The 144179-nt window shown below is 39.2% G+C and overlaps 1 protein-coding gene across 3 annotated transcripts; it reads right to left on the bottom strand.

The window, feature by feature from the left end:
- Positions 1 to 2557: 2557 nt before the first annotated feature.
- Positions 2558 to 109626, bottom strand: FUT9 (fucosyltransferase 9). 3 transcript variants are annotated; one of them, XM_074581098.1, is made up of 3 exons: positions 109448 to 109626; positions 27346 to 27495; positions 2558 to 5220 (listed from the first exon to the last, which is right to left on the bottom strand). In XM_074581098.1, exons 2-3 carry the CDS (start codon positions 27386 to 27388, stop codon positions 4133 to 4135), a joined length of 1131 nt encoding a protein of 376 aa, XP_074437199.1. In that variant the 5' UTR covers positions 27389 to 27495; positions 109448 to 109626; the 3' UTR covers positions 2558 to 4132. The 3 variants fall into 3 exon arrangements, with proteins under 3 accessions (XP_074437199.1, XP_074437197.1, XP_074437198.1); XM_074581096.1 differs by lacking the exon at positions 109448 to 109626 and adding an exon at positions 108174 to 108337; XM_074581097.1 differs by lacking the exons at positions 27346 to 27495; positions 109448 to 109626 and adding an exon at positions 108174 to 108337.
- Between the last annotated feature and the right edge of the window lie 34553 nt (positions 109627 to 144179).

A 144179-nucleotide genomic window follows, 5' to 3' on the forward strand; every position in this document is an offset into this window, starting at 1 on the left:
GAAAGCAAGAATAAGGATTCTTGAATTCAGATAAGAACTATGACTAGCTTACTAACAGACTTCACTCTTCCCCATGAATGTTATATTTTAGCTAATAGAAGAGCTAATACAAGGCCAACAGGAGTCCCATGCTTGAATAATCTGCAACAGTTATTGGTTATTTAACTGAAGCTTGCTTGATTAGAGATGTGAGAAAATTACGTGGTGTTTGGTTTTTTCTTTTAATGCCCAATTTGAGAAACAGTAAGTAGCTGTTTACTGTGCTCAGTAGTGCCAATTTCCCATATCTAGCTCAGCCTGCATGTCCCCACATTCATGGTCTCTCAGTCCAACTTCCATTTTACTTGATCTGTTTCTTAAAAGAAAAATATGTTGCTGGCTGTGTCTCGCAAATTCTGTGGGCCTCGCTCCGGCTGCTTGTTCATTGTGAGTACAGCCTTCTTGGGTGGTAAGAGGTATTCAAAGAAACTGGCAACCGGGATTCGCTAAGGGATGGAGATCTCATACTGAGCAAGACCTGCTGTGGTCACCGAGTGTCTGTGAAATGAAAAGAAAGCTCTGCTTTAGAAGGATCTGCTGCCAGTTGCGTCTGATGTGTGTTCACATTCACTGGGGTAGCAATCCACCTGCAGCCAGTATTTTATCTGTTTTGGGTCTTATTTTCCACCCAGAGAAAGGCAGTAATGTTGACAGCTTGGTGCATGACGGAGAGCCTAAAAGCATCCAAAAGAAGCCATTGTGAAAGAAAGAATAATGATTACTCACTGTCTTCAGTGACTGCCAAGTTAACTTGTGACAAGTGCATATGCAAGATTATTGTGGGCTGGCAAATAAAATAAACTGAATGCCTGAAATAAAACTGTTGAGAAAATAGTAAGAATTGGTGTGATTTCTCATCTTTCGTTTCTCTTTTCTTGTACAACTATCTTCTTTCGCCGGTGGTACCAAGGCTTAAATAATACAGTCTTCTCTGTTTTAACTAATTCCATGTCATTTGCCCTTCCATAATTAATTGGTTTTGCCCGTTCTCCTCCACAGCGATTTACTATTTGAGTCTATTTATGCTAGCTGTTCATGTAGGGTAGCCCACTGAAGGAGCACAGCCATCACAATGCTTAATGTTATATATAGACTGGGATCAATCTTCCGTGAGTCAGGTGTGTCGGTCTAGGTAGAGTGCCTTTACGCATGCATGGAGTCCAGATGTTTTACATCCATTGCTTTGCATCATTTACCACCTAGGCTGGACATGCCTGAAGATGCTTCATCTTCTGTCAGCAAAGCTCTTTATGGCCAGAACTGCTTAAGGCTCGATACCTGTAAATCACCTTAAAATCTTCATAAAATGGCTGGCTCACTTATGTTCCAGCCCACACACTTCAAGAATTTCAGTGAGGCATTAGGGTCATGTCTCTTGTTTAGGATTTTGTCATGATTTTTGGTCATTTCCATCTGCATTAGATTTGTCTACTGTTTTATTAATCTTTAACACAATTTTAGCAATTCATCCTGAATGCAAAGTATACAAGCCTTTTATGAAGAGAATAACTCTCTTTCCAGTTCCTGCAAAAGACTTTCAAATCACTTAAAATTCAGCACAAGATTAGCCATGCTGACTGTATCCAGTACTCACAGAGGTAATGCCATTACTTACAGGCTTAAAATTTAGTTTATATTTAAAAACTTTCCTGTATATACACTGATTGAGAATTATAGTAACAAGTCTTATTATTGTGCTTACTTGTTATTAACATAAGAAGTTATCGTCTGAATCTTGATGCCAAGAAACCAGTCTGATTTGACATAAGGCCTTGTAACACACAGCACAACTCCCACTATTGAAATGAGGAATGAAATAAGGGACTGTGCACGTTTACCAATAGGTGAATGTACTTCCACTGAGATCAATGTAAAGAACTTCCAAATTCCAGCATCAAGGGCATCAGATTATCCAGCCGAAGCAGTGGCATATTCAGTGACTGAGAATTTCATAGCCTCCTGAAAACAAAAAGTACGATGTCCTATAGGACAGACTGTAGGCAGTAGCCACTTGCCTTCAAAATGATAGAAATACTACTCACATTACATCCATGTCAGGACTTTGTTTTTATAAGACTGTGTTTCTTTATATTGCATTAATTTGCAAAGTAAGCTCATCTTGTTTCGTTCTGGAATGCTGGTGAGGTTAGGAGGTTCACAGTATATTGCCAACTAGTTTTTAAGGACAGCAATAAATAGTATAAATAAATATCTGATCAGAAAACAGCTTTTGAAGCCTATAACCTTTCCTTGGAGTTTCCTGTTCTAGAAATGTAACTACAATAGTCTTACAACCTTCTGTGTTTCTATTCCAGCCTGGGGTAAAAAAAGGTATCTGACAAATGACCTTATCTTTTGTTAAATGTTTATCATTGCTTATCCCTTATTCTCTTATTTCAGCAACGTTGTTGTCTGCAAGTTTAATCTTAAGTACTTGATCAACTACTTTCCTTGATCAAGGTCTTACACATCACATAAGCTGAAGTTTTTCCAGTTAAACTTTTTTTTTTTTCGTAGAAGGTGTGATTTGTAACTTTTTGACCTGAAAAACCAAGCTGATTGGCTTTCACTTGATACCAAAAGATATCCATACATTTATGTCATTAAACCAACCTTGTACGTATGAATATATAGGGCAATCAGATATTTAAGACAGCTGAAAGAAAAAAGTAATAAAATCAAATGACGTGTTAAAAGCAGACATTTTAAACAATCATGACAATCATCCCCATTTTTGTATTTGCTATCAGAGCAAATTTAATACTTAGGAACCTATGTATATATTTAAAGTTTGATAGCAACTGCTGCTCTTAAGAGTGCAAGAGTGCATTCGTTTATATCTTTCACATAAAATATTTTCAAAAAACAAAACTCATTAGCTTAATAACTTGAATGGTTGAATATGCCAGCCTGATAACTTATTTACTGAATTTCAGCATATTTCTTTCAGAAAATAAAGTTTGGTCATTTTGTTCCACATTTGTAAGCCACAACAAATTTTCCAGATACAATTACAGTTCAACAGATCTTTACAGAATTGAGGACAAAGTCACAACTATTCAAGAAATTATAGGAGAGAAATAGCTAAATTTTCTCAACAAGCTATTTATAAAAATCCATTATACCAGCTGATTTCAGTGCAGGAGGCTGATGTAATCAAATGCCTGTGTTAAAAATCTGTTTATCTCTGTATCAGTATAACACCACTTACAACCCTGGTTCCTGTAAACAATACTTGAGACACAATGAGACTTAAGGACATGCTACATTTAAATACACTAAAAAATTGGATGAATCTGGGCTTTGGTCACTAAGGTTGTTCATCTTTTCTACATCTGACTTCTTCATTCTTCTAAGGGTAAGAAAAGATATAATGCTAAAGTAATTTAATAGACTTATTGGTTAAGAAACATCTTATTTTTAGAAACAAAGACTGTCTACAATTGTAATACCTTTTAAAAACTGTATTTCTAGGTTCATCACCCTTCAAAAGGGATGCAATTGATCACACTGGAATAATGGTAGGTATTGAACTTTACTGTGTTCTTAAAATGTAAGATGAACCATAAAAAAATTTACTGTCTTTTAAATATTACACACATTTCAGACTGGAACAGCAAATTATGTTCTTAAAATTCTCTCTGGCATTTAAAACTTGTGTCCTGCTTTTCCAAAGAGGTTAAACAGTAAATGTAATGTTAGAAATAAAGAAAAAAGAAGTGTTAAAAATGACTACTTTAAATGTACAACGGGGACATATTTCACAGAAAATGTGGAAAACCTTGTTTAAAAATTATAGTAAACAATCAAATATTTTTCAATGCACATAATTAGTATGTGCATTGTAATTTAAAACTGAGTATTGATTACTGCTGATGATGATCCTTTAAATCTTTTACAAAATATAAATAGGATAGCCAAAAGAGGACAGCTGATAAACCATGACATAAGGTTCTCTTTTCCTTCTGTTTTTTTTTTTTTTTTTCTCTTTTTCTTCTTTTTTTTTTTCCTCTTTTCCTTTCCTCTCCACTTGGACCAAAGTTTCTTCTGGCTTCTTCAAAAAAGTGCACACGCACACGCACACACACACAAATTAATTCCAGAACCATGTTTCTAAATTTCCAATGGACTTGTATTCCTGGTGTCTTTTCACATGATCACAAGCAAGACATGCGTGTGATTCCCAGAACCTAGGAAGATGCACTGAGAAATCCTTCTTCCAGTTGAAATAACTAAGGTACATCTTGTTGTTTTTGTCAAGCATCAGAAGATATTCTGCCAGCTCTCTTGGGGAGAGAAAATCTTCCACGTGTATGAAAGAGTCTGCTGGAATGTAATTCTCATAGTTTTCTCTGGAAGGGCCCAGTACAACTGGTACTGATCCGGCCAGAAGAGCATTGTAAAGTTTCTCAGTAATGTAATCTTTGTGGATTGAATTTTCAAAGGAAAGGTAGAATTTGCAGGTGGAGATAGTTGGAATCAAGTTCTTATCATTGACGTAGTCTCCAAAGGCTTGTCCATAGGTATGGATTTCAATGTATTTGCTAAGCTCATTGTAATACTTGACTCGAGCGTGCTCAGGGTTCCAATTACTTACAACCCAACAGACCAAGTTTTCCTTACTTGGCACTTCAAATGTAAAGGAACTTGTACCGACCATCATGAAGCCATAAGGCACCTGAATATCTGAATCACGCCGATAAGTCAGGGTCAGGTTAAAGAGGTGTTCAATGCCACTCTTTTGTGGAGTATGAGTTGGAGACTCCAAGTTCATCCAAATCCATTTCTGGAATGGTGGCCTGGCTTGCTGAGGTAAATTAGTCAGATCCCAGCTAATGTCCCTGTGATGAATGAGAACAGCATGGGACCTGTTATATAGTGAGCGGTCAATAGTCAGATGGCACCCATGGATATTGAACATTGTTTGGCAGGATGTTAGATCGAATGTCTGACCAAATGGCCAAACCCAGATCAAAACAGTAGTCTCGTTAAGATTATCCGTTTTGGAAGAAAAGAAGCTCTTCATTTTCAAAACTGAGCTGGCTGATTCTATAGGACCAGAGATCCAGCTATTTGTTGGTTTGATATAAATTAGTATAAATGCCATGAAACAACCAAGGACAATGAAGATAATAAAAAATGGCCGGAAAATTCCTTTAGATGTCGATGTCATAATTTGTTCTGAGAAAAAAAAGAGAGGAAGAGAAAGAGAGAAAATAACATCAGGTATTAAATTACAGATATGTGTCCTGTTAAAGCAAGCAGACATCAGACAACAAAATGGGTAGAACTTCAATATCACTGAGCTGCAACCTGAGAAATTTCCTTTGAGTGGAGAGGGCATGGGTTCTTGCATGCTATTTATGACAAAGTATTGGATAATGCTGTTCTTCTCTTCACAATAACAACTAATTAACATAAATTAAATGAAGGATCTTAATGCATCTCATACTTGATATAAATCAGTATATATGTTGAAAAGTCCTTTTGCCTAGATCCTACGCCTAGAGTTTAAGACACCCAAAACAGATAAAATTACTCTTTGATTCTGTCCTTTTGTCTGTGTAAAGGAAAACATGCTGCAGATTCGGTCCATTCATATCTGAGTGTATATATATGTGTGGAGGTTATAGGATTAAAGGAATGAAAAAGGAAGGTACTGGAACTTTTAATTCTGTAATCAGTAAGATTGTTATAAAACTAGTTCATGCCTGATGGCTATGTGGGGATGAACATTCATGCCTTCTCCAGAGGACTTCTAAAATACCTAGGGAAGGAAAGCAGCAATAGAGGTTCTCAGCTCCTCCATATAGAGCCTCATGTAGTTACTACATAAAGAAAAATGAGTAAAAAGATGTCCTTAAATGATTGATTATGTTTTTATGCCACAGCCCTGTGTTAAAAATTAGGAAAAGTACAGATATGCTGCATCTTAAAAGAGAAGGCTCCGGGGAGGCCTTATTGCAGCCTTTCAGTACCTAAAGAGGGCTTAAGAAAGATGAGGACAAACTTTTTAGCAGGGCCTGTTGTGATAGGATAAGGGGTAATGGCTTTACATTAAAACACATTAGACTTAGACTGGATAGAAGGAAGATATTTTTTGTGCTGAGGAGGGTGGTGAAACACTGGAACAGGCTGCCCAGAGGGGTGGTAGATGCCCCATCCCTGGAAACATTCAAGGTCAGGTTCGACGGGGCTCTGAGCAACCTGATCTAGTTGAAGATGTCCCTGCTTACTTCAGGGGCGTTGGACCAGATGACCTTTAAATGTCCCTTCCAACCCGAAGGACTGGAATCAATTCTATGATTCTATGATCTTTGTGAGGTACCATTTTTTCCATGGGGAAAAAGGGGTGAGGAGTTCCTATAGTCTCCTTTGTCCTCTTTCTGGTTGTTTCTTCCTGACAGAAGTGATGATTCTCTTTCCAGAAGTTCTCTTCCATGTGATTCTTGTGAAACCTAGCAAAGTTAGGGATTACTTATTGCTAACATTTGCTCCTGAAAGTAGCCCTGAAACTCAGAGGTGTTCTAAAAATAAAAAGTTAACCACGTAAAGAGCAGTATGACATACAAGGAAAAAGGAGTGGAAGTTAGTTACCAAAAAGAATTTTCTGAATGTGCTGGCCTGCTCTGGAAGGGTAATTCTGCTGTGCATTTCAATGACTATAAAATTTGTCTGTCTTTCTTCTTCTGCATATTTTTCAATTATTTGAGGGTTTGTTATGTTTGCTAGCCATCTTCACAAATTTTTCTAAAAAAATCCCACCCCTAAATACATACATAAAATATATAACATATATAAATATATCAAAAAATAAATTCATAGAAAGCAGAAAGGGAATTTCAAGCCTTTTAAGCCAATTTCTTAGCTCATCTCCTCTAACCTGTGAAATAAGTAGTTAAATTCAGAATGAAGACATGGTAGAATGTGATTCAGAGGTCCATTAATGCAACATAACTTTGCTGCTTTGTGAGTGTAAAAGCTAACGTGTGAGTGTAACACTACAGTTACAACAAAAATGTTTTCACGTTCATTGTTGAGGAAAGGAAAAACGAGGGAATGTCATGCTTAGCTTTACTCTAATATCGTATCTCGAGGAAAAAGGAATTTGTCTCAATGTCTCTCTTGTTTTGGGAAGGTAGATGGTCTTAATTCTGGTTTTAGTTATTGTGGTGGGTTAACCATGGTTGGTTATCAGACGTCCACCCAGCCACTCTCTCAGTCCCCCTCCTCAGCAAACCGGGGGAGAAAAAAGGATACAAATCTCATGGGTTGAGGAAAGGACAGGGAGATCACTCACCAATTACTGTCACGGGCACAGACTCACCTTGGCAAAAATGAATGTAATTTATTGCCAATTAAAACCAATTTGGATAGCGAGAAACAAAGACAAAAGTTAAATTAATACCTTCCCCCAGCCAACTTCTTCCCAGGTTTAACTCTCTCCTTCATTCCTGACTCCTCTACCTCTTCCCTGCCCCCGAACAGCACAGAGGGATGGGGAATGGGGGTTTGCTGTCAGTCCACAATGGTTCCTCTTGGCTGCTCCTTCCTCCTCACACTTTTCCCCTGCTCCAACATGAGTCCTTCCCATGGGATGCAGCCCCTTCAGCAAAAAAACCCTCTGCTCCTGCATGGGCTGTCCATGGGGTGCAGTTCCTTCAGGGCATTTTCCCCTGCTCTGCTGTGGGGTCGCCCCCAGGCTGCAGTGTGGATATCTGCTCCACCACGGTCCTCAGTGAGCTGCAGGGGAATCTCTGCTCCAGTACCTGGACCACCCCCTCCTTCTCTGACCTCGGTGCTTACAGGGTTGTTTTTCACATTTTTATTCCTGTGTTTGTCACTGCCTGTCCCTTTCTTAAATGCGCTTTCCCTGAGGCGCCGCCATCTTTGCTGTGGGCCTCAGCCCTGCCCTGGGGTGGGGTCCATTGGCACGGGCTGGAACCGGCTGTGTCCGGCCCGGGGCAGCCCCGGCCTCTCCTCACAGAGGCCGCCCCTGCAGACCCCCTGCTGCCAGTGCCTGAGCACGGACACACAATACAGTTGTATAAAATATAGTGGTATGTTGAGTCCGACTCTTTTGTCTCGGCCCCTTTCTTTTGGACGCAGTTTAGCAGGTCCTCTCTGCTTTTAGCAAGTGATCCTGGAGGGCGTTAAGGGGAGGAACTGTTGTGTCCATGGCTTTTCCACTTACCCTGATCAGTTTAAATTCCTCTGAAAGAAATCTGTGGTTTTACAGCAGCAACATCACACTGGGCTTTTTCAGCCTATGTTGATTTTTACCGGAAATATGTCTAGAGGGGAGTTGATGACCCATGAGAGCAGACGGCTGCTTCCCTGCCTTACCACAGTGAAAGTCAGAACGGGGTCTCCGAGGAAGAAGGGATTTAGGTTGAGCAGCTCTAGGAGATGAAGCTCAAGGGAAAAAACAAGAGGCTGAGCCGATCTTCGTGTAACTCTGTTCTTCGTTTCTGTGTTATTGAAACCAACAGGCAGAGTAGGTATAACTTTTCGCTGAACAGATAACACAAGCTGAGTTTGAACAATAGGTTGGGAAAGGTGTCTGTTCACAGAGACTGTTAATTTTCTAGGGATTGAAATGGATGAGAAATCAGAAAAGGACCTTAACATTGTGCCTTGTAACTTAGTTGCCCTCCAGTTAAAAGCCCTTTGACACAAGCCTCTCTGATATGAATTATTTTTACACTAAGCTATTCTGCCAACTAATAAAAAATGCTGCATCATCACATGGCAATTCTTGCTACATAGGAAATGACCAGATATTATGTATTCTGTTCTCTGCTTGAAATTCTAGTGTGTCCACGGTGTTGTATTTGTGTAGGAAGCTTTTGAATAGTAATGCCAATGTGAGAATAAACACTTGCTGTTTCTGCTACCCAGAATAACAGTATTAGCATCTCACAACACTAAACAGATGAGTTTAGCTATTTTATCCCTTCCAGATCTGTTTCCTTACATTGGTTTCCTGCCCTGTGAGCTCATGTGCCCCCTTCTGCTCCAGGATCATGGATCTTAGGTTTTGCCTTTCACCAAAACGCTAACCTACAGCCAGGATAGTCCTTTTTAGTTTTTCATCCTGAGGATTCAGAGAACTAACTGTTTATTACACAGACTCGTACATCCACTAGGATACTTCACTTTGAACCTGTTACTAATGGGATGTTGGAAAATGTTTGTAAAAGAAACGCCCATTAAAACCTGGAATGAGAGGCTTGCAAGGAGGCAGAAGACCTGAGCAGACTTCTAAAAATACCACTTACATATACCCCAAGGAGCTGGACAGGATTTTGCCACGGAATCCTATCTTTCTATTCCCTTTTGTGGTAATCCAGTAGTAACTATTAAGATATGCGCTGGGAACAGCAGTAATTTTTCAGGATGAAGTGCTAACCTCAGAAGCAATAACTTCTGTGCTCCATAAAGCAGATTGAAGAACCTATGGACCAGACCAGCAGATTCTGCCTTTGTGGCTTTTGGGACTGAGTTCTGTACACGGTCAGGCAGCAGCACAGTGAAGGAGTGTGGTAAGCACTTCTTGACAAATACTATTTTCTTAAGAAGCAGCTTGTATTTTTTTGTTTGTGCACTAGAATTAATGGATTTTTCTTTTTCACAATATTCTCCGAAGTGTGGAATATTTTTCATATTTATCTATTTCCTTCTTCCCTTCTGTGCCCGAGATGAGATAACCATCAATCTTCTGCTGTGATTCTTACTGTAAAGGTGATGCTAAGGAGACATTTGTTACAAGACATCCAGCCAAGTAACCTTAGCTCACCCTTCCTCTTTCATGGTTTTCCTTCCACCACAGAAGCACAAATTTCCTTTTCGCAGATCCCCTCCCCCATCAATCTCTGGCATGCCAGACTCTGAAAAGAAAACTTAGTCAAAGAAATGTGTTTACTGAGACTTTTGCCAACTGGAAGAATTTGGTACTTTTGATAGTTTTGTTATAAAGTACATTTCAGAGTGTTGTGGTATAGCAAGTATTTTCTGGGTGCTTTTTTTCCAAGTTGCAAGTATAGTATTTCATCAATACAAGACCATTTTTCTCAGTACAAAACTTAGCAAGGCTCCTTTTTAAGTGCAAAACTTGGCATTCCATCCGTAAGCCGCTCCATTTAGTAGCAGCACAAACAGGGAGACAGGGTACCGGCAATGTTAACCCCAAGTACACCAGGCAAGGCTTGCAAAAATATATCTATTTTGTCATGTTCACTAGGAAATAAAATGGAATTTTATGGTAACTGTTTTATCATGACTTCATTACAACAATGACTTCTCAATCATTCCAATCATTTTCTGGTTATGCAACACTGCAGGAGGGAGAAAATGTAACCTTTTTGGTCATTAATCCAATGCCCATTTCGCTGGTATATCTTTACACCAGTTTCTCTGGTATGCTCTCAAGGTTTTGTCAGTACCTCAAAATATATCACTCTTTCCAGAGGTATAACTTTCATTCTCCTAGTCTAGTACTGAGATTTTCCAAAAGAAAAGGACAGTATTTTAAAATTAAGCTGAAGCAAAGATTTTTGAAGTCATGGACACTGAATAATCAATAAAAAAATCACTTGTTACTTTTCTCATCTTAAAATTCGTAAGTGTTCAGGGCTAACTCGTCTTCATCATCACTCGGTCTCAGGATAACTCAAGAAGGAATACTTAACAACATCAAGATAGTCTCTGAGGATCACTCCTGGGGTCAAACTGGGCATTTCTGGCACAGAAGACTGATTAAGATTGAGAAGCACAAGGACACTGAGGAAAGCAGAGGTATAAGTGGTAGTAGGCCCATTTAGAAGCAGACAGCTTGCTAGGTAGATACTCTATTAAAACTATTTATATATTTATATATTAAGACTATTAAAAGGACGGTCAAATGCGGTAGGAACTGATAGGAATCACAAGCAAACAACTGTTATTGTTAGAAAAAAGGCTCATTTGAAATTGCTCTCTCTGTCCTCTGGCATGTTTCACAAGCCTCGGTCATGGCATATCTGCATTTGTGATAAGAGCTGTGTTTTCTTAGACCACGCTTCCAATTAGCTGAAACTTTTTCACCTGCAGTATTAAAAGAAAACCTATTGCCTCAGGATAGCCTGAGTGTGACTTCTTATCTCCAAGTCACTGCTGTGTGGACGTACCCCAGACTGCTTTTGCTTTAGCGTTCTGAGACTGAAAAATGCCGCTTTTTATTGGAATTAACTTTCACCGCTCCCAGTTATGCCTCCTCTGTTGCAACTGGAATGGAGGATTTTTTCCCCCCACTATCCAAACACGGGCTTGCTTCCACGCCTTTCCATGCCTGTCCCACAGATTTCTGAAAGCAGCCTAGTATGAAAAGGCTCAACAGAACTGCATACAGTTAAAGGCTGAAAGCTGAATTAGCTGCTAATCTCAGACTGCATATTTTTATTCCAGTGTTTGCAACGTTCTTTTTCTTCCCCTCTCCACCTCCTTTGTTTTCGGGTTATTTGTTCAGTTCCTCAGATTCCAGTTTTGTGTATTTGCACTTTTGAGAACAGTATAGAATCATTTTATTCAACAGTGGCAATTTTTATTTTGAACAGTTTTAGAAAAATGATCTAAGAGCACCCTCAGGACAGGTAGCCATTAAGATAGATTGCTTAGGGATGGTGCTGAACCTATTGCTGGAGACTGTTAAGAACAGGTTAGACAAGCACCGCTAAGCAAGGAGAGATCAGATTCTGCCCCTGGGTCCTGGGGCTGGGCTAAATGACCTCACTTGATTCCTTCCAGCCTGGTGCTCAGTGATAATATTAAACACAGATTCTTGTAAAATGCACCTAATAAAAACACAAGCTGACAGTCTAAAACTGCAAAGAATTGCTGAATAAATGAATAAAACAATCCCCCATCTTGAAAGTTGTCTTGCAAACTATGAAACAGCCATACTGTACGCAGTGAAAAGGTGAAGCAAACTGAAAAATTGCACGTACAACCAAGAAGTCCCTATTTTCAAAGGCAAAACATAAAGCTTCCTGTCAATTGCTAGCTGGGGTACTGCTGCTTTTTTGAGAATCTCTGAATCTTGTCCCCTCAGGCCTTGCTGAGGAAAACCCTATTCTCGGCTCCCTTCTCTCAATTGCTGTGCAACACACAGCGTGCTGCTATGGCTCAGCAGCCCCCAGCCTTCCCCTGATTGTCATCTATCCTCTCCTTCTCCCCAAGGCAGTCACACACTGTCACTCTCCAGCTGCTTAGGCAACAGCTCAGTGGTTCCTTTCTGCGATCCAACTGTACAGAAAAAGGCATTAGCCAGGGACACAGAGTCTCTCAGAATAACAGAGAGAAATGGCTACAGCACTGCTGTTCATACTGCAGTGACCCTACCTCCACCCACACTGACACAGATAAAAAAAAAAAAAAAGAGAATCCTATCAGCAAGGAACTTTTCCAGACAATCTGGCATTACTGTCAGGACACCCCACTTCACACTGCAGCTGTGTTGCATTCTGATTATGAGCTTTTAGGTTTGTCTCAAAGGGAACATGAGTACTCTCCATTCCCTCCCTGGCACAGCTGGAAAATACATGCATGCAACGCTATCAGAAACCTCAGCAGCATTGCCAGCCTTGGTAACATGCAGAGGTGGGACCTTTTTTACCTTAACTTCCACGTTGGCTTGTCCACATCACAGCTAGTTTATGACTGATAGCGTTCTGTGAAAGGGGTTGTGGCTTTCCATGCTGTGCTAGCTACAGAAAAGGGAGCTCTTCACCACTGTGGCTTAGTAGCAAACTGTATCTGCCTTGCCAGGAAAGTGCTTTTTATCTTCCTGAAGATAAAGCTCATCCTAGCTATGAAGCACAAGCCAGTCCACACTTCTTTCAAAAAGCTCTGAAAAGGCTCTGCACGAAATGAAGCTGATCAAAGAAAAGTCGCTCCAGAAGCAAGTGGTCTCTTTCACCCTTCTTTCCATGTGGTTTGGGGACAGCAAACTGCTGTTCTCTCTGATTCTGCCAGAACTGCAGAAAGAGCTCTTCAGTAGCTTTGTGGCTGGCTTGTAAAACTGCAGCTGACCAGCTGAAATATGAATAACGTACCTGCACAAGCTATGTATTTGTAATGGCCACCAGCCCACCAGAAAGCCCTAGTAAACTCACCGTAGCTGTGAAAATGGTGTGGGCTAAGCCAAACAGAGATGGACCATGAAGTGGTAGGAGAAGAATTATAGGCTTTGCTATGCATGTGTGCTAAACTCCATATCCCAGAACCACAGTTGCTTCTGGCTGACTCCCTAGTATATAGTTCCCTAGTACAATGTAAAAATACCTCCCCATGCAAGGCAGCCAAATCAGAAACAGGAAAGAGCAGAGGATGCCTGCTTATAATACTGAACTTTTACTGTAGGGGACATTAATTCCGTGGCAAAGCAAGACTTTTGGAGCTCTAAGCACCAGCTGTTTGTGTAGATATGATTAGAGGTTGTGTGCAGTAGTTACATTGCTGAATCTTGCTGCATAGGCAAGCTCAAAAATTTTAATTGGGACTGAATGTTGCTCTTTTTGCAGATACAACTGCATAGATCTGGAGGATTCTGCCAGCGGCAGCATAACTCCTGAGACAGCTCTGTAGCCTAGAAAGAAAGCCTGAGAGGCCTCTAAAAAATACCATAAAATCCTCATAATCTGATCTCTACTTAACATTTCACTTCTCTGCCTGCCTAGCACCTTTTCTTTAAGAAACTCATTATACCTCTGGGTTTGGGATCTGTACTGATGTAACTGTGGGTTTTTTTAGGATGCAGGTCAATGTTCTTGCTTTAATTTGCAAAGTCTTAAGTGCTATGGATACTAGCTACCAGAGAGACAGCAACTACCCTAGAGAGAAAAGCAAGGAACTGAAGTGCAATACGCTCTGTGGCTGAAAGGGAGAATGGTATTTATCAGTACAGTCAAAAGGAAACTGGAGAAGAGGGGTGATGGTTTATAGGGCTATTTTTTGGAAATATGTCCATATTCTTTGCAAATAAGACTTTTCTTTTTTTTTTTTTTCCCCTCACAGGGTGGAAGGATGGATGTTTGTTTTAGAAATCCAGCCAACTGAATTGTATTTCTTGACTATTCTGAACAAAGAAGTAACTAAGTGTTGGTCAACAGGACTCATGATGGCCAAGAGTCCTTATCCAGGTTCTGTTAGTTGTTGTCTAAATGACTTGAGCACAGCTGCTCACTACTCTAGCTTTCATAAAAGAGCACCAGTGACTCAAAGCTTCAGGTTAGAGTCTGTGTATAGAGACTACAAATCCTTCATATCATGAAGTACTGAGTGCCAAAAATGGTGGTTGCTTATCTTCCCACCTGGGAAAAGTGCAATTCAAGTAAGTGATATAATGTAGAGCACTTGTGGGTGTAAGGACATGAGCACTAAATTAATGGACAATTGGCAAAATGGAAGAAAAACACAAATAATTTTCCCATTGTGCACCAACCGCTATGTTTTCACAGACTCACAGAATGGCAGGGGTTGGAAGGGACCTATGGAGATCATCTAGTCCAGCCCCCTGCCAGAGCAGGGTCACCTAGAGCAGGTTGCACAGGAACGTGTCCAGGCGGGTTTTGAATGTCTCCAGAGATGGAGACTCCACCACCTCTCTGGGCAGCCTGTTCCAGTGCTCTGCCACCCTCAAAGTAAAGAAGCTCCTTCTCATGTTTAGGTGGAACTTCCTATGCTCAAGTTTGTGCCCAAGGGTGACTTGTGTTTCAAGGTGACTTGTGTTGGTAGTCCTAAACATTTTAAAGAAAGAGGTTGGTAGGTATAAAGTACAAGGTGATTATAAGACAAGACTCTTAAATTAAGTACTTTGTCCTGCTGGAGCAAACAAATTAGTAAGTCACTATAAAGATTAGCCAAGTTCGGACACTGAAAACAAGAACAGAAGACTTTTAAGAGTCCAGCCCAGGTGGGTTCTTACTCATGCACAGGAAGAAAGAGCAAAATCCATACTAAGTAAATCCATACTACAAAGACAGAAACAAAAACTTAATCCCCCAAACCTAAAACATTCAATAGCAAGAATGAGAGCATATTTTAAACAGAAGTTTAGATAGTATATATATAACAATCCCTAAACCTCTCAAACTGCACAATTCCTCTGAGAAAATAAACTCTCCGTTGAGAGAAACCAGTGGTTAATTTCTTTGAGTGTCTCTTTGTGTACATAACAAAAGGAAGAGCAGAGAGCTTTAACTACTAGTATAACAAGTTGAGAAATACAAAGCTTAACAAAAAGTCACTGAAAAGACATTTTCTGTAGAAAAGAAAAAAAATTAAATCCTTCAGTCAAGAAATAGCGAATACATAAGAGGAATGGGATGAAGGAAAAATAGTCTGAAAAAAATCCTCCAGTAGTTACAAACACCTACATGTTCTAAGATGATGTTTTCTTGTTACTACTTACTGTCTGGGTTAACATATGCACCGATACCTCTGAGAGCAACTCTCAAGGTTAGAGTACAGGAATGAAGAATATTCACAGATGCTGTTGACTGTACACTGTACAAGGCAGATCACTAGTTACTGCAGAGATCTTCATTTGAAAAGACTGATGTTATTTGCTATTCCTTAGCTTATTGTCTTCCTTTTATGCTTGTTAAGAGAAGTTAAATATTTGCAGCGTAAGTTAAAGCAGTTAATTCTGATGTTCAGTTACTGGATTTTACTGTCATACATTATTCTACTCTTATTAGAGCAGAAATTCCATAACGAATTAATAAAATTTTTACTACTACAGTAACAATTTAATGTAAAATTATTTACGATATCTTGGAAATACAGTTATCCAAGCAGTCTTTTTCCCATCTTAACGTTTGCGGCCCATAGTCTTTCTCTGGTACAACCCTACTGTACATATTAAAACGAGGTATTTAAACAGGAGAAAGGAGTTTTCATTTTTTCCTACTAAATAAGAAGACTTTATATAGCCATCTTACTCAGAAAGTAACTTTCTAAAGAAAGTCATCAGAAATAGCTAGGAGGAAATACAAAGAAAAAGAGAGAGAGCAAGGGAAATAAATTGGAAAAGGGTAAAAAAGGAAGCTGGATATGAGGTCAGCAGCACTCTATTTAATTCTATATTCCTCTGCTTTAAGGACATTGCTGTAAAGAAAAATGATGGCAGGCAGTTGCCTTCGCTGCAGTCTGGGAATCCTTGCAGTTAACACAGCTTAATAAATGTGGGTAGGACTAATTTGATGGTGAGAGAGACCTGAGCCCCTGGTTGATTAGGCTACCCCAAATCCTGAGGTGCCCCCAAACCAGAAACAGGCACTTCTAGTAGAGATCAAGGGAAATGCTGGTTTCTGGCTCCGAAACTGACAACCCTGAAAAACCTCTGTTCATTTGTCTCTTAACGCTGGTCATGCATAAGCTCTCCCTGTCCCTCTGCCTTTCAGGCTCCTGTGCACTTAGCAGCCTGGTGCCAGCTCATCCCCAGAAGGGGCTCATTCTTCACAGGGAAGGGCCACTCAAAATCGATAAACTAGCTGTTCCCCCAGCTCTCAGCCCTGAGGATGCAGATGTGCTTACAAGAGCAGACTCCATCTTAAATGCAGTGGTAGCAGCTGCTTTTCGTTTATCTGATTTTAAAGAAACAGGCATAGGATGATGTCCCTTTATGAAGCAATTGAAGCTATGGCCTATTAGATATGAATCCTACTTCAGCCTGAAGTGATTCAGACCTAGATATTTCCCTTTCCTTAAAGATGTCCTAGCTCTTAGGTGACAATGGCTGTCGATTTTAAAACATGTGAAGAGCTTTAGGACTAGAGGCGAAGAATCCTTTCCTCCTTATTGGTGCCTTAGCTGCTAATCGAGACACTACCATTTTCCCTTGACCTCTTTCTGTCTCTTGCCTATTGACTCCCTTATGATTTATGCCCAGGGGCACATCTGCAGCACTAGAAGGTGGAATCAGCTTCCTTCCCTGTGCAGTTTACAACCTTGTAAAGGGAAGGTGGCAGAGGTGGTTTGAATCTGCTTTGTAGGAAAGATCACAAACCCCAATCTGTATTCTGAGTGAATCCTCCTCTGGCTGTGTTTCAAAAGGTATAATTCCCTGATTCTTCATAAAAGAAAAGGGCCAGCTCCCTGATCTCAAGGGACGATTCCCAGCACTGAATCCAGAGAATGACCCACTCCTTCAGAGCACTGGATGTACCTTGGTGAGGGATGGAGGAAGACACATTCCCGTTCTTATCTGGGCAGCCTCTTCCACTGCTTGTGCTGTGTCCCCCCACCCTTAGGTGCCTAACTAATTTCCCGTGTTAGGTAGGTGGTCTAGGCTCCCTAACGAGGCTTTTGGGCTAACAGCCAGCCTTGCTAATGCTCGATGCACAAGCTGGTTTCTGAGTGCAGCCTTTGGTCTGCATGAGCGCATGCAGTCAGATGTCACACAAAAACAAAGGGGAAAATACTACAAAGTTTCCCTCCCTGCCAAATTAAATGGGATTTCTGCCAGGATATATGTATCATAAGTTGTCATAAAGGGGGCAAAATCAAAAGCAATAATAATAAAGTTAGGAAATCTTGATCTTACTGACCAGTATCTTGGTTTGATGAAGGACAGCACAGTTTTGCCAGGGCAATTAGACCCTACTGGTGCCTGCCAAGCATCATATATGGGGCAGAGAACAACGTGGTAGGAGGACTTCCCGGCTGTTCTACCAGCTTAACTTGAGTTTAGTTGTGTTGAATTTAAATTGTGTTAATTTAAGTGTTAATCACTTTCCATCTCATTTTCAACACCTATAGCATGAGACTAATGACATTTTCCCTCCTTTAATAAAATGCTCTAAAATCTACAAATTAAAAGTACAATACAAGCAAAATAAAATGCTGCTTTAGTAATAACAATAATTCCACTCCTGAAATGCCTTCCCTTAAAGAATCTTTTGGACTTTTACAAGCATTAATTAAGTTTTTATCACAGCACAGCCAGAAAATTATTACTGAAACTGCTTTATGGGGAGTAAAGAAGGGGTGGAAATGAAGTCCAAGAATGATAAAGTGATTCCTACAATATCATAAAGATTTTAACAGATATTTGACAATGGTGACTTCAATTTACATCAAAACAGTTGAGTCTGTGGGATAGAATATTTTCTTTCAAACAAATGTCACCAGAAACTAGTCATATGTTTATTCAGATCAGATATCTCTGCCATGTATCTTTGTTTCAAATTTCTGAAAACACATCCTAATCTTCTTGATTGTAGTAAGTTAGTAACGGGAAACAGAAGATTTAATCAGATTTAAGTCAATGACCCCTTGATCTGTACAATAAGAAAAACCACAACCCTTTTTCAGAACTATAGTCGAAACTGTCAGCAAAGCTGGATTTGCTGAAAGACAAGAAATAGCAGAGATGAAATCTTGCTCACAGAAACACTGGAAAACCTTCTATTAATTTCAGTATGGTTAGGGTTTTGTTCTTTCAGTTGATTGCAGCAAGATGTAAGGAGTGAGAAAAAGACCTCAAAAGCTATTCCTCTGTGATTAAAGTTAACGTAGAAATGAAAAACCTAAGGCAACTCAGGAGACAGCAAGACAGATGTAAGTCAGAGCTCAGGGAATCTAAACACTGGAACAAGTTACAAATAATAAACACTCTCCCACATACACACGTATACACTGACACACGATATCTGTAACCTTAGGAAAGATTTAATCACCTATTGCAAGTGTGTCTCAGTTTTCATACCTGCAACATTTTATAAATATAAATATATACTTACATATATATATGCACACACACACATATATTAATACACACCATTTATGTGGTATTTGTAACACACTTAGTTTCTTAGATTCCCTGAAATGTGTCTTATCAGGTCTGCTTTATATTTCTTTGTTTCCATACCCTTACATACAGTTATATGTATGTAAGTTTATACACAAGCACACATATGCTTACGGATATATAGGAAACTGCTGCCCAGCCTGCTGGATGTGGGCAGAGGCAGTGCTCCTAATAAGATGTGCCACCGCTTCGCAATGTGACAGCCAGCAGGTGCAGAAGGCAATGGAGCGACTACTGCTGCCATACTGGCAAACAGGAGGGAGAGAAACAGAGCACGGAATTCACTGAGGCACCGAACCGGCGAGGGGTGGATGGGAAGAGAAGGCGGAAAGTGGAGATGGGGATTATTATTATATGAGAAAAAAAAATATCTTTTTCTTTCTTATATACCTTAACCCTTTTATGAGAGAGGACATGAAAGAAAGCATTGCTCTCAAACAGTTCCTTCAGCAAGAAGCACAGCAGCAAGGCTGAATCCTACAATTCTGAAGATTATTTACAGCATGAGATGCATGAGACCTCTGTATACATATCTGGAGATGGGAAATCTGCCTTTAGACTTTTGGAAAAACTCTGGCAAGGAAGAGAAGGCAGTCGCTCACACTAGGATGCTGGTGAAATATGTCATGAGGGAATGGTGTGGATTTACTCAAGAATCTTTCCAAATAAGCAAGCAAGCATGTTTGTTGACATAGCTGATATGAATAGAAAGCTTTAAAGATAAAGGATTCTTAAAATCCAATTTAGTTTTCATTCGTATTCTGTCCCTTTTTCCCATTTTCAGTGTCAGCAATCATTATCAGCTTCATTTTTATTACCAGTCAGTTTCTTTCAAGTTTTCTGTGCTTTTAGGTTTTGAGTCATGAATATGACAAATATGATAATTGTTTTCAACCAGCTATTTCTAGTGGATTAATTTTAACTGCCAATACAAAGGTCTAAGATTTATGTGTCTGTTTAAAAAAAAAACAAACAACAAAACATCTAAGAACATTTTAGAATAAACTTTCAAAGGTTCTTTCCACATATCTTCTGTTTATTTTTGAGTTATTCTGTTCAGGTTCCTATGTCATGCCCGACACCTCAGCATCTGTTTTTGTTATTTATTGTTCTGAAATTATGCTCTGCAATGCCAAAAGGGAAGATTAAAATGTAAGTAGACTATGTGGGAATTTATTCTATTTGAAGTATTCTGCACTCATAAGGTGGTTGTTTTGCTCTGTTCTCCATGAGAGAATGAGAGGAGGATGACCGGAGTGCACACATCCAATTTGCTTCCTTAACACTGCTGAGACTAGCTGGGGAAGTGTATCTTCAGCAGAACTCAGCTTCTGTGTAGGACCAGTCTCTTACTGACCTGCTGCTATTGCGGGACCTTCAGCAATAGAGAGGGTTTCTTTCACAGAGCTTTATTCGCCCCACAGACTGATTTGCCACTAGAGAAAATTTGGCCAAGTCAGAACAAGGCAGGCATTGCATGAGTATGTATGAAAAGGGAGAATTTTGTAACTCAGTCTTTGGTGTTCATTATGGGATAATCAGCAGGTGGCAGCTAATGTGTGTTTAGATAAATACACCGTATGTAATATACATATTAACTGAATTTATTTTGCTTCCTTTAAACAACTAGAACAAAAAAAAATCTTGTTTCAAACTGTTAGAAGCTAGAAATATTCGTCAGAAATCAAAGGTTGAAAACCTAGCCATGAGTCATTTCTACCTTATGTCAATCTGTTCAAGCATGTATTTGAAGTGAATTCATGATTTTATTTCTTGGATGGTGAAGGAGTGGCACAGAAAAGATGCCGTTACTGGTGGCAGCTGGCAGCAAAGAGGGAAACATACATAGCATGTTATAAAGTGGATGTCCCTTTATAAAGCCCAAGAACCATTTCAGGCTGCTGTAGGAGCTCTGTCTGTTTTGGAAGCCTTGCTGCTGAATGCAGGTAGGGTTCACACTGCAGGGCCCCAGGGTGGTCCAGCCCTCACCTTGGTTTGGAGCTGAATATCCTCATGAAGCTCTGGAGCAGTTTTGAAACAAAGCCTCTGACTACTTCTTGGAAAGGCAAATGGTTTGCGCACACCTAAATCTCTTTAAGAACTGGACCAACGGACAGTGAAGGGAAGCAGTACGGGAATCCGTTTCAGAATTGCAATATGGGTCCAAAGCAGATCACTAATGCAGACAACGACCACGGCAACAAAGTCGTAAGAATAATTAATCTTGCTTGATGCTTTTTTTTTTTTCACTCTCAACAGCAAAATATGCCAAGACCTGGTATATTCGCCAAAGGAACAGAAATAACCTGACATAGTAGTCGTGTGCCTAATGGTATATTAGCATAGTTACTGTATCTGTGAGTTATTTCTGTGCTTGGTTGTAGTTCCTAGTGAGCTCCCAATGACACCTTTTATTAGCAATTGATACAACAGATGAGGAGAAAGACTGTTTAAAAGGTGTCCTTTTAAAAATTGGGTTACTTTTGGTTTTCAGAGGTGTAACTACATGCAGAATACTTTTTCTAGATTCCAAATAATGTAATATTAACTGGAAAATACAGTTTTTCAGGTACTCATGAAATATTCAGAAAATGCCTTACAGTTTAAAGGAAAGTCTTCCTGCTTTAAGCTGTTTGTTTGAATGCCAAGCAAGCATTTATTCAATGTCCGTGGTGTAGGCATTTAAAGAGAAATTAAAAGATTACTTAACAGAACTTGTGTGTGATTGACAGATATTGGAATTTGACTGCACTTCTGTGTTATTTAAGATGATAACAAATGAAATGTTTGCATCCGGAAAAGCTGATTTTGGATGGATGACCTTTACTTGCTGATGAAAGTAAAATGAAATAAATTACATTTCAGCCTCTCTGAAGCTGGCGTATAATGCTGAACTGAACTGTAAGTATTTCACTAGGAGACTTCTAATAGGTTCTCAAAGATCTTTGCTTTTTTTTTTTTTCTAAATAGAGAATAAAATATGATAATCTCCCAGGAGACTTCTGGAAAGATACTTAAAATTGTCATTTTGTGCAAGGAAGCAAGACAGAGTTTTGCAGAGCTGATGTATTGATGGTATGATTGCTCTACCTAGATTTATTTTTCCACTGGGATTTTACATCACTGTTTTATTTAACTGCCACATATAAGGGAAATTACATAAAAGGGATAGTGTTCAGGCAAATGTGGCACAGCATTTAGGTTTGGAATACCTTGATTTACAAAACCTAAGAACAATAGAAATGTTTTCATTGCTATGATTGTTTGAAATGCACAGGAAAGATTTTTTGTTTCTTTTAAAAATTCCTGCAGTTTATAAACCGTTGTTCGCTGCTAGTGGAGGACAAACTCTGGTTTGGACAGTAACTATAAATTATGGTGGAAATGTCTTTATTATTTTCATTGGACAAGGTGAATTAAGTGCCCTTTGTTTCCTATTCTCTCTCAATACATTGGTTCTCAAATTATTTTGGATTCTTATGCATTGGGCATAAAACTAAATTTTGATCCATGAAAGTTCAAGGAGACTTGATCGCAAAATGTTTAATGTATATATGTATATTTTTGTCCATTATCAGGTTGTCAAAACAAGAACTTAAATCTTGAGAATGTCCGGTTCGTTAACTTTTTCTCAGGGATATTTTTTTGTCAGATTTTGAACAAATTTTCAGGGAAGCCCATAGTGGCTTTAATACCAGTGGACCTCATTAGGGAGGGAATGGTTTGAAAGATTTCAATTTTGCCTTGATAAAAATGAGAACATTTTCAACATCACACAAATTTGCAGAGGACAAGAAATCATTCCAGCTATCAATTTATGATAACCTTAATGGCTGGAAGATTTCTCCTCCTCTGCCAAGCCTGGAGGACATACATGCTGTCACATGCTGTGAGGATGGGATATGACAACAGCATCACATCTTTCTCCTGAGCTGTACAACTGGATTACCTTTTAAAGGAAAGCAAGGGTGGAAGAAATACATCTCACCTTGATACAGACAGAGTGATTTTCAGTAGGAGACAATCCAGCAACTGTTGCTCTAGTAGCAAGCTCTCAGAGGAGCACCATGCTTCCCAGTTGCCCCTAAACTTTTAGGAAAGGGTACCTCGAAGATCTGTCTCAAAGGGCTTGCACCTGTAACGTGCACATGTACAATGCTGCTGTGATACCTTATGAGAAGTTCAGTCTCCTCACTCGTCCTATACTAGTCACCTCTACTCACAGCATGACCATGGTGAAAGCTTCATGATTCCTACTGAGAACAGCCTCAACCCACTCTTCTAACTGCTTCTCTCTTTTTTTCCCCCCTTCTACTGTTCCTTTTTCTTCAACCTCTGACCCTGTTCCCATGTTTACTTTGTTGCTTTTTAGGGCAATGTCACACCCCTTCCATTTCTCAGAATTAACGACAATTAGGGAAATATGGCAGCTGCAGCAACATCCTAACAGCTTATAGAACTAACCAAATAATACTGCCACTGTCACTTTTCCTGTCCTTCTTTTTTCATTTAGAGGAAGCAGAGCATTCCTCTGCTCTTTTCTATGCATTTGCCTATTTTAAGGCAAATCAACAGAACTTTGAGTGTTCTTGATAGGGCCCAGCATGTTAATCCAACAACAGTTATTACATAAATGGAAACAGCTGGAATAAAGGTCCATAAGAAGATTGGGAGGAAAGCAACTGGAAGCGGTGCATTTTTTTTTTTTTCTGGCACTCTACCTCTCTGAGAGAGGGGAAAGATTGTCAGTGCTCAGACAACTAATGCTAGATAAGGAACTGGAAGCCTTAGGACTTCAAGTGTGTTCAGGAAAGGCAGGACCTCCAGACTTGCCAGAGTAGAGGTTGCAGAATAGAGGCAGTTTCTTGATAGTGTTATTTGTCTGTTGAAGACATTTTATTCTATATACATGTCCTACTGTGTTATTTCAAATCTGTTTGGACTTGAAGAACCATGGCTTTACTGTGTTATTTGCTATGCAGAATTAATTTCTAAGCCTACAAGTGTGTACTTGACTAAGGGTGCTACAGTTACCTTCATGGAGGCATGGTACAGCATGTATTACGCATCTCTGACATTTCCTGAAGACTTCTTTCTTAATCTTACATGCATTTCATACCAGCCTCACTCTGCTCATTATTCATTACTGGAGTTATTCTTTGTTCCCCAGCAGCAGACACTCCGAATTAAAAATGTCTGCAGGATCCAGATCACTGATGCCTTCAGGTGAAACCTTCGTCCTATTAATGAGCATGAATTAAAATCCCATGAATTTGGTTATAACACTGGTGTTTTGCATATGTTTTCTGGACCTGTGATTGCAGGCTTCATGTAGATTACTGGGTAAATACCTCGTTTAGATTAGAGGCATTATGTTCTTCCAGCTGTGTTCAGCTTTCTGCTTCTAACCCGTGTTCCCTTCCTGCCCTGCTTCTCAGGTCTTCTGGAAGACCTTCTGGATGCAGGTGACAGTGCTGCCACCAAATGATGCTGCTCTGAACCACCAAGTCACTTTTCCCCATGTTCCTCAGCATCCCTGTTCCAGAGCCCTGCTCTGGCCCGACATCCAGCTGACATGGGTCCTTCTCTGATGTTTAGTGGGACTCCACGCTGGCCCTCACTTTTAATATATTATTACTTTACCAATTGGGAATCACTGTTCTTGAAGTTTCCCTAATGGTTGGCCACAGTATAAATATGACCGCTAAGCTATCAAGACATCTATACTCCAAGCCAGTCAGGCTATAATGCCATAAAAAGCAGCATAATAAACAAAGCCACAGAAGGATATAGAGAATAACTGATACTAAACTGAATACAGCACACTAAAGTAATTCCTACTGTAGCTGTTGAAGAGAAAAATCACTTAGATAAAGCAAAGCAAGGCAGGCTTGGTAAATAAATGATACAGTGAAGGCAATGCTTAGCCCTCTGTCTTTTGACTTTAACGGAAAAGCCTCCTAAGCAGAATAATTCCAAATGGAGGGCTGAGGAGGGGGTAACAGAAGGACTTTCTTCTAAGGGCAAAAGGATACTGGCACATATCCCACAACTGTGGGTTTTCCTGGTCCTCAGTCATCAGCACTTTGCCTTTTGCTTTGCAGCTTTGAAAGCTGTTATTACTCCCTGAATAATAAGTCCCATTTTCTCTGTAATAACGGTGGCAGATGTTTGCTACTGTGCATCATAAGTCTGAAGGTATATTTCCATTGTAAATACAAAGTATGAAACCCAGTATTTGAATGTCATTCCCACAGCTCGACTAACACTCTGTCACTGTCATTTTAGCATCCTAATTACATCAACATTGTCCTTTGTGACTCACACTGCAGATTTCCAATCAAAATGTCTCTGATGAGGGAAGTAGCATTATGGCAATCAAGCAGCAGAACAACATCTCTAAATAATCCTAGCTTGTTCAACATGCCAACTGCACTGTAGAACATAGATCTGAGCAGTTAAACGTGGCAGGGAAGTACACAACGCTGTGAACTGCTCTGGCTAAGATAGCCATTGAGGAGCAATTAAGTATGAGAATTGCCAGACTTCAGTGCACCTCACCCCTGGAATCGCGTAACAGTAACAATGAAAAGAAACAGCAAAACAGTGTAATTTAGGCCTGTTAGTATCTTCCCTGTATGCTTGCGTACGTGCATATGAATTCACACACACAAAAATCCCCACACCATAGACTTATTGGAAATGTTTTCACCGGTTGTTTTTTATTCGATTGCGTGGTAAGCCTAAACCCAGGAAGCCTTAGGTTCCTGCATACCACAGCACAGTGATTGCACAGAGCTTCTATTTTCCCAAGGAAATACATTTCTAGGAGTCACAGTGTAGAGCAAAGCTTGAAAAAGTAACTCTGTGTATTCCAAAAAATAAGATGAAAAAAACACAGCACTCATTACAAGAAACCTTATTACGGGGAGTTTCACTCTTTGGTACTTCCAATACAGTTTACAGAACTCACTTCTTGTTCTCTCGAGGCAGAGGACTTTTAATGCAGAAGGTTTGAAATAGTCTCAAAGAAATGTTCTTTTTTTTAACCTTTTTTTTTTTCTTTTGATGCTACACAGATCCAAACCATGACTGCAGACTACTTTGTGTTTGGAGCAAAATTATGCTGAATACACTTGGCTGCAATGCTTCATTAGGAACTGATTTACTGGTTTAGCATTTGAGGCCCAGAGTAGAAAAATGTTTGGGTGATATTCTCTTTATTTTGGAACTCATCAGAGATGTGAAATGGATATGGTCTGAACTGCTCTAGCTCTATTACTATCACAGGATGACTGCTATAATTTAGAGAAATTTGCCATTGATTAGATGCTCCTGTGCTGTTTTACTGCATGCTAGGGCTATGCTAGATAGCTGTGAAGTATTTTCTGCACAGTTTTGAGGGTTTTTTTGTTTTTCTCCTAAAATGATCCCATCCTCTGTTGAGTACTCCAGGACTAGGACACTGGTAAAACAAAGGCTCCTGCTTAGGCTTGTCTCTTCCCTCAGAATGGTATACAGGGTTGCCATTTGGTAAAGAAAACAACACCTGTGGTTTCCCAGCAACTCTAAAATCGCTGCCCCCCCCGATAAAACATGAAGAAAGATGAATAACAGATTTATTTTGTGGTAGTGCAAAAAACCACGGAACTTCTATTCTGCTGGGGAAAGATATGCTGAAATGAAAAAAACACTTTTGCAGAGCTACTTATGCTATAAACAGTGAAAAGTGTCTCTTTTCTTATTTTGTTCAAAAATTAAGCCAGGATGCTTGCAGAACTCTCAGATAGGGGATGTGCTTTCAGGCAAGAACCTCATCCATCAGAACTGTCTGTTCAGAACAGGACGCTGATCTGCAGCAAGTCTTCCCAAATGCACATGTACTCCCCATTCACATTCTAGTGTCTTCCGCAGGTTTTCCTCTGATTCTCAATCTTAATACTTAATCAAGGTATCATTATTTAACATTGCTCCCAAAGGGCTGTGGACTGTTACAGCATAGGTTTGGAAATGCCGGTGTCTCTAAGGCATAGTTAGACAGAGCTGTTGCCTGTAAACAAGCATCTTTTTCAGAATAACTGTGGAAAGCATAATGACTAGGCTGGTATTAAATTTTGCTATGAATGAAAGATTTATCTTATATAAATAAAACCTCTCTCCAGACCAACAGGGAGAGGTTTATCTCAGTGTAAACTCATCTACACATTTAAAATACCATTTAATCTCTTTACATAAACAAGCACACTTTAGACTACCATGAAAGAGAAGCTATGATGGTAGTTTTGACGGGGATTGGAAATGAGAGCAACATTTGAGGAGGATACTCAAGAGTTTCGGTGTGATGACATTGTACCTGGTTTGCCTGAGGGATGGGACAGGTGACGGTGACACTGGCAAGTCAGATCTTATGCCTGATTTAGTTTACTCAACCATAAAATGGAGTTAAAGAGACTCACCTTCTTTGTACAGTATTCTGAAAGTACGTACAGAAATTATCATGTAACTAAGACCGGTTCCCTTGTACTGACTGAATCCTCTGTTAAGTGAGTAATTAGGATCTGTGACGGCTTTGGGCTTGCAAGTCAGCACAGATGAGATCCAGCAGACTGGAAAAATAAAAAGTGAAATGTGATCTATCAGATTACTTCCTACTACCAGTGTCATGTCAAGTGCACAAAGTTGGTTGTACTGATTGCAGAAGAAACTCTGATTTGCACTGCTGGTAGGTCCATATCATCAGGATATAGCCTTGGCATGTTTGCCCTCCAAATCAGCCCAAAGTAAGCCATTTTAGTTCAGATATCATGTGAGCACAAGCTGTAATCTATCTGAGCTAATGTACGCAGCTTTTCAGCATGACTTCGGAAGGGCTGGCTGCACTGATACTCTCAAAACACAGCTCAGAGCAGAGCTGGTTCAGTTCTTGAGACTGACCAGAGCAGTTGCACAGCATAGATCTTACCCAGCATAGACATTGTGGCAGTTCTTACGAACTGTAGTTCCTTAGCACTTCTATTAACTTGTGCGAAAGGACAATGAGGTCAGAACTTTGCTCTGACCCACAGAAAGCACATACGGGTAATAATAATACATTGCACTTGTGTGCAAAGGCTTTGCCATCTGAAAGATTGCCATGCACTTTTTTTGATGGACAGCAAGCTATTTAGTAAAAACCAACCTCTATTCTGGTATGACTTGAATAGCTGGAAGAAGCAGTTCTTAGTCTCTAGATGATATAAAGAAGAGATGGATGGAATTGATGGACACAGAGGAAGAGCAGGGTAGGTAAATACACTCCAAGCTGATACGCAGTACAGCTATTATTTTTACATTTCCTCTCCTTTTGTATATCATATGTTTAGAGACTTTGTGAAAAGACAATCAATATGCTATAAAAAAAGCAAATGTTAACTAAAGATATATTCATCACAGGAAAATGACCCAATCTTTCATTCCATTTTCTGAAATAGAGGAGTAGGTAGTATCAGCAGTCTCTGTTCATCTGTTCATTACTTTCAGAGATGTTTCAAGTGCTTTTTAGCTGGCATGGATCTAAAAAAAAGTAACAACAACAAAAAAAAGACGACTGTGACAGTTATGCATAAATAAAAAAAATATGTATTTATGGAGCTCTGTCTCATGTTAACTCCTTACTGCATGTTACTGTTGTATTATGCCATTGTGGAAAGTTGGTATTAAGACACAATAACAAAGAAATATTTTTGGAAAGGATTATAAAGTTTCTGCTTGTGATGGACTCTACTATCCCCCAGGGAAAATTTACCCTTCCTTCCTTCCTTAGTTCTCTTCTCTCAGATACTTCCCCAGATCTTGGTTTCCAATTCAGAGCTATTTTTTATGACACACGAATTACAGCTGTGATCACAGGTAATGCCTTTTTCTGTATAGTAACTTTGAAATTGTCCTTTGTAAATCTGTAAGAATTGTAGGCTCTTTGTAGACTCATTGTTTTATAAACAGTCATAATAACAATAAGGATGAACAAAGCCCCTTATTTCTATTTTCTTCCAGAATCCCTCCTATGTCGGAGCTAAAAACCAGAAGACCTAAGAAAAAAAATGATGTTGTGACAACCAGGAGATTAAATACTGGGGGTCAGCAAGTGTTTCCATTCTTCTCTGCAGAGACTTACACATAAAATTAGCTTTTTAAAGCTTCTTATATAGTATTTTATAAAGGTGTTTTGCATAGTATTTTGTAACAGTTTTACACAGAGTATAAGTAAATCACCGAATTTTAGACTAGAAATTAAAAAAAGGTAATTAATTTTCATGGAAATCCTCAGAAAAAAATTGTTAACTCTTACAATTTGTGTCTCATAATGATGGCCACATTGAAATTCCTCATTTAGTACATCCAAATGGTTTTGAAAACAGGTATAATTTAAGCTATAGCTATATATCTTAGCTTTCTCATAGAATTCTTCCTTGAAAAATGGAATGACTGAATTTAGCTTGCAGAATATGTTGAACAATTCTGTAGAGTCCCAAGTTAAAAAAGTGAACTCAGTGAAATGCATTAGGCTCCTATTTGCAGAAGTGCTAAGGGCACACTTTTCAAAAGCACCTATCTTCTGTATGCTTTAGAAGTCCATCACCATTCTCAAAACTAACCTAGGCATTTTAATTTGGACTTCGATGTCCTAAAAGTTTGATGTCTGTTCTAAGCTGGTTGTGTAATCTACTTCTCATATTAAAGGACAGAGATAGACATCCCAGTAAATAATTCCACTCATCGTAAGATAAATGTCTGGGAGGAAGAGTAGATGCTTATTTCTTATTTCCCCTTGGGACGTAGAGTCATTAATCCTCTTTTAGAGTCAAGTGGATAAAGCAAGGTCAGTCCTTTCTGGAATGGCAGGTGGGGGATGTAAGGAGCAGCTGCCTGTAACACTGTTCTGGAAAATAGGAGAATCAAATCCAAATCCCTTCTGTGTTTGATCTGGTTTTCTATCTTCTAGGAAAGAGGCCTAACAACTAAGCTGTAAGGAGGCATTCAGAAATGAAGGTCTTTGTGCATCCCAGGGTGAAATTTAAATACTTGACTACTGTAGCAGAATGTGAACCTGAACAAAGCACTGTGGTTGTGGAGACAACCGTCCTCCGTCTGTGATGCATCCTAGAATATTGCAGCTTCACATGAGAGCATACAGAAGGTGTAAATCCCTGCTTCAAAACTTCAAACAAAATACGTTTTAACCACACCTTGTGACATCGTCCGTGAGTACTTTCACCTTTCCCTCTCTCCATGCTGACTCATGAAGTTCAGGCATGCTCCAAAAACAGTGATGGGGTCCGACTAGCTAGGTAGCACAGGGAAAACACATTTTGATGTGAGGATCCTAGCAGGGTAATGAGATACCCCGGGGCTTTGGACAGTTCAGTCATGGTAGAAAGCTGCGTGGTTTCCTCAGAACTCAGGAGATCGTGGACTTTTGTGCTGAAGATTTCACTGACAAAAACTTGGATGCAGAAGTCTCCAGACATGTGAAGCCTACCTGGCAGATGAGAGGATGTAGTGCCTCACAGGGGCCTAAATGTTTGTATTTATGAACATGAAGTAGATGCCCAAGTTCCTGTGTTGTTTTGGTTTTAAAATCACTCATTTTCAATGACACTTTACTTCTTCCAGCTCTATATGACAAATTTCTGGAAATGCCTATAGGTCAAATGTTTTCCTTTTATGTCAGAGCCCAAAAATTGTGCTAACATGCCAGGGGAATTTTTTAAAGTTTCTGGGCATTGTTCAGTGATTAACGTTCATCCCTTCAAATTATCCCCTCCCTACACCTTGAACTTGCTTTTGAAAATGAGATTTTACAAATTGTTGTATAAGGTGCTTTTAAAAACTACCCTCCCATTTCTCTAGAAAAAAACTAGTTTTTGTTCGTTCAAACAGTGCCTTAATTTTCATAACAACAGGTTTGCTTCAAATGTCATGGAGAAGAAATAATGAAGAAGGAGAATAGAAACGCTAGTCGTTTAGGGCTTTGCTATGTTTGAAAACGGAATCCAATTAAACCCCCATATTTTCTAATCTTTGTCTGAATAAAGTTGCTGTGGGTGTTATTGGCTGTTTATACCATGAAAACATGGAGAAACAGCATGATTATTTTCAGATTTGTGTTTAGATTTTCTGCCATCATAATTGCATGAGAAAACCGCTTGAATGCATTCAATATTAAAATCAGAAAATAGTTTTTAAAGGAGAGAAGGTAATTCACTTCTTAATGATGCTTCTAATTTAAACTGCATGAGATGTATCATGAATGAGAGAGATGTTGCAGAAAAAGACTGTTCTGTGCCTAAAGAACCAAACTGGAAATCAGCAGAGTTTGATATCATTTTCACATCCTCAGCAGACTTACTGTGTGACCTTAACCAAAGTATTTAATTATTCTGCTCCGCAGTTTATCTGTAAAATGGAAATAATGACAGTCAACTTGCTGAGAGGTTTTGGGGATTAATTATTTAATATTTATATCTTCAGATAGAATACAGATAGTGTTGCAGAGTATGATGAATGATTAACATTATTTTGCTATTACCAAGCTCTGAGATTATAGCCTGGCTATTTTATTGTATGAAAATCTTCACTTTTTGTAGTCCTGCATCCGACAACCACCCTGCCTGAAATGTATTGAGCAACAAATGTAAAGTCCTTTTTTTGGCTCTTACATCTAATTAATGCCCAAATTACTCTCAGAAGTGGCAGAGAACAATAATGTGCAAGTGCACCTCTGTTGCTTGCACCTGCCAGTTCCACAGAAGGATGAGTAAAGGGTACTTTCCAGATGATGCATATTTATGACAATCTAATGGTTTTAAAAAAACCACCACACCAACACAGAGCACATTGCCTGCAGCCTTAGCATGCAGGTCCTGGAGATTGAAAAAAAATAAAATACTTTCTGCTTGTGGTCAGAGCTGGAGAGTATGCTCATGGGCAACAGACAAGATTTTTTTTCAAGGTGATGGGCTCCTGAAGCACAGATCTGGCCCGCACAGCTGCTGAATCTGGCTACCTCAGAGACCATATGAAACAAACCTCTCAAGAAGTAATTAAAAGAAAAAGGTTGCATATATGCCCCAGAGGTGTGCCAAATACACTCTAATTGATGCTGATGAATTGATTGGAGAAATTACAGAGTAATATTCATGATGTACAAGTACTGCCATTTTGAATCAACAAGGAATTACCAACAAACGTCTTTAAAAGTTTCCCATGTAGTTCTATTCAATATACAGAGGTAAATTGCCTTTTTAATTCAAACACTTTCTTGCTGTTCCTGCTCTTACTGCCTGAACTTCATGAGTTATTACTTTGATTTGGGGTGTACTGACAAAGGTCTTCAACTTCTTTAAATGTCTGAGGCAGCTGAGCAAGTTGAACTTCCCACCTGATTTATTTGTCCACACAAACTAGAAGAAGGTGGCATGCATCCTTTCTGGTATTGAAAGGAATGAGGCGTTGAGTAGGTGATCGCTATCCCTGTGACCGTATCCTGAGGTGAGTCCTGCATACCAACGTCTGCTCCTGACCACAGGCAGGGCACACAGCGGAGCCCGAGATGGCTCACAGCTCAGCTGTGGTTTCTCCCTACATATGTGCAAGGAAAAGAGATTTTAACTGTAGAGCTGAGGCACGGTTTGAAGAACAAAGAGCTCACACAAATATTTTGGAGAAAAAAAAGGGAGAGTGAAACTCCATTCTTTCCTAGCAAGGCACCCAAGAGATTTAGAATTGACAAGAGAGAAATGCAATCATTTTATCTGTGCTATTCTTATATCTGAGGATGATGCCACTGAAAGGGGAGTATAACAACCTCACAGCTTAATAGGAAATTTTTACAAATGCATTTGATTCATGTCTTTGTGAACAATGAGGTCCCCTGTGAAAGGAAAATTAATTGCCTGAGCCTTGGGAGACCATCCGCTGTGGCTTTTAACCCAGGGGTAATAGTCATGACTTAGCCTATGATCTTCCAATGACGCTAAAAGCAAAGATTACACTATGTGAAAGAAGCAGTCTGTAAGGGTTCCTGAAGCTTGAATAAACTGTCTAAATGACTTTTCTTATTTCCTCACTTTCTGTGAACTCTGTTTCTGAGTGTGGCAGTATAAACACACATAATTTTAAATACTCTAACCTATGCACATGACTTACAGGAAAGATCTTCCACCTGTAGCTTGAATCTCTCCCCATGGGTTATGTATCTGTATCAGCTCAGGAGTTGGAAAGTTTGTTTCTGAGTAGCCCTAGATCCTGCCTTGCTGTAAATAAGCACTGTTACCCCGACCTGCCTGGGGAAGTTTGTGTTTCTTGGTCTTGATGAGCAAATAGAAGTCCTGCTAGTTCTACAACATGAAAAAGAGTAAAAGCAGGAGTAGCTCTGAAGCAGCTCAGTTCTCGTATGACTGCTACTCAGGGACAGAATCATACATTAGGCAGCCAGAAAAATTAACACAAAATTTCACTACTTTTTCCTCACATAGAACAGAAATAAATGTTTTGAGGGCAGCTAAACCCCCTACAGAGCCTTATTCCAACTCATAACAGAAAGAAAAGCCTGATCTGCCAATCCAAAATAAAAGTAACCCCTCCTCTGAACAATTATCTTAAATGACAGAACCAAATTTTCTGATCACGCTCTAGGTCCCAATCAATCACCTTACAAAATCTTACTATAACCTGACAGCATATATGAAAGGCAGAGAAATCTGAGGATCAAAAACTCTTAGGTAAATCTTCCTGCTCTTTACTTCTGGAGAACAAGCTCCTAGATGTGATGATCCCCAATGTGAATAAGTCATCCCAGGGCTAAGGTCTTTTTGTCCAGTAAAGAGAAAAAGGAATCCACGTGTTCATGCAGAAAAGCCTAATATAATTATAAAAAGCATTTCCTTTAGCAGGGAGAAAAATCTAATGCTATCACACAAAATATGTAACAAAAAATAAAACCAGTGGATTAGGACATTTTCCTATCTATGTTTAATTTGTGCTCTGTGGAATTTGCATAGATGTGTTGTCATGAGCAGTAAAATGGGATGCAATGACATCAGAAATGTTCTATGCCTCGTCTGCACACTTATGTTGGACTGTATAATTTGAACTGGTATAAACAGGGCGCAGGGCAGTCTATATACACCCCTTGTCTCTTCATGTCTTCTCTACCTTCCTTCACAATAAGGATCTTAAGGACAGCATCACTAGCTAAGACATTGCAGACTACGAGGAGTTCTTTATTGGTCAACTGCCAACACCAAGCCAGGATCTAAATTCCATCATGCAAATAGGCTACTGCTAACATGAAATGAAAAAAAAAACAAACACCAACCAAACAAAGCAACCAACCCAGGAAATATAATCTGCCCACAATAAGCATAGATTTAAACATAGTTTATAAAAGTGTTGTGGCAAATAAAATATCGAAATACAATAGTGAAGAAAGTAGTGAACAAAGATTACTGTTTACTTATTTGGTTAAAGTGAAAATTTAATCTTTGTCATTTAAAGTGGTATTAGTAACATGCAAAACTATAAATAACTTATACAGTGATGAAGAAAAATAATGTATTTTAGGGATAGAATCATAATCTCTTCTATCAAGCTCAAAGAGAACTAAACATTTGTCAATATGAACATTCTTATATTCACAAAAAATGATACAGGGAGGAAAAAAGTAGAGTTTCATATTATTGAATGACAGCTACGGACATCACAGCCACTGGCCATGACAATTGAGAATGACATATCTGAACCACATAATAAATAAAATCCGAAAGTGTTGGGTAATCTAAGAATGCAAAGAAAAAACCCCCCACTATTTCTGACTTACAGGTCAAAAAATTGAGAATGCCCTTAGGAGGACAAGATGCAGATACTTCAGACCAATATGATTATATTTTTAACACATGTCAATTATATTTACAGCCCTGAATACACATTTGCAATCTATCAGATTAATCTCACTAAGTAAGTGTCAGATGTGATTTGAAGCAACAGAAGGAAGCAATGCAATTAGAATACCAAAAAGGCACAACATGTTTAGCCCTTTTTTTCCATGCTGTTCTATCCAACTTGCCCATGTGTTTGTCACACCTCTCTGGTCTGAACTCCAGGAAAAACAACCAAATATGCAAAACATGAGGTGTCTTATTTTGTAGACTTACAGACTTTTTTTCCCCTCTTTCCCAGCTAGTTTGAACCCATTAAATATTTCAGATGTGGTTTAGGTCTTTTCAAACTTAAACAGAAGTTTCCTTTTTTTTTTGGTAAAGTTACAAATGTGAAAAAAAGTTGATTTTTATATGCTTCATACTCACTAAAATATTTCTTTTAGTTCACTGTCATCGATTATCTCTGTAAATGCCTCAGCGTTGCTCTTGATTAGCCTCTGTTTTTCTCTGGATTATGCCACGTTCTCCTCCAGCAGTGAGGCCAAAGCCTTTTGAATATTCCCAGCTTGCGGCTGTGCAGGGCAAGGATTTCCACTGAGTGTTGTAACTTGCGTTAAAACTCTGTTTGCTCTGCTAAGGATACAGCTCGGCCTGTGCCAAATACACAGCAGGCTTTGGCGCACAGCTCCGACAGATAACGATGATGCTGCACACCCTTACCTTCAATCAATTGAATAACTCCTGGGTTAGAACATTGATTAGATATGTACTTATAAGGCCAAAATTGTACTGCAGGAAAACACACTAACTTAAATTGTAATTAACGGCTACTACTTGCTACAGTGAGATTTCCCAGTGAGGGGCTCTCCTGGATACCCTGAGCAGTTTCTTACAGAAAATATTGAAAATAGCAGAACAAAACCTCTCAACTCTCTACACTTACCGATGGCATTTTTTTCCACTCCCTCTCCTCCAACAGACTTTTCTCTCGGTGTCTCTGTTTACCACCTCAGGGAAATGAAAAGTGAGTGCGTGTGTTTGTTCTCTTTTGCTCCATCTCATATCGCATTAGCTCTCAGTCACCCACATTCTCATGAGCTCTCAGTCTGATCTCGTCTAGGACTCGTACTCATTAACTCAGCTGAAACAACAGTTTACAAAGACATCACTAGTATAATGTATGTAGTACAGAGCCAAGGTCAGGGTTGCTTAACATACTCATTTGTTCAGGTGTTTTTGCCTTTCTTCCTGCAAGCGTGAGCTTGGGGACTGGGTTAGCAAGCTCGATGCGCTCAGAGATCATAAATGGAATAATTAAAGGTAAGTTTCTTCAACTGCAACTGCAAGACTGGCTTTTCAGACTGGGCTTTTAAGATTTTTTTGTTGTTGTTTTTTTTTTTTGTTCTTGTTGGTTTGAATACTTAATTTTTTTGTTTGTTTGAAAATGCTAGCTAATATGTATAGGAAAGCCATAATCACAGAATCACAGAATCACAGAATCTTAGTGGTTGGAAGGGACCTCTGAGATCATCGAGTCCAACCACAAAAAAAAAAAAAAAAAAAAAAAAAGACAAAAAAACCACACACCAACACCCACCTACTAAACTCCACACCCACAACCCCACACACAGCACCCCACCACAAACAATAATCTTGGGCACTAGAGCATTCCCTGAAGAGCCATGTCTACACGTTTCTTAAATACCTCCAGGGATGGTGACTCCACCACCTCCCTGGGCAGGCTGTTCCGGTGCCTGACCACTCTTTCAGTAAAGTAATTCTTCCTAATATCTAATCTAAATCTCCCCTGCCGCAGCTTCATACCGTTTCCTCTGGTCCTGTCGTTATTCCCTTGGGAGAAGAGGCCAACCCCTGCCTCTCTACAGTTTCCTTTCAGGTAGTTGTAGAGGGCAATGAGGTCTCCCCTCAGCCTCCTCTTCTCCAAACTAAACATGCCCAGCTCCCTCAGCCTCTCCTCATAGGACTTGTTCTCCAGACCCCTCACCAGCTTGGTGGCTCTCCTCTGGACACGCTCCAGCACTTCAATGTCTTTCCTGTAGTGAGGGGCCCAAAACTGAACACAGTACTCGAGGTGAGGCCTCACCAGTGCCAAGTACAGAGGCACGATGACTTCCCTACTCCTGCTGGCCACGCTATTCCTGATACAAGCCAGGATGCCATTGGCCCTCTTGGCCACCTGGACACACTGCTGGCTCATGTTAAGCCGGCTGTCCACCAGCACCCCCAGGTCCTTTTCTGCTGGGCAGCTTTCCAGCCACTCTTCCCCAAAATGTTAGAGGGCATTACATTATCTGAGAAATACTGAAATACATGTAAAACGTGGCTGTACTATAAAGCATATGTGGAAAAAAGTAAGGTTAAGACTGCAAATGGAAGCTGTCATTTCCTGATGGCTCCAATCTATGCTGTTATATATCACCAGAAAAATTGTTACTTTTTTTTTTTCCCCTAATACCACACAGAGAAGATTTAGATCATCTGGAAATCTGAAATACTTTTCCGTATACAATATATTTTATTATGAATGCCATTAGTTCAGTGGAATTTATCTCACACTTTTCTGTTAAGAGTGATGTCTGGCTTATATAATAGATAACTGACCGAGCCTACTCCACAACTGAGTTGATTTGGGTCATGAGGGTGCCTTGAAATTCTTTAATATTTTGCAAAAACCACGTGAGTACAGAACCCTCTCCTCTATAAAGGTGTACGGTTTTGGCTGGCTGGTATGCTACTTAGTTATAGTTTCTAAAATAGTATAGAAATAACATATCCTTTGTCAGGTTCCTGGAGGAACCCATCAGAACAGAAATTTGTATTTACACTATGAATATTCACATGCAGGTGGAAAATTTGCCACAAGGAGTATATTACCTGAGCCGAGATACAATAAATGACTGCAGCAAAAGATAAGAAGAAAGACAAAGGCAGCAGAAGTAATATCATGCATTTAAGTATGCATGTCAAGATTGCTTTAGAAAGCTTAAAATACACCTATATCAGCCATCCTGTTTCCTGGTGCATTCATATCAGAGTACTCTTTTTTTTTTTTTAATCTTTATTTAAAAAAAAAAATTATTTCCAAACAGTGTGTCCTTAGATGTTAATGGGAAAATTAACTTTAGGAATATATTGTAGCATTAAGGGGCTACCTAGGAGGAGCTTGAAAGATGTTTGCTACCATAGCAGCAAAGTGAATAAAGATGGACAGGTCCCAAGGTGATGTGCAATGACAGAAACACACAGGCTGACTCTGATGTGGGAGGAAACAGGGCAAGAAGGTAGAGCTTCAGAGCAGAGGCAAGCCTGCCATAATAACTGCCATGACTGTTTAGGCAGCTGTGTTTTATAGGAGCAGTAGAGTGCAGTGAGGAGGCTGGTTAAAACCCCAAGAGAACAGATGAGGGCTTTAGCAGCAATAGCAGCAAAACACATGTAAACTCCTTTGGAGGAACAAGTGGCCGTAGATGGCCTTGTCATGGCAACAAAGGCAATGCTAAAAGGAGGAACTGAAAATTTTCTCTGGCACTGTTTTTTATACCATTTGGATTGTCCAAACATTCTGCAAGTACTGCCTTATGGCAATCCAGTCTAATGCTGAGAAGGGATGGGCCATCTGGGTAAGAGAAACATAGAGCATGTCTATGCCCCCACACTAAGTCAGTGTTCTCACTACTGCTCCTTGGTTTATTCCTTTTCTTTCCAGTGTACTTTCCAATTGTTCTATTTAGCAAATATTTACCAGCACGGTCTTAAGTCTCTCCAGGATCATTTCTGTTTGCTAGGTGCTTGCTGAATTCCCCAAATGATCCAAATTCTTTAAATCTAATTGCATTATTTATTAGCTTAGTGCTTTTTGAGTAGACGACTAACTTTGCACATAGCTTCTGAGGTGTTAGAACTTGTGAGGATACTGTCTCGGCTGCCACGAGGGCTGGCATCCTCTTCCCTTTTGCAGCGTGGCCTCCACAATGAAGGTTCTCTCACCTTGACCCTTTTAATGAAGGGGCTTTCTCTACAGGATGTGTCCTCTCTGAGCACAGGTGAGGAGGGAGCTTTATAAAATGCATTTATACTCAACAAGTAGAAGTGAAAAGGCACATAATGCCAATCCCAGGGATGCTGCTTGTATGAATTATGTCTCAATAATTGCATTGCTCTTGAGTTAAATCATTTCCTTACCCATTTTTCTATCAGTTTTCTCCATCAAACCACAGGTACATTATCTAAATGCAAAATAGCCCTAAAATTACCCTAGCATACTACAATCCTTTCCCAAACTGAAAGTTTCCATCCGAGATTACATTTCACAAATCAGCTTTGCATCCTGCAACAGCCCCGTTCTCTTCACTTTAAACATTAATCTCTGAGGTGAAATCATCTTAAACACTTTTTGAAATAAATCCTGCACAGGAGTTAAGTGTAATTTCTTCTGCTCTGACTTTGCACATAGCTTCTGAGGTGTTTTTTCTGCTCTGAACTCATATAAATCTTCTATGCATTTCTGCAGGCAGCAGAGTGGCCACTTTTTTCCAGCTTTTCTCAGCAGAATTATGTTTTTTCTTTCTGCAGTAGGTTGATTATAATCCAACTCTCATGCAATTTTTGTGATTATTTTTTCTAGCGAAAGGGAAAACTGGAGAATGGGAGAATACAGTGCTCAGTGTCACTTGTCTTAAGAACTAGAAAAGGGTTCAGGCAACTAGAGTTTAATGATGCAATACCTAAAACTTACAAACTCAGAGCCAAGTATAATGTTTGCACTGGAAAGTGCACTGTGCTACTGAGAAACGGAGCACCTGGAGTGGCATTCACAATATCAAGTCAGGTGTCCACGTTCCCTTGAATGAATGGGACATCTGGAAGCCTACAGCAGGGATTTGCACCTGTCAGCAGGTGAAACACTTTGATGCTCAAGTCCTGAGGAGCGTGAATCCACAACTCCATTTCTGTTACAAGTAGGCATCATAAGGTGGTAGGTAGTCATGTCTCTTAAACTAGAATATAGACCCTGAATCCCAGCTCCTGAACTTGTCTGACAAATTGGGTGTTGACTGATCTTCGCTTCCTATGATGGGAAGGGCAAGTGACTGTTCAAGTACAACACTCAATTGCAGTGTGTAGTCTCAGTAGAGTGTCCAAACCAACAAGCAGTAAGTCATTGTGGAAAGATGTTGGTGAGATAAATTTTCTTTTGTTCCCCACTGCAGCTTGTCAGACAACAATGTGAAAACATGGAGTCAGTTCAAGACCAAAGCCTGAAAGTCTTGTATCTTGTGTGTCTTGGGAGCACAGAGCTTTGTTTACAACATTCACCTGAGAAAGAGTGTGCTGGAGGTCTCCTGACAATGTGCTTAATTGTAGTTACTCGGGAAATACAGTGTTTGACCTGGAGATAACTGAAAGGATAAGTAAATTCTCCTTGTGTTGAGGAGGCGTAAAGCCAGCATAGTTATGTTGCCTTAAAACATTAACCTTCAAAACAGGAGAAATCTTCTGCAAAGCTTGGATACTACCTTGAGTTTAGACTTAGAAATGGTTTTTTTTCCCATTTGAACCTTCTGTGTGTTCACACTTAAACTCAGCAGAACTATTAATGAACTTAGCACTGAGTGCATGCAAAGTATTTGGATGGCCACGAACACAAAGTCAGATAAATGGTGATGTCTAGGTGCTGAGCAATGGAGAGGGGATTTTCAGTAACACCTATCCAGATAGTATAGACTTTTCTCCCTTACATTCTAACTCATATATACAGCTGGCATGGCTACTTTGGCTCCAAAAGACAAGGTTCCTAGCTTCTTCTGGTCTGCTGGGAAAGCCCTTCTCGTCAGGAAAGATTTTTGCAAGTCTTCTATCCCTTTTTAAACTTTCTCCAGCATCATCCAAGAAAACATATTTGGTTTTGATTTTGACACTATGTTAATCCTCTTGATGGGAAGCAGGCTACCCGATACTTTCTAGAATGTGACTAGTCTCTTGAGACCTGAAAGCCCTCTTACAATAAAGTGCTGGTTGTTGATCATTTCTTTGTTGGGTCACATAGGCACAAAAGTACCAATGAGCATCTCTGTAAATTCCAGCAAGGTTCTAAACATCACTGAAAAAATGATCAAGACTTACAAATGTTCTATTACAAAAAGTTACACTACACTACATAATTGTCTTTATTAAAAACTAAAATGCTTCACAACTGCCTGATACTTTATCTCCTTTAGCTGCCTATAAGTTCAACCGGCATGTAATACAATTTACGGCTAAAGTGAATGTCTAGTCTTTTTATAAAACAAATCTGCTGCTTCAACCTCAGGTAGTTTCTGCACCCTTAAGCTGATTGACAGCCAATCCACATTGTTCATCAGAAAAGCTGAGAGCCATTTCCACCACAAGTTGTTCTCTGTTACTTTTGAAAGATCAAATAACTTCCTTTACCTTTCTATCTGAAATGGCATTCACCATATCTAAGATTTTTTTTTTTTTTGGTATTTGTTATCCACTGGTGATCTTAATTTGACTCTTTTTTTGGTCAGTGTTCTGCTTCTTTTGCATTGTCCCAATTTATTCTGATCCTGCTGTTGTGGCTTTTTCCCTAGAACTCATCTTTTTTGCTATTTCTCTTAGTCTGTAGTATATTTTTTCTTATGCTCTTTCATATGCTTTTATTTAACTAATTACGATACAAATCTGCTCAGCTCACAAAAAAGCCACTTTAACAATACTTTCTTAATTGACTTACTTCAAGACACAAAATAGATTTTAATATAGTTTGCAATATAAGCCAAAAATTTTGTATGAAATTAATAACTGGAATCACTCTGTTTCTCTACAGTTGAAAATGCTGTAAAGACGTTAGTATTCCTTAATGTACTAAGTTTCTAAATGAACTATAACAATCAATTACATTATTGTATGTTGGTAATTCTACTGAACTGTTACTCACATGTAGAGTTAAGGACACGCAAAAGCGTTTCACAGGAATAATTTTAATACAATAATCATCTTTGTATAGATATTTAGATAATATTGTTCTGGAACAGTTTGCATTCAGCTTCCAGAGTTTTGGTTAGTAAAAGGCAAAACTAAGACCCATGCACATCTTTCTTCACCCCTGCATATGCGTACTAAAATTTTTGGCACCTCCATCTAAATAAAGTGAACATCAGCTTAGGTAGCTCTAACATGGACATTCTAATTGCAGCTTGACTATATAATATATTAAAAACATGATATGAACCTTCTGAAAGTTCTGCTTGAATGAAGAATTCATGATCAATTCCCAAATCACGACCCAGTGTATACTTGTATCCTGTGTGCTTTGAAGACGCGGCAGCTATGTGTAGGTAAATATGATAGATAGCAGAACAGGCTTAATAAAAATCAACAACAGATTTGTTTGAATAAGGATTGCATGATCAGGTTATTTACTAGCAGGCTGGCAGCTATCCAAGGCTACAGGACCTTAGAGGAAAAGAATACTCTACGCAAACAGCGAAGACAGGGTGAGATTTATGGAAAATATTATTTTAGAATTTGAGAACTGTTGTCTCGGGGATATATAGCAACGTTATATTTCTGCTATATTTCTGCAGTGCTGCACGCTACAAGCCTGACCTGTGTTGGCCCAAGAATTTTCATCTGTATGTATTAGGGCAAACTATGTACCTCACAGCTATTCCCTGCTCACTGTTTCCTGTTACTATTCCTTAAAACAGGGACATGTGACACACATAAGTTGGCAGTATTAGAACTAGCACAAGGTAAGTGACTTTTTGCTGCATTTCTCTCTCATCCATGAAAGAAGATTAAATGATGTAGCATAGATTTTATATGCAGAAGGCATTTCTTGCAGGGAATTATAAAATGCTTATATCCACTTGTACGAAACTTTTCTGTGAAGTGAAATGCTCCTAACGTTGCAAATGGGAAGTTCCAACCAGCTCATGTTTTCCCTTTTGTTAGTGTGTCCTTCACATAGAAGTGATTTATGCCGCCAAAAGAATGGTACAGCTAGTGCAGTCTTTAACACTTATCCAAACAAAATAGTTGCACTTAACATTTAAGTTAAAAAAAAAATATTGTTTTGAAAAATTGTCAATTTGGTTTTAAAATTACAAAATAAAAAAAAGACACCAGCTAAAAGAACTAATAGTAAAGACCTCTATGATTCAGCTTTGCAATTCCACTTGTAAGCAGCAGTTTTCTGTATCTGTCGACTCTTTCAGAGAGGGGATGCTTAGTTTTAAACAAAAGAATTAAATAAATTTTTAAAAGTCCTGTTAGTTTATAGATCATATCTTGATAGATTTAAACTCACCAGTATTGACAATACACTACCAAGCTGCAAATTAATAATCTAAAGTGTCCAGTGGTTGCATGAAATGCCGGTTTGCACCTCTTTGTAGTCATACCACTCAAGTCTCATTATCTTCATAAGCCAAGATTATGATTTTACACTTCTGCTAGAAATTAAGAAAAAGTTAAAAACCAAAACAAATCCCCAAATCTAATTTCACTAGCAGTGGTGTGTATTTTCCTACAGGCTTGAGTGAGAAAATCATTTGGCTTGGCTACTAAACCCTTCCATCTGCTACCTTTAAGCTACTGAGAACTGATCAGATGTAAGCAGGAAACTACAGAGACTAAGCATGGTCACAATCAACGCTGTGACAACCTTTGTCTTATTTTCGCCAAAGTAAAAAAGACTCCTTTTCTTGAAAGCAGACCTGTTCATTTTTTGCAATGACCCAAAGCCCGCAGGAATAAATGGTTTGCCTGACTTAAATTAGCTTTGCATGAGTTAGTTTTCCTGAATTTCTCTGGACCTTTCAGCGGTGCCCAGCAACAGGACAAGGGGCAACGGGCACAAACTGCAACACGGGAAATTCCATCTCAACATGAGGAAAAACTTCTTTCCTTTGAGGGTGGCAGAGCACTGGAACAGGCTGCCCAGAGAGGCGGTGAAGACCTCTGGAGACATTCAAAACCCACCTGGATGCGTTCCTGTGCAACCTGCTCTGGGTGACCCTGTTCTGGCAGAGGGGGTTGGACTAGATGATCTCCAGAGGTCCCTTCCAACCCTACCATTCTGTGATTCTGTGGATGAGAATTAATGGTTGAAAAAAATCAAAAGCCTTGTTGTGGTGAACAATTCTTGTGTGGAAATACATCATGAACGGTGATGGTCTCTTAAATACCATATTCCTTTTTTTCCCTTCAAACTTGGCCTTTTTTAATCTTTAACAAATAAATAACGAGCTGAGAAGAACTTGGAGTTCAGATTAACATGTGATTTCCATTCCTTTCTCTACAAAATGTTGAACAGTGACACTGTGGCCTTTCATGTGAAGTTTTGATTATAGGCACATTTCGGCTACAGTATTAGAAAAGTGTATGCACCTGCTTGCCATTTTGCATTGCAAAGAGCCTCATTGATTTTAGTGAGTTAGGCTAAGCCTCTGAGCATGCCTTTGCAAGATCAAAGCTTAGCTGCTTCAATTTTCAAACAATAATGAGATGCCGAGGTCAAACTTCTCTTCTGTTTCAACAATCTGTTTCTGTAGTTGTTTTTGTTAAGTATTCTGTTCTTTGTCCTACCTCGCATAATTAAAGTTGTAGTTCAAACTCGCACTTATTTAGTGATTTATTGAAATAAAACTGAAGCTAGCTATGCTGGGTAACTGGTTTTGACAGAAAAACACAAAATGACAAAAGCAGGTTGAAATTTTTGCAGGCAAAATAAACCCAAACCAACGGGTCAGGTAGCAATACAGAAAGCTTGCGACTTTTTTAAAGACATGCACGTAAGAAATCTTAGAATGAAATTGGAAAGACAGAAACAAAATTGTTTTCCCCCAGATTAAGTGCCTATGAATTGCACAATGCAAAGATTGCCCAGCTATTTCAACTTAGAGCATAACATAGCTATATTTCAAAGCCTGAAATAGCTCCATAACTGGACGTAAAATAGTGCACAGTAAAAAAGTTTCCTCATTTCCCTCTAACAGAGTCTGAAAGTGCAGGCGGCCCAATGAGATTTATGTGCTTTATATTTTAAATCACTTACAGGAACATTACCACATGACTATGTCACCTCAGAAGATTTTTCTTCCTTTCATTTAGACCTACTCTGTGCACTCGTACTGTACTGGTTAACTTGGTGGAAAAGTCAAAAGTTTTTAAAACTGACTTCCTGATTTGGGAGCTTTGTTTCATAGGTACAAGGGAGGGTAGTCAGACTTTATGTCAGGCAGTCATGAATCAATTTGACCAGGGCTGTCTACGGTGGAGGTTAAACTGCTAATTAGTTACAGATAGAGGTGAGCTTTATTGGCTGGCATAGCAGCTAATAGTTTAAAAATGTCCAAGAAATCTCTAGTTTACAAATGGCTGTAATAATCCAAGGTGGATTAATCTTGTCTCTTTTTTATTCTGATCAGCCTTCAACTTGATTATTAGCTTGGATAATATTATGCACAAGAGAGAGAGTCTTTGTCCTCTTGGTCCTGGTGTCAGGGCAGAGAGTGGCTTGTAGCATCTCTCAGAAAAAACTATAGGGAAAGTCCTTTTCAGTCTGCACAGGTCTAGCATGTCACGTTCTCAGTTTAACTAGGTTCAGAGAGGTGAGTAGCTAGGCTATTGAGCATGTATGAACTGAAGCATCTAACAGAGAAAAATCCAGTTCAAATGATCAAAATTTCACAAAGTGGCAAGGAACTGAAACAAGAATCTTTTACCTGAATATATCAAGTGTTAGCTCTGCCTATCATAAATAACATGGCTGTGAGAGTTTGGAAGCTGACTTTTAGGCCACTGCTTCACCTCTTTATTTGTGCCTTGAGAAGACATTGTCAAAAATCCTGGGTGGTGGCACTGATTGCTTTTGATTTATCCAAGATTTCTTCTAGAGTAAGTCAGCTACATACTTGGGATTCTTTCTCAGATCCTCCCTCCTGTCTCCTGGGTTTGGTGATCTGTGGACTCTTCCAGATGGTGAATAATCTTCATAAGGTAAGACAATAAATCATAATCAGAGAAAAATACTACAGTCTGAGGCTGAATGGGAGCAGTGCAGTTTTCTGTGTCTAATGATCTTCCAGCTATGCTCCATATACCAGAAATACCTGATCATCCACAATACACTTATTCTACTGTTGCCATGTATGGCATGCCATCTTCCTAGCACTGAAATTAGCAGCACTTGTTTTTCCAGCTGCTGTACTGACTAGCAATTAAATACAACTAAAGACAATTACTTACTTTATAATTTGTCTAACTGGGCTGTCTTATCAGTTGTTTCAAACTGTGCATGATAATCTTTATTATCAAATGCAATATGGAGGAAGATCTGTGGTGGTGCAGAAGAATTTAGTTGTGCAACTACTATTGACATCAATAGAAGTCACACAACTTGATCCTTTTAAAGCTTGCTGGAATTTCAGTGCTTAAATATTCTAAAAATTTTTTAGGAAAACAGGATACTTGTAATCAACTTCCATATTTATCAGTATTTAGACACTTTGATGCCACCCCTAAGTATTCTCCCACTTCACCTCTGTCATCTGAAAATCAATTTCTTTTGTATCAGTTTTGTAGTATTGGCCAAAAATTCTTTAGTTTTCTTTCAGGATAACAGTGCCTTTTGAATAACTGATCCTTTATTTTCCTCATTCACTGAGAACTTTCCAATTTTTGTGCTGAGTGAGTCAGAGGTCCTGACTCTGATCAGAGTATGTGATCATGTAATTAAAGATTTAATACGCACATTCACACAAGGGTAGACTGAAGACTGACAAACATCCTTGATTCTGGCATTTTCTAGCTCACAGTTTTTTGGCTTTCCAGCCTGAGTAACATTCTTCAATGTATTTTTTGTGGGTGAAGAACTGATTTATGTGAGTGAACATTTGTCAGAAGTGTGATTCAAATAAAGAAAGAATTGTCTGAACTAAATTCAAGTGTTTCACAACTTCCCAAAGAAAGTGATTTAATTGTGCATCACGTAGACTAAGAAACTTTTTCTGCTTTGCTCTCAAATGCATTGACTTGACATCATCCTGTTGCTTTATATCTTTTTGTGCCTCTGAGGCAACTCCTCTGCTCTTCATCATAGCATGTAATTATTTATGTTCCTCCCAGGTATGCTTATCTATGGCTATCTATAGAGTCAGCTTGCACGGTAATGAAGTGACTTGATTGAATTTCCAAGTTAGTTGACAGTAGATCAGTATTTGGACTTCTGTAGTTTAAAGACAGGGCAATAGCAACTTTGGAGGGACTCTTATATGCTGTTACTCAGCTGTGCTCGTTTTTGGTAGATGAGAGCCTGTTTGCTGCAATTGGCTGCATTTTGAAGTAAAAAATATAATCCTAAAATATCTATGGAAGGTAGGTCACAAGAATCATATAATCTCCCATTTCTTTTTCAGTTCCACTGTTGGATCTATCCTGCCGTGAGGGAACTGAGGTCTTTTCTGATAAGGAGCCCTTGTTCAGTTCTCATCACTCATCCCTGCAGCTTGATGGATATTAACTGAACATGAGTTCATTAGCTGTGAATGTACACCTACGGGATGGGATTTTTTGACTGCTACCATTCTGAAATTATGTTTCAGTCTGCAATTGTCTTATTAAAATTAAGTAGGAAAATAAAAGCACACAGGCAATTGCACACATAAACCCAAGCTACTGGGTCATAAAAAGATGACATATTTACCATCATTTTAACACAGCATGAAACAAGCAGCAAATACTAGTCTCAGTGAACAAAGATCCATCCTTTTCTTAGCATCTGGACCTGTAGATTTCTCAAGCAACAATGGCATAATAAAGACAAAGGTGCCTGCCATCTGTTCTGTTTTATGAACATTATTTGTTGCCCTTGTAATCCTGGAAACTTTCCAGCAAATGCTCCAGCAAATTTGAGCACAGGAATAATCAGGTATGAGGCATATGACCATTATTGTGCCTGATGGGCTATAAAACATGAAGCCCCAAGGAAACACAAAAGAGAAGACAAAAATAGAGCACCAAGCAGGAGAAAACAAATGTTAATAGAGATGAAGGATATTTGACATTTTTTTCCATTTTCCCTGAAAATTAATAATTCAATGCTTAGAAAAAGGCAATGTTAAGGTTGTGATTTCAAACACTTAAAAGCTAGAAAGTATGCTGTTGGTGAACTCCTGATCACCAAGAGTTCCCTGGTGGCTTTGGGAGAAACTGCACTGCCTGAGAGGAGCTCAGGTGACTGTGAGGTCTGGAGCTTGTGAGAAAAATGACAAGGTACTGACATCATGTGTAAAAAGGATGACAGCAAACAGCTCTAAAAAAGGAGATGGAGTGAATAAATGGATGACACTTTAAACTAGGAAGACACTATTGTAAAATCAGTAGGTTTGGAAGAAGAATTAGAATTTGGATGAACGTTTCTATCTCATTTTGTGAGACACTGAACAAATTTTAGCTTTACTGTATTCACTTGAGTGTCTGAGGTTGTCCAGTCCTCACTATGAACTAATAAGGTGCTCTTACTGTCATCTGTTAAAATACGCAGCAGGAGCATTTCAGACTTTCCAATAAAATGCCTTCTAGAAATAAAAAAAAAAAAAAGAGAACCATGTACAAGAGATTTAGAAAGCCATTGTTCTAGCCAGTAGATTCAGATTAAGAGGAATGGTGAATGAATTTTGAATGAAATAGAGAGCTAGCTGTTCTGATTTCTATTCATGGCTTCGACACGTGCTTCCTATTTGATCATGTAGAAGACTTATACAATCCTGGATAGTCTGCCAGAAGCTGAACATCTAAAGATGACAGACTCCCTTGGAATCTTTTTCATTTGGCCTTTTTGTTTGTTTGCTTGTTTGTTTTTTTAGTTTGATTTCCTCGAAATTTTAATTGGAACTCTATGAAAAGACAAGATAGAAATTTGACAATTCCAGCCACTCCTCAAAACCTCAATGGAAAAAGGGTCTCAGGATTCTTTTTCACTTTGTTTGAGTTTTGTGAGCTGGCATTACATGTTTGGTTAGTGGTTCTAGAATCTGAAATAGAGTTAATGCAAGATCCTGGTTAGAATGGTCATGCAAACTCAACGCTGCTGTCTCAGTTCTCCATCAGTATAGCTGTGCTTACTCTTGAAGCATTTTCCTGAATTGCTATTAACATGTTTAACTGGCCAAAAAAACAAATAAAGTGTTTATTTTGAAAAGAAAAGAAAAGAAAAGAAAAAGGCTGGGTCCATGGTGAAGACAATATAAGCTGCCAGAAATTTTCATTGTTACAGAGAACTAAGAAAATATGCTCCAGCTCAGGATTTCTTTAGATGTTTTTGTTTTTGTAGTTAAAGCTTTTTTTCATGTTAAGATATTAATAAATAAACTCAAATAAAATATCACATAACAAAGGGCTGCATTTGAAGATGCATCGTAAGAAAGAAGAAAAAAGAGACAATACCTCTCTGTACCACCCAGGGGAGGACACAGTCCCGGACACGAAGACTTCAGAGGATATTGATGAAAACAGAGTGAGACCATGAAATGGAAGCAAAGCGATAGAGTCCAGGAGGAACTGATTTATGGGAAAGATCAAAAAGGTAAACCAAATCTATAGCTAAGCAGTGACTAATGATAAAAGAGCAATAGAAGTTGGCATGCTTTATAGCCATGCAGGGAAATGTTGCTGGAATAACATGGGGGTTTTGGGGAATGGTAGCCCTGTGAACTCATTCCAGGATGAGCTGGTAGAAGAGCTCAGTAGGCTGACTAATGTTAGAAAAACAGTGGGAAAAAAAAAGGTAGTTATTGGATACAGATGACAGAGACAACGTGACTAGATTTTTAATTTCAAGTTTGGTAGCATATTAATGTTAAACTGGAGTTGGGAGAAAGAATTGGTGGTGCTGGCTGTTATAGTGACTGGCCATAGCCTACATCATTTTCCTTTTTTCGGTGATCACCTCTGTCACGCTGGGCAAGGAAAACATAAGGGTCATCTATACCTGTGATGCTAAGTTGCTTGTGAGGCAGGAAAGCTACAGAACTTCCATTCAGCCTAAATTCAGTGCATGGGTCTGTGGAAAGAAATGAACCTTGATCACTGTAAGTAGTATCTGACCCTCTGAATTCATCTGCTGTAATCGGCCATTGTATGAGGACAGATAAATGACCTCTCACTCTAGTGACCACAGACGCACTGCCATCCACTTGGAAAAAAGCCTTTTGTTGACCCGAAAGGAAATACTGAAGGGCTTTTCTGGTGTGTGAGTTGATGGTGTGTGGTCTCGATACCAGCCTCCAAAAGAGCACTCCTGAGTTTATCATATGAATTCCAGAGTTTGGCAGGTTCACTTGGAGGGGAAAAAAGCCAGGAGGAAGGTGTTCACTTTTTTCTCTTTTGGATGAGATGAAATTCCATGGATACTCTGGTGAGGGGAAAAATAGAGCACGTATATGAATGGACCTGCCTGCCAATGACAAGCCTGGCTCTAGGATTTCTGGCACTGGCAAACAAATTAGTGGGATTTAGCATATCAGGAAAGAGAAATAAAGTGTAATCTGAAGATTCAAACAAACTCAATACTAATTTCAGCAAAGATTGTTCAGATCCTATGTTCTTCTGAAGCAGCCCTATTCAGAAGCAAAGTAAGCCCCAAAGTTGTAATAAATCAGCAGTGAAGGTCATGTGAGGGCACCAAAAATGGCCCTTACAATAAAAATTGATGGTAGTGTGGACTAAGAATAGCTTAGCTTTCATGAGCTCTCTGGTTCTGACTGTTAGGTTGCCTCATGAATGACCATTACCCACCTGTACCAGTTACACCAGCTATGAGGCTGCTGCACCTCACACACAACACAGCTCCTTTTCTAGGAGTCTCTTGTGCCTGTAAAGCCATAAAACCATATTTGTGCCCCAGACCAATAACCTAAATAAAGTTCTTTCAGTGCTGAACATTTTCACATTTAGCACACAGAATCTGTATGAGCTGGGTGTCAGAAAAGCCAGACACTTGACCAAATTTCATGTGAGAAGATCCACTCTGTCATCTCTTCAACTGGAAAAACTTTCAAAGACTTCTGTATTTAGATGACTGAGGTGTTTCTTGGTGAGGGGTGTTTTGGTAAGATTTTTTTTTGCCTTGGGGAACAAGTAAATGCGTACTAATGGGCAGGGCTGCAATTCAGAGGGACCTAAAGAGGCTGGAGGAATGGGCCAGCAGGAAGGTTTTGAAATTCAAAACCAAATGCCAAATGCCTGGGAAGAAGACAGCTTTCAATGATATAGGCTGGGGACTGTCTGGTCGGGGAACAGTTCTGCTGAAAAGGACCTGGGGATCTTGGCAGACAGCAAGCTGAACGTGAGCCATCAGTGTGCCCTGGCAGGAAAGAAGGCTAGCGGCATCTGGGGCTGCACTGTAGAATAGCCAGTAGATCAAGGGAAGCAATTATCCCCCACTATTCAGCTCTCAGATGACACCTAGATTCTGTGGCTCAGTTTTGGCTGATAAACTGGAGTTCAGTGAAGGACCACCAAGATCCTCACGGGGCTGGAGCACTTGCCCTGTGAGGAGAAGCTGAGAGACTGGTGCTTTCTGAGCCTGGAGAAGAGGTGGCTTTGGGAGCACTTAGCAGCCCCCCAGACCTATGAGGAGGTCGTTGAGAAGACTAAGCCATGATCCTCTCTAGTGGTACATGGTGAGAGAACAAGAGACAGTGGGCAGAAACTGAAAAGAGAGGTTCAAACTAGATATAAAGAGAAACTTTTTCATTCTGAAGACAGCTAAGCAATGGAGCAGGCCACTCAGAGATGTTGTGCAGTCTCTGTCCTTGGAGGTTTTCAAGACCCAACTGGACACAACCCTGAGGAACCTGGCCTGACCTCACATCCGAGAATGTTTTTAGCAGGAGATTGGACTACTAATGTCATGAGGTCCATTCCTACCTGAATTACCCTAGGGTTCGTACTTAATAAATATCGAGGAAGTATATGAAGTGCAGGAAGTATTAGATGAGAATATTTATGGTAAACCCACAAAATAGTCTGTAGGCTGAGTCCTGTAGTCTTCATTCAGGTGAAGTTGCCATTTCAGTTGGGTCATCTTGCATGTTCTAGACAATTGGAATCTACTGAAGGATTTAAATGGGTACTACATTGAACTGAAATCAGAGAGGAGTGTATCTAAGGATTTTACTAGAGCACTAGATTTAATACCCAAATCTGCTGAAATGTATCACAGACTTCTTAAATAATTTCAGCAGGACTCCAGTTCCACCTTCCGCTCACACTTACACTGACTTAAGTGCTTGCTTTTCCACATTTTTGCATATGCAAAGAGGATTATGTTCACTGATATCCCATAACAGTAGCAACTAAATATATAATCATTCAGTGTGCAATCAAGGGAAAAGGAACTGCACATGGAATTGATATTACTTTTTTTCTGGTTTACCTGTATGATTTATAAAATCTCTAAAAAACAAACAAACAAAGTCTTAGCAGAAAGACAGAAAAAAAGTGTACTTTTTAATGGATTGCACCCCAGAACAAGACTCATCCCATTAATTCTATGTATTATTTAATCAAGCAACACAGAACTCTTGTTATGCTACCAAGCCATTTTAAAAAGCAAGTTAATCATGCTCAAGTGACTGACAATACAGCAGCGCTTTCCCCAGGCTTCATTTTGAAGCTAATTTATTTAATCCAACAAGCAGAGCAATGCAGCAGGCAAGGTAGTGTTTTCTACTTTAAGTAAAGATGTGGAGGGGAAAAAGCGTCCATACTTCAGAAACTATAAAATTTAACTTTTTTGCTTGATTTGCCATCCACAAAATTATTTTAAAGAGGAGGACATCAATTTTATCCTGTAATTACCTTTGTCAAGGTTACCAATTTTATACCTGGGCTTAGCCAACGAGAAGCTGATGATTTATTTTGCTGGTTATCTTCTCCGCTGACAAAGATATTGTATTTGAAATGAAAGGCACTCACGGTACACCTGGAAAATCTACATTTAAAATCTCTACACACTGTCTATATTAACATACAGTCTTGTTATAACAAAGATACAATAAAAGCAAATTTGTTATGAATTGGATTAACTTGTTGTTAGAGTAGACGCAGATTTTCATTTATGTTTGTTGTGCTGGGTTAAGAATCTCTGTACAAATAATAAATATGGTTTAGAATTATCTTTTTGTGTATTCACTTTCCTTTTACCTTCTGAACGCTTCCTTTGTTATGTGCGTGTCCTAGTTTCAGCTGGGATAGAGCAAATTTTCTTCTTAGTAGCTGTTGTGCTTTGGTTTTAGTATGAGAATAATGTTGACAACACATATTGTTTTGGTTGTTGCTAAGTAATGTTTATATTAAGTCAAGGACTTTTTCAGCTTCCCATAGAAGCTGAGAGGGAGCATAGTTCCATACCACAGACATCAGGCTCAGTGTGCAAATGGGGGCTGGCTGGGGGGCAGGAATCCACGCTCACTGCTCGGGATGGGCTGAGCAATCGATCATCGGGTGGTGAGGACAATTGTATTGCATCACTTAATTTTGTATATTCTTTTACCATTTTTATTATTATTCTCTTCCATTACTGCTCTATTAAACTGTCTTTATCTCAACCCAAGAGGGTTTTTTTTCCTCCTTTTTCTCCCTCTTCTCCCTGCTCTTCTGGGCAGTGAGGGGAGCAAGTGAGTGGCAAGTTCCTAACTGTGGCTGGGGTTAAACCACAGCAGTGTGTTTTCTCTCTTCCTCCTTTTACTTTCTGGACGTTATCCCAAATTATCTTTATATTAGAACTGCATATTTCTTTTCTAGTTATCCTCTAACTCCCTCCTTCCTTTCCCATTTTGGTACAGACTCATCTCCTTTTTATTCTGAACGATGACTTCACATTTCTTACTGTTAGGCGTGGATGTCATGGGATCTGTAATATCTCATAAGAGATAATAGCATGGAGCAGGAGAAGCATGCAACATAATGAAAAGAGGAATGGAAAAAAATTCTATATGGGAGGGTGGCTGAGCTGAGAAGAGAACATGCCGGCAGTCCTCACTGTCCCTTAGGAATGAGGAGTCTAAGACTGAGAGATGGCACAACTGTGAGCGGCTGTTGCGATGGCCTTGTTCAAGAGAAAGAGGAGGAAGGCAATGCCATATTATAACAAAAAAGTTACATATACATATATATATATGTGCACCATCATTGCTATTAGATTTCCTTTCTTTGTGTTTCTCATTTTAGAGCTAGAAAATCTCTAATATTTCCTTTCTGTATATTTTGATATCAGAATTGATCTCTTTTTAAAGACTGTGTTTTGGTTATCAACTGCATGCTTTCACCACAGGCTGCATAATTAAGAAACTATTGTGACTATCCTAAAATAATGAGTAACGTGCAAATTAAATTGTCTGTGGAAGATGTTAAAAATTTATAATTATAGAATTCATCCCCTTGGAATATGAAAACATAAAAGTACTTATACGTCATAAACAAGTTATTACAGAATTACTGCATGCTTTCTGATTAAAATACTGAAATAAACCAAGTTAGAGGAAAACAGGTTGTACTGGTCACCATGTGTGATTTCTGTCTCAAACTGATGGTTTTTATTATATTAACCTGCTGTGATTTTAAAACATAGAGTGCTGTCTTCCAAGTTTGATATTAAGGCACAAAGATCTGGATCCTTATTTTTGCTAGTTTAACAGAACAGGTGGTCATGCCCTACTGCCACGGGTATAACACTAACCCCTAGGTCTAGGTATTAGCCAGAATTTGGGATCATGCTTCAACAAAATTAAAATAAGGTGGCAAGCACACAAGAAATACTGCCCTTTACAGGTGCACTATGTACTGAAATTTCACAATAGGAATGAAATTTGGTTTTAAAAATGAATGAAATGAGTGGGTGTGGGATAACATACCATGAACAGAAAGCTTTTTAAGCATGAAATGCTCAGAATAATGAGGAAGTTACAGCTCAGAATGGAGAAACACAACATAACTCCACAGAGACGTTTGCAAACAACTGCCCTGCTCACTAGACCTTAATCAAATATGCTGTTCGGCTCTTGTTTTTATGATCCCATCTTTTTTCATTCATTAATATTCTATGAACATCTTTATAGAGGAGGAAGATGAGACATCACTGTGTACCATCGTACACAAATTATCCCAGACTCTCAACAGCTTCTTTGCTTTTGGTGCTTGTGCACAGGGTTTTGATATTCTGCCAAGAGCTGCTGCTTATATGGGAGTCCAAAATACCTCAGTTTCCCTTTCTTTCCATGCGTTTCTTCCCTCACAGTTACTAGGGATAACACAGACTTTTGACAATGCAAGGGAGGAAGAGACAGGTCCTGTCCTGTTGACTAACAGATTCTGCAAAAAACATCCCATTGGCAGTCCACGCTAATGAAAAGCCGGCAAAGAGAAAGAGACGACACGTTTGTTGTGTGACTCAACACACACTTTACTAAAAGGAAAATTACCTCTTAAAATTGTATTCCTGACACATTTTGGAGTATGTGTAGGCACAGGCATTTTAATTAGGATTTTGTGATCCCAAAAGGGAAAGACCTCCATGAGATGAAGTAGTGCTTCAAAAGCACTTTCACGTTTTGAATCGGGGTCTTGGAGTTAGGTGGTAACATTCTCACCATGTTCTCTGAAGTGCCATGATAGGTGTCTGCCATTTCCCAGATAAAATGCTATTATATCTCCAACCCTGCACAGATGATCTTGTAATTATGTCATTTATTTTTCTTAGTTCCTTTTTTTTTCTTCCCCAATTTTTAGCCTAGTGCTACATTTCTGAATGTCATAAATCTAAATACATTTTATACTGAACCACATTTTTTACAATTTATATGGATCTTGCTTTTAGGTGATTTTCCCTTTGTTTTAATGCATGTGTTTTAGTAATTTTCACTATGTACCTTTATTACACCATTAGCAGAAAATGTTTCTCTTTTGCAGGTAAGTCCCTATCTGACCTGTAATCTATTCATATACTATTTCATAACTCTTTTTTTGTGTAGCTCAAAGCCCGAGTATAATGGTTTTGTGATTCTTTGCCGTCTGTTCTCTAGACTGAAAACAGTAGACACTACTTTTTCCAAGTACTGAATATGTCTTCAAAATATTGTTAAACTATTTAATTAATAGAAAATATTGAAAAATATATACTTAGTACCATATTTATATCTAGAGGAACACAAACATAGGGAAAAATGCACTTTTTCATCTTTGGAAGTTGACATATGTTTGTGCTTCCAATTGCAAAAAACTAATTAATATTGTAATTTAATGATGTTCAATAACGATCAAATATCTGTGCTGAAATGCAAGAATCCTTAGCCAAAGAATATACGCCAAATTATTCTCCTGTAACACAATACATATGAGAATAAGGAATGAAGGCAGAAGGACAGAACAATAGAAGTAGAGGAGTTCCCTTCGTACCAGGATCAGACCCTTATCACAAGTTGGCTAATGTTTGGCAGGATCCATCCAAGTCAGGATTATTTATTGTGCTATCTAGATAAAAGTATAAAATATATTTAAGTAGATAACAACTGATGAGATTCTTGTGGGCATCACAGAAGATCAGGCTATTCAGAAGGGATTTAAAGGAAAGTGTAGAAGATCTGTAGCTATTTCTAGGACGATGTATAGGCAGAACATAGAGGAGGGAAAAGGGCACGGGAGAAACAAGAACAAGAGGTTAGTTGAGGTTGAGATACCCACGTTGAAGAAGTTGAGGTACCTGAGAGCATGCAGACAGAATTGCCACTACATTCTGCACCTGAAGGACTGGCTTCTGCCAGTGAAATGGAGGGAGTGTACACGTATGTATAACCCTAATGGCAGTGAAAAAGAGCACAAAACTTGGGAATGGCAAAGAGAAATTAGAACAGAAGGAATAACAATAAATAGAGACAGTGGCAAATTTTTAACCTGTACGAACTAAAACAGAAACAGAAATAAACGGTGCAAAGACACAACATGATTACATTTTCAGGTTTTGGGAAGAAAGTTCTACCAAGGAAAATAGCTCCTGGGAAAGATACAGTTGCAATTTATTTCTAAACGCATTGCTCTCTGTATTTAAAGTGTGCTGTCATATAGATACTGTGTCAGAGGTCCATATGGTCACCTGGAGCTGTGATTCACTTACAGACTGATGATTGAGGTTTTTCACAGAATTGGTTTACTAGGCACAGAATAAGATCCAGTCCTTCAAGAACATGTACATGTGACTGCCTATAGGGCAGAGGAAATAGTGCCTGAGATACTGTTTGATTTGAGCAATGTAATTCAAATGCAAAACATTATGAGAACACACAACACTTGTAATGAGATAATTCTGGCATGTGTGAGTAGTTTCAACCTATGAAATCTTTACAACTGTAATATCTAATTTAAAATAATTTAATTTCATTTTCTATGTTAATTTGCCAGAGAACAGTAACTTAAAAAGTATCCAAAGAAGGGACTTTATCTAGGGCTGTGCTACTTCCCAAAAAAATAAAGAGCAAAGGGACACAGTCCTGTGTTCATTCAGGTCAGGAGCCTGAATTTGTGCATGCAGGCAAGCATCTTCATACCCATGTGGATTCTGCACCCACCTTTGCTTTGCTGCTAATGGGGATGAAGTTATTCGGCTCCTCAGTGAACCCCAGGTGCAGAGGCAACGCCTGGTCCCTGTCCCAGCCCCCCTGAGTTGTCAGTATGGAGCTATGCAGGGCAAACCTAACTTGTGCACCTGCTTAAAAACTTTCGTTCCAGCAAGTAAGTTCTATTAATTGAAACAACATTGTTAAAGAATTCAAGAACACATTTGCTTTTGCTCAAAGGCTCCAAAAGCCTATTTCCTCTTTAAGTCTGGTTCTGGGCCATAGGACGTCACAGGGACTGAGCAATTTACTGAGCACTTAATTATTGAGTGCAAATTTTCTCAAGAGCCTAGCTAATGAGTCTAAAAAAAACAAGCAAAGGAATAACCACAAAGAGGTTCAACACGGGCTGAGTTTTATGAAATTAATGTCAGTGCCTTAGGCAATTTGCAGGTGGGTAATACCTGTCTATATTGCTTTTACAATTCCAACTGGAAAAGATATGTTTCATCTTTCACCTTTGAACTTCTCTATTTTGTTGCTATGTGCCATTGAACTGATGCTGCATTTTAACTCCAAGCTGATTTTTTTGTAGCTTCAATGAACTCTGTTCATTAAATAAGGGGCTGATCCTTCATCTTCCGTTCACATCTATAATTTTAATTTGATTCACATCTGTATTCTTTACTTATCTGGGCCATCCAGTCATAAGAGTAGCAGTTTGCAAAAATGACCTTCACAACTCTAAAGCACTTTCAGATGAAGGAGAAATTACTGTTCTATAGCAGATTCCTAGGCACTCTACTGCAATTTGTTGCTTCTTTTTGTAACCAATGCTGTAGCACTTAGAGAAAAATTTTAGAAACTCCCATTGTTTTTTCTAAATATGTGCTTTTCTCAGTTAGGTCTTTTCTCCATATCTCACAGCTAGAGACTTGTTTAAGCCTCAAAACGTGAAGCCTCAGGACTTTTCATAATGTTTGTAAGTAGTAAAGGTAATAATTATGGCAGCTCTTGGTTTTTATGCCCTTTTTATTGAATGACACAAGATATAATACAAACAATCTCAAGATTGTTCTCACTATATTACATCTCGTGTAATGACTCAAAATGCTGCTAAGTTGGTGTAAAAACCTACAACATCAGAGCCATGTTGGTCTATGTCCATTCCGGAATTACTGTGCACTGCTAAACACATGGGAGAGAAGAAAGAGAATCAGACCTCCCCAGTTTAGATAGAGTTTATCGTAACTGAATTCCTGTAAGTTACGATCCAAATAACCATAAGATCCAGAAAGCTAAATGCCTACTGAATTCTGTTTCTTGGAAGAAATTTCAGAAACTGATTGCATTTTGCTTACAATACAACATATATATTTCTAACTTGATAGAAATAAGATTCCTTTAGTAGTGTGGATTATTAAAAATATTTTAGACTTGTTGTCAAATAGACTCCCTTCACTATTCAAAAAGCCTTGCAATTTTCATTCTGCATCAGGAGAAAAAGCCTTGAACAGTGAAAGGGGTGGGCAGATAGGGAAGTGCATTAGTTGAACATGCCGAAGGGTAACCAACAGAGAAAGAAACCACTCACCCTTTAAAATTAAATCTCACTGTGCATGCTGTGTATTCTATATCCAGGACTGTTCTTTTTGCTGTTCTTGAAGTTCTCTTCCAGTCCAGAGCCAACAGTTATTAGTGTAACTGATCTGGGTTAATTTACACCATATTTCATAGCATATATTTTGACAAATAAGGTTTTTATTCAAATAATCCATATCAACATATAATTATCAATCACAATTTTCTCCTGGAATATTATCGGTAAATTTCAAATAAACTGGCTCTCTGAGAAATAAATATAAACTAAACTCTGAATAAATAGAATGTAAACTCTATTTCCATAAAATTTTGAGATCAATGCTTCTGAGGCTGTGGAATACTCCAGTTGTATGGACATGATGTGAATTAAGTTACTGCCATGACTGATGTGCTAAAATGCATTATTTATTATTTCATTACAGTCTCATTGAAATCTTTGGCCTGTTCTGATATGTAACTCGAATTCTCCTCATTTTCCCCCAATTACTAACTGACACAGCCTACAGAATTGCTCTCGGGAGAGTATAAGGCAAAACTTCATTTGCTTCAGTAGTGCAGGGTAAATTCTATCAGTCATAAAATAATAAATTTGTTTAAGATAATCAATTTCTGAACTGATCTCTTTTATGGTTAATATATATTCTCTCTAGATGTGTGTACTGATAAAAGATGCATATGAAACCAAGGTATGTGTACTGGTAAGTTTATTATTTGAATATGAAAATGGGATTGGAGTTTAAATGTGAGAAACTAGGATGTGTCCATAGTTCTCTATTTCTGGGTATTTTCTGAAGCCTTGAGCCATGTGTGAATATAAATTCCATCATCTTTGGATTAGCAAGTACCAGAGAAAAAGCTAATGAAGATGTGAAAGTTCAGAAGGTTCCTTTTCTATACCAGCTATGCTATGCTACTCCTGACAAACCGCATCTATTTACCAGGACTCCTAAATACACTACTTTTATCTATAAAGAGACTTCAAAGCAACAAAGATTTCAGCTCCTCAGAAGGAGGAGAATGAAGGAAGTACTTGTCCAGGGTGATCCATAGACAAAAACAGATACAAGTAGAACCAACCACAATATTTTTTTTTTTTTAATCTCATGGAAATTTAGGGAAAGAATGAGGAGAATCTCCTGAAGTGGAGGAGGAGACATGCTCCTTAAGAACCAACATTACGATCAATGTTGGCTGGCAACCAAGGGAGTTTAAGTTCAGTTCTGAGGCACCTAGGTGGAACTAGATGTAGACTGTAGGTCTTGTAGATCCACTGTAGATCTGCTCTAGATCTAGATCTAAACTGTAAAGTGACTTCACTACAAAGGGTAGAACTTGATTTAGAAACAACCTAGTATAGTTTTTGTGATTACCAAACTACTTTTAACAAGACTTGCCGTGAGTAGTAGAGTAAAGTAAGTCTTGTAAGGCAAGAGGAAAGAACTAGTAGATAAAAGAGATGGAAAGGCAGGAACGAGAACTGCTGGAGGAGGTATGAAATACTGGGTCACCAGAACAAAAGAGACATTAGAAGAGAACACATGTGCTACTCTAATTTTGGATGCTGTGTATTGCTAATGCTGGTAGATAAGGATGTTGTCCTTAGACATTAAGTCAGCATTAGGGCTGTGTAAAGGAATGACCTCTGACTTCAACATAGCAGATTAATGGAAGTAGCTGTTGGACTGGACTAGTATTTTCCGTATTTCTTACATTAGAGTCATATTTGACAGTGCACATGTAAGCATATGCCTATGGCTTCACCAAAATGGGTCTTAAATTAGGACATGGTAGTGTTGCAACAACTTTGAAAGCCAGCTTCTGACTGTTGGGTGTGTATAAATGCTCAATCATAAAATAGCATTAGTGAAGACCTTATGTATTTTATTTCTTTTTTCAAAATGATGAGCTGTGGCTGAGCTGTTGCTGATCAATAATACTTAGAAATAAGTGTATAGTGCATGATTCAAAAAGAGATATAGTGAAAAATACCTTTTTGCTTTCTGCACACAATAAAACTAGAGTAAATATGGACAGAGAGAAGGAAGAACCTATAATTCAAAGGTAAGTAATGTTTTGCTCTTGGAACAAAACAGGAAGCTCTTTGGAGCAGATCTGGATTTAATATTTTTCTTTAAGAAAATCAGGAGTTGTCAGAACCAAACCTGTTTGGTGAAACAACACATTCAATTAAATGTTTTTTTAGGGAAATGCTCTGCATTCAGGAATGAAATCTCTGGTCAAAACCATGAGCGCAACCAGATTCCTCCTCTCCAAATGATCTTTAACCCAGGATGGGAGGAATAAGGTCAGATTTTGAAGACCCAATTCAAGTATCTGATTCAAGAAAGAGCTGATGGCAATGAATCTAAGGTCACATGTATAGAACAAAAACCAAGCCAGAGCCTGAAGATGGCTTATACCCACATGGCTATGCACAAACGTATTTCTCCTGAAATGGGACAGATTTATCAATATGGTCAGCTGAACTGATTCTGTATGTTTTGCAAGACCCTGAACCATGTTTCAACGTTTCTTAGCACCAGACAAAATCAAGCCGGGGAACATGCTAAAAACTGAGCAGTGAGAGATGTGACTTTCTTGTTTTACTAGGGCTGATGTGTCCTGTATTCCAGTCTTCCCTTCATTTTCAGGATTATTATTTTTGAAGTTCAGCAAAACGTAAATATTCCCTCTCAATAGAAAAGGGCATGAGAAGATCAGCTCAAGACAGTTCAGTACAACCAATTCTGAATCCCCGAGTACAAAGGCACTGGCAACAAAGCATATGAAGCAGAAGCAAAGAAGAATGGTGGTGTTCATTTTGACCAGAGTAAGGTCAGTACTAAGAAAAGCCTTAGCCTAGTTTTTGACAGCTGTTAGAAAAGAAATCTGTGGCAAGTCATCAAACACCCATGTGACTCACCTCTCTCCTTTGTTTAGTGGTCTTAGTTTGATGCTTTCAATAGCACAAAACATCCCCAGGTGTTTTTACTCTTCTGATTTACAGTGCTAGTTACTCAGCCACTTGGCTAAACTGATGCTGCCACTCTGGTGCTTCCTGTTCTGGAGCTCACCTGTTGGAGCAGGAACCTCTCCGTGATGCAGCAGGGAGCTGCAGACATACCCTTCCTAGTGCTGGCTGAAGTAGCGCTGTGACACAGATGGCTACCCTACAGTGCTATACGGCGTACAAGGATGCATATGCTGTTTTCTCCTTTGAGTACCAGTATCTTCGTAATCAAACACCCAGGACTGAAAGCACTGTAGTATGCTTTAAGCTGGGGCTACTGCTCATGCGTACAGTAAGACAATGTGTTCTCATTGGTCTTTAAGCCCCTACTTTTGGATGTATGACCCATCTGAAACTGCTTTTTAAAAATGGGTATCATATTTAAATTATTGACGACTCGTATTTTGATCGCACAACTTTTTAAGTATTTCCTTTCTACTAAGTAATCTCATCTAGGGTGATGTCTTCTTAGATCATTTTTTCTTCCAAGAAGAATTTATGATCTTTTTTACACATTTATCAGCTTTCACAAGGTCACAGTTTCTCTCTTGATACTCTTGATAGTAACAGCTATGAATATCTCGTTTTCCAAATCATTATTACAGATGCTAAGTAAAGTTATGATTACCAACAAAAATTATAGAAAGTATTTGATAATTTATTAATTGATGTACTTTTGCTTATTCTTTGAGCTTAGTCCGTCAGAATTTGAACTATACGGGTTCCTAATCTACCAGGACACAGATCACGGTTTTATGCAGCTTTTTCATCCCTCTTTTCTTTTTTTTTGCAATCCATGTTGTGGAAATAAAAAGGTTTTAAGATTAAATGAAGGCAAAACAATTCTGCCCAGCTTTTCACGGGGTTCTATGAATTCTTTTGTTGTGAAACCAGGCAGAGGAGCTACATCTTACTTTGGCAGTTTAATGGCATGTCACTCTATGTAGATAGTAACAGCATAGATACATACAATAACTTCATAATCCTTATAAGAAGACCTGTCATCATGTACTATAGCAAAGCATATTATTAAGAATCGTTTAATCTACACATCTCTGATACAATGCCACAGAATAATATTGTAGCATTTTACCTACAGTTATATAAATCATGTCTGAATTGTCAGCTTTTTTAAGACTGACAGCATTTTGGTGTGATATAACTGCACATCATGATAAGAATGTAATCTAAAGTAATTCCCAAGAATGCACAAAATCCTTTTATACAGCTGCTTCAGAATTTTTTTTTTGAAGTAAACATGAAAAGAAATCAACTTAGAGGGGTAGCCTATGTACTTAATTTTTGAAACAGAGGTTTTTGAATGAGATTGGGCCAGAAAGAGTCTTCCCCATCCAGCAACATGTTGTCACAGAGACAGATGAGATCATAGAACCATAGAATCATAGAATGTTTTGGGTTGGAAGGGACCTTTAAAGGTCATCTAGTCCAACCCCCCTTTGGATGGATATTCCTTCCATCCTCCTGTCTCCTTTCCCCTCAGGATCCTGGAATTATATATATTTAAAAAAAAATTTAAAAAATCATCTTCCACTAGCGTCTTGTCACAGAGCTCTGCACTCAATAAGAAAAATTGATATTCATCATGAAAACAAAATTGAGGTTGCTCACAAGTAGCATCCAGACCTTATTCATATTTTTAAAACGTGCACTTCCCTTAAACTCCACGTAATACATAGTTCCGATGAGAAAAATTGGAGTAAATGTCTCAAAGGAAGTCCAGTCACTTCTCACTACACAGCCTACTGTACGTAGAATAGCTAAAGAAAAGAGAATTTATTAGTATTCTACTGACCTTTTAGACAGACTGCATGGAAATCCTGAAGGCTAATTTACAGCTAAATTAATTAAAATAGCACATAATATACAAGGTCAGGCAGTGGCCTTTTCAGAGTTTTTCTGTCTGAACAAGACACTAATTCTTAATTTTATTCTTTAAAAAAAAATAGTACTTCTCTGAGTCCCAAGACATGCAAAAGATTTCGGAAAGCAAAGAATAATGAATCTCAAATGCAACTTTAATTCCAACCTCAAAACAAAATAATAAAAATTTCTTTCATTTGTTTCTTGGAGAAGCTATTGGTGTCATGTAGCGTGCAAAAGAGATCATACTGCACTCATGACTGCAAGAGGTGCTGAGTTCCATCATTCAATAATAAATCTCTTTTTGTAATTTTTCAGCCGTCTTTTCCTTAAATCATAAGTCAATGCAAAGTTGTTAATAATGCATTAGTCCAAAGGTTGTTTGGGGGAGGGGGAAATGAGAAATGAGAAACGTTATTCAGAGGGAAAGGGACACATCAGAAAACTGGTAAAACAGAGCGGTGATCACAAACTGCGGGAAGGAAAAGCACCCTTTGTTTATACATATTAAAATGCCAGAGTACTTGTGTCTATTTCCATTAAATGAAATGACATCTTAGCTGAACACATTACATTCTATGCCGGAGACTGAAAATGATAAAATACTGAATTTGAATCTAAAAGTGGAAAGCACAGGGTGGGGAGATATGGTCACTTTTTTGCCTTATGAGTATTGGAAGTCTCCATAGGCTGGTATTGACTGAATGTGCCTATCATATCACATCGCATCTCTTTTTCCTTTCCGCCATAAGTAATCATTACTTTTTTCCACGACTGCCATCCTGTAACAGTCACTGATCACTTCATAGATTTTAAGGGCAGAAGAGAACACTGCAGTCCTTTAGTGTGACCTGTGATGTGACACAGGCGGTAAGACCTCACCCAGTAACATCTACATGAAGTCCAATAATTTGTGGTTGAGTACAGTACACCTTTTAGAAAGAAACCAATATTGATTTTAAAATGTATGATGGACAGAAAATCTACTACTTTCCTTCATAAATTGACATAATGGTTATTTTCTCTCACCGATAGAAATGTGTCTCATATTTCCACTTTGAATGTGCCCATCTATAAACGGTAGCCAGTGGTTTCTGCTGTAGTTATAAATAACGTGGCATCCATTAGCCCTCTCTTATTGCATACTCCTATTTTATTATTATGTTATAGGTCAGCCTCTTTACTTTCCCTCTGTTAGATAGATTACTTCCTCAAATATTTCCTTGTGAGGGAGGTTTTGAGCCCCAGTACTAATTCTTTTGAGTAACAGAGCTAGGAGTTGGGTTTTCAGCCTACCCCTCCCTGGAATTATGAACTAGACACCTTTGATGTATAAAGACAATTTAAGCTTTTGAGTCTTATTTGGTATTTAGCTGCATATACACAAAAAAATTAACTCAATATCTGTTCTAATGATCTTATGAAGATGATTGTTTGTCTTAATAGGGAAACAGCACCTGCAGACTGGCAAATGGGATAGAACTCAGTTTGCTGAGTATGAAGAAAACAAACTATATTAAAGTTATATAGTCTGAAGAGGCTTTCTTACCAGTCTGACCTATCCAACAGCCTGCAGAAACAGAGATTCCTGGGAGAGATGAGGTTAGAGAGTCGAAAATAGGTAATATTTTCTGGACTGTAATACATACTGCATTGGCACTGGCAACATCATTCTGATTGCAGGTTATTTTTGTCTGTATGTAACATTTTCAGACACGCTAAACCTATCTTTTTTATTAGAATACAATTTGGAATCTGGGGGGTTTTGTATTATCAAGTGCTAGAAAATAGGTCTAAGCTTGAAATGTTCTTAACAACTTCTCAGATAAATGCACTGGCTAAATTTTTGTCCTTACACTCTCCTCAAATGTATTACAGAGATCCTATTTCACAAGGGCAAATAAATTCTCTATTCTAGACTTGGAAATTAGTTTCTAGATTTTGAACAGCCTTTTTCTGAGTAAAGCTGTCTCTGTCCTGTCAGAACAACCCAATTTCCAGTTTAAGCCACTGTTCTCAAGCCCCTCAAAACCAAATGAGACATGCCGGATTTTCTGAATTGTTCTAATGGCATAGCCTAGTTTCCACAAAAGGCAATGGGAGCTTTATCAGTTGTTCTAATGGAAGATAAAATGGCAAACTTGAAAAAAATTCTAACCATAACTAATCAGCTTTTGTGCCTATGCTAGCTCTGCCAAGTTGAGTTGTATTGAGGAGCCAACATAGAACTGGCAGGATACCTGATGCTGCAATTACTATCCAGTCTGTCAAAAGCCCTTCTTTTTTGAAAGCACTGCCACATTTTATCACTTGAAACCTCTTTATGTCATTTGCTGTAAGAGCTGATAGACAGTGTTCGAACACTTGGTAAGGAAAACAGTGCTATGTTTACAAAGGGCAACATGAATAAAAACTTCTAGAAGTATGAAAGACCAATTTTAGAATTTGTTTAATCTTATTTTAGCAGTATAAAAGCATCTAATCTAAGCAGTAATCCATGTAAACTTCTAGAGCCGATGGAGGGAAATGGTAAATCAAGCGTGACTGACCTGATTGCCTTCTATAGTAAAGTGAATGGATCTGTGGACAAGGGGAGAGCAGTGGATGTCATTAGCATGGGTTTTAGCAAGGCTTTTGGGAGTTAGGACATTTGTTAGGATGTTAGGACATTATGTCTGTTTGGGTGGAAAACTGTATGGATAAAAAGATGGCTGGAGGGTTAGACTCAGAGGATGGCATTTGATAGATCATACTCTGTTTGAAGGACAATAAAAAATGAGCATCACAGGGGTGTAAATGGGGACCTGTCCTCTTTAACGTTTTTATCTGTGACCTGGAGGAGGCGATGAGGTGCACTCTCATTAAATTTGCAGATGGCACCATACTGAGGACACTTGACAGCGGGGCTGCCATCCAGAGGGACCTAGACAGGCTGGAGGAATGGGCCAGCAGGAACCTTTGAAATTCAATGAAAATGCTAAATCCTGCACCTGGGAAGGAAGAACCCCTTACGATGATGCAGGCTGGAGATGACTGGCTGGGGCGTAGCTTGTGGAAAAGGACCTGGGAATCCTGGAAGACAGCAAACTGAACGTAAAACAGCAGTGTGCCCTGGCAGCAAAGGCCAACAGTGTGTGAGACTGTATTAACAGGAGCTCAGCCAGGAGATCAAGGGAAGTGATTACCCTCCTTTACTCAATATGTAATAGACAACATCATCCTTGTCCATTTTTGAAGCTTTTCCTTCTCCTGCCCTCTTTCTCCGTACCCCTGTCCAGGAAAGACATCAATAACCTGGCGAGAGCCCAGCAGAGGCCACCAAGATGCTCAGGGAGCTGGAGCACTTTCTCTGTGAGGAGAAGTTAAGGGATCCCAGCTGGAGAAGTGGCAGCTTTGGAGGGACCAAACAGCAGCCCACAAGTAGCTACAGGGAAATCATTGAGAAGTTGGTGCTAGTCTCTACAGTGATGAACAGTGGAAGGATGAGAGACAATGGGTGTAGGTTGAAACAAGAGAGGTTCAGACTAGTTATAAGGAGAAATATTTTCTGCTGAGGGCAGCCAGACTGTGGAATGGGTTGCCTGGAGAGGTTGTGCTGCCTCCATACTTAGAGATTTTCCAGGCCCAGATGGATAAAGCCCTGAGAAAGGGTAAGTTGGACCGGAGATCTTCTGAGGCCCCTTCCATCCTGAATTATCCTATGATTTTAACTCTTTGTAAGAGCTAATTCCCCTCACAAGATGTCTAAACTGCTGCGCAAAGAGTCTTGCTTGGATTAAGATGCCTGATTTTTAAGGCACCGATATTAAATAGGAATGTCAACCTATTAGGGAACGTAAACACCGCTAATGAACTGACTAAGTGATAATACAAATCATAGAAAAGGACTCTTAAATGACAAGCCACTTCTCCAATCTCACCCTTATAACAGTGATTAAAAGCCTTTTCCATTGGAGAAGCCATTTTCTGTAAATTCCTATCATAGTTATTTATATAGCTTCCTCCCTCACCCACACATTCACACATACAGTAACAATGCAGGAGCAGTATCAGCACTTCCCCCTAGTTTCTGAACTGTATTTATGCCTATTTTACTTATCTCAGCAAGCAGGAGCTTACTATAAGTCCCTGTTTATGGGTAGGAAGATGAGACCCAGAAGGACTTTGCTTTCCTGGTTTCTAGGCTTCTTCTATAGACACTGGACTATCATTCATCTCTATCAGATGGTCTTCCTTGAAAATTATCATCCTACATAACAGCCTAATCGTATTAAAACATCAAGGACCAAGGTGCTGCTGGTCTTGCTTTATTCAAACAGGGTCTATTTCTCCCATATCTTATACGCTACTTTCCAAAGCAGTACTTGGCTTCAGATCCAATGCTCTTACAGACATCTCTGACTAGCATTTGGCTTCTAGCCCCTTACAACTATAAGCTATTAATTCATTAATAGAGGAGTGGATAAATTACAAATGCAGTGTCCTTTAGCGTCAAGAAAGACAAATGTCTTAAGTGGCAGCAAAGTCAAGGATAGTTTCAAGGAATATAGAGAGTTATTGTCTGGAGTACAGATGTGAGATGATGAGATGAACACAACAAGGGGAACTGATAATCTGAAGGGAAACCTGATAGGCAAGGATAAATTACGCATGATTAATTCTTAGATGAGCATTTTCCTATCTCTATTAAAATGTAGGATAAATAGATATAAGATGGAGATAACCTTGAAGATCTCTGTGAAGAGTCTAGTAGGAAGCGGCAGGAGCAGACACGTAGGCTGCATGTTCTTCTTTACACTCTGAAATGAGCAGGGGGAGCCTGCAGAACTGCAGATGTCTATAAACAATATGAAAATTTTGAAGAAAAAATAGGGTCTTTTGTTCATAGGAATGGAAAAAATTCATGTGTATCTTAAGCCTCTTATCTCCATTCTTTCCCTTCAGCAATTAGGAAATTAATACATTTAATTTATAAATAATTAAAGCGAACCTTTCATTTACATGATTCTAGTATACATACATGAACAAATTAATACAACTATGAAGAACTCTGTCCTTTCTTGTTTTTAACCTCCCAGTCATGCCATCTGGTCCTGTGCAATGGCTGCTTAAATTGTTCATTTCCTTTTTGAGCTGACCTTGGGTTGACTTCTTCACATTCCATGTAACTGATTAAATTTAGTGGCAATTATTTTCAGATATTCTAACACATTCTCAATCCTTTTTCATGTACTTGCCAGAAATCTAATTTTAAAATAAATTTGCACATGTAACATTTCACTATTTGCTTTGCGTGTATAATTGTACTTGCCCACTGTGCAGACACCTTCAGTATGTTCAAACTAGGTGTAAAGATCTGCCTGTAGATGTATTCCCAAAGGTAATTTTGGTATCATCTTTCAAATGTACAGGTAATGATGAAAAAAGGGAAACACACATTCTTTAAAATCAGGCCTGCAGTAATATGTATGTTCCAATAGATTAATGTCTCAAGTAGTGTAATGTCTAAAACTCCATCTCAGTCATCTATTCTATGCTGGAAATTTCTTGAACCTTTGCCATATGCTGAGACAATCCCAATTCAGTAGGCCTGTCAAATTACTGAATAAAATTCAAACAGCATGCAGGCATTTTGTCTCAATAACTTGATTTTGTATTGTCATTTGTACTCAGAAGTTATTATGAATTAATTAAAAGACCATCTGAAACCCCTCAGGTAATTTTCAAACACGAGGAGAACCTCCCTTGTAGTGATACTGCTGTCCCTGTCAGTCTGTGAAGATATTTTAATCAGACACATTAATTTTACTCCACTAAAATGAAAGGGGGAAATATATGATTATGGTCTGCGCCTACTGACAGTAACGCATAAATCTACTGGCATGAGTAGGATGCACGGGGTGTAAGTCAATGGCACAAACCCGGTATGTTTTTTCACTTGAAGTATAGCAGCCTATAACAAAGTAAAAACACATTCTGTGTAGGCTGTTGTGTTGAAGAAAGCCAAGATGCAGAAGGATTTATTTGACACCTTTGGCAATTAATATACATATGTGCTATGATAGCTCATGGAAGCGGTTGACAACAGTAGCCCTCTAAAATAGTGGCTCAGCTGAGATGCTCAAGGATTTCAAGTAACCCACTGATGACAAAAGATGTCTGAAAGCTGCTTATTTCTCCACATCTCTCGCAGTCTTACTCCTTGAGGTTCTCAACATGTAACATAGTTCATGAGCTGTCATACAGCATGCTGGGTGGACTGCGATACGATTCTCCTCCTTCTCCAGTTTTCTCTCGTTTTGATTTTGTGCATGTGAGACACCCACCACTTCTTCTCCAGGCAATTTTGCTCCCAGATAGAATCATAGAATGGTCTAGATGCCCAGTGTCCTCTGCTTTATGAAAATATTGTTCGTGGGATGGGTCTTTTACTGCTTTCCTGCTCATGCTGCCTTCTCGGTATCAGTAATTAGCCATTGAAAGATGTGCTTGAGCCTTATTTTCGTTTCATTATATCAGTATGGAATCAAGGCTCTAACCGATTAACAGTGGCTTTTGAAGGTGTTCTTGCCTTCCTATACATAATGACCTACTGCTGGCTGTTACTGCTAACACAAGTGAAAGCGCATCGTCTTCTGAGTTCCTACAGTTCACAACCTATGACATTAACACAAAAGCCATTCATTTCAGTTTAGGATGATATGCTGAGACACAGGGTGTCACAACTAAGAGGATAATATACATTTACTTCTGCTACTAAGGCAGAAAAAATCTGGAAGTGATAAATAAGGATGGTAATTGCTTCAAATATGACACCAGGAATCAGGAGACCTCATTAATCACAGCCATTTGAATTTTTCCTTCGGAAACTATTCCATCTTCCACAGGTTTGGCCAGAAGAATTAATTTTTTTAAGAGCTGTTCTTCGAGAAAGGAGAATGACAAGGAATGGCTATCAGCTTGCAAACTAAGCTGGAAAGAAGTAAGATACATTTTCGTTAGAGCTGGTCTATAGTTTGGCGTAAGCTTTTCATTTCTTCGCAGGAAGTCACGTTTCTTTAGATATTCCTAATAAATTATAATTCTTATTGCTGAATCTTGATTCCCTACCATGGGTGTTTGAATCTACAATCTTAGTAAGTGAAACAAGAGTAAAGTAAAAAATGATGAAAAAACTCCGTTCTCTTATGTGCTTTACCGTTTTGTATTCTTCATAAATTTCTTTTAGGGCAAAAATCCCAGTGTTTCCTGTTACCCACATGAAAATGAATATGACAGTAAGTGTTAGTGAACTGCCCCACAGAAGAATCAGTACTGACTTGGGTGTTTGTTTTTTTTTTTTCTTCTTTTACTGTACTGCAACTGTGCAGAAGCAGTGCAGAGAATGGAGGAAAGCAAAAGAGAAGGGGGCTCACTTTTTAAAAGCTGATCAAATCAACTAACTCTAACATGGTTTAGTGTTTTAAGGAAAGCAGTTATCTTCCAGGCATGGATACAATGATTGCAGTTCTGGTCCTAGGCTCTGATACCATCTTTAAGTTTAGATGTTTCTAAGGTCAAAGTGCAGCAGATAGCAAGCTGCTTTAGGGCTGTTCCTGAGGCTGAATTCCATGCTCACTCAAAATCAAAAATACTGTACTGTATACTAGACATGCAAAGTCTTGTCGTTCTTGCTTTAATTACCTTTTAACCACTGGGTTTTAAAATTAAGAATGTCATTTTCCAACACAGGGCTACAGCCATTGCCTTGTAATCTACATGTTTAAAATTTAGCTTGAGAAGAGTGTGTTAAAGAGTCAAAAATAAAGTAAAATGAAATAAAGCAAATATAAAATATCTAGATATCTACAAATTAAAACATCTACAAATATATTGCTTTGGATTTTTTTCCTATTTACTAAAAAGTTTTTTTAAAATTATGCATAGTATCTTGGTTTGGGTTTCAAAGCAAACATAAATCAGATCAGTCAAAAGAAATATCCAATTATGAAGAATGCTGGTGATAGTGCCTTTATCCACATTCACTAAGAATCTTCTTTGACAAGTTCTATAACCAGATTTAAGACTGCGGGAGTTTTTGCACTTACGGTTTTTGACCAGTCAAACAAAGCTGCAACCTGTGGAATATAAACTTGTTTTATCCTTTACTAAAGACAAGGAGAGGCCCTATAATCAATCCACCGTAAGTGGAAGACAAAACAGAAATAAATCTCCGTCAACTACAACACACCACACGCAAGGGTGCTTTAAATTAGGGTCTGGACTGTGAGAATCCCAAGCTTCTAATTAACTCTCATTTTGCTTGCCTCAAACAAACAGGAGATCAATACTTTAAAAACAACAGCTGGAACCACAAGAACAAATTATGACCATTTCTCTGATCATGCACAAGAGCATTTCCACATATCTCTGGCAACCTTACAGCAAAATTAGCTGAGTAGGTCCAAATTACACTGCTAATAAATTTTTTCACCAGGTAGCCTGGAGAGAGACAAAGAAAATGAACAAAGGTAAAGGACAGAGAAAACAACATATGGTGAGGAAAGGAAAAAAAAGAGGACACAAAGACCACAAAGTAAGGGATAGAACTGGACAGGGAAAGAGAGAAAGGAGGGAGATGGAAGGAGGATGAATACGTGTTAGAAACAGGGAAGTTTTTAATATCAGTATTCCCTGAGCCTGAATTTGTTCTTTCTTTTTACTCATAAGAGATTTAAAAGTATGACCTCACACGGAGAAGAATCATACTATTTTTTCAAGGAAATTTTATAACTGTTATTGTAATTTACCCAATCCAATAGATACATAGGTCACTACGTAAAACAAATTGTTGTCAGATTCTATCTTGAATATATATGGAATTGCAGATGAAAATACAGAGAAGAATTAAGCTTAGCACAGCATACCTAAGTCCACACTTTATGTCTTCCATGGAGTGACTTTTCTTTCAGTGGCGCTGAAGACATTCATATGAGCCTGTCATTTACCAGTGCAAGGTTATATAGATATGTTTATACACTTTTATATAGATATATAGTATATAAATGACCACGCACAACATGCAAAGCCTAGCTAATCATACATGGTACTGCTTTGCTTGCATTCTAGTAGCTTTGGAAGCAGCATCAAAGCAAGCATCACCGTACGGCTCTCAAGCTATTTAGAGGGATACCAACCTACTGACAGGGTCTGATTTGAAGAAAGAAAACTGCTCAAACTGCCCAACTGGGAATTCAGCTAATTAGATCGTGTGGAAGCCAAACAGATGAGAACGCTTTTCTTTTAAAAAGGTCTAATACTTTTTCACTATTTACTCACAAACCACAGGACTGGAAGAAGGCAATAATTCCAGTCTGAGTCAATTCAAGTATAGTTTATTCTTTCGGGGACCAGTGATGCTCCCATTATCAGCGAGAGAAATTAATTTTTAAGAGGTAGTTTAACAGCCTCAATTACTCAGGGGAACTGATAGCATAATAAGGTGCTGGTAGAAAACCACTCTTGCTAAAGAAAAGTTACTTTTAAAGGTTAATGGCATATCATTTACAATAAATTTCTTTCCTTGACTGTAGCAAAAAGTGCTGAACTCTCCCAGTGCTCAGTCTAAAAAGCATACTGATTCACAATTTTTTTCCCAGGTCTTGAAATTCCTTCATCACTTTCCTCTCCTAGAACTTCTGCTCTAATGTGACATGCTGGGAGAGCTATATTAGTGAATCATATCAGCTATAGCAGTACTTACAGTACAGTCTGGGTGTATAGTCTTAAGTAAGGAAGCACTGGGTCATTTTAAAAATACGTTCTGTTGCTCTGCCACTTTTGTCCAATTTAGAATGAGATATAAAAAAGAAAAAAAAAGGAAAAAGTTATGCCCTTTCATTCTTAAAATGTACTTTCTGGGAATGAAAGAATCTAACTGAAAAAGAATTTCTTTTAATCTTGGGGCCAATTTAAGTATCTGCACTTAAATTTAGTGAGTCGGTTAATATCCCTCCAATTGGATCTCAATTACATACACTCCAGTTCTTGCATTTAGATCATTGTTCTCCTTAACAAATCAATAAATAATTCAGCTCCCTAGGGAATAAACTATTAAACCAAAATCCAGTGGACTTTAAGAGAGGTACATTTGAACTTTCTAAATAATACTGGAAGTCTTTCAGCAATTATTGTGTAAAGCTTGTACAAAATAATGTGAGAAATGTCGCTTTAGCGAGACCACCTTGCAGTTACATTGACATCACATCCATTTTGCCAGAACAAGCCATTCTCTTATAATTTATTTTTTCTCAGAGTTTATTTTGGTTAACAAAAATGCAATGGTATTGCTCAATTTTCCTCAGCTTGAGTGGATGCTCTTTTACTTTGCACCCTCCAATTATCATTAATTATTCATGACACATCCCAAAGTGGGCTGGGTGCCAAAGAGAATCTTTGTCAGGGCTGTGAGAGCATTGGTGGACCTGCCTGTCCCAGCCCAACTGCGCCAGGGCTACCCCCACCCTGCCCACAAACAAGGACCCTATTTTAGCATCTTCTAGAGATGCTGCAGGGTCTCCAGCCCTGCTGATGAACAGTTATTTAGATTTCCTGGCTTGTCCTTGGCCCTGGATTTTTGTCTTGGATTTGGCTGATGTTCATCAGCCTGTCAGCAGGGCCTGTTGCCATCACCTTAACTCAGCTGGCTTGGGCTCTGCGGGGCTGCACCCTGTCAGTGTGGGCACTGCCCCCCTGCACCATGGCTGCCCTTGGCCCCCAGCACTCTGGCCCACATTGCCAGTGCCCTGGCAGTGAGCTCAGACCTCCTCGAGCCCTGAGCTGGGCACCACGGAGACTGGCCCCCATGGTGGTCCCCTACCTCCTGCTGTCCTCCAGACTCACAACTCTGCACCCAGACCACACAGCCCCCAACCCTTCCATGCTGACTGAGCAATGGTAGGGGGGGTTTATCAGTCAGATGTGGCTAATACTCCCTGCTTTACCCAGGGGATAACAAGTATCAGCCCCCCGTTCACACCTGACTCTCAGGAAAGGCCCTACACTGGGTTACCTCCTGTATGGAGACAACGGCTGCCTGTGACTGAGCCACAAATCCTTACAATGGAAGAAGGTTTGGAAGAGTTGGGCATGGGTGATGTGCTTGCAATGCTCAGAGAAGGTGGTAGTCTGTGATCACAGTTACGGTAAAGGAGGATGAACCTGAGCAGGCGATTTGGACTAGGTGTTCTCAAGAGGTCCCTTCCAACCTAAACTATTCAGTGATTCTGTACAAGAGGCAATTTAAAGATGTGTTACAAAGCCAAAGAGGGTAACAAAACCAGAACTGGCAAAGGAGCAAGAGAAATCCAAGGCTCTTCATCTTGGCCTACAGTTTTCTACAAAACCTCCTTCTCAGAATTTGCACCTTTGATATAAACAGTGTATACGAATAAAAAGTGATATAACATTAATTGAAAGGTAAAATTAAGCCTAAAATTTGTGACTCACTTCATGCATTACAAGGGAGGGGTATAACATTTTACCTACTCAAAGCCTGAATTACCGCTTTTCAAAGAGAAGCATTAATTCTGTGGTGCTTGAGATGACTTGATTAAATCCTGGAATCCCCAAAGTCTATGAAAGGTTTGCCACTGACTGGCGGAGTTTTGCATAATTTACTGTCTTTACAGTGACAGATTGTAAGAGTCATTACACATATGTATTGAAATTCCTGTAGTGCACCTGTAAATATTATAATGAATTGGTTCCTCCCATTCCCCTCCATTTTTAAGTTGTCTTACTAGCGTGTGCATCTTCCCTGGTGGAAAGTACACTTGCTGACCCACTCTGTCTTTTCCATAGCCTCAGGAAAGCTCTGGCCCAGTCTGTACAAACTCCTGTGTCACCACTCTAACACCATCAGCACCACAATACTGAGTAATTGACTGAACGCATAGCCGATAGAGCTCAGCACTGAAATGAAGCCCTGCAGCTGCATGATACAGCTGGATTCTTCCTCATACCATGGCAACAACTCTGCCTAGACTCCTCAACCACTCAGCAAGGTCAAATGGGCAGAATCAAATGGGCACTGGAGACACCACATAAAATTCTGCAATTCTGATCTATGAAACACAGGTGGGCCCCTAAACTGTGCAGTCAAAAAATTAGGTCTGTATCTCCATCATGCTGCAGAGTGTGCAGGAATGCTTAGAGAAGCGTGTCTGGCTGCATGCTGCCCTTGTGTCCAGTTCTGCGAACGGCTCCTGGTCTCTGTTTGTCCCTACACATTACGACAATAAGATACTAAACAACTTCCAGTGACTGTAGTGGAACCAACATCAGAAGTTAAATTCTATTAAAGATGACACCACACGAGCAAGTGTTAGGAAAAGTAGAAAACTGTGACAGATTGAATTCACTCTTAGCAACATGTGACGTGCTTCACCTATCACCACTGACTGGCCTAAAGAAGGAATTGTGACAGAGCTGACTTCCCTCTAATGCAGTTTGATAATCCCATACCACAGGGTAAGGAGCCACGAGAAACAGAGAAATAGTCCATGTAAGAAAAATAAATAAGCAAACAAAGGAACAAAAAAATATACAAAATAAAAACATTAAGAAAAAATGTCTCTATTCTAGAACCTAGTTACTGCAAAACTGCTGCTTTCAGCGCAAATAATCTTTACCATTATGTCAGAAAATTTAATTCTGACAGCAGAGCACAGTTACAGACCACAGTGTCTATCTGTTGCCACCTATGAATTTTCAATACTTGACACCATCAACTTGCCTTGGTGTGACATAGGAACTCAGGATGGTGAGGGGTTTATTTAATCTCTCCAATTCATATGGCCAAAGAACTAATCTGTGTTTCTGAAAGACCGATGCTTACCATACCTATTGCACTGTCTAATTAACATGAGGTATGAAGCACTTGTGTAATGGCCTGGCGCCCATTATGTACAAGGTTGGAAGGGCACTCCCCAGGCCAGCTGAAGAGCGCAGGGGTTTTATTTGTGGATGTATCTAAATAATAATTAAGTATCATGAGCAAGTAGTGCTTATAAACTACAGACTGCAAGTGGTTGACTGTAGGTACGAACTTTCAACCAGAGGTGGCAGCTTCACCTGTGTAGCAGCATTGCCAAGAACTTTCTGCTGGGCACAGAAGTAACTTCTAACTTTCTTCAGTTCAGCTTCCACTGCCTGCTCTCCGTTCTAGGCAGATTGTGTCTACCTGCTGCAGTTGTTAACTATTCTTGCCTCAGTCCCTATGGAAATGGAAATAAAACTGAGACGGTACTAAAGGGTTGCTAGGAAACAGCCAGATGATGATGATGATGAGGACAGTATCCTGGCCTCTCTTCTTCAGGATATTTCTCTACTGGTTGTCAATCGAGATTGCCTTTGATGATTTGCCAATTCCAGGTGCTGCTAAGGAATTCTAATAAAAAAAGGTCAGGAATGCTTTTTGTACCCGCGCTTAGTAAGACGAATGCAAAATTGTCTTTCTGACAAGATTTTGCTGCCTTCCTCAACTGTACGTGGAACTAGTGTTAAAATTCATTCTAACTTGGTCTGATTCAGAATGCAGTAGATTATCTGACAAGTTATACAGTACATTTATTATACTTTATATTTCTCTTTATAGCATACTCGCAATGAATATTTGACTGTCTTCCAGTAGTGCATTAAGCAATGTGACTAATGCTTGTTACATGTTTATTCTTTCATTCCTCTCCCCAGGGGAAGATGTGTCTACTGTGCAATGTTTTGTTTTACAACATATAATGCTTGTCTGACTGTTTGTCTAAATGTTTATGTTACAGAAGGAAAGGTTAAGAAAATCCAATTTGCACTTGGAAAGGAAGGTGGCACTCAAACTTGTGCTGGTCCTTGCCTCCTGGAGAAGTCGATTTCTCAGTCTCAGAATGGCCCTAGCAAAAACACTGTTTTCTATTTAAAAAGATTTACCATCCCTGTAAAGGTTTCCATTTGCCAGCACAACAAAATCGTCAATCACTCTTTTCATTCCGGGACTTCAGTTTAGATACCCTGGGCCCCAGCCACCAAAAGACTCAGAAAAACAGCCCGACTTTGAATCCAATTCAGTAGCTGCTGAGACTGGAAATAACGCTCTGCAAACCACAGTAGCTGCTTGTCAGCTGGAAGAGTTCACAATGCCCCGCAGCTCACCATTTTCCCGCCAGAAAGACCGTTCCTCTTGCCACACAGCGTTGCTGTGACCTGTAAAGGTCATTCCTGCAACCAGGAATGACGTTTACCAAAGTGGGTTTCTGATGGCATGTGCTTTGGGAGTAATGCTTATTTGTGCAGGAAGCTTCTGAATATGAAAAATATAAGGATTGGCAGCACCTAGCCCCCCACAGGAAAATCAGATTCATGGAGAAAATAATACCTGGGAAGAAAAAGAAAGGCTTTGTGGTGCTGTTTGTTTTGATGTGTTGGTACAGCAGAAAAATCTTTGAAAGACAGTACACCTTCCCTAAATGATCTTTTTTTGCTAATTTTTCAATAAAATGTAGAATTATTTAATAATTGACTGATTAATGTAATAAACTTGAAGCCACTAAATTCTGATTTTAAACCTTTTCTCTGCTAAGTTTTTAGTGAGCTGCAGGCAATTTTGTAAAAAAAAACCCAGAGTATGAAAGAGATATTGATTTCAGTTTTATCTTTATTTTACATGTACTCTATAAATAGTGGAATTTTCTCATAAAATTCTTACTTCATGCTTTATGGTATTTTTATACTTTAGTTGTTTTACTGTCATTACGGTATATTTTATATTTCAGAGAATATAGTGTTTCTGAGAGCAATAGCAATGTCTTTCCTGGTAACAGGCAGTATCACAAAGACCCCCGGAGGTATGGCATAACTTCTGGAGATCAGCTTTGCAGCACTCAAGACCATGCGCCCGGAGTAGAACATCTGGAATGGCCAGGAGGCTCAGAATTTACATATCGGTGAAAGCGAATATAAAGGGTTTGAGGAGACGTTAGAAAAATCTGGAAAAAAGTGCTTACAGCAATGAGTGGATCAGTGGGTTTTTTTGTTAATACACGTCACACTTATTTGTCTTCCTTTGCATATGGCAAGCAGCTTCTCTCTTCTTCTTTTTTTTCTTTGCAATTTGCAAGAGTAATGGATCAAACCTATTTTTACAAGTATTTTCCAGGGAAAAAAGTGATGACTGCTCTAAGAGATTAACATTTTTTTTCTTCTCTATGCTCCCTTTATATTTTAATGGTTATTAATTATAGTTTGTCAAAACTGTATCTGAAATACCTGCTCTTCTGAAAGAATATAAAAATAAACCTTTTGTCTACCATACTCTATTACAAGAAAAAATGCATTCTCTTTTTACGTTCTGTGTTTAAAAACATAACATCAACGGAATATATGTAGGCAGATTAGTATTCTTTTTTGCATTCTCTTACAGCGTGAAATAGAATTTGATGTTGGAAAATGTATCTAAGAACGTAGTTTTTGTAATCTCTCCAGTTAGTTATAAGTAAATCAAACAAGGGTAAGAAACCAGATCCTGATTCCATTGGTGACAGTGAGTGACCTGTCATTTACTACAGCAGGGCAGATGGGTCCCGTGGTTTAAATAAAGTTACTGTGGGCCACAGGGTTGAATGGAATTGTTGAAAAGAGTTTACTGCGACTTCAGTGCTACAGAACTTGCTGCTGAAAAGCAAATTGCCAAGACGGTTCCCTTGGGAAAAAATTAGGAGAAAAAGTAGAAAATTCTCTGTACTCTACGTTTGAAAAAGAAATCTACTGAAAATCTGGAAATCTACTGCTGTTCTTTTCCTTACCTGACTATCTTTTTCTCTGACATTCCTTTATACTTAACTGCATTCTTAGCTGGATGAATGAAAATAAGGTTCTTTCAGTTTTCTCCTATTTCTTAGCTGATTTATATCATTCATAGCAACATCAGTCTCAGAGGAGAAAATCTATCTGCTCTGGAATCTGTTTTATAACACGCACCTTCAAAAGCTTCCTTGTAATAGCAGCTTTTGTAACATCTATATAACATCTGACACTGCTGCATTTTCCCTTTCTAGGGACTAGAAGAACTGGAATTGAAGATCACCTAAACCTCCTGTGTTTATTTATCTATCATCTTTGGGTTTGATCCTTTGCAGGGGAAACCTGACACCATATTTACCCCAGTTTGAAAAACAATTAATGTTTTTAGGGTTTTTTTTTCCTGTTTATATCAGGCCATATTTGTATCTCAGGAAATAAAAGTCTCCCTGGTAAAGTTGTCCCCACATACATTTGAAGTTTGGTAGAGATTTCAATCTCTCCCATTTAGGTAGAATTTATTCAGTGAGGAAAAGGATGTGAAAAGCCGAACTATGATGATCTGAAGAGGGTTGGCTGATCTTTAGGAAAAGTTAAGAGGCCTAACAAAGATGAGAGTGAGAGGGCTTGTGGTTACTTTTTACAAATATATCAGAGTAAAAATGGGAGATAAAAGAAATACTTAAACTGAAGGATGATAGACATCTTGATAATTTAGTTAATGTATTCCACTAAGTACCTATCATATCCTTAATTCAAACAGGAAAACTTCTACTTTTTTGTTAATTGAGGTTCCAAGCTTCTTCTCAGTTCAGTTGGGAATTGGGCTATAACTTTGAACTTGAGTCTTGACCTCTTGCTGTAAAAAACATCTTTCAAGGACTCAGTCAAATATTATTAATTATAACATATTTTGTGTTTTATTTTGTCATTAAGTTTATGAATAAGAAGTTATATTATTATTCCTGCCTTCTTTCTTTCTCCTACACATTTCTCAAAATTCAAATGAGATTCTACCTTTCTGAAAGAGGCTATGGATAGATGTTATTCAATCAGAAAATTAAAATGTATGCCACAATCAAGTACTATGAAGGTATTTTTCAAATCAAATGGTTCAGCCATGATACGCTACAAACAACAAACTCCTGCGAATCCTTGCAGAGTCCAAACTCCTAGAACGATGTTAGCTGTGAAAAGTAGTAAGATAAAATGACAGGCCTTCAGTTATTTTTCTAAGTTATCTAGTTTTCACACATTTTTAATGGCAGTGCAACTATTCATGCATACGATTATATTCATAATTGCATGCGGTGACAATTGATATAATTGAGATGTTAGTGGAACATTTATTCATCAACAGATAATGTCTCAATTTAAAACCTGCACACAAACTGAGTGGGACAATTACTGTCAAGAATTATAATGATGGTGACTAAATCTGTAAGTGCCGTTACCTGTAAAAAAAGTAGTAATAAAAAGTGGTCATCAGCACTGTCACTGTACACGTTGACTGCACGCTAATTTAGTATTTGCTCTGCAAATTTCCTACGGTGTGCATAGGCTTTAGTTTCAATAAGAAAGGGTGTGAACACAATTTTAGATTGCTGGCTAACAGCCAGCCATCTCTTTTTTGGGTTCAGCTTCATCAAAGCATTGCTGTTCCTTGCATGTGCTTCAAAGCGCTCCAGAAAGTGATTTCCCCCTGCAGCCCAGAAATCGAGCCAGACCTGTGGTCACTGCCTCGGAAATATTGTTACTGTTATTAACCCTGGTGAGGATGTGACCAGTCATCAGTGGACTCGGAGTCACTATCATTTCTATTTTGGATTTACCAGAATTCGATGACCTGGATAAACTGAAAACAGTAACGACAGAAGTAAGTAGCTATATGACCATGATCTGAGGGATTAGAAGAAATATGAAAGAGCATGGAAGCTACATGACGCGAAGCACAGAGAGGAAGAACTGACAGAAAAGCATGACAGAGCAGAATTAATTATATAATTTAATGGGAAAACAGGATGGAAGGAGAATAAGAATTCCTGAAAATTAGAACTAAGTAAAGTTAGCATTAGAATAAAAACGAGCTGTAGTTGGAAGAAGTTGTTGATTCATTCAGCAGGGACTCATGAAATATATTTAATTGATGAAAATGGAATCCTGAAAAAACTGGAAATCAGAGTCTATGAACAACTTAAGCTTGCTTTGTGTTGGGGATGAAGGAAAATTATGGGAGGAAAAGACCTTGAATTTTGAAGAAGAAAAGCTATCTATTCTATATGAGCAGTCAGGTGAAGTCTATCCTCAAAACCATTTCATGCAGAAGGCAGCCCAGACAAAGCTTAATCTGTGGTGCTTAAGCCTAAATTTGAAACAACACAAGAGAAAAGAGCGTGAATTATCTACAAATTATTGTTCCGTACTGGCTTGCCTTTTTTTTTTTTTTTTATTACTGTTTGTGGAAAAAGGCAGATGGATGAAATAACGTTTCATTTATAAGAGTCAATTTTGCATGTAGGGCCTTGTAAAAGCTGTGTAAAAGTCAAATGCATTGAAGGATCACTGCTTAGACCCTGGGAAGTTGGGAAGCAGAGGAAGTATTGAGCTTCTAAATACCATCATTAAGCAGGAAATACATATGCAACTAGATCACCTAAATTTATGTACCAATTACAAGCAGTGTTTGCATGCTTAGCTGGCTTTCCTCAAAGGCTTACCCACCTCTTTTTATGCTCCCAATTACACAGACAATTGCTGTTATTAGGCAAGTAGTACAGATGTATCTGTCAGAAAATTCATCTTGCAAAACTTAGAAGGAGAAAAAAATTGTTGGGGAGTGGTAGGTTTTTTTACTTTCAATCTCAGACAATAGGCTCTGCAGAGTATGTATCCTCTTCTATGTCACATATCTGCCACGGAATTCGAGTTCTTCTAAAAACGCAATCTTACTTCATCGAAATCCATGGGAGCTACACCACTTGCTCCCTGTCTCTTCAGCAGCAAAGCAGGACCTTCAGCAACATTCTGCTGGAGAGGACGCTGAAAGTTGAGTAATAAAGATGCCATTTTTTTGTGTTAGCTTTTGTTGATCTTTATGCTATAATCAAACAGGACTAACATTTATAAACTTACAAATATAGGCTAATCGCCAAAAGTTTGGCAATATAGTACAGAGATATTTATGAATGGGATTGTATCTTATAAAATTTTGTATAAGATGTGATTGCTTCCATTTCCAGTGAATTTGGGATGACTTCTACAAAGTATGGAAAACTAAAAATTCAGGGCATTGTGGAGAGGATGGCAGTTTGTTAAAGAAAACAGTTTACCTCGTCTTTTTACATTTATTAGATTAACTTTGCAATTATACTGGTTAGTTTGAAGAGCTTCTCTTCACAAAAGATGATATACAACAGTGTTTCCATCTGTTCAGAGAATCAGAGCAATTGTAATTTGGGTCAAAGGTGCCGTATTCAGCTTATATTGTACTTGGTAGCAAAGGAAGCGTGCTACAACAAGCTAAAGCAAAAAGCCACTACGTATTAACTTTAAAAACAGGTACAACATATTATGAGCACTTGAAAAGGAATAATAAAATCTAAGAAGTGGAAATCATTTGTGGTATTTTCATACTTTGTCTTTGTTCTTTGGAAAAGCGCAACCAAAGGGGGACTTCTCTGAGGGATTGTGTTGGTTTCCTGGCCACTTCCAATCAAAACAAGATATTTATTCAGTAGCAGCAGATAAGACAGATATCAGCTGTCTGGATCATTTTCCCTGCTTATTATCTTCCCAGTGCTAGTTTGACTTCATCCCTTTTTCATTGCCAACAGCTCTTCAATCACTTTTCCATGTCACACATTCTTCTGTGCTATGTTTCCTGTTGTATCATGAACTTTGTAGTGAAAATACATTACAATCCAAGAGAAGGAGAAAGCAGCCAAAGGAAGCAGTCTAAGCAATAACACAACAAATCAAGATAACGCCAGCTGTTCTGTTTTACTTCCTCTTGTAGAAAGCCATGGAAGAATAAGAAGTGAGAAGGCTTGGTTGGGAACGAAGAGTTTGGCGTTGCCGCTATGTGTACTTTTCTGTTATGTCCCAAATCCTTCCCCTTATCATTCTCTGCTAAATACCTTTTCAACACTCCAGTCTTATTCTTGCTGTAAAAAGCCCTAATCACCAGCAGAGAAATCTCTGTCTCCCTGGTGACATAGACCCAAATTCCCATTTTGGTGTTGACCACCCTTGAAAAGTGTTTTGACCTTTTCCTGCAGTCCAGGCATCGCACAGCGCACAGGTTTTCAATATTTGGGAGCGCGCAGCTATGCCAGGCCCGCTTGCGAGAAAGGAAAAATCATACCCTAAAATGAGACAAATATTGCCTGTCACTTGACAGTCACTTCTACCTATGCTAACTAAAAACCTCCATTCCCAGGAGAAATGCTTTACATTAATCACCCTATGTTACACAGTCATCTGTTATAAAGATGATGAAAGTTGTGGCCTTTGCGAGGTTGTTATTGACAAGTTTCACTGTGCCTCGGTGATGAATAGCTCTAATTTTTTGCCTCCCATGCCTGTTTCTAGGCACACAAGAAGATATTTAACCTCTGGGGTATGCCATAGATTCAGCTATGATTCTCTGTTAATTAGACACTTAGTATTTATAGGAATGTCCCTTTTTTATTGGGTTTGAATATCTTTGCTTAAGCATGCTTTATGTAGCAATTATGGAATTTGAGTTCTCTGCAAACTAGCCATAATTCAGTTTCTCTCTTTTCTGTGCTTACATAAAATACTATTAGTGGCTTCTTGAGGTAAACAGAAAAATGTGCAAAATGTATCATTAACTGGGATATAAAAAAATGAAATGTTTCTGTAGAGTAACTAGTTTTGATTATGCCTGCTTTTCCCACACATTTTTCAATCTATTTTCAGCTCTTTTCTCATAGGCACAAGGGATTCTGCACTATAATAGCTTCTTCGCTATCCTCAAAGGAAATAAAACTGATAACACCCATTTCTATTAAGCAAGCAGTAAAGTCAGTGTGCTGACAAGATGTTAATTTTTTGTAAAGTTTTCTCATTTCCTTTTTCTAATGCTACTTCATTGCAGATAATTGGCCTTGCGTGCACGTGTTTGTAGTTTTAAACCCAGATGGCAATTGTGTTGTCGCTTGTTTTCCCAGTTTAAAGTATTTGTAAATGCATCCGTTAATACTTCAAATATGCACATGTATTTTCGTACGGGATTATTATACACTTAGGTTTCAGTCATTTAAAGAGGTTATGCTGCGTTAATTCTTCAAAGTAATGCCCAATCATTCAATTATGTCCTTAAATGTAGCTTTTTCTTGTTCTGGAAGAAAGCCAGTTTCCCACCCTTTGCTGTCTCCCTCACTGTCCCTGTCCACTAATTCCAGTGGTCATGAAAAGAGCTTTTCTTTCGTGACTGCTTCAACATTGAGTGCTCCTCTCTTGTTAAAAAAGTCAAGCATTTCCTACTAAAAATTAAACTGACATTTTTATTATGCTGCTGATTCCGCTGAGTGAGAAGACCTCAGACAAAGGGAGCTTGTATAAGGGAACTATTCACAGGAGGCACTTCGTTTCTTGGGAATGCGAAAAGCTTTACCTAGTGACAACTAAGGGCAGCAAAACAGAACAAAACTGAATGCAGTAACAGCGCCTCAGATTTCCCAATCTGAAAGCAAGAGTGATCAGTTACAGGCTCTGGTATTGACCCTTTAAAGGTAGGAGCTAATGAAGGTGAATATCAAACCATAGAGGGAGGTAGGTCAGGCTAGATGATGTGATATTTCCTCTTCTTAGCTTTTAATGCTATGATCGTTAAAAAAGATACAGAAAAAGGAAGACTGAAAATGTCATAACTGCAGAAGAAACATTAAACAGATTGTTCCCTGCTAGTAAAAAGATCAGCAAGACTCAAATTCGGATGAAAAAATTTACGTCTTTGCTAATAAGTCAAGACTTAGAAATTACTATTTTGCCTAACTCGGTATCCAAACACAGCCCCTGCCTTGAGCTAATTTAGGATTAAAAAGAAACAATTCTCCACCGGCCATATTTGGCTTTAAATAGAACTAGTGGAAATTATTTTTATTATCCATTAATTTGTTTGGCTACCTTTAGTCCTATGGAGTTAGATCCCGTTGCAAGGAGCTAAAGGATAAAATCTCATGGGGTCAAACACAATCTACTGTAAATGACACGGACACGACCACTTGTGCTGACAGTCACACTGATTTTCTTTTTTTTTCTTAAGCAAAGTCCAGCTTAGTCTTTTCAAGTACTTAATATGTGACTACCCTCTGAAGGAGGTTTTAGCTGGAATTTGGGGGATGTTTGCACTTGTTTACTTCAGAAACCAGGCTGCATAAGCTAGGTATGTGGCATTTATCTCTTCAGAAATCATTTTTCCCCGAGAACTTATGCTAACAGATCAGGGGTTTTTATAGATCTACTTTCCTTTCTTACTAATTTTAAAGGCAATTTCTATTTCTCTAACTGGAAGCACATTTAGAAATTATTTTTGTAATTCAGCCATTGTGTTTCCAACAATTTATCTGCAGTGGCTATTGCAGTCTTCAATATTTCTTACTCCTTTTTGCTAAGTATAAAAATGTTTCATTTCGTTTTTTCTGTCTTTAATTGTTTTCTTTAAGACCCTTCTCTGGATGAACATTCTTGATCTGTTACATGCTGCCATTATGTCTAGTCAGTAAAAAAATCTTTTTGTCCCTACATCTTAGCACAAAATTGAAAGATCATTAAATCACCCACTTTGAATGATAAGTGCACTGTAATTTCTTACTGATAAAAATCTTTAATCATAAAGAGACAAATCCTCTTGGACATAAAGCTGTCATTCACGAACCAAGTTTCTCTCAATCTTCTTAAAAAGCAGACAAACCAAACCAAACCAAACCTTCCTCAGCCTGGATTCACAGGGAAACGCTACCTCCCGGAGAAAATGGCAGAGCAGGCATGTTCATAATCATTTAATTACAGTACAATTTGAGGAGTCCAGGTTAAACTACAGGGATCTGAAAAATGAAAAGTCACATCTTAAACTTGCCTTTATTCACTACAAATTCTGTTCTTTGCAAAAAAATAGCCCAAGAAAAAGCACCCCCCAAAATCTATTCAGGACAGATGAAGAGTAAGAAAACGTCTATTCTTTTAATCATTGAAGCTGTATTTGCTTTTCTTCTACATCAGTCGATGGAGTTCAAAGGTCTTGGAAAACAGCCTGTGTGAATAGCAGCATAAACTATCTCCATTCAAAAGGAACTCTGTAAGAAACTGTTGTTTCTTAATGATGTTATTTGTATAAATAAGAAAGTTCTAAAGTTAGAGTTAAAAAATGAATTCTTAATCACTAGTGCAATAATTTCACCCAGAAAACAGTCGTCTTACATTTAGTATCACAGCAAGAGCTTTTTATACTACCTCCAAAAATATATGCTGAACTGAGTTTAATTACTTTCTTAAATAAATAAAAATGATTGCTGATGTGAAAAGATAGTGAGAATCAAAGCCAGAATAAATTTGAACTGCTGATAAAAAATAGATTATGCTGACCATACCCAAGCAATTATCTAAAATTAGCGTTAAAGATCTAATTATATGCATGCAAAGTTTCACATTATTTAAAGCAAATATATGTATATTCAGCATAATTCAGTTTCATTTAGCACTCACCACGCATCTATATGAAGAAAAACTACTTTCTCTAACCAATGAACACATCTTGACACAGTCATAAAAAATAATCTTAATTTCCAAGGACTGAAATCTCTTTTACCAAGACTTGGCAAATTCTGGAGAACGGACTGATAACTGTAATACACTGAAATCAAACGTCATTGAATGCAACAGTTAAGTGCCCTTAAACCGCGTATAACAAAGATGACAAAGGCCAATTGTGCAACATTTTGGCTGGGAATTTGGGAGTGGGGTCTCTTTTGTTTTGGGGAAAAAAAAATGCTTTTCTTTAATTAGAAAATAGTTTAGAAAGCCATTTTATTCAAGAGGGGTGAACAGTAGACGATTTGGGGATTTCTTGGAGGACAGGCGTTACAGGGGCCTTTTCACTCGCCTTTGAAAACAGGCTTAGACACCAGGGCGGGTTCTGCACTCCTTGTGAAGAAGCAGATCTATCGCCCCAGACCTTCCAAGACTATTTTGGGAGCCTGGAGTGGTGTTAGTGAAGGACTGTGAGGTTAAAACTTCTCCCTTCATCTCTGAGGCGAGTTCCTCATGACAGCTCCCCAGCTGACGGGTGTTTGCAGACATGGCCCGGAGGGGCCGTGCTGGCTGCTGTGACCCTGCCTTACCGGCTTCAAAGCAGCAGGGAGTAGCAAATCTTCGGCACATCAAGAATTCTTTCTTTCTCTGCATGTTCCAGCACACCTGTGATGCTCCAACCTTCCACAAGGCTAACACGGAGCCATGGGAATGACGCTGTGAAGGTATTTCCTAGAAGCCCGGCATTTATTCTATGTGTTTGTAAGGCTCCCTAAATAGAAAGCTACTAAGCTGAAATAACAGGAGAGTATGAAGCAAAATACGCCTCCTTTGATACTATTTGACAATGTCCGGAGAAAAATTATGTTAACTGCAAACCACAACTAGCACTGAAGAAGACAAAACCTTTCAAAATACATATCAAAACTGAATATTCTTCCCGTTACTCTGAAGTCTGGTCTCCAGCGTTTGTGTTCTGAATCTCGTCTAGTGGCATCTTATAAGAATCGGCTCACAGAAGGATGGTAACTCAACAGTCCAGATTCTTGAAGGTCTTTCTCAGTCTTGTACCAGAACTATAAGGGTGAAATCTATCTAAAAATCTAAGTTTACCTGCCTAAAGTCAGTTGACGGTCCTTCAACAGATATAATAGGGCAAGAGCCCGGTGACCCTTGAATCATTTAAAGGATACACTGTTAGGCTACAAACTAGTTAGGTATCACATTAAATGAATCGATTTTTTCTGCTTCGAATATCCATTTGCCAAAAAAACCCCAAAAAACAAAACCAAAAAAACTGTGAACCCGAGCCCATTTTACTGAGATTGTAACAAAAACCATAAAAAAATCAAACACAGTTTGACCTAAAATCCAATAATCTGGATAAAACACAACAAAAAAAAAGTTTTCCTGAAAATATTAGAAAGGAACAAATTCCAGAACAAGTTCCTGTATTTCATATGGCCATGAAATCACTGGTTTTATAAGTCTTTAGAATACCATGGTCTAGAATGTAGTATGGGAACAAAATTCAAAATGGGAATGATTACTGTTTGTAATTATTGGTATTGGTAATTATTGGTAAGAAAATACAGATGCTTGTGGAGTGACAAGTTCCTAAAACAGTAAAAAAGCACATAAAACTAGAACTCAGATAAACCCCATTGCGACTAATGATAAAAGAAATTACTTAGTAAACATGAAGCGTGACACTAATACTACTACCTTTTTTTCTTAGGCAAAACTCAAACAAGAACCTCTCCTGTGAAAGCGGGAGATCATCAGACGCACAAGATATTAAACAATCCCTTCTCTGTCCATATGGAGGGCTCAGAATGAATGTTGGCAGTACACTGCCAAGGACTTGAGTATTTTCCAAGTGAAAGCGATAGTCAGAGGAACAATTTCTAGTAAGTGGCATGTGCTCATGTGCAAACCTTTAGCTCTTCATAATACAGATTTAGCTCTTAAAACTGCAGCAGCAAAGTTTATACCTCTAGTACTCGGCCCCCCTGCCCTGCTATTTTTGTTACAGTTGAGCATCCAGTGATTCAGGCCCCATTCTCCCATAATTTTCTTAAAATATAATTAAAACCTGCATCCATTCATGCTGATCAAAACTTTCAGCAACTTCTGCAAAGGCAAAATAGAAAACACAGATGAAAATACTTGACCATCTGGGAACATACAGTAGAATACGAACAACGAATGAAGCAGTAATATACAAAGAGCAAGACCTAATGAGCAAGTAAAATATGCAGAAAATCAAAGGCCTAGTGTAGAGCATTATGTTTGTCAGAAAAAGCAGCTGTTCTGGGAAAGCTGCAGCTCATGGCATCAAATCGTAATGAGTCAGCATCACCAATTCCCCACACCCTATCCCACAAGAGAAAGACACGCAGACTAACCAAAGATTCAAGTGTAAGGCTTAACTTCAGGTATGAAGCAAGAAGATGAGCAGTCAAGGGGAATACTACTTTGCAAAAGAATATAATTATAGCATTAGAGGTTTCCATGCTGATTACTCACCCTGATTTATATTCCTACTGGTGAGTAGTCACACTGATGTCAATAGTACTACCTACTAGCTTATGATCATCAAATTATGGGAGGTAAGTTGGGTTTAAGATTCACCAAGGTTAAAGTAGTTCAAATCATATATAGAAACGATAATTTCTTAACAGCTAGTGCAAGAAAACTATTTTGTGTGGAGTGGTTTTATTCCTACTGGCCTTGTTTTTTTATCACAAGCAGTAAAACTTCTATAAGCCAGAAAAGAGGCCTTTATTTCTGCACAGCTTCATAGTTCTCAGAAGCATTGAGAAAAAAAAATTCCTTGGAGATTTGTCAAATTATATAAAGAATGAATATGTGTAAAGTAGAAAAGTTCCGTCCCCCCGCTCCCATTTCTGAAGCAAAAATTTATCTGACTGCAGTGGATTCACTCAAAATCATTGTCACTCTCCAGGCTCCATCTTAACTGCCCCAGTGGTATGGATTGTTTTGTGGAACTGCCAAAAGAGCTCAAAAATGGTAACTCATGCCATATGAGACTACGAGGTGGGCTTGAAATTTGTGTTATTAAAAAAGAAAAATATGTGGATGTTTTTAAAATACGCTTTCCTTTTGTTTTGTTTTGTTTTGTTTTGTTACGGGATGTGTTTTTCGAAGCTATGGTGTACACTCATGATATCTAGAAACTTGGGATTTGGAAACACAACATCCTACAGCTCTGGTTACAGATCTGATTAACTTGATTAACTTCCACCTACCCTCATCACCTCGGCAGCTGAAAGTTATAACATCTGTGATCTAGCAGTTCAGCTGCTCACATTAGTATATACTCATATAACCTGCTCATCGTTTGTTTCAGGCTAGAACATCTAGTCTAACCTAAATACTTTAAATAGTATCTGTTTGCTAACAGAATGGAGAAGAGAATAGTATTTACTAGGCTTAGAAGCTGGAAAGGACTTTGCATGGGGAGCGTACCGTGTATGTTCCTAGCTTTCTCTTTTTTTTCTGTCTAGTGGCATTTGAGATTTTCATGCAATGCTCTAATTTTCTAAATTGGAGCATTAAGAGAAAAAATTCACAGCACGTATAAAATAATGAGATTAGGTATCACCAGCCCTTTCATGTGCCCATAAGCAGTAGGGAATTGGAGCAATGAATTTGGAAGAGTAAAGTGAATGTAAAGATATTGCTGCTATAAAACCTATATTAGTTCCTTTTTTGTGTGTGCCTTGTTACACTTGACCCAAAAGTACAGCAAGGGACTTGTGTATATATGAAAGAACTGAAGTCAGCTTTCTGCTCCAAGAAGACAGAGCTGGACCGACCTCAAACCTGCTGTCTCCGTGCTCTTCTCTTGGAGCAAAGGCAAGTTAGGGAAGTAGTAAAGTTCAAATGCTCATGCTGTTCTGACAGGTCACAGGAAGGGGCACCTGCTGTTCCCTCTCAGCAGAACAGCTCCCAACTCATCTCTGCTGAGAATAACAGTGATAAAGTTATTGAGCCCTACATTTAATTGGTTTAGGATTTCCTTACGCGTGGATTTTAATTTCCCAAACTAGAAGGACTTCTAGGTGAAAAACCATACAGCAATCCTTGTGAAATAGAGTAGTAAATCAAAACGGGGAGCAGTCTCCATCCCAACGTAAAAGACATTTCCTTTGGCAATGACAAATTTGATTCTTCCCAGTCAAAATACTTCCCCTACAAAACAGTACGTAGCACTAATATTACAGGGTCTAATTTAAGTGACATCCATTCAGTTGGCAAAATGATAACAACTGCACAGAAAGTCGGACTTTCTTTGCAGGCTTTCAGAGAAGATTGCAGTTTTATCTTCCGTAGCCTTGAAGTTCTAAAAAGAAGTATTGATATGTCATGAACAGCTTCAGAAAACCTTCTTTGGAATAGTGCTGTGAGCATTTATTGCCAAATTTAGGTTGTGTATACTTTCGTTTTAGCAGTAATTAATGGTATGCACTCATCTATTAGCACTCAGCCTGTATTCATTCACATAAATTAATGAAAGGACTTTTCTGTAATTGAATGAAGTTGCATTACTACTACTACTGCTACTCCAGAAATGAGTATCAGGATGTTCTCACTTTTTCCCTGATTCGCATATTCCTTATCATAGATGTACATACATATAGAAACGGCGGGACAAAGCGAACGATTCATCAAGAGAGCATGTATTCTGTAACAGAAAATGGCTTGTACAAGATGTCTCTAAGCTTGATGAATTTTTGTGATGATTTGTTCAAAAACCAAGTAAGAAACTGGAAGAAAGACGTAAACTGGAAGAAACTTGTTAAACATATAGACTATTCTACTGGTCTATTTGCTATAAACAAATGTCACATAAATTCAGGTATTGTGCCAGTGAATTAAGCTGGTTTCAGCAACGTTTCTTAACTCAGTGTGCAGTGTCGCATGAACACAGCCATGCTGCTCCTAGCCCCACAACAGCTTCTGTGCTGCCAGCTCAAGTAACCCCGTACCATACTCCCCCTCTTTCCCAGTTGCAGGGGTAGTCAGCAAGCTCATCTGGCTCCTTTCCTGCTCTCACATTGCCCAAGTCAAATACAGGTGATATTGGAAACTGAAAGTCCTCTAAAAAAATAATTTATAGTCTTAAATAATCATATTTTAAAAGATTTAATATTTAAATAATAACTTTTTTTTAAAAAAGTTTAGACATACTCCCCATGGCATTTACTGAAGCTCCTTTTATAGTCTCTTTCCTATATAGAGGGAAGGACAAGTCCTTTCACAGTGTAATTCATCCCATTCTAAGAGAGTTGTCCAGAAAGCGTGATGAATTGCTCTCTGGAGATGTTTTTCTCTCTCCTAACTAGAGAAGCCTTGAAGGTCAGCTTAGTTTTTGGTGGCTGAAGTTAGGTGAGAGGAAAGCCACCTATGAATATGTTTTGAACTTCTCCAGGCTCACAACTTTGGGTTGATTATAGGGTGACAAGTAGGATCATGACCCTGAGGGATAAAATACAGCCAAAGAAGATGGGAAAACACAGAAGATGAGAGGCAAAGGTGCAGATTATTAGTGACAAAAAAAGAGAAAAAATACAGAAATTAAAATACATTGCCATATCTGTACTTAAGCCTAAAATTTTAGGTGGCTTCACACAGAAGGGTAGGTTGTCTTCTGAATTAGTTAAATACTTCCCAGTCATAGGCACATCTCTAGCTTCACTTACTGCCTTTCAAGAAAACTCAGGGATTTCAAAAAGCAAATATTTAAAGTTGGCTTTCCCAGACGTATTAATGTGCAACCGATCAGTAGCCGAGGATCTGAGTCTAACAGGAAACAATGCCCATTCAAGAATATCTATGTTTCAGAAAGAAAAGCTAGCCTTTCCAGAACGCAGAGACAGACATAAAATCAAGAATAATTTGTAAAATTAAGATATTGTGGAATAGATATATTCTGGTCACTGGACTGTAATTCTAGGAAGAATGCAAGTCAAAACTGCTCTATCAAAGAACTGCAGGCTAATCCTCCAAAAGGAATTATATGTGCAACTATGAAACTACACATTATAATTAGAGAACTAATCTTTTCCAACTTGTTACAATTTTGGCAAAATTTTTGCACGAAAAGGCTTTACTTGGAGTTGAAGGAGGTCATAAAATGTTAACAGGGAAAGACAACCTACCGCCTGCCTACCACCAACAGATTTGCAGCCATTAACAAAATAATTATCTGGGAAATACTAATGCTCTTGTCAACTTACTCCTGCTTCAGTCAGATTTCGGTCTAAACAGGGAGTAATAAATTTCAATGGTTTGTTCTCTTCCATCATCCATACCAGAGAAGACTTACCACAAACATTGGGGCTTTCACTGAAATCACTACAATTTGATAACGGCTCAAGGAGCATTAGGAAGTATGAATGCCTAATTCAACTTGAATAAATCAGATTTTTAAGGACTTCAGCAAGGCTCTTCTAGTGTTATAGAAACCTACATAAGGGTTTGCTTTGTAAAATAAGGTGTAAAAGCTAGATTAGATTAAGTTGAGTTATCGTGTTAGTGTGTTGTTTCTTTCAAGAATACAGGAGCAAACATGATAAAAGTCTCTGTCACAAAGACTTAAACAGGAAGAGCGACAAAGGACTGGTAAAATAAAGAATCTTTGAAGTAAACAGTATGTCAAAAATGAGTATTTATGGGAAAGTGACAGATATCTGCTTTCATACGAAACATAATTCCCTGAACTAAAACATTCGTCTACTCCCTTGGACATTAACTTACTTTAGGCCTTTGCCACAGAATCGAACATCTTCTAAAAACAAATGGAGACAAAGTAGTGAAGTGGTGTGGGAAAGCTATACTATTGTTCACTGCGCTATATCTATTACGTGAAAGGAGAGAGATCTTCAGTTTCCCAAGCTGGCTACTTAGCACTTTTTATAAAACATTAAATTCACTGAAGGTTTCTATTATTAGTACCTCTCTCTATTTCTAAAGGCTCCTAAGTGTTGCTTTTTAACGTCCTAAAATGAAGTATAAAGATAAAGCCTATCAAGGGATTTAGTTGCTGCTTTGGATAATGCCAAGTTGAGCGTTCAGGCACCACTAACACGTTCCAGCCCTCGAGCAACCGCAACCCAGTATGTCCAAGCTCATGGTGCTCATGTGCCAGGTCCCTCAAGCCCTGACCTTACCAAGGTTCTCGGGGCATGAACTGACTTGCAAGAGGCAGTGGTGTCACCCCCAAGAAAACACCAATACTTTTTCTGAGAACATGCTTACCAGAGCAGATATCTAACATGGGGGAGGGAGGAGGAAGGGAAGAAGGCAAAAAATAACAACAGCAGGAAACAAGACTGTTTGAAGCTGGAGTAAATGAAATTCTCTCTTGGGAGACAGACAACCCCACTGTATCTGATCTATAGAGAGTATTAGATTTGAGACTGTCTGCCTCCCAGGAGGTTCCCATTAACCAAAAAGCACTTGTTATTTGGCAAGACAACTTCTTCATTTTCCCTTCTTGGAACTCTTCAGTTTGCTTTTAAATATTTATTCAGCCAAATAGCAAGCAATTGACTCCACAGACTGATGTTAGCCCACTCTTCTGTGAAGGAAGGGGGTCAGGTTTAAATTCCTCCTCCATTAGCTATTTAATCAATTATCTAAATTGGCAAAGTTTCAAGAGGAGAAAGTCGCTCACTTCATCCCAAAATAACCATTCAGTCAGTAGTTAGGGCACATTTCTGACCTGAAAGTGCCTGTAAGTGAAATTTTTTCTCCAACTTAGATGTGTGGGTATGTTTTGAAAAGGCCATCCACTGAAACGGTAAGTGCTCTAATTACTGGATATTTGAGCATCAATTAGCAGTATGTTCTAATTATTTTGGAGAAAAAGCAGGTCTAGCTTATATGCTTACTTTCAGGGGACAGTAGGCACTTCCCCAGTGCTGAAAGCAGATGCCTTTAAGGTGGAGGCTGTAGGTGTATTCCTGCCCCACCATATTTCCTTGAAGCTATCCCTCCTTCTGCTTGCTGGTTTCTCCGAATCCCACTCTTAGTCATCTATTTCCTATGCTTTGCACAGGAAGCCTAACTCAGGGTAGAGAACAAGTCTTTATAAACAAAGTACCTGTCAGTTAGACCTTGCAACGCTTGATGGTTGCGTCCAAAAAGAAGTTTGGGTACTAAATAGCAGAGCAAGTCATTACTTCACTTTTGGTGTCTTGTCCCCATATTGGATGAAGCATCCATATTTAAACGTTTATGACACCATCCCCCAGGAAGGTGAGTGGTACAGACTGGGTAGTGGGCAACCTGCAAACAGAGCAGAGAGCTATGTATAGTCATGACACTGAACAGGCAGTTTGATACAGAGGGGAATGCTAATCAGAAAAGTCTGTTATTTTTAAACTATTTTTTTCAATTTTTTTAATTTTTAAAGTTTTAAATTTCACTCAGCCAGAAGTTAAGTGCCCTGCTTAGGATTTGAAGGATGTGCATCTATCTGTCCAGGCTTCAGATTTTGTTAGTAAAGTAGATATTTATATTTCTTTTTTCTTTTTAGAAACTGTAGGGAAGACAAAAAGAAATTAAAGATTTTATTTTAAAATAAGAAAAGTGCTGGTGCTCCCCTGATAACACTGTGATTAGACGTGCTATCCAAAATGTTGCCAGCCTGGGTTCAGTTGTGCTAATTCCCTGCTCTAGCTGTGGCACTGCAACCTGCTGCTCCCAGAGACTGTTCTGAGATAAAACACTGGCCACAACTGTAGGAAGCCTTAAAAATTTATTTGCTTACACAGAAGAGGTGAATGACTCTTTAGCCTAGTGCCTGACAGAGCTGCCAAGGAAGGGGTACCTGGTTGAGGTACTTAGTCCATGAGCTGGCACAATGAAAGATTTACACAGTCCTTGATTTTTTTCAGTCTTCAGAAGACTTAAGGTTCTTATCATAGAATGATAGAATAGTTTGGGTTGGAAGGGACCTTTAAAGGTCATCTGGTCCAATCCCCCAGCAATGACCACAGACATCTTCAAATAGATCAGGTTGTTCAGAGGCCCATCCAACCTGACCTTGAATGTTTCCAGGGATGGGGCATCTACCACCTCTCTGGGAAACTTTTTCCAGTGTTTCATCACCCTCAGCGTAAAAATTTTCTTCTTTCTGTCTAGACTAAATCTACCCTTTTTGAGTTTAAAGCCATTACCCCTTGTCCTATTGCAACTGGCCCTGCTACAAAGTTTGTCCTCATCTTTCTTATAAGCCCCATTAAGTACTGAAAGGCAGCAATAAGTTATCCCCAGAGCCTTCTCTTCTCCATGCTGAACAACCCCAACTTCTTTTCGGGACATACACAAACAAAAATCTTAAGACTACAAACTGAGTTAGGAACGGGCAACTCCAGGGCAAGGTGGTGGTGGAGTTTGCTGTTCAGAGCCTAGGAGACTGCCATTTGACTGGGAGAAGCAGTGTGGGTTTACAGCGAATCCCAATTACCATACATTATTTTGGTTTGCAAAGTGTGTGTGAATTAGATTTCTTTTGAAGCAAGGCAAATTGAAAGCTCTGCTTACAGTCTGCACCGAATGTACTATAACCTGCAGTGGGGACAAAAGGATCTGAACTACTGAGTCCTTTGAACAGCCTCAGACTACATGCAGGGTATTAACATTTGGTCCAAGACACCAAACTAAATCTAGTCCATGGTAAAACACATCGATCACGTACCTTAAATATACCTCCGCACCAGCTGCTTTGATCTACCGGTCTGCTCCTATTGTGCTGAATTACTTTCTAATACAGACAAATACATCCAAGTCACATTTCTGTTGCCTAAAACCATTAATGTGTTTAACTGTAAGTCTCTGCGTGGATTTTACCCTCAATCATCACAGGTAATTTTTAGTGAAAACTTCGAATTCCCTCTTTTTTTTTTTTTTCCTGGGGCAAATAAAATAACTTTTCAATAATTAAGTAAGAAGCGATGATTTGGGAAATGATGCAAAGGAAAAGATGGAAATTAAGAACTGAAATAAAACGAATCTGAGGAATAAAAGAAACAAAGGCAGGAAGAAAGTGTCACACGAGTTAAGGATAGATCAGTAATGACTAAGATGGAACAGATTAGAAAGGAAAGCAGGTGGCAATGAAGCAGGAAGAAACACTATTTTGAAGTAATACTTTGCAGAAAGCTTAAAAAATATATGTATCAGTAGATAGTGTAGTTTACTATCTAGCCCGATCAGTGACTATTCTCTTAATTCTACACCAGCCTTTTCTCATTGCTGCTGAAATAGCCTGTGACTGTGTCTTCCCTTCATGGCGTCAAAAGTGTTGTCCATATTTTGGGGAAAATCTGTGTTAAAACAATGCCGTACTGTAGGAAGAGGCATGGCTGGAGCTGGGGACTGTGAACCTAGTGCCTCAGCTTCCATTTCTAGCCTCGCGTCTCTGACCTTCAGAGAGGCATAATTCTGGAGTCATTTTTTCTACTTACCTGAAAACTACAGATAATCCATACCCATTACACAGCATTAAGCACTTACAAAAACGGGGCAAAAACATCAAAATGACTTATTCTATAACAACCCAGGGAAAGGAACAAATATTACCTGCATAGTAATGCGAGCAAAAAGAATTACAAATTGGGCCAATCCAACAAAGTTCAAGAAAAGGGATAAATTCATAAATCCACCACAGGAAATTGCTCTATTAGGGAAAAAAAAAATAATAAAAAAAAATAAAAGAAGCTGACTTTCAGGGAGGAAGATTTTAACCAGGTAGGGTGACTGAGAACAGCTGCTATTGTGGACGAGGAGGAATAGGAGTATATGTGTATGTAAGTGTGTGTGTATATATATCTATATGTTCATTCTTACTTAAGTGTGTGTGTGTATATATATGTATACATACACTTAAAAACATATAGTTAAGACACAGTTCAGCGGGTTAGACTATTGTCTTTATATACCTTAACACAGAAAGCTGCAGGTTTTCCTGCAAACATCCAATAGGATACCGTATTTTTTCCTGTAGATCTAGAGCTTTCCTGTAGATCTAGATCAGAGGAGGATTAAAGACAATTTGATATTTTTACATCAAAACACCTCTCGGAATTGTGCAAATTCCAAGAAAAAATTGTTTTGAAAAGGTGAAAAATGTATATTTTTTCAAGTTTCTATTCTGAAATAGCTTTCCACTGCAGTGTTTTTTTTCATCAAAGTAACACAATTATTTTGGTTTTACCATAGTCAATCTTCTAAATGTATCTACAACTAGATTGTCCTACAAGCAGAAATGCTGACTGAAAAAAATAACTCCTTTATATGTAGAAACGTTCAACTTATGTTTTTGTTTTTTTCAGAATAGAAAACCAGTGAAACTGTAAAATTTCCCATAAACAAAATTATATTTTCATATGTCTGAGTGCTTCATTACTAACTATGCAACAGACTCATAACATTTTTTTTTCCCTGTGTATCTTAGGTGTTAAGGAAAACAGAATTTGTTCCTCAGCAATGAACATTGTGCATAATATGGTCGCAAAATCATTATTTGAGAAAGTGAGTTGTCTCCGCAGCTGGTCCGTTTTGCCTCATAACCAGATTGAGAGCAATGTAGTGATCTGAAAGCTAATTAAATTTAGGCCTATTTGAAAGTGTCGAGATGATGTGGGAATGAAGCAACCTATTTTAATAACAGGTAGTCTCACAGCTTCAAGTTGTGCTTCTAAGACCGGCATTTGTCTCCACATTTTGTAATCATATCTTATAAATGTGAAAAAAATGGTGACTGCTGGTATCTTCTCTGGTTACCCACTGCTGCAGTTCACAGGTTTTGGTCAACTATTTATTTCCTTTTAGTGAATTAAGTTGACTTATTCATACTGTGGTTTATATGTCCACACACCCCCCAACCATTTTCCTAATTATTTAATTGATTGCCTGAAATTAAATTACTCCCAGGCTTAAGATGAATATTATCAACTGGGTAAAAATTCCCAGCCCCGAGTTTCATTGCATTGCTGCTGTGTTTCTCCTCAACACGCAATTAGTTTGGAATTCCTTCCCATTGACTATTGGTACCACTATTGGCTTAAACGTCTCTTGTCTGGAAAGATCTAGAAACCAGATATAACTTGTTATTATAGTTTTTGTTGCTTATGATCACTTTAACAACACAAATGCTCTCAGCTGCTTGCATTTGCCTGCTCTAGGATACCTGTGGAAAGAAAGAGGCTCTTCATCTCAGTGGGGCCTTAAGGAAACACATTTAATCTAGCGATGTGCATTCTAACTGCCAAATTATTTTAAAATGTTAGTTTGAAATCTTCTCGTTGCTTTCTCCTTAAATATTCTTTAGTTAGAATCTCAAATAGTGCCAGCTTGCTGCAAGAGGGCACACTGGCCAGTGCTGGAGGCCCAGAAGTTATGGAGGGAAGAAAGTGCAGGAAGGCAGGTACAGGACATCCCAGCTCAGAGAGGTCAAGTAATGGGTGATTTTTGTCTGTGTCCCACAAGAAGCTTTGCTGGGGAGGCAGCTGGTCATTCCTCGGCTCCCGACACGGGCTGCACAGCAAGGGTGGCTGGCAAGCAGCCGTAGGGGAGGCATGGAGACCATCCGAGAAGTTGTTTGATTCCTTCCCTGAGCTCCTCACCTGCAACTCTTGTATCGGTGCTAATATAGGACATTAGTTGTTGCTTAGTGTAGGTGGTTGAGGCGGATGTTTTTTGGGGCAAGCTTTCTCACTTAAAATGTTCCTAATTACTGCAAGTTCTAGAATGAGCAAGTTTGTTATACCCCAAAATGGCATTTGTTGGATATTATTGCATTTTCTTTCTCCATTTAGCTAAATGGTGTTGCTTAAAGGCCCTTTTTTAAGTCTGGTTATTTGCAAGAAAGTAATTAGCATTTGTGTCAGACCAGGTTTACTTCGTTATACTTAAACATTGGCCTTTAAACTATGGGTATTTAGAACTGCTGAATAATAGTCCTAGGCAGTTAGTTTGGGAAAATCTTGTATTGCCAGCTTAAATAAAACGTAAAATTGGTATAGCCTAGGTTGATAGCCCTGGCTGCTTAGCTGATAAATTTTATTCCAAACATAAAAATATAGTCAATAATAATAACTGGATTGCTTTCTAAGTGCCGTTGGATGTCCTCCCATTCCATTTAAATGCAATATTCAGCAGTAATGACCATAAAATATTTCCCTTTTTGAATTCTTAATTTCAAAAGTTTATGATTTTCTATTTTTTCAAATTAAATTAGGGATCTTCTACTATTGACCCATACTAATCATAGAATCATAGAATGATTTGGGTTAGAAGGGACCTTCAAGAGAATCTAGTTCCAACCCCCCTGCCATGGGCAGGGACACCTCCCACTAGACCAGGCTGCTCAAAGCCCCATCCAGCCTGGCCTTGAACACCTCCAGGGATGGGGCATCCACAGCTTCCCTGGGCAACCTGTTCCAGTGCCTCACCACTCTCGTAGTGAAGAATTTCTTCCTTATATCTAATCTAAATCTTCCCTCTTTCGGTTTAAAGCCATTACCCTTTGTCCTATCACTACATGCCCTTGTAAAAAGCCCCCCTTCAGCTTTCCTGTAGGCCCCCTTTAGGTACTGGAAGGTCGCTATAAGGTCTCCCTGGAGCCTTCTCTTCTCCAGGCTGACCAACCCCAACTCTCTCAGCCTGTCTTCATAGCAGAGGTGCTCCAGCCCTATGATCGTCTTCGTGGCCCTCTAATGCCACTTTTGATTTCAAAGCATTAATTATTTCTATAGAAAAATAATTTTGATGGAGAATTCCAAATCAAGTTTTACCATCAGTTCTACCCTCTCCCTCTAAGCCAAGACTTCCACTGCTTTGTCAATTCTCATAAAGTCAGAGTACTTGTCACATGAGTAACTTGATGTATACAATCAGCCAATTTACTGGAATACACACAGAAGTCTTTCTTCTTCTGTAGTTTAAGTCATTGAAGAAACTTCACTGAAATCCTGTTCGGTCGGAATACGCAGTTACACTGAAATCACAATGCCCCACGAAATTGAACTAATTTTGCAGAAGTCTTGGTTTGAAAGAAAAACCTCCAAAAAAAAAAAAAAAAGAAATATTCAAATTGTTTCTGACATGTTGGGATGTGTATTACAATATTCTACATTTCAGTCTATCCAAAACCATTCGGGTAAGAGACTTTGTTTTTTGAGGACTTGTAAATTTGTGTCTTTCATTTCAAAAGGAGGCATTTGTAATTTCAAAAACCTCTGAAATGTCGCCCTGATAAGCAGAGAAAACTGGCTTTGTTACTTTATGAGCCTGCTTCACCCCGTGGTGTCTGGCATGGTCTACTTGCCACCTGCATCCATCTGTCCTTGGTTAGTAATCTGCTCTGGGTACTGCTGTTGGTACCTGACTTCCTAAGATGTGGTGACTCATCTGAAGAAAGTCTTAGAATATACAGGGAGGTAATGCTGCTTTATTATTTAGAAGCTATTTAAAAATAATTTGGACTTCCACCCATTGTCTCCATCTGGGGTGAAAATACGGGTGAAAAGAAGCCGCGGGAGGAACTGTGGGGACATGTAAAGACAAAAATGTAAACAAGATGTGTAGTGATTACCTTATCTTAAGTACGGGCGGTTTTCAATCAAAGTAGTTTAAATCACCAACTTGAATCGTAGTTCAAATGAGTAAGAAAGAAACCATGTATTAAATGACTCTGTTTAATTGTGGACTTTATTTATGCCTTTTAGTTAATTTCTTAAAGGATATTTGAACATCACTAACTCTTAATCATTAAAACACACTAATCAACAGTCAAATATAAGCATTATACAAAATTTGGAACCAGTTTTTGCTAATCACAAAGCCGCCTGCCTCTGTCATTTGTTCAGATTATTAATTTGTGCATTTTAATATGAAAAATGATGACTAATGTTTTAATATTAGCTAGATACTTTGGGATGGGAACTGATATAAAATTGAAGTGCAGAAAATATTTTCTAGGATTTGTTTATTAGGTAAATAAAGCAATAATAAAGGCGCTAGATAAATACAAAATTTAAAAAATACTTGCCATACTTAAAAAACCCACACTCACTTCCTAAATGAAAAAAATAACTTTGAAGGAAGTATATCTTTTACGTCATTGTGTCCTTCAAAGTTTAGACCTTATAGATCTCTGATTCTCACTTCCATTCTAACACTGAAATGGGAAAACAAGTTTTCCTGCAGTTTCAGTTCTAACACACTTTCTCAGTTTGAAACTGCTGTATTTGCTGTCCCGGATAAACTAAAAGGAAGAAGACATCTGCAGAAAATATGAGAGACCTTTGAACAGCTGGATTATCACTTAAATATTCATTTTCGGTATTCAATTGGTGGCTTCCTTTAGTTCAGTGCCTTTATTTACACAATAGGTTTAGGTGTAAAAACAACTGCAATAGTTTAGGTTTATTTTTTTTTCTTCCAAAAAATAAGCCATTATACATAAAAATCCATTATAAAGAATAGATTTTTGTTTGTTATTTGACTTTTTTTTTTCCCTGACATTTTCTGCTGCTGAGTGGCAGACATTAGGGGGGAAAAAAACCAACACCCCAAACATTGGTATTGGAATGTTTTAGTTTAGCCAGGTATGGGAGTGCGCGGTTAAATCATTGTCTAATGTCAGATCAAAAATGTAGCAAAATATGGTCACGAAATATGAACAAGTATGAGGCATTTTGCTCATGGATTATATATGTATTCCAGAACCAAATATCTGACAAAATGGAATTGACAGTCTCCCTACAAAATATTAAAAAGGAAACAAGCATGAAAGCTTCTTTCAAAACAAAAGAAAAATATTGGTGTGTTATTAATTCATTTCTCTCTGCTCCGGTTTGTGAAATAGAAACATGCATTTCCAGTAAGATATCCTTTAAGGACTAAATGTCTCAAGGGACTGGTAATCACATTTTTGGAGCCTTTCACCTCTAGTTCACTGATTCAAATACAGCCAACACGCAGTAGTGACGGAAAATCATTGCGATTTGAAAGCTGGTTTGTGGCCCGTGTGAAATGAACTGGTTATTTCACTCCATTTCTTAGAGGATCTTGGAAACACACGCGGCACTTTCGAAAGCAGCAGCACTGAGAATACCGAGCTCCTCGCAGTATCCGGCCAGGTCCCCACGGAGCCACAACCGGGGCCTGTTTCTTTGAGGACGGCAGAGGCCAAGGCTAACAAATAAAATCCCATTCCAGGCAGATTTCCTCAGTGCGTTGGCCACCTGGAGCAAAGAGGTCCTTGGCCACCTGGAAGATGTCGGTGGGCAAACATTTTCTCCGTGTCGAGTACCCAGCCAAGCCAGGCTGAAATGGCAGCTCAGTGTGGGGCCACTGCACTGCAGTGCTGCTCCCTGTGCTCCACAAATGCTGGGTATGAACACAGTCTAATTTTCCATTGCTGCCAATCTGGTACTTTTCATTAGCATTAAAGATACTTAATTTAGGGGGAAAAACAGCAGAAAGACACCACAGAAATGACTGTTTTTTGAGAGCGAGAGTACATTGGTCTTTTTTTTTTTTTTTTTTTTTCACTCCGAGGTACATACCTAGTAAGGAACAGTTAATAAATTGTCCTTTGTCAAGATCATTCCTATCATATTCTAGCAATAGTTTTCCTCATTAGCTACAAATTATCTCAGTTCTGTGTTTCCCAGTGAAGGCTTTCGATTGTCTCCTTTACGATTTCATTTCCTTTACGTTAGGGACTTTTCTTCACAAGAGGTATATCTCTTTTCAAGAAAATATACACATCATCTTTTCTGAGCATTTAATATGTTGTATTAGGAGCTTCCTCAGCGGAAAGAAAGAAAAGTCTGTCTTCATTAACCACTAAGTATAAAGTGGGGAAATTAAAACATTCGGATGTCATGTCAGCTATATACATTGTCTTCTATGATGTCACATTTGATTTTCTTTTTTTATGACTTTGACAGCATCATATTAAAAATTTGATTGCACAATGACAGTACAGGCTTTGAATTATTCAGCTTACGAGTGCACTCTTACAGGAAGACTATTTTGTATTTCTTGCCATTTCTGAAAAACTGACATTTTAAAAAAATGTAAAAGGAAAGGGAAAATGATTGCTAATAACTAATTAATAACTCACGCTTGGCAAAGGTAACCTCATTTTAATAGAATATCACACAAATTAAAACCAGATTAAATATAGCACGCAGCGTATTTCAAAAGTCACTTGAAACATAATTCTCAGGATGACATTTTGGCCCCAGTGAAATCGATGGCAAGACTCCAATTCCGTTTCGGTAGAGCCAGGACTTCCTCCTAACCGAAGAAAACCCATATATTTCCAATCTGGTTTTAGTAACTAACTGTCAAAATTCTTGTGGTATGCAAGAAAATTTTCTTTACCCATCCCTTCTCCTAGCATACGCTCCAGCTATTAACGCTTACTGAAGGCAGTGGGGCTTTTCCCATCCAACTCCCATAAGGGAGTCAGACCCTTAAAGCTGGAACCTCTTGTGTAATTTTCACAACAGTCTAGCGGCGTTTATACTGTCTACTTCCCTATGATGACTGGGTTCTGCCAGCTTGCTTTTTTGTTCCATTTTACCTCCGTCTAATGTTAAATAAGTGCAATCGTTTGTCTCAAATAATTTTGTAGCAAAATCAAATTCATTTGTATCAAATAACTTCATCTGTAACCCTTTTCAGAGTGACCAAATTTGTATTTTCTTCATTGCAATTTAAGGTTATTTTTAAATCACTATGGATATTTTTAAAAACACTAAAGTTGGAAACATCTGCTCTCCAGCTTGATTACATTCAGCTAGACTTTTCATATCAGAACCATAAAACAAATAATGCCATTTTAAGAAACATGTTATTCCTACCACCTAAAATGAAATTTTAGTGGTATCAGATATGAAAACATCATTCAAAGTCAAACCCTTTTTCCAGTAAACATGACTATTATTTAACTAGTTGGGCCCAATAAAACTGCCCATAGCCATACATACATTATTCTTTCTCACAGGAATTATTTCAGCTGAGCTGTCTGGGCAGGTAAGAACTATAGGCTTGAGTACAGCTCGGGAGGGTAAAGCGTGGAATATTCCATACAAGACGCAAAATAAATCCTTCTAGCTATGGCAATGGGGAAAAATACAAATGATCTTTTCACATCCTAGTTCCTCAAAAATGGTTAGCAGAGATGCCTTTGATTCTCCTTACAGCACCGCCTGGGGAGAATCTCATACCGATTTAGCTGGGATCAGAATCGTGACCACAGTTATACCATGAAATGTGCCTGTATTCCCTCAGAGATATCTGAGGTTTATTCAAGAGTTCACTTTGTCATTAAAAATATATATTTTGCTGTTCTTCATCCCTCTCCTAACATTTCTGTATTCCAGTTCAAAGATGACAAGAGTGCCTGTTTTCATTACAAGCAATGAAAATTAGTTACGGATCGCTTACATTACATTATTTTAGTTCACCTATTTAACCTGAACCTAGTCTGTTTCAACACAGGAATCATCCTGGGGCATTTTTTCATTCTTAAATGAACAGTTACACACTGGTGTTGCTTTCCTACTGATAAGCCAAACTTATTTCAAAATGTACAATTGGAAACATGATATCACAATTCAGTAACATTTCATCCTGCAATATCTATGTCAGCCTGCAAATATTCTGCCGGAAATAAAAACGCTGGGGCTTGCCGGACAAAATCCTTCTGTTCTTGTCATTTACTGCTCAACTTCTACTCAGGCAAAATCCAGTTGAAGACAACAAATGGTACCTATACAAGCGCAGAGTAAAAACTGCAAAATAATATAGCCCTCTACCAATTTCATGTGTTTTTAACATCCGTCCTCATCAAAGGCTTCACGGTTTAAACACTGTTTCCAAAAAACACTATTGACTAAATTGAAATCAGAATCAGAGCATTTCCCTTCCAACTACTTTTGGTTGACTGAGAACAGGCTGACCATTACAGGTGACAGAGAAACTTATTTCCATAATAACCTTTAAATCTTACTGTTTCACGCTGCCACCAGCTGTGGCAGTTAAGATGTGATGAAACCTTCCTGATGAGTCTTACACAGATTCCTCTCTGTATTGCAAGAATCATCCTGTAAATTGCACAGAAAAGCTAAATCTACAGAATTACAAGCTTTCCCTTCCCACAAACGTTGTGCATTAGTTGTATGTAGAACCGCTTGAATCCCTTTACCCAGTGTAATGCAGGACTAAGCAGTCCTCTGCAGGAGAGAAGGATGCTAGGAAAAAGTACAAATGAAACACATGAAAAAAACCAATGCAAAACCAAGCAAAAACTCCAACAAAATTTAATAAAATGCAGGAATTGTGTAAAAAAAACATAAAATGACGTTTCCCTCCATCCTCCTTCAGTCTTAAGTGTTATCACAGCACCAGCTTCTGGAGAAGGGAGTGAAGATTTAGTGTGAATCTCATATTTGTACTTGTTGGCTATTTGGCAAAGTGGCAAGAGGTTGCTCTTTTTTTTCTTCTTTTTTTTTCTTTCTTTTTTTTTTTCTTTCTTTTTATTTTTTTTTTCTAGAGGCAGTTTCCAGGTCTTTAACATGACTCTGAGCCAGAGATGCTAAATAAAAGAAGGGGGAAGCGCTGCTGCCATAACAACCCTTCGACAGGGAACTATTGGGATACAGATAGTTACTACACTACCTACAACCAACCGTGTGCATCATGACACATAAAAACCAGAAAACGCGTTTCAACCACAGCATCCCATCTTTTGCCCTCCTGGCTCTGGGCAGCGACAGCAAAACAAGCACAGACTTCTTCCCCCCTCCTCCACCACCCCGGGCTTTATTTAATTAATCACTGGGGGGGGGTGTGATGGGATGGGGGTGTCAAGAAAGTCCATTTGAGCGCCGAGTTCTGCACGAAGCCGCCCCTCCCGCCCCCCGCGGACCCGCGGGAAGGGCCGAGCTCCGCTGCACCCGGCGAACCCAGCGACGGCTCCGGCAGGGGGGCCAGGACCGGGACCCTCCCCCTCCTCCTGGGGGGCGACTCCGGGAGAGCAGCCAACTCCGGTTGCTCACCTTCAAATGGTCCCTTGCAAAAGTTAAGGCGCTGCCCCCTCCCCCGAGCCGCCCCGAACGGGAGGGGGCTGCGGAGGGGCTGGAGAGGGGGGTATCAAGGGGCTCCTGGCCCCGGCTGGGGAGCGGGGCTGTCCGGGTGTCCGTGTGCGCGTCTGTGAGTGTGCCAGACCCCCGTGGGAATGGGCAGCCGTGCCCGGGAGGGGCAGCGAGGCGGGAGAACCTTCCCCCCGCAGCCCCTGCGGAGCCCCGGGGACACCCCTGCTGCCCCGCGGACCTTCCGCCCCCGCGGGGAGGGCGCAAGGCTGGGCCGGGACCCTCGGTTCCCCCGGGGACGGGGGCAGGGGTGAACGCGGTGCCTCCCCCCCGCGACACCCCCAACTCCCCCAGCGCTCATCCCCGGGGCCGCTCCGGGATGGGAGGCGGGCGGGAGGGGGAGGATAGAAGGAGGGTGGTGGTGGTGGGATGCACGGCAGGTGCTTTTGGCGGGGGGGGGGGGGGCAGGGCCCGGTGACTCACCCGTCCGAGGCGGGGGCTGCGGGTGTGGCGGCGGTGGCGCTGCCCCCGGGGCGCGGGGGGCGGCGGGGCAGGAGCAGCAGTGGGTGCGGGAGCAGGGGGGAGCGGCGGGGCCCGGGCTGCTCCTGGGCGCGCTCTCGCTGCCCATCCCCGGCGCTGCCGCCGCCGCCGCCGCCGCCGGAGGAGGATGCGAGGGAGAGTCAGCCCCGGGCGCGGGAACGCGCGGCGGCGGATGGCGGGGGGGGGGGGGGGGGGGAGGCGGGGAGCGGAGCGGGGGCGCGCAGCGGAGCGGGAGCAGCTGGGAAGCGCGGGCGCTCGCTCCTGCAGCCCTCCGTCCCTCGGCCCTTCGTCCCTCATTTTCTCGTTCTTCCATCCCTTCTCCCTCCATCCCTCATCCCTCCATCCCACGTCCTGCCGCCCCTCCGTCCTTCACCCCTCCATCTTTCCATCCCTCCACCCGTTATCCCTCCATCCCTTCACCCGTTATCCCTCCATCATCCCTCATCCGTCCATCCAACCCGCCGTCCCTCCGCTCCCCCGGCCCCGCGGAGCCGCGGTCACCCCCGCGTTTTCTCCCCGCCCCCCGCCGCAGGGTAGCCCCGGAGCCCCCCCGGGGCCGCGGCGGGCGCGCAGGCAGCGCCGGTGGGCGCGGGCGCGCTACTGCCCCGCCGGCGCGTCCCCGCGGCATTCCCCCCCTCCCAGGAAGGGTGACCTGCTCCTCTGAAGGGCAGGAGCTCCCCATCTCCCCTTCCTTGCTCACCGCCCCCGCCCCAGCCCCCCGGGGAAAAGCGCTGGTAGCCCTTGCCTATCCGGCCCTTCCTTTTCTCTCTCTTTTTTTCCCACCCGGCAGGAGGAAACAAAACCGTGCAGTGGTAGGGAAAAAAGGCGGTAAACAAGAGGAAAACAGAAAGAGTACGATAATGATTGACTGTATGAGAAATAAACCGTACGCTGGAGTAGTTATTAAAAGCAGTCTTTCAAGCCTGCTCCTGAAACCTAAAGGGCTTCCTGGATCTTTATTTAGGATCAAGAGTAATTATTTAACATTAAAAATAAAAGAAACAACAGCTCAAAGTGCATTGTCTAAACAGGAGACCTGTAAATCAAGTATGTCAAATAAACGAGCACACCAAAAGCTGGCTATCAACTCTTTATCCTTGCTCTGAACTCTCCCTGCATTATATAATGTTGATAAACTGCTGCGAGTACGTTTGGGGAAAAGATATAGCGATGATGAGAACATCGTGCTATTTATTAGAGTATGTTAGGAGCCTTACCTGCCAAGGAGTTGTTTCAGAGGTTCATCTGTGCGTTTCTCATCAGCCCTCCAAGTAAACAATTTACTAGATGCTCAACGCAGACATACGATTCCCTGGTGTCAGTGTCTCTGCCCTAGATGTTTCTGAATGGCTTGTGGATTATTAACTTACTCTGCTCTTCTGCTCTGCCTTGTACCAAGAGCCGTGCAGGTATCAACAGCTCCCACTTGTGAAGCCAAGGAAGAGAGAGATTGGGTAGATTTCCACGTAGCTCCACATTTCCAACTGCTGATTTGCTGTAAGGGCTACAGTCGCTCAGAGAATTGGTCTGGTCTTCTAACAGGTTTATTCCAAAAAAAGAGGCCTGACCCAAAGTTCACTTAAGACAATACGAATATTTCTGTAACCACGGTGGGAATCAGTTCAAACCACTGCGAGCTCACTGTTGGCGTGAAGGTATTTCTGAGTGCCACTGTTTTAGTAAGAGCTAGTAAGAACTAGTAAGAACTCACTGGGAAAAAGAAAAATTACTAAGATGTGCATCTTTTTCATAAAATTGCTGAGAGAAGGTCAGGGACTTGCTTCTGCTCCCCGGCAGCTATTGGCAAAAATATGTACTAGAAGGCAGGTTACAGCCCCAGGCTAGAGGATGTCCTCTGGTCTCTGTAGGTTCAACCAAGCCGTCAAATACAGTAGGCAAGGGGAGGGAAAGAGGGGGCGTTGTAAAATTATTGGGTCCAATTTTGGGCACCTGTAAAGCCAGTAGGAGCAGGACTCAATGGTTCATTTTGAGCCGTTGCTGCTCACAAAGAAATTCTCAACAAATGAATCTTTCAGTGTTTTTCTCTTTCTCTGGTCTCAGTCCTGGGATTAGATCCGAGCACCCCTTTAATTTCCAGATTTCTGTAATTTCCTCTGTACTCGTTGTTCCCCCCCCAGCCATCTTCTGCCTAGAGCAAGGGCTCTACTCTATTGAGATGGAAGTAGTCAGGGAAGGAAAGGGAAACCAGGCAGTGGGAAATATTTGGGCTCTGCATAGATAATGACATCTCTGAGCAAGAATTCATCTAGCAGGAGTGGCACAGAAATTGGCTTATGTTTTTAAACATAGTTAACACAGGGTTTTAGTATATTGAATGCAGTTTTTAACAGAGTTGACTTTTTTTGTTCCTCTCTTGCTCTGTAGTTGCTAATGACCGGCTCCAGCAGGGACAACTGATCCCAGTGTAATAGTAGCCTGGTAGTTAGAGTGATTCCTGAGAAATGGGAGACTGAGTGTAAACATTTTTTTTTTTTCTCTGAGATTCAGAATAGGAAATGAACCGCTGAGGTCCTGTCTGTTCTCAGATGAATGACTTTAGCTCTCTCCTAGCTTTGACTACAAATTTAGTCTGCATCAAAGCAAGCACATACATGCCCACAGATTTTTATTTTTTTTTCACCAAAATTATTTTGTTGAAAATTTGTCAGTTCTTCAGGCAATGACAGGGCTCGTGTCAGATTCTTGCATGCTCTTTATGTATATGTACAAGGATTTATCAGGATTTTCTGTTTTTAAATTATAGCAGCATTTTATTCATGGAGAATACAAACATTAACCCTTAAATTTCAGAGTCATCGTAGTGAACTGGTTTATTCTGGTTAGATATGGTTGAACTGGTTAGATATGAGGTTGCACGTCTTCTATAAAACCTTTTTGTGAGAGCCGTGAACATTTTTTCCTCATTGGAGAGAAAATGTAAACCTTTTGTGATTACACCATTGCCCCATAAATTGCCTTTGCAAAAGCTGGCTGCTGAGCTTTCCACCTTAGACTGGAAATATGCTCGTGTTGTTTTCTGAAGGTTCCAAAACATTTTCTGAGAGCATAGTTTGATAAAAGGTTTCATTCACATGACGGAAAGCATGTGGATATTAATAGATATTTTAAAAGTAAAAAAATGTAGATTAGAGACTGATTTATTTTTATTTTTTTTTTAAGCAGGATATTGCAGAGGTCAAAAGAAACAGAACAAAATTACAAAAATAAACCAAAATGAAACAATCCTTTCCCCAAACAGCTCCCCAACCCCAAAAGGAGATATTTATCAAAATCATGTACAAAAGAATGAGGATTTATTTTTTACCTAACATGGTCTGACCATTTATGTGAGGCATGCTTTTAAAGCAAGAACATTTGAGCATGCACTTACTAAAAACTTACATGCGGTACTGAAACGCGTGCTCTTCCACTGATGCTGTTTCCATGAAGTTAGTCCCACCAGCGTTTGCAGCGGGAAGGCTTCTCTTTTCATCCGCATTCATTTTAGAGGACCCGGAACCCGCGCTCATGGGAGTCCCATGTGCATTTTCCCATTTGTAATTGATTGATGGCTTGGGGGGTTAACAGCATCATTTAAAAATCTATCATTCTTTGGCTTACTGTGCTTGACGTTCATTAGTTATGGCTTGCCTTAAACTTGGCCCTGATTCTACAGCTGGATTCACTAATGCCAGTACCTGGTGCTGCGCAATCAGCCTTAGTGACCTTGATGAGTGCAGCGGCCCGTTGCAGTTTGCTGGGTTGCGGGATGAGGAGTAGGATCGTAGATCCGGACAGGAACTGTGTTGTACAGTAAGACCTCAACCCAGGCTGAGGCTTTGGATATGACTGATAAAAAATAACAAAAAATATTACTAATGTTTGAATATGACACAGAACTGTATGTTCTTGGTTTTTACTCTACAGCAGGTTACACACATTATCTGATACCTGAGTGGTTTAATTCTCCATTCTTAGGCGCATTTATAGCATCTGCTAATGCCTTTATTTTAGAGAAAATATAATAAATCACTTATTGAAATATCTGCTATATGGAAATGTAGCTAGTGGGCTTTATTATAGCTTTCATTTATTCACAGAATATTTTGCTTGCTCCATACGGTTTAGCAAGAAAAAACAAAGATTAAGCGAAATTAAGTAATCTGTGTTAAAATAGGGTGGTTTTGGTTTTAGCTTTGGGTTTGTTTTTTTCTTGTGTGTGCATAGTGCCATTTTTATTGAGGAAGGCTCTTTGCTAAACAGGAATTTCACATTATACAGGACAATCAGATTTAAAATTTAAAATTAAATGCCTTTGCACTATGGCTCATAGGACTGATTCTGAAAAAGTGTTTTGCTCTAACAGGCCAAGATAAAGCAAGGACCCAAACTGGTCTGGGGTACCACTATCTAGAGAGAGATGTGGTTTGCTGCATCCAAGCCTCAATCTGCACTGAGCACAAAAGACGGCTGTGAAAAGTACAAGTTCTCTAATTAAGACTTTCTGCCATGAATTTCTTAACAAATTTGACCCTCTTCTCATGCCAAACACAAAGAACTTTACAGGTAAGCCTATATCAGCTGGTGAAAAAAGAAACAAAGTGTGAGAGAAGGAATGAAATACAGTTATCCCTTTTCCATTACAGGAACAATTTAGGAGAGGGAAGATATCATCAGAAATCAAACATATAGGCACTGGTATAACTTTCTTCCCATTTTAATCAAATGTAAAAGGGACAAATAATTGAACTAGAGAACTTCAATATACTTGCAGATTCTCATAATATGCAGTAAATCTTTACAGTTCTACTCTCCAAGGAGATTCTTGAGTAAATAATAATGACTGAGGCCTCTTGGATAAATGAAGATGGATGTACTGAGAAAAATCTAATTATGGATTTCTCCTGCCTTGACTCCTATCTTGTGCACCAGTGTTATATTGTTGATACTTCATATATATATATTCCAGCAGTGGTTTATTAAAATGAAGCTTAATACAGGAAAAAAGGAGCATACACACGTCAACAAATCTGTTTCTTTAGTAATTCAATATTAAATCTGGTGATTTTGGAAACAAAGAATGTAACAATTACTTTGAATGTTAGCTAGCGCTACCAAGTCAATACATCTACCCTGCAAACTTTAGTCTGTTCTGCATATCTTTAACAGAATTGTTCACTGAGGGCCATATCTTCACTAGGAATGATTTAAAGGTATTCCTACAGTAGTGTACCATAGCAGCAACTCTTTCCTAGAAACAATGCAGTACTGCGTCCAGCTCTGGAGCCCTCAGCACAAGAAGGACATGGACCTATTGGAACAAGTCCAAAGGAGGGCCACAAAGATGCTCAGAGGGCTGGAGCACCTCTGTTATGAGGACAGGCTGAGGGAGTTTGGGTTGTTCAGCCTGGAGAAGAGAAGGCTCCAAGCAGGGGCCTACAGGAAGGATGGGGAGGGACTTTTTATGGCGGTGGGAAGTGATAGGATGAGGGGTAACGTTTTTAAACTGAAAGAGGAGAGATTTAGATTAGATATTAGGAAGAAATTGTTTGCTGTGAGGGTGGTGACACACTGGACAAGTTGCCCAGAGGAATTATGGATGCCCCATCCCTGGAAGTGTTCAGGGCCTGGTTGGACAGGGCTTTGAGCAACGTGGTCTAGTGGGAGGTGTCCCTGCCCATGGCAGGGCGGTTGGAACTAGATTATCTTGAAGGTCCCTTCCAACCTAAACCATTCTATGATTCTATGATTATCTTGTGCAAGCTATATATTGCATACTTTATCTGATTACCTCTGAGTTAAACAAGCTAAACAGCTAAACAAGTTAAACAGCTAAAAGCTCTGGGGTTTTTGTGTTTGTTTGTTTGTTTGTTTGTTTTTTGTTTTGTTTGTTTTTTTATGCAAATGGGCTTATAACAGGAGCTTCTGGAAGATATTTTCATATCAGTTTCTCACAAAGCTATGCCAGCAGAAGTCTACAATGTAGGCATAGCTTAATTTCAGACTGATAGAGACGGCAGAATATTGGAAACGTTATTGAGTGCATTACTGGAAGAAAATATCCAAGGTCCCAGCTTGTCTTGCAATTTTTACTGCTAACACTGAGGGGGATAGAAATACACCCATTTCATGTTAGAGCCCAGTCTGGTTGGGCAGAGCCTACAGCTAGAAAAAAGAACATTTTTTGTATTTGAAACATGGTCCTTTGTAGATGAGATTGAACTAATGGAGACAAGCAAAGCAATAAACTCTGTAGTAAACCTTTTTATAGTGTCCTCGCATGGACATATTAAGCTTTAAAAGTCTTTTCACCCATGTGTGAGTCAATCCTCTGTTCTCTCCGAGTGTTTTTCTTCAGTATCCATTACAACTGTTAATGATTAATTATAGATCTGTCTCTTTGTTTTGAGCTCTTCTCTAACTTTTCTGGCTTCATTCATTTGTCTGGAAGGCCCTTAAGCTCTTTGGAGTCACAAACCATCTTTTTGTTGTCACATTTTACAGTATGTAGGACAACAGAGTCATGGTCCACCAGTATGGTTCCAAATAACAGCTAGTAATAACGATAATGTATCAGCTCCATATCCTGTATTCACATAGGCTAGACAGCTGGGAGATGTGAAAAGCCTCGAAATCCTTTGATGTTGAAAAATACACAACGGAGTGGGAAGCAGCAGTGAAAATTTTGTGTATGCAGACAGTCCAAATTTAGTAGCCCACAGAGGGATTTGAGAAGCTGCCTTCGTGCTGACTGCAGCAGATCTGGTGAAAAAAAAGCACTTGATACTTTGGAAACTTCCACCTCAAGTATGTATACAGTCAAAAGTTTTCATTCCAGTTAATGATATAAGTTACTCATAGAATCATAGTGTCGTCTAGGTTGGAAGGGACCTTTAAGATCATTGAGTCCAACCATTAACCTAACACTGCCAAAACCATGCTCACTAAACCATGTCCCTGAGCAGCATGTCTATTAATGTTCAAATCTTCTTTACCAATTTGCAGAACAAGTAGAAGAATATTTTGAATTGTTTATGCTGGTTGAATTCAAATACAAAAAATCATTCATATACTTTATGAATCATTAGAGAAAAAACAGTCACAAAATCCACTTACGTCTAACATTGAAACTTCTAAGAAAGTATATTTAGAAAAGTTTCAGCTTTTTGGTGAGGGCATAAGATTGAAGAACAAGTTGGACAATGATTACAATTTTTGTCACAAAGTTCCACTTGAGTAAAATCCATACAGTAATTAATATATTTTGAGTAGAGAAAAACTCCAGAACTCCATTGATGCATTCAGAACATTATCGATCACACTGGATGTCAATATTCTGAAAGTCTAGTTAAATTCACTTGTCTAAGGAAACGCTTTCCAGAAACCTAACAGTTATTACTAAACCCAAACCCGGAAGATTAATCAGAATATTAAAATAAAAAAGTACTAATTTGCATAATTACTCTTCTGGTTGTGTTGATCTAGGGACATAAGAGAGGCAAGGTCTGTGGCGAGAGGAAATCTTTCTTGCAAAACTAGCTGGTGGATTTGGAAAAGAAGCAGTACTCCCATCCTACCTCCAGTTTATTACCTCCCCTTTATTTGAATAATATTGAATATATAAATACTCTGTCTGATGAATCTGAGTCATGTGACTGCAACGGGACTATTTGCAGCATGAATAACAAGCGGCAAGATTAGGTCCTGTCATGTTCTTTCTAAATGCCTAACTGAATAACCTATTACAAATCAGTCTAGATGCCACTGCCTGAATTTATATGAACTCTAAATCCCCCTCTGGAATTTTATTCAGGGGAAAACCAATGGATATGTGAATATTTGAGCACAAGAAATTTCTCTTCCCTTTTTTTCAGTTGCTACCATCTCAATTATGGTCGTCTTAATTGGCTAAAATGTCCCAGACAGAGTGTCCAATATAAAGTGGCTTGTTCTCTGTCAAGGTTTCCTGACTCTCTTTTAAGACGCTTTGTATTGTAGGAACATACAAATTAGGATGTAAATTCATGGTTGATACGAAGGGATACAACGCCTTCAAAACTAATGGCATACATTTATTTTATATTTATTTGTGTTTAATGCTGGGGGAAAAAAAAAACAGTTACAAAATCTATTCTTGTCATCCATATTACTCTTGATGAGGAATATAGTCTCCGGAACACCTAAAACCTTCACTTATTTTGAAATAATGACATTGAAAGCAAATGACAACACAGGCAAAAACCAGAAATGCCATTGCATATGCCTGAATATAAACAAATTTCACACTATAATGTAGTTTACTCTTTCCTTCTTCTTTGATCTGTTTATTATTTAATTTACAGTAGAAGTCCAGAATTTTTTTTTTAATTTTAAATTCATTAAGGAGCAGTGCAGATATATGATGTTAAAAAAATGATACATAATAATTGCCTGTAATTAATTTTCCTGGAAAAAAAAAAAAGGCAGACTACGTGCCCCAAAGATAGCTGCTGCATTTTTAGTTCAGTGGTTGCGTGCTGTACATCTCATAGTACGTCCCCATCTTTGGTTTATCATAAGAGGCAGCCAAGTATAGATACATTCATTTTAAGCCCAGAGGAGGTGAGACTGACTTAGTCTGGATGCCTGCATATCACAGGAAAGACAATGTTCCTCTGCAGGTAGGAATTATTCTTCCCTTTTGCTACCTAGCACCAAAAACTATCGTTTGCATCCAGTTCTTTGGAAAGTCATTCAATGTTGAATTAAAGACTTCGTTATGATAAATTTGCCACTTCCCTTGGTAAGCTGCACCAATGACTAATCACCTTCCTTCCTAAAATTTGTTTCTTCTTCCTAATTTGTACGTTTCTGTCTCCAGCTTATCCAGAAACTGAATCTTGTTATGCTGCTGTCTGTCAGTTTAAAGAGTTCCAAATATCAGAAATCTTCTCTTCTGGGTCCTTATGAACCATGGTTGAGTTGCCTTTTAAACTCCTGTTTGATACACTCAGTAGGTCGTGAGTCAGGATAGCAGACCTGATGATGAGCCTCTCGAGTCGCTGAAGGCACTCGGGCTCAGATAATGGTGTGACGTTTGGAAGAATTTCTTAAGGATGTCTGTATATTTTTCAATAATTTGTTTTAATTGTAACCACACATTCTTAAAGAAAGAAAGAAAGAAAGAAAGAAAGAAAGAAAGAAAGAAAGAAAGAAAGAAAGAAAAAAGAAAGAAAAAAAGAAAAGCACAGATTCCATCCCTCAAAATTCTCTTCACAGGCCTCTTTCTCCTGACTAGCTATAGCTCTAGCTGTATTTTGCCTACTTTATCCAAACACTGCATGGTGGGGTAAATCTGAACACGATCAATGCTAAGATGTTTCAATAGCTTTCTCACCCTTGCTTCTGAATGCTTCAAAGCCTTTAGTTCAATGTCTCTTCCTGACAGCCTTGCGATGCAAGATAGTGTTATTATCCTTTTTAAACAAAAGGAACTGAGGCACCGAGTGACTTAGACAAACACTGTCAAAAATATCAATTATTTTTGGCTGACAACTTTCAGATACTTGGAGGCAGATTTTTGGAAACCTTAAAACAGCATGTAGGCAAATTAGTCCAAGGAGATCATTAGCCTAAGGAGATGCTAACCCCTTTTCATGGGTGTTAGGCACCTAACTTCTCAGGTCCTTTTGAAAATCCTCCTAGGCATGATTTTTTGCAATTTTTTGTGCCAAAATATATTTAAAATATGGCCCTTGTGGCCTTATTTTCAGAATACTTAGGATTGCTATAGCACTTTCTATAGCCAGAACACAGCTACGTACACTTCATTTGCAGATATGAGCACTCAGCACTTTTATAAATCAGTCCCTGTATGTCTTGGGTTGAATATTTACAACATTTCTTTCTTCTTACTTACCTTTCACACATTAACTCATTTTTTCTGCAGTCATTGTATAAAATTCTTTACTTTTCCCCTTTACTTTAATAGTCCAGTTACTTCAATACACAGCATCTCAAGTCCTTTGCCAGGAGGAGAGTGATGTTGGTGGTTTCTTTCTCCTCAACTAAGTGTAAATTTGGGGCTGTTTTGGCTTTCTAGCAGAGCTACACCTAGCTCTTTCTTCATTGACCTGCAATTTCAAAATATTTCTGAATTTATTCTACGTGGTGTGTATCGCATGTGTCAGATACTTGTTTCCTTGTCCTCGTGGTGACTCCCAAAATCAGTTTCACTCAGCTCCAGAAGCTGCATTACTTTTGTGCTCAGTAGTTGATAATGGGCAGGTTGTGTACAGCCCTGAAGCCTCTGGGCTTGGGCCCACACCCCTGTGGCCTCTGTTAACATCCTGCACTTGTATTGCGCTACACCATGTTGTTATTCTGGAGTCATAGATAGTTCCTTCTACAAAGATTAACTACCAGAATAGCTACCCGTAACCAGTATGTATTATTCAGAGGAAATACATCAACATTACAACAGCAATAGGTGCTGCAGCGCAAAATTATACAAAGCTAAGCAAGGCTAAAATAAGTCAGGTAATGTCCACCTGGTCATTAGGCAATTGCAGTTTCAGCTAAGCAAGCTGACACAAGCCTTGTGACTGACAAAGGCAAGACCAGACGAGGAGAGTCTGAACAACCCCATCCTGAGTCCTTGCAGTTATTAAAAAGCCTGTAGAGTGTTAATAGCCACTGCATTTACTTGGCTACAGGGACACACTAGTTACCTCATTTGGGAATCTAAAATTAGATGAGGTGAATCTAGGCTTTGGAGACCCAGCTACAACCAGGCTACTGCCAGCGATGAGGAGCAAAAAAAGTGTGTTCCTCAGCCTGCCATACTAATCATGGCAAAGATACAGCTTCGCAGCTCTTTGGGTTGCACCAGTCATCAAATCCAATGTGGTCTGAAGACCAAAAGGAATAATGAACTTCCCAACATTTTTATTTTTAGTGTTAAGTAATTTCCTATGAATTTCCAAGAGTTAAATTCTTACTGTAGAAGTTGCAAGGTGGAATTGATATCTCACCAACCAGGCTGATTTTTTATTATTTTTTTTTTCTTAGTCTCAATTCACTACTCTAAGGAGTGACTTGTTTGATTGGCTAATGATGGACCAAGCTCTGCTATAAATTAATAGATAAATGCGGGTTGGACCATGATGCTGAGAGGAGGAGGGTCTCTGCTAGGCAACTGGCAGGGGGGAGTGTAAGCCATGTCGGTACATCGGGGTGGTTCCCTGTTTGGCACGGTGTGGGCAGGCCCTGGCTCCACATTTGCATGCGGACAATAGTAATAGTTTATAATAGTAACAGTGACCTCTGTCAGCACTGCGAAATTTTAAAAGAGGGAAACCAAGCAACATGTGCTCTGAGGTGTTGCTTCTACCTTGCAACCGTGATTCAGAGGATCTGCAGCATCAATGTTTCCAGGTGCAGTCTTGTCCAGGCTGCACGTGGAGTGGAGTAGTTTTCTTTTTGATGTTCACCTCCAGTATGCTGAGGGTACTTCAGTACCGGAAAATGCCTGCATTTGAGAGATAAGGCCATGAGGATGCTGATGGAGCATTTTGATAAGGCAGTTTTGCTGCAGACAGAGAAAGACACTTGAAAACCTGATCTAGGTCTTTGGACTTCCAGACAAACCATTAAGAAAGAGAGTAAAACCAGACTGCATAGAATTAGATTCTAGGCTGAGGCTCACATCAGCACCTCCTCTTAAAGTCACTGGCAGTTACCTATGTCCAGAGGCAGAAAGTGGTCTTTAATAGTAATTAAATGACTCTTGTTTATTGCCATCAGTTGATTAGTGTGGTGAATTGATGCAACCTGCGGGAAACCACTCAGCGGGCACCACAAAGCACTCTGTGAAATGTCTATGTATTTCAAATCTTGCAAGCCTGCAAATCCCCTGAGGATCACACAATCCCTAACAAACCATTGAGCTGGGATCAAACACTTTCCAGCTGATGGCACTGACTGTAAACCATCTTATGCTGTAACAGCATACAATTCATGTAACGTGTGCTGCTCTTGAGTAATGAACAGATATTGTAGAGAGCACACAGGAATGGTAAAAGGTACTTAATTTTTACACTTTCCACATGGATAACAGAAGGCCATCTTTAACAACATGCAACTGTAAAATAATATTTTGGTATACATGGTAGTAGTAAAACATGATTTAAAGAAATCAATGATTATTAAGAAATTATTTTATTTTAATTCCTTAGGAATGGGTTCCAAAATGAAGTACAAAAGATTTGGAAGTCTGAGAAAACCATTCAGTGCGCGTCTTAAATCTGTTCATAGGAGGAGCTGGAGGTACATCTTTAGAATTTCTTGGGGTTTTTTGAGGATGGAAAATAACATTATCTTCTCTTCATTTAACATATTTTAACAAAAAAATATTCATACCACAAATGAAGCCTTAATGAAAATAGCCTAGGTTCCTGGCTGATGATAGTGAAAGAATGCTTTCTGGCACATTTAAAAAATGCAAACTGGTGTTTTTGTCAAAGAAAGAAGGCTGTTATCTACATTCATCTAACATTTTCTGTTCTTTGTGAGCTCTCCTCTGGATCTTCTGCTCATTGTACTGTTTTCTGTTACCAATCAAATCCCTTTACTCAACAGAAGACCATCATTTCACCACAGAACAATGGTGCACTAAATGAAGGTTCGCTTTACTCAGAGCTACATCGCTCCACACTGAAACAATTTGGGTCTGCTCTGCTTTGCTTAATAGCCAAACCACCAGGCATTTCTGATACAAAATATCATCAGGCTTAAATTTTTTCAAGCTTGTCTAAAGTTTGCTGCTCTGTCCTTAGCATTTCCTACGAGCTGGTTGGGTGGCTCCCAACTCAGGATATAGCTGTGCGAATGACTTTTTGCTTGGTTTGAAATTACCCTAAATATACTCCATGAGAGCTTTTGAGCTACCATTACCAATTATGGCTTATCGACAGCCAAGGATGGTGTTGGGGGAGGGTGGCTTTTTTGTCTTATCAGGGAAATCAGAGATTATTTTGAGACTCAAAAATTTGTAATTTAGTTCCTAAAGCACTACATGGAGGATGTAATCAGGGATAGATGGCCCTGTGCCTAATACCAATTGGTTTTTCTTCTATATTGGATTATTCATGCTGATTGAAACTAGAGTGATAGAGAAGAGTCAGTCGATAGAAGTTTCCTTCTGTCCTACCACAGACCACTGACGAGGGAGGTTGCACAGGGGTGCAGTGTGGCAGTTGTGAATTGAGCCTTAAGCTTTGGTAAAAAAGATGTCAACAGTTTCTTGAGTGTACTTAGATTTTGTTAGGCTGACTTCAAGCATTTGATACTACATTTATTCTCAGCTCATTGGAATGAATTCAAGGAGGGAGTCAAATGACCTTGGCAATTTTCTCTGACAGTTATTTTTGATGCTTTAGATATGTACCCTCATGCCACATCAGTTCAACAGACCAAATTCTCCTCTGAAACAGTCTCAGGACTGTCCCTTTGTGAAAAAGGCCTATCCACTGCATCATCTGAGAGACACTGAAGTCCTAATATAAAATGCACTCCGTTATTAGTTGATTCAGCTACTGTATGTATTACTTATATATATATTTGCAATATGATGTTGATCCATTTTATGATCAGTCTTTGGTTATCTTAGCTATTTCTATTCTTTACTTCTTTCTTTCAGTATAAGTGGCAGCAGGAGGAAGCTTCTTTTTTGCAAAGTTAGATACCACGTACTAAGGTTAAGGTTTTCTTTATTTTTCATAGGATACAAATTGAGCTTCAAGATGCCACTTAGCTTTAATACTTAGTGGTTGGTGAGAGTAAAATTAGTCATAAAGGGCTCTTCTTATAGCCCATTGTGTGGGTCAATATTTCAGAGCATGTTTTAGACATTGAGTTGGCTCCAAAGCATGTCTAAGACAATGAAAGATTTCTATTTGTTGCAGTCGTTTTGGAATATGTCCAAAGCTATATTGACTGGAATCATTAGGAAAACCCTTTCAGCCTTCAGAATTAACCTACCTAAAAACCGCAGCAATGTATAGAAGAATAAAGAAAATAAACAAAGAAATAAATCTTTGACTGACATTGGACTCATACATTTTCTTGTGCAACTCACAGTTTTGTAATTCAGAAAAACACTGTCCTTACTGTTTCTTTATCTTCCAGTGAGAAGCAATGTGGAGACTCAGTTTTCTTTGTATTTGCTTTGTTTTTTATTTATATTTGGGAGTTTATTCAAACTTGAGGTTTTAAAATCAAAACTGGATGTCTTCTTAAGGGCTACATTCTTGCTCAGCTACAAGCTAAGGGACTGAGTAATGCGAACATGCACTGTAGGGAAGAATATTTCTGTTCATTGCAGGAACAATTAGATGAAATTGTTTGGCCTGCACCAGGCAGCAGGTCAGACTAGATGAGCTTAGTGGTCCCTAGTGGCCCTAAAATACAAGTCTGTAGCTTGCTTCTAGTTGCCACTTAAGTCCTTATCACCATTACTTTGAGTAATTTATAATTCTCAGAATTAGTTCCACCAATGTGAAATTACTGCATGAAATACTACTTTAAGAGGACTTTTTCCCCACTTAATGATAATCTCAGAGGCCTTGGACTCACACTGGGAATTTTGTCTCAGTGCAGCAGTGAGCCAAACTACCTCTTCAGTTCTACTTAGCAGCATCCCCAGCCACAAGTTAGGCAAGTACATTTTCCACGCAATAATTAGAGAAATACTTTAATGACCAGGAAGATACCTCAGAACGGGATTCACAAAACCAGTGTGCAGAACTTCTAAAGCAATTAGGAGTGGTTGCTGAAGTGAAGAACTTGGCTTAAAGCCCCCTTCTTTGTTAGACAGAGATGCCTAAATCCAAGCTGAGTAGACACACCTTTGTGCACTCATTAACTCTTTCCTGGGTTTAGGTACTGAAGTCAGTATCTTTTTGTAAAGGGCTAAACCACGCTTAGAGCAGGTGGAAGTTTCAGTCCCCAACTTTGCTATCAAGCTATAGGATATGATTGTCAGACCAGCTACCCCCAGGGTGTTCAGCTTCTTGGGCTGGAAGATAAGAATGGAGAACAGGACAACCCCCCTGTAATCCAGGAGGAAGTAGTTAATGATTTGCTTATGCACCTGGACACGCATAAGTCTATGGGGCCGGACGGGATTCACCCAAAGGTTCTCAGGGAGCTGGCAGGAGAGCTCACCAAGCCTCTCTCCATTATCTATCAACAATCCTGGTCAACAGGAGAGGTGCTGGAGGACTGGAGGGTGGCCAATGTGACGCCCATCTACAAGAAGGGCCGGAAGGAGGATCCCGGAAACTACAGGCCTGTCAGCCTGACCTCGGTACCAGGAAAGATCATAGAGAGGATCATCCTGAGTGAGCTCTCAAGGCAAGTGCAGGGCAGCCAAGGGACCAGGGCCAGCCAGCATGGGTTTATGAAAGGGAGGTCCTGCCTGACCAACTTGATCTCTTTCTATGACCATGTGACCCGCTTTCTCAATGAGGGGAAGGCTGTGGACGTTGTCTACCTGGACTTTGGTAAGGCCTTTGACACCGTCCCCCACGGCATTCTCCTGGAGAAACTGGAGAATCATGGCATAGACAAGTGTACCCTCCGCTGGATAAAAAACTGGCTGGATGGCCATGCCCAGCGAGTTGTGATTAATGGAGCAAAATCTGGTTGGCGGACGGTCATCAGTGGTGTTCCCCAGGGCTCAGTTTTGGGGCCAGTCTTGTTCAATATCTTCATTGATGATCTAGACAAAGGGATTGAATGCACCCTCAGTAAATTTGCGGATGACACCAAACTAGGTGGGAGTGTTGATCTGCTTGAGGGTAGGAAGGCTCTACAGAGGGACCTGGACAGGTTGGATCAATGGGCCAAGGCCAATGGGATGAGGTTAATAAGGCCAAGTGCCGGGTCCTGCATTTTGGTCACAAAAAACTCAAGTAATTCTACAGGCTTGGGGAAGAGTGGCTCGAAAGCTGCCCAGCAGAAAAAGACCTGGGAATGTTAGTGGACAGCTGGCTTAACATGAGCCAGCAGTGTGTCCAGGTGGCCAAGAGGGCCAATGGCATCCTGGCTTGTATCAGGAATAGCGTGGCCAGCAGGAGTAGGGAAGTCATCGTGCCTCTGTACTCGGCACTGGTGAGGCCTCACCTCGAGTACTGTGTTCAGTTTTGGGCCCCTCACTACAGGAAAGACATTGAAGTGCTGGAGCGTGTCCAGAGGAGAGCCACCAAGCTGGTGAGGGGTCTGGAGAACAAGTCCTATAAGGAGAGGCTGAGGGAGCTGGGCATGTTTAGTTTGGAGAAGAGGAGGCTGAGGGGAGACCTCATTGCCCTCTACAACTACCTGAAAGGAACCTGTAGAGAGGCAGGGGTTGGCCTCTTCTCCCAAGGGAATAATGACAGGACCAGAGGAAACGGTATGAAGCTGCGGCAGGGGAGATTTAGATTAGATATTAGGAAGAATTACTTTACTGAAAGAGTGGTCAGGCACTGGAACAGCCTGCCCAGGGAGGTGGCGGAGTCACCATCCCTGGAGGTATTTAAGAAACGTGTAGACATGGCTCTTCAGGGAATGCTCTAGTGCCCAAGATTATTGTTTGTGGTGGGGTGTTATGTGTGGGGTTGTGGGTGTGGAGTTTAGTAGGTGGGTGTTGGTTTTTTTTTTTTTTTTTTTTTTTTTTTTTTTTTTTTTTTTTTGTGGTTGGACTCGATGATCTCAGAGGTCCCTTCCAACCACTAAGATTCTGTGATTCTGTGATTCTGTGATTAGTCTCTGGTGATAATGCCATTCTTATTCATATAAATACTTTAAATATTTATTCCAAGCAAATGCTCAAATTTATGATCTACTAGTTCATGCGTACTGTCCCTGCCTCGAGGTGGTCAGTGCAAAGTGAATGTGTTGACTCTCGAATGGTCGGGGATATCTCCTCCTGTGGGTATATTCCATGTGGTTAGAGCATATGCCCTAGATAAGAGCCCCACAGCTAAGGAAGAGTAAAAGTACTTGTGTGTCCCACTGCGTTTTAGGCACAAAACAGACACAAAACTGTTCATTGTGGCTAAAAATCAAGTAATTAAGATCCACAGGGGGTTTACTGGCGAAATGGAGGGTCTTTAAGTGACTCCCATGAGGCAATTTTGAAATTAGGTGCCTGAAGAGGCAACTGTTTGACCAAAACTCCTATTCTTGATTCTTGAATTATTTTTTTCCCCAAGAAATTCTCTTTTAAGCTCAGCATTTTAAACCTGAGATAAACACCGTACATTTACCATCCCTGTTCTGATGAGGGCCAGAGTGCTGCAGGTACGAAGAGACACTGCGCTAGAAACAGTTCCCAGACACATCCTTCCAGAGGACAGAAGTAGGGGAAAAGGCTCTGGAGTTGCATGCAGAGAAACAATTCATGGGTCTCATTATTGGAGATACAACACTCTCTCTCTCTCTCCAGTGGCCAGTTTAAAACATTGGCTGTCAGAACAAAAGGCATCCTCCTCTTGGTACAACCAGCCGTGCCTTTTTGGAATGTTTAGTGATGCTAGTAGTGGGCCGAGTCCCTCTCACCTGAGAACAAATATCATTCTGACTGCTTACATATACATATTTTCAAAATGAGACGGTGTATCTGTGACCTCTGCTTCTTTGAGAACACACACATGGGAAACTAGACTCTGGCCCATCAAGTAGAATTTGGTGGCTGATTCCCATCTCACTGACACCAATCCTGGGAACTTTACTGCAGAATTTAGTACAGCAGAATAATGAAGAGCATGAACTTGAAAACTTTTCTGCTTCTATTCCCTGGCAGAAAATGGAAACCTATATCGTAGACTGACATGGAAAAAAATTACAAGGAAAAAAAAAAGTAAGTTAAAGTTAAGAACTATTTTTTGGACAGAATTATGAGAAACACGGCCATACTCTCAGTCAGCCCGTACTGGCACTACTTTGTTGCTGTGACTGGCAGCAGCGAAAACAGACTGACTTTTAACAACAGAGACTGACCCATCGTGCTTCCTTTTAATCAGAATTCTGACAGTGGCAAATACAAATGACAATTTCACTAACACAGGTGTATGCATATACATATCTGTGTGTATCTGATGAATAGAAAACTGAAAATCTTTTACGGACCAATTATTTCTAAACTAAACAGAATATGCTTCTAGCTCTTTTTTCTGGCACAGACATCCATCAAACAATAACAGGGCATCTGTTGAATAGATAGGCACATGCAATGCAAGCAGGCTTAATTTTTATTTGTTGCTCATAAAAGATGTTGCCACGGTTTTATATATTCAATTTTGTATAAACATTTAAGTGAATAAATGAATAAAGTACAGTTACAATGAATAAATGCCAATAAAGGTTGTGATTAAATACAACGCAACACAGCAGGAATTTCAATAGATTAAAACTGTAGTCACTTCTACTCAAAAGGGTGTTAACAGTATGCTGCAGACTCCCTGCCGTCGGTTTGAAGCAGCAAGAATGCCTGTTGCCCAAATCCTTCCCCAAGCAAATAACTTTATAGACTAAATTTCTTCCAGAGGGAAATTCAGGTATTGATTATTATTGTTAAGATAGAGGTCTGTTGCATGGTTTATTCGAATGGTTTACGCGTTATTGGTCTTTTAACAGTTTGTAGGGGAAAAGGTTTGATGCATTAATAAAGAACATGTGTAGAAGGGATAGAAGTATGGCTTGACTAATACGTTGGGCATTACACTGCTTTTGATTACAGACTTATTGAGCACAAGAATGGAGACTGGTCCTAATCCTAAACTTATGGGAGAAATTACCACCTATACCAGTGTTGAAACACCATATTCTTTAGGAAAATATAGCATGATTTTTTTTTAGATACAAAATATTTAACAATCTAAATGTTTTTGCCATGTTGTCACTGAATTCTTCCAAGAGTCTTTGCCCCCCAAGAACTATTCTATATACATTTAACTACTCAAAAATTCTTTGATGTACTAGTTATTGGTTGATTTCAGTGTTTAATATACAACAGAACATTCACAACTGAATCTTACTTGGCTTCTATCTCCAGCAAGCACTCCAGTTCTCCCAACCCAGGGAAAGAAACAGTCTGGACCATATCAGAGCAATAGATAGGCACTCTGAGCTCATATAGAAAAAGATGCATTGGGTCTCTTTGTTCTGTTAATATACTCCTAAATCTTATGTCCTATTTGGCAATTACATGCTACTTTGACTTTAAGATGCTGGTCTTCAGTCATTTTAATCAGCTGCTGCCAGATGCTCAAAGAGAAAAGTCTGATAAGTGTTGGCAAAGGCTTACTAAAATGCTTACATACTAAAAGGTGTAGCTCAGACAGCCAGTCCATGAGACTACCTCCTGCGCAGGGTAAACTGGGTGAGCGGCACCCACCTGGTTTAGTTTACCACAGGTTTAAACATTTCCTCCACAAATTCTTTCCACGTCCTCATTGCTTCTGCTTACACGCCTCGACGGTCAATTCCACTGTTTTTTGTGTTAAATGTCCTATGAACCCTTTCCCATCAATTGGGTCAATTACAGGACAACTCATTTGTTCCCTGCAAGAATTATGGTATGTTTCTCAAGAAGTAATGGCAGCTGATTGATTTTTTCCACGTCCTCAGTTCATGGTAAATGTGCTTCTGTCAGAGTGTAACTCAGGGGTCTTCCCATCACAGTCTTCCTAGGTAGTCAGAGTTTCAGTTAGCGCAGGTTTAAATCACTTCTAAAAGCAGGTTAAAGGTTATTATTTGTTGATAGAAAATGTAGCAGTACTGACTGGCAAAAGCCTCAGTTAACCTTTTAGTGAAGGAATCATTAAGCATGGGCAGGATAGGATGCATTTGCTAAATAGTATATTTGTCTCACCTGAAAAATGCAGCTAGCAAAAAAAAAAAAAAAACGTTATTAAAAGGACCTTGAAAGGAAGTTCTTATAAGTTCATAACCTAAGTATGCAAAGTGAAAAAGCTATTGTCCCTTCTCCAAAAAAAAGTTTACAATTTGAAGAACTGTCCTTGCTACCAGGGAAGTCTCAGTATTTCAAATATTTTTCAACCAGCAAATCCTATGAACCCTTGAAAACAAATAAAATTGCTTTCCTTTAAACCTCTATCTCTAATAACTGAATTGTTAATGATCTTATTATACTCAAAGGTTTGCACAACTTTCAGCAGTACAACATATATCTCCTTTCATTATAGCAGCACAAAAAGTTTAATGTTGCTGCATAATTATTAAAATTAACATCTTTTATAGCCTTAGCTGAGGATAAGGACAAAACCTCTTGATGTTAAATGCGAATAAATGCTAATGGAGCAATTCTTAAACTTTAGTTCCATCTTGATGTTTTGGTTACTTAAGGAGGACCTGCCCATATCTCTTTGTTGTGCTACTGCACAAGGTTCTTCGGAATGAAAATCTCTCTGTGTGCATCTGATGCAAACCAGCAGAAGACTCCCCAAACAAGAAACTAATGAGTGGAGAGCAGAGGAAAGAGAAGTAGAAACCCAGATCCTGACACTTGTGCTTAAGAGAATTTGCAAGGGAGCTCCTCACTAGTATGTGCAGGACTCCATATCTCCAGAGAAACTCACTCCACATGGTTATAAGAAGTGATAACGTGAGGAGGAGCTGTACGTGGGAAGAAAAAGGACCTAGGCAGGTTCTGAACTAACTGAAGGTGCAACCTTGTATATAGGACTTCCTTCCCTGAAATCTACATTTAAAGATGTCGCATTTGTTTTTAAAGTTACTGGAAGTATACAATCTGTGCCTGCCTGCTGGAATTTGTTTTGAAATAAAGCTCTGGAGACACTGTTAAATAAGCAGTGAAGCTGAAAGGAAAAGGTCCCATTAGTCCTGGAGCAGAAACTCCTGTAAAATCTTCTAAATGCAGTTCAGAGATATCTCAATGCCACTGAAAGCAGAAATTAAACTAAAATTAAAATAAACAAAAAAAAGTCATGTGCATGATTATGTCTCCTAGTCCTTTTTGTCAAAGTGCAAGGATTATTGATCCTCACATTTGAATTTCACATGCACAGTATAGCTACAAGAACATACAGTGAAAGCAAGAGAGGACCGAGGTTTTGCAAGGCCTCATAAATGAAAGTGAAAAATGTGGCACTGAAGAGAAAAACCTCAGGAAGGCAATGAAAGATTCATCACAGAAAAACAGGTGAGGAATACTAGTAGAGCAGGACAGCATGTGTAAAAGTGTTGCAGGGTAAGAAGAGCGTTGTTCTACAATCAGGTAAGAGTTTAAGCAACATCAGAGTAGTGGAAACTGTGAAAAGAAATTGCCTTTATCCTTCCAGAATGAGCTATGAGGGGAGATGAGAGAGAAGCTGTATATTATATCTAGACTATTCACAGAGGAGACATCACCCTGCCTCTTTCCTCTACGTGTTTATTCCAAATTTGAGTATGAATTGTTTCTAATAGGAGTAAAAGCCCAGAAGGCCAATTTGACACAGCTCAATTAGTTTATTGATCAGAGCTATGAGACCACAGCTAATCAAAACCATAACATATGTGTTACCAACCTCTGCTGGGGTGTTCCAGTGGTTTGGGTGAATGAAAGCATATTTTTCTTGCGTTGAGTGATAGTCTTGTTTTTCTTGTTATGAGGCAAAACTGCAGAAAAAAAATAAATAAATGATCCTTTCGATACTTATCAAAAAATGGGAGTGCTGTCTGCAAATACTGCACACAATTGATATGTTATCGTTTGTACTTTTTTCTTTTGTCATTTTGACCACACAAAGCCCTACTACAAATTTTTGTGCTAGAGCCTGGGAAATCATCGGAGTGTAATCGACAATTTACCAACATCAGCAGAAAGGTCTTTATCAATGAACATTCAAAAACAGCTTAGCTAATAAAAGGTGCTATTTTGTACTTGTAAAGGTGTAGGTTAGGCATTGTCCTACAGGACCTGCAGGACAGGCAGATACTATAGATACCATTCTTGTCATTTTTGCATTTGTCAGTTTTAGTAATGGATCATTTCCCCCTTCAGCATTACTGACAAGGTTCTACACCTGCTAATGATTAAAGTTTCCCGCTAATTTCTGGGCTAGGACCCCTAGTTGTGAAAATATCACCAAACTTCAAACATTTGTGTTCATGTTATAGGTGGGTTGGTTTGCACGTTCCTTTATTTAGGGTAGTTTCAGCTGAAAAAGTTTGGAAGTTTTCAGAGGACATGACTAATATTATTTTGCACATTTTAAAAGTCTTCTTAAAGGTAGCTCATTAGGTTAGGTCGCTGTGCTATGGAGAAAGGACTTGACATTTGGCAGGGTGATTTCTGAGGTAATAAGAATATGGGTTTTTTTGCTGATTTTATGAAAAATGATCCAAATTTGAATAAACTATAACTTTTGAAATATTATGAAATTAATTTTGTGTGACTTGGTAGAACTCATTATTTCTGTCCTCTGAAGACACTCTTGCTTCAATCTGCTCTTTAGTTGCCTCCTGAGCTATGGCCCTGTCCCTGCCACCCAAAACATCCAGCCATGGTCCAGCCTGGGGACCTAGATGTTTAGGACAGGACAATGCTCCTGTATTTTCAGCAGCACTGTGGTTCCAGTCTCTGTAAGCGAGTTCCCATGTTAGGATTGGCTCCGAGTAATGAGGAAAAAATGTAGAAAAGAGGCTTAACTGAATGGACACAGGGAAGTTGGGAAAGGATAGGAGAGATTAATAAAAAGGGAAAGGATGAGATTAGAAAAGGAGCAAGAAAGGAAGAGACCAAAGAAACGGGGGAAGGGAAAAAGGATAGGCTAAAGAGAAGATGAGTTGAGAGTAGTTCAGAACTACTCTCCTTCAGATGCTGAGCCATTCTTCGATCACACCGCTGGATATTCCTTCACTGTGTAACAAATTGCTGCCAGACTGCCAACTGCAAGTCTCTGTCCCTCTCTGCATGGTGACCCATACAGAAGAGAACAACCTTCTGCAGCGCCTGCCTAATCTTTTCTCTCAAGCGTTAAAGCGCACCGTGCTGCAGAGCTGAATCCCTGATTGATCCTAGGAAGAGGAGGCTCATGAGGCAGGGTCCTTCAGGAAAACCCTTTGAATAATGTATGCACAGGCTTCCACAGGAAACCTTATTTCTGTCATTTGCTAGCTTTTGAGAAACTCTAATTTGCAATTTTAATATTTTTTTAGCTGAGAATTTTGGTCAGAATATATGTATGTCTGTGCAACTATCTGCATTGTCTTTGAAGCTAGCCTTAGCTGTTTTTTCCAAACAGCTTAATTTTAGGCTCTTCTGTCAATTAAACTAATTGTGTGTGCTTTTTAAATTTATTTATTTTTTTTTTTTACCTAGCAAAGTATCTTGAAAAAAGATGTTTTTCACTGACTTATTTTGTGATCGAAATATTATTCTTTGCCAGTATGCCTGGTTATTTTCCACAGCGTTCAGTTCTAATAAACATAGTCTCCCAAATTTATAATTTCTCTGCTGGGCTGCTTTCAGCTTCTTGTAAGAATACATAAGCAGCACTCCTGCTGTACCAGTCAGATACACATTTTCAGGGGATCTGACACTGAAAAGAGATAATTGTGTTTAATTTCAGGAAAGTCTATTGTAAAAACTGGAATGTAATCAAGTCACAATTAGAAAAGCGAGTGGCTAAATTTCTTCCATTAAAAAAGAAATAAGGAGGCATCACATGGAAATCCATTATTAATGAACTAATACATACAGTACAGAACAGGAGTTTGTAAATTGCTTTTAAAATTTAAACAATTCCATTTATGGGACAGTCATACAGATCACTTTTGAAAACAATTACTTTAAAATTTAAACAAATACAAAGGAAAAAAACCAAGGTTTGTTTACAACAGATCATGTCAGCTAATAGGATTTTTCTGTATCCAGTATAATTTCAAGGATGCAGTAGACAAATGTTGAAAGTAGAGTGATGTAGAAAACATTATAACAGTCAAGTACAAATCTCTTCTGTATTATTAAAGAGAGTGTTATTTGCAGTGACACAGTAATAGACAAGGAAGAAAGAATGGTAGAATATCAGGAATGCCAGGGACAGAGGATGTCATTCAATTATCCGTCTAAGGCCTGTGGGATTGTCTTTTCTCTGTTTTGTTGTTGATGTCTGGTCCCTCCAGCTGTTCCTTTACAACTTCGCCTCACTGTAGCACTTTTAGATATTTTTCTGCATGCCTCTCCTAGGGATCAGGAGTCTCAGAACAATCATAATCCCTGGCATAATGCAGGAGTTTCAGAATGAGGACAGAATCGTTGCATACAAATCAGGATGGCTGGTAAGCCTGTAGAGCATCCATCTATCACCCTGTGCTTTCACAGGACTGCGCCATATATCTCACACTAACCACATTAAAGAGGCTTTGTCAGCAGTCATGTTAAAAATACTTTGCCTATGATTTGGAAAATATAAAAGGTGGATATTAGTCTGAATCGCAAAGCTTTTCAAGAAAAGTAGATTAAACAGACTAACTTGGGAAAAAAACCTCAAGTTCTCAGCAGCTTTAGGCAGCAAAAAATGAAGTATGAATTCTGAAGCAACGATGATATGGACAGGTTTCTATAATGTCACAGGATTTCCTTCCCCAGTGTTGATGAGAAGTGCTCCTTCTTTTCAGCCAGAGTGTCGGATGGCATTGTTTTGTGGTACTTGAAATTTTTCTGTTGGCTCCTATTTTATTCTATCATTGCTTAAGAACTTGCACAGAGACCTTCTAGAAAGAGAAGGGGGCAGCAAGCCCTCCGCTATGAAAATCTACCAGTCTTTATGAAGATTACAGAAAGGTGCTGAGGTGAATTAGAGTACATTAACTTCACTGCCACCTGCTGGGAATCAGTCATTTTTATTGCTCTGGGTTTGCTGACTGATAATGTTAAATAGTTACAAGTATGTCATGCAGCTCTACCCTGTTTGTGCTCAGATGTTTTTCCTGATTGGACCGAATGCTTACATTCTTTCAGTGTATTCTTTATGCTTGATAAAATACACTACATCATCTGCAGACCCAAATGCCATCTTTGCCCATTATTTTGAATTTCTCTTCCTCGGAGATTCACTCTAGCAGTTTTATTTTTAGGCATGCTTGTATGCATTTATCTTGCTTTGTTGATACGTATCATTCTTATAAGGTGCTTTTAATGAACCACAATAATCCATTATGTATATTTTCCCTGCTTAGACTGTATGGAAAACCTAATATATAATTTCCCTTTCATGTTTCCCTTAGTTTCCTGTTTTCCCCTATATTTCTTCATTCCTTTCTCTACTCAATTTTTTTCTGCAGGTCATAGTTCTCATAATTTCCCTGTATGAACAGGCTTTTGGCACCTTTTGGAAAGCAAAGCATTGAATTAGACATGAGAGGGACATATGTCTTTCCTAATAGTCCCTGAATGCTACAATATAATTAACTGCTATGATATACCACACTATAAGGAGAAATCATTTTTGTCTAGATGGCGTCCTGTGGAAGTGCTAACTTACATTACAGTGGAAAAATATAGACTGCATTGTCAAAGGACAAAGGGAAAGTTGATGAATGGCACCAGGATACACCAGGAACTTGGGAAAAACTGCAGTGGTTCATCGCACTGTTCAAAGAGTCTGAAGTCACATCCAAGCTTGGAACAGAAGTAGTTTCCAAAACTACTGTCCCGTATCTCCAGTTCTAGTCATTGCATCTCAGCTGTAATGGGAAGCTCTACCAGTATGGCATGGTGCGTTGGGGAATCGATCACAAAACAAGTGGCCTCAAAGGCTGGACTTGCATGACTGTATTAGCAAGACGCAGGTCCATTGAGTCCAGACAGAACACATTCTAGCCCAGCCCTAGTGCTTTTAGTACCTGCTTTACCCCAAAACACAGTTTAAGGGAGAGCATAATCAGAAACAGTGAAATAGAACAACAAAGGGAAGATTTTCCAGCTGAACACACGCCCCAATGAGTGCTGCTGCACTATGACAGCAGACATCTGCTGAGGATCAGCCATCAGCTAGTGATTACTATGTTTTTCATGCTCAGTGACAGTGAGATTCCTCATATCTTTAAATGGAAGCAATTAAATCTCAGGTGCGATCGGTACCAACAGAATCTTACAAGCATGCCATCGTCATACCACCCTGCTGTTCTCTTGCTTGTTTTAGTAGATCTATCTTCCTCAGGAAAGACTATTTCTTTTACTGTTGATCACATCTGAACTCAGACATTCAAGGTGGGGTGGCTAGGCTCATAGAGGTTGTTATTTTTTTTTCTTATTAATGAGCTTCTGTACCATAGCAAGATTTATGACGTATCTGAAAATGAGAAGGGAGCGTTACTGTGATTTCGTTAAGTTACTGTATTTATTCCTATTATTCAGGGAAATCTGAATCACAGCATTTTTCAAGTAAATGCTTTGATACCCTGTCTGTCAAACACTGACCCTCAGACTTCCAAATAAATGTTACTTAACCAGAGGAAATTATGGTATTTTTACACTTGGAATTATGGATTCTTACATGAGAATATTTTAAAGTTACATAAGGCATTTCAGAATTTGAAGAATATTTCATAGCATGCTATTAAAAATAGAGGTCTAATATTTTCTGCTTGCTCACAGCTTTGGGGACAGCAAACACAATCTTTCCTACATTCCTCTAGGTGATTAGTGTATAAACTGGATGAATCTGGTGGCACGGCAATTTATGCTGGTAGACTGGCCTAAAGAAAGAAGATTGAAAACAGATGCTTCTTAAAAATATTACCAATCTGAAATGTACTCGTTTCCAAAGCCACTTCCACAATTCCTGAATCTATAAATTCCCAAGATTTAACATTCTTTTCTTCCCATTGTACATAAAATCAAGCCGTTATGGAATTACACGGCTTTCTAGCATTGCACTACTGCTAACAAGGATGGGAATATTTCATACTAAAGGGCAATCTTGTGCCTCAGACACCTGAGGCCAGTTACACTGAACAATCACAGTTTACTGTGATTTAAACAGGAATCAAAGTCACTGAACATTTTACGGGATCAGGTTCTTTGCTGATAATTCATTCAGTCTTCAAGTGCTGTTTGGTATTTTCTCCTCCACTGGATCTCCAGAGTCTGAATTTGGGAGACCTGAGTTGGCTCTAAATTCAATTAAAATGGTTTCAAGAAATGCAAAGAGGATCATTTGCCCTGGCTGTTCAGAAAGAGAAAGCACTAAAGGTTTCACTTGAATACCTCTAATATCGGCTTCTGCCAGGATTTCGTATTTGTCAAGATACCTAACTTTCAATAACGCAAACGGGAACAACCTGAAATTCTCCTTGAATGCAAGAGAAACCAGCTAACTATTTTTCATCTATCATCTTCTAACAGGATTTGGATGACATGATGCATTTTTTGCTATTGGAAATTATGCTTGCCTGAGAAGACGTAATACAATTTGTGAAAAGCTGCAACCACATGTTACAATGCCATCATCATTTTCTTACCGTTATCCAGTCGGCTGGTTGTGTGTATTTCCTCTGCACATCAAAGTACATCCTTCGATTATAGGATGTGCAGCTGCTTGTACACGGGTACCCTAATACCCGACTGAGAGCTCTAGAGCTACCACAGCACACTTAAGAATCGAAGAAGTTAATCTTTTGGTATTTTAAATAATTACCGGTGACACTGTATGCCCAATGTTAGCTATGATCTTTGCTGCATGCTAGTCACATTTCCCCATCCGTTTGCCATTTGCTATAAAAACTGGTCTGATTTAACAGTACAAACCTCAGCGGGCTACCAAAGATCAGTTTCAGGTGTGAACTGTGACACTCGGCAGGTTTTGCATTAATCCCTTGGATACGCTTGGTATTCATCTCAGGCTGCAGTCTCCGTACTTTTAATATGTGCTTGGTTTGTGACATTAGGTTTGCCACAGAGTGGGTAACTATGGCTTCAGGCTGGTTTCTTTTTTTAAGTTGTGAGTCCTTTTTTATTTTGAATGAAGGCAGTGACAAGTACACGTGCATGTTTTCACCAACTGGAGCTTAGACATACTGCCTCCATCTTTTTTGTTTACTCTTAACACCTTCATTTTTACTGACCTGGAGAATCTTAAAATGTGAAAGTAAAAAAAAAAAAATATTAGAAATTTGCCCAGACCCATGCAATTTGCTCTTTTTGACGTGGCCACTAGAGGAAAAACGCTGAGATCTTCCCAACTCAGATGAAACAGCTGGCATCACCAACAAGAAAAACAGGGCATACTACAGCTTGTCTAATGGTGGACACAGGACTTGGAGCTGGAGTGCACGGTCTGAAGCCGTTTGAGCAGCTTCTTCTGGCAGCTTTCTACCTGTAACCAAGTCATCTAAGTAGGCACTAAGTACCTACACTCTTGTGTAGCATCATGTCTCCAGCCCTGATGCACGTGTCTAGAAGAATTTGGATGGGACAGATGATAGGGTTACTGCTCCCCACTCCATCTCTCCCTAAAAAGCTGTGCCTCCCTTCCAGCTGCATAACTAAGAAGGAGGAATATCTGCCTTTTAGCTCTTGCGACTTGCAACCTATGATTGCGGTGTGAACAGCAATTGAGAGGAGCGTGGAGTAAGGAGGTAGTCTGCACACTTCAGGCGCAGAAGCAGCGTGCCCTGGGCAGCTATGTCTGCATCTTTCCAGGAGTGGGACCGCACAGAGCCCTGATATGACTCACAGCCCTAATTAAAACACTGCTATCAGCAGCTGTTTGAAATATAGTTGCCATGACTCAAAAATACTTACTGTCGAAAGGATTTGATTACAATTTTACTAACGAGAGAGGGTGAGGCCAGTTCATTTTCTGACCATTCTTGAAAGCAAGTGTGGGAGGGACGCAGTGCTGCACTGAGCTGACCCAGGTCACTGGGGCAAAAAACAGCTCCTATGTCCGTGTTTTGGGATGATCATATTTCCAAGTAAAGGAAGATGAAGCAGGTTTATTTTATTTTTTTTCCTTTTTTTCTATCTGGCAAAACTGCTTCCATTTTACAGTGTTTTACAGTTAGTCTAATTCTACTTATGACTGATCTTTTATAAATAAATTGGCATTTAGCAGAGCTGAAAAATGTTTTCAAACTCACTGAGCACACCAAAGGCCTTGTTTTGGGTGACAGATGCAAAACAAGCAATTGTGTTTTATAATAATAATTACTCCAATTCAGTTCTACCAGCCTACCAGCCTATTTGGGGAACCTTTGAATGCCTCTATCTGCTATTTGGTCAAGATGTTATTTGACTGAGGTCATGAACTCTTTCATCCATAGTGGCTGCTCTTCTGCATTGCCTGACCAAAAGAACAAAAGCCACTAAAAATCCCACCTCAAGGCAGAGGGAGCAGCTGATCGGCACCTGTGTTTGACTTCTTGGTGGATTCAAAGTATTTTTAAGTGTTCAGGTTGTTAAGTTTTCAGGAAAGTTCACACTGCTAAACCTCATTGCGAATATTTAACATTTCATTGCATATTCATGAAACACTAAATATATTTTAGGTCCTGATGCTTCATTAACAAAACAAGAAAATAGGCTGCATAATTTACTGAATATTTAAAATAAACCCATCAAGGTATTTTACATAGGTATTTTTCTTACTCATTATTTTTAAAATACTCTCTTCTCATGTTTGCATATCATTGTATTTTTTTACTATTTTGCATATTTTTAACTTGTTTTGAATTTCTGAGTGCATTTCTTCTTTCTGGGAAGAAACAACTTAAAAATCACCAGTTAAAAATAAGTTGAGGACTCCGTGCTTAGATACCCTTGTTACCAATATCAAAGTTCATGTTTTTTCCCAGAATTGACAGTCATCTGAAAGTCTAAGTTTCTTTTATATCCCTTGAAAAGAGGTGTTTTGATTTAAAAACTAAACCTGACCTTTTTTCCCTTCTCAGTTACAGTTCCAGGAGGTCAGAGCATTTGCCTCTTCTGTCTGTTAACAGAGGAACTGCCATCCTTCTCTGTGGATAATGGGGTCCTCTTTCTGCAACCCTCACTCACGCTGAAATCAATGAGCTACCTGTTTAAGCGTGACCAACTGTATCAGCTTTCACCACAGAGATGGAAGACATTTGTTTCAGAATGATTTAGCTGTAGTTATTTATGCATTCCCCTCCTCTTGTCGGTATCAAGGCAGTATAGGTCTATTGGGGTACAACATATGAAGTCTTCAGTGCTAATCACTGGTGGTATGAAATACTGCAGATTATTTTCCATACTAATAAAGGAGTCTGTGAGCAGCTCATAGCCATTTCTTGGGCTGTACAGTATTTATTTGATGCTAGATATCTGTCTATATCTTCAAGCATTTGTTGCCAAATTCTTCTTTCAGTGCCAAAGTACCGAAACAGCCATGACAGAATATTAGGATAAGACCATGGTCAACAAATGTACTTCCTCAACGCTTTGCACTAGGGACAACTTTTTTTTCTATCTGGAGGACAAAACTTAGTGGTTGGTCTGAGACTTTGGATTTAACTCCTCTGGAACTACCGACAATCATCGATGTCATCACCTTTTCATCCAAATGGAAAAATTAAGATGGCAATTACAAAAATATGCAGCAACACGTACCATAGAACAAAGGGCGAAACAGAATGCCGCTAAAGCCTGACACATCTCTGGACATGTTTCTCCTCCTGGGAAAAGACTCAGAGAATCAAAAAACAACACATGACAGATGTATAATACACTGAGTGTATTAGTAATCACAAGATGACTATGAGTCACTGATATGATGTGGTCATGAAAAAAAAAAGACAACGGAAGCTGCAAGATGCAGCAGGTCAGGTATTTCCAGGAGAGACAGGTAAGATGCCAATAGAGACAGCAGTAGGATTTCCTCAGACACAGCATACGCAATTCTGGTCCCCATGTTTAAAAAAGATTATTTTAAACTACAGCAGACACAGAAATGGGCTGTGAGATAATCAGGGAAATGAGTTTATTTCCTGCAAGATAGAAAATGATAAAATTTTGGATTTTTAGGTCAGCAAAATACTACCAGATATGATTACACTCTATGAGTACATAAGGAGATCAGCCACCAACTTGAGGAAGGTAAAAGCATTTTAGACTATACTAGCGTAAGACAAAAGTGTCAAAAATGGTCAATCAATCAATTTGTGGTAGAATTTAGGACCAAGTTTCTAAGCTTCAGAGCAGTGAGTTTCTGAAGCACCCTTTATGATAGAAAAAGGGGAAGCAAGAAGATAATCAGTTTTAAAAGGGATACATTTAAGAAAGGGATTACCTGACAAAATGATGACTGGACTTGGTGACCCAGACTGATCTAGTTCCATGCTTCTATTTTGTAGTCATATTTCTTGACAAACTAAAACCAGGCTGTCATATATCACAAAGATGAGTACAGTGTAAGGTGGCAGAATAGACAAGGACAGACTATCAATAGATGAACGCATGTTCGTTTTCTTTTTTTTCTATATTTCTTCTTATGCATCGTTACAGTTTTTATTGTTGGGGTTTTTTTCCCTTTTGTAACTTGTCCGTCAATAAGTTTTCAAAAATGCCTATTTAAGGCATTCTGAACTCCAAATGTATCCCTTTTTTTCACCGCTGCATGAATTGGTCTGGTAGAAAATACTGCCTCTCCCTATAACCCGTGTCTCTCTCATACCCTTGGACTAGTACTGCTATAAAAGCACTGCTACTCAGTAACTCAAGAGGATAATTCAGTGTTCAGGGCATCCAGCCACTTAGGCTATGTCTGTGCTGGTGAAGCTTTCTGAGTAGCTGAGAAGATACCTGTGGGTGGCCAGCACCCACACTACTGAAACAAAGCAAATAGTCTCCAGACTCTGCTTACTCCAAGTTAGGTCTAAGGGCTGCTTAGGACTGTTATAGCTGGTCTGAGCCAAAGCTCTGCCAGGGACTATTTTAATAAGTGAACAGTACAGAAGATTAATTTCTGATGCCCTGATACATTCCCTTGCACTGTTGAACTTTCATAAAGTTATATGTTTCTAAGCTGCTAATGCAATGTCACTGGAAGCAGATACTTTTTGCATACCTTATCCTCTAAACAATTGTATTTCTTTGCACCTTACATAAAAAATAAAAAATCTTTATAGTTATATAATGACAATGACAGTGAATGAAAATGAACATCTTCACTACATTCTTCTCAATATTCCAAAAATGAGCCAGAGGGACGTCCTTTTGCCACAGGAAAATTAAAACACTCTAACAAGGATAAATTTGGTCGGCAAAAACATACACTATAGTGTCTTCTAACAAAAGGAGAGGGACAAAGTTCTGGAGAGTCAGTGACTATTATTATGGAAAAGAGGATGTTGAAACGCACATTAACATTTGACTGAAATACAAATGCTTAATATGAAACGCTTTACAAGAGACTTATCTATAAGGCAGGAATTCTCACACTCACAAATGGGATAACAATTTGATGAGGTTGTTTCAAATGAATGGAACCAAACATATCCCAAATTCCAAATCATAATCAAATTAGCCCTGGATTTTAATGAAAGAAACTATGTTCTCCACTGGGCTTACCTGGGAGAAACTCCCATTCCTTCAGCAAAGCACAAAGGCATCTCTGTTAATCCTTTCTCTTCACACTTGCTGCTTTTGCAGGTCCTGATGAAGATATTCTTTTCTGAATAGAAATTCAAGTAATTCTTCTGAGTGAGGACCAAAACTATTATTTCACCTCACTCACTTCTGGACTTTAGCATCCATGTCATTGATCCTTGTGTGAGACTTAAACTTACCATACAGACATCTTGAACAGTGTAGAGTCGTGACCTAACAGCCACATGTTTAAGACTAGCCCAAGCACATCAACATCTTCTACAGTGGATAAAACACAGTAACTTCAGTTCTTCCACAACTCAGCAACAGGTTAAAGCTCCTTCCCCTAAAACTGAACCTAGGCTATCATCTTTCACATGACAGAACCTCAACTGCTGTTACAAAGTCAAACTTTGCATCAAAATCTTCCCTTTATCAGCTACCATTTCTCCAAATGTGCTAATCCATCCACAGGTTTGCTACAAAGTTTTGCATTATTCACTTGTACGGCAGCAGCTACAGCTTAACTGCTAAATGCAGCAATAATATGCCATAAGATTTCAGAATGTTACATCATTACTAGAATTTCCTCAGACTGATGGATTTGATTGTCACCTTTACTATAAATAGTTATTTTAAGTCTTCATTTTTAGGTGTCTTAAGCGAGTAATTGCATGTGAAACATGCAAGTGTAGTCACATGTCTTATTAGCATGTGAAATTACCACCGTGGCCTGTGAAACCTTCACCTGCAGATGGTATATGCAGAATGGATAATTGCGCATGCAAATGGATGATGATCATTTTCACATTCAGAAACCCAGCGTGCATATCAGTAATTATAACTGCATGCTTAACTTGTTTAAAATCAAGGACGTGGTATTTCATACAGACCTGCATTTATTGCGCAGAGGTGATACACAACAGATGAAGGAAGACAAAACTGGACTTTTTAAAATTAATTGGACTCCTGGGCAGTAAATGAAGGGTGATGTAGGTAAATGTCAGACAAGAAAACAAAAGGTAAACGCATTAGGAAAGTTATTGCAGCATAGTAATCACAAGTGAAGCTGAAAATGGCAAGTCTTCTATCCAGCAGGCCACTACAGTGAACAATGACAAAGTCCTCAGGCCAATAGGAAAAAATAAAACATAAAAAAAAGAGTTTTGAATAAAAAGCCACAACGAATTACTGGATGTTAAAGTTCTATTGAATTTGAAGGCTGGTTGCCCAACTACAGGCAGAAATAGTGTGTGTTGAACGCGCTCTGCGTATAGTGGGAGGCTCTACATTTTTTGCAGTCAGTTCTTAAATGCCTGTGAAGGGTTGAGTCTTGTCATCAGCTGGCAGAGATACCCAGTGGCAGCATTCATGCTGGTGAGAAATACAGAAATAGTTACAGACTGTGTATGGGCAAGCTTAATATGCCGGTGCATCTTTTGCTTGTCTTTAAGAATTAAAGCAAAACTTAAGACAATACTGTACTAAGGACAAGTGGGTTTTGTTTTATTTGAAGAAATTTCTAATGCAAGACATTTGTCTGCAATACTGATCAGGAAGTTTTTTATATTGCTCTATGTGTTTAAAGCTATGGGGAAACCATAAACAATGTGAAAAACCCAATCAACCAAGGAAAAAACAAAACTCAAACCCCATTTACTGCAGAAGAGCTCAAGTGGTTTTTGATAAGCAAGATAATGATATGAAACATATCTAGATCTCCATAGAGTAAAATTGTGAATAGCTGAAGAAGTAAAAGGAAAAGGAAAAACTTATATCTCCCTATAAAAGTGGCAATATAAGGATATGAAATAGATAGAAGTTACAGACTACCCATGCTACCCAAGGAATAGACGTATGAAAGCTTTAGTTTCAAAAAATGGATGCTATGTTTAAAAGTTTTGTTGAATTTGATTAAATTCTTAGTGAAAGGGTAAAAAAGAAGAAAACTTTTGAGCGTATGCTGTGGAGATATTTTTTCACTCCTCAAAACAGGAGGCAACGGATGCTCAACTTATGGCAATATTTGTAGTAATTTTTTCTTTTATTCTGAATCCACGTAGACAGCAGCATTAGCTGCTGAAGACAGTTTGGATAGCCAAGTCTGGGTTTCTCAATCCGTGTGTTTTCGTAATTTATACCTTTGCACAGCTCCCTCTGGTGTTAGGAATTAAGTTTGTCATGACACAGCACTGCAACTCCACAAAATTCTCGTTTTTAACCAGACACTTTACTTCCTTTTTCATCTTCACTGCTGGTTCTTGGTGTTGATTAATTAATTCAGAAAACATTGAAACGTCTCCAAAAACACCGAAGTCACTCTCCTTGCCCTGGAAGAGTCCTGTGGCTTGAGGAACTCATCTGGAGGAGAGGTGAGAAAAAGGCTCAGTCCAGTTCAAGTAGCACCCAGGGGGGTCCCTGAACATTGCCCCAAGGACAGGAGGGGCTGAAGGTGGCCAGCGTCTTCCCCATGGTTACACCGGCCAGGTGCTGTGAGTTGCTCCTGTAGGCATTTCCACATTGTGTGTCTGGAGTTGAGGAGTCCAGCAAAGGTGCCAGAAGTCACCCTCAAGCTGGGGGCAACCATCCCCAGCTCTTATGGGTCTGGTCTGAGGTATGATTTAATACTACATGGAGCTCTGCTCAAGGATTTCAGTCATATGCTATCTTGTCCTTTGAAAACGATTTTATGAAGGGAGTACTGTCTCATATGACCTTCCTACCACAGTTTTAAAAGTTAAATTAATGGGACTATGAAATCTCTTGCTTTTGATGTATAATAGACTCTTAACTTCATTCTTCCTTTCCCTCCTTTTGCTGTGCCTATGAGTCTATGACCCATATCTCCTAAGCTGGTTTTGAAGTGTGAAAAAGACCTGTCCTCAAAGGTGAAAAGGTAATGAAAAATACACCGTGTTAGTAAAACTCCATTACCATTGCACCTGCCCATCCTCCCAGAAAAAACACAGAAGTATGGTTTTAAATGTTGTGTTGAAGGGACACATAATTTTAAGGACATGGAAAGAAACAGGTCTGTAAAGAGAAGGTGTTATTGCTCTTATTCTCTCTCTCTTAGCTAGGAGAAATTCAGATTTTTAGCAGGATGACTGATTTGTGATGGGATAGACATGAAGGGTTTTTCTTCCATTCTGAAACAGGTGAGTTAGCAGGGTAAGATTTCTAATAGAAGAGGCAGAATAAAATGTGAGATAAAAGAGTGAAAAGTTGAATTGCAAGGGTGAAATGCTGGAGTGATGGAGTCAGATGGTGAATAAGGTGGCTGGGTGAATTGTTGGGTGTGCTTGTGGACTTGTAAAAAGAAGGGTGTTGGGGACAAAGGGAAGAATGAA

Source organism: Larus michahellis, chromosome 3 (assembly GCF_964199755.1).
Source record: "Larus michahellis chromosome 3, bLarMic1.1, whole genome shotgun sequence".
Classification (NCBI taxonomy): Eukaryota; Metazoa; Chordata; class Aves; order Charadriiformes; family Laridae; genus Larus; species Larus michahellis.

Excerpts from the sequence above, each read along its gene's own strand:
- FUT9 (XM_074581096.1), bottom strand. The coding sequence starts at position 108,318 with ATGGGCAGCGAGAGCGCGCCCAGGAGCAGCCCGGGCCCCGCCGCTCCC. Across the intron at positions 27,496-108,173 it reads GCAGCCCCCGCCTCGGACGG|TCTGCTGGATCTCATCTGTG; the intron begins GTGAGTCACCGG and ends TTATTTTTCCAG. Across the intron at positions 5,221-27,345 it reads CAGAATACTGTACAAAGAAG|AACAAATTATGACATCGACA; the intron begins GTGAGTCTCTTT and ends TTTTTTTCTCAG.